A 144,179-nucleotide genomic window follows, 5' to 3' on the forward strand; every position below is an offset into this window, starting at 1 on the left:
GGTGGTCACATAGATCTACACATGACAAAATGTCACAGAACTGTACACAAACAGCACCAACGTTCAGTTTCTGCTTTTGACATTGTACTATAGTTGTGTAAGTTATAAGTAAAAGTAAAGACAGACTCTCAGTAGTCATCACTGAAAGTTATCAGGGCATCTGGTTTATTTTATTTTTTCTAAAGTAAAAACAATCCAAGCATTTATCCTGCTTTTCCTCTTACATTTCAATTACATTTCAAGGTAACCAATTGGTTGATGAGGGAAAGATTTTCTCTCTAGATAAATTCCATCTAATACATCTAGAAGGAATTAGAAAATTAAGAAAAAAATCATTTTGCAACCTCTAATGAAGCAATCAAGATAGACAACAGTAATCAATATATAAACTACTAAGTGAAATTTTGAGTGGACTCTCATAGTGGATATACCAGCCTGGTGATACGTGAGCCCCGTGATCAACCTCAAGCCTTAATTTCACCAAATGTGGGACAGAGGCCTGTCTTAGTCTGTTTGGGCTGCTGTAACAAAATACCATAGACTAAGTGGTTTAAACAACACACATTTATTTCTCACAGTTCTGGAGGCTGAGAAGGCCAAGATCAAGGTGCTGGCAGATTTGATGTCCAGTGAGGGGTATCTTCCTGGCTTATAGATGGCCACCTCACTGTGTTCTCACATGGCCTTTCTTCTTTTTCTCTTTTTATAAGGGCACTAAACCCATCACAAGTGCCCCACCCTCATGAGCATCTAATCCTAGTTTCCTCCCAAAGTCCACATCTTAAAACACTGAGGTCTAGGGCTTCAACATATGAATTTTGGAGGAACACAAACATTCAGCGCATTACAGTGGCATGGAGTATTAATAGTGTATGCACAAGTAGGAATTGCTCAGGGCTGTCTATGAAGCGTTTTAAAAATTTTTGGCCTAACCTACGAAATGGGAGAAGATATGTACAAATGACATATCTGATAAAAGGTTAGTATCTGAAATCCATAAAGAATTTACCAAATTCAACAGCCCCAAAATGAATGATCCAGTTAAGAAATGGGCAGAAGACATAAATAGACATTTTTCCAAGGAAGACGTCCAGATGGCTAACAGATACATGAAAAGATGTTCAATATCACTCATTATCAGGGAAATACAAATCAAAACTATGATGAGATACCACCTCCCACCTGTTGGAAAGCTAAAATGAACAAGTCAGGAAACAACAGATGTTGGCAAGGATGCAGAGAAAGGGGAACACTCTTGCACCAGAAAGCTGGTGCAGCCACTCTGGAGAATAGTATGGAGGCTCCTCAAAAAAGTTAAAAATAGAGTTACCTTATGACCCAGCAATTGTACTACCAGGTATTTACCCAAAGGATACAAAAATACAGATTCAAAGGGGCATATGCACCCTGATGTTTATAGTGGCATTATCAACAACAGCCAACTTATGGAAAGAACCATTGACTGATGAATGGATAAAGAAGATGTGGTATATATAAACACTGGAAGATTACTTAGCTATAAGAAGAATGAATTCTTGTCATTTGCAAAGATGGACATGGAGATAGAGCATATTATGCTACGTGAAATAAGTCAACCAGAGAAAGACAAATATCGTATGATTTCACTCATATGTAGAATTTAAGAAACAAAGCAGATGAACATAGGGGAAGGAAAAAAAAAAGAGAGGGAAGCAAACCATAAGAGAGTCTTAACTATAGAGAACAGCAGAGGTTGCTGCAGGGAAGGTGGGTGGAGGGATGGGTTAAAAGGGTGACGGGGATTAAGGAGGACACTTGGGAGGACACTGGGTGTTGTGTCAGTAATGCTGTAAGTGATGAATCACTAGATTCTATTCTTGAAACCCATATTACACTATATGATAACTAACTAGAATTTATTTTTTTGTTATTTTCCATAGAACTTTTATTTTTTATTTTTAAATTTAATTTTATTTAAATTCAATGAACATATAGTGTGTTATTAGTTTCAGAGGTAGAGGTCAGTGATTCGTCAGTTGCATATAACACCCAGTGCTCATTACATCATGTGTCCTCCTTAATGCCCGTCACCCAGTTACACCATCCCTCCACCTACCTCTCCTCTAGCAACCCTTAGGGTTTTTTTTTTTTCCTATTAACTAACTAGAATTTATTTTTATTTTATTTTTTTTAAAGATTTTATTTATTTATTTGAGAGAGATTTATTGAGAGAGATCACAAGCAGGCAGAGAGGCAGGCAGAGAGAGAGGAGGAAGCAGGCTCCCTGCTGAGCAGAGAGCCCGATGCAGGGCTCGATCCCAGGACTCCGAGTTCATGAGCTGAGTCGAAGGCAGCAGCTTAACTCGCTGCGCCACCCAGGCGCCCCAACTAACTAGAATTTAGATAAAAAGTTGAAACAAACAGAAATTTTGGCCTGAATCTGCCCAAGTTTTTATTTTAACTTCTAGATAATGGAAAAATAGAATGCAATAGAATAAGTTATATAATTCAAAATGTGGAACACCCCACGGTATGAATAACCCAGTTTCTTCAACAAATAAATGGCATGAAAAATTATGGATGTATGGTTATAGGTATGAAAAGATTTAGGAGACATAAGATGAAGTTTAATCTATTATTATATATAATAATAATATATATATTATAATCTATTACTGAGGTAAGTTGAGAAATCTGGATGTGGGCTAAGTATTAGATGATATGAAAGAATGGATTTTTTGTTAGGTAAAACATTCTGTTACAGAGATGTCCTGCAGTATTTACTGTTACAATATTTGCAAATCATGCATCTGACAAGGGACTTGTATCCAGAATATCCAAAGAACATCTACAACTGAATAACAAGAAAACAAATAAGCCTATCTATAAATATGCAAATGGGGTGCCTGGGTGGATCATTGTGTCAAGTGTTCAACTCTTGTTTTTGGCTCAGGTGATGATCTTAGGGTGAGATTGAGCCATGTATTGGGCTCCAAGCTCAGAGTCTGCTTAAGATACTCTCTCTCCCTCTGCCCCTCCTGCTGCTCAAATGCTCTCTTCTCTCAAATAAATATATACATAAAATCTTTAAAAAAATCGGTCAATACATACATACATACATACAAATGTACAAAGGGTTTGAACAGACATTTCTCCAAAGAAGTCACACAAATGGCCAATAAGTACATGAGAAAAGGCTCAACATCATTAGTCATTAGAGAAGCACACATCAAAACCACAATGAGATACCACCTCACACTCACTAAGATGCCTATATAATCAAAAAGGCAGGGGATAGATATTGGTGAAAATGTGGAACCATTACCATTTCCGATGGGAATATAAAATGGTACAGTCACTTTGGAAAAAGAGTTTGGCTGTTCTTGAAAATGTTAAACACAGAGTTAGCATATGAACAAGCAATTTCATTCCTAGGTATATATACCCAAGATAAATGAAAATGCATGTCCACACAAAAACTTGTACACCAATGTTTGTAGAGGCATTATTCAGGTGGAAATGTCATTATCTACATTTCCACTCAGGGAAAACAACCAAGACGTCCATCAAATGATGAATGGATAAATGAAATGTGATATATCCATACAATAGTATACCATTTGTCAATAAAAGGAATGGTTGCTAGGGGCTGGGGGAAAGCGAGAAGAGTGACAGTTTTGCCCCCAACCTGATCCACACAGCAACCTTCTTTGTCACCTAGTGGATGTGGAGAGGGGGTAGAGTGGAGAGGGCAGAGGCACGTTTACTTCTGATTCACCCTTCCCTGGAGCTTATAAACCTTTGGGTGCTCTGATTTGTGAGTTCTGCTCCTAGACTCCCTACCATGGGTTACTCAGTGACTCTGATTCATTGTCCCACACTTCTAGAAGATCATCACAATTTCTTTTTTCTACTTTCTTCAGATTTCTTTTCAAATTATACCTTGTAAAGGAGACCTTGTTTGAGAACCCTATAAGAAGCAACACCTGTCTCCCCATCACTATCCCCATTATTGTATGTTATTTTTAGTATTACACCTAGTAATAGCAATCACTACCTAAGACATCAGACTTCCGTTAATTAGTTCCGTGTTGGGGTCTTCTACCAGGAATATAAAGGCTGAAGGGGCAGGGATTTGCCTATTTAGTTCCATGATGATCCTTGATGCTTAAAGTATACCTGGTAAAAGAATATACATGACAAATATTTAATTTCAGAATACATCGCCATACATTGTAGATCAAATACCTGTGTTTGTAAGGTCTGTCTGCTGCCAGAGGGTGAGTGGATTCAAATTCAGCATCATCGTGGGTGCAATTTTATGTTCCAAGATCTATGGGCTATTTCATGTGCTTCTCTTTCTGCAAGCACCATACTGACACTAGTGATGGGCCCTGTGCAGGTTTCTGTTTGTACATGGTGTCATTAGTATTTCTATTTCAAATGACTATTTCAGAAAATACTATTGCTTCTGTGGCAGATGGCTGAGTGAGCCCAGTTGAAGTTCACGAGGTCCAGCCCAGAGCAGCATAGCTCTCTAAGAGACCTGAGGACCAGTGAGGAATAATACACACAGTGTGGCTGTTTTAAGCCATTAAGGATTATGCCCAGATTATGAAGTGATAGATGGTGCAAGCAGAAAACAATCTTTGCCACTAGCTCTGTGAATTATTTCTGGCTCTTGGATAAAAACCCAAGTTTGGGGAAGGGGCCAGAGGGTGCTCCTAATTTATGCTCATGTTCATGTTCACATAATAGACCACCAGTAACTTTCAATCATAAGAACTGTAGATTTCACATCTACTTCTTTATGGTTTAAGTGATGTCGTCTTGATCCAATGGTGACTTGGTTTATGTCAAAAGTATGCCCCCAAAGCTGCTGCACTGAGTGCTTATAGAGAGGAAACCCTTAATACTAAGAATTTGCAAAGACTTACCAAGAATGTTCCATCTGGGCGAGGCTACTCTTTGGTGATCTAAAGAGCTCTTTGAAGACCTTGGGACATGAGCTCCTGCTGTGGCGAGGCTACTCCTTGTTGGGAGTAGAGCAACATGCAGGGGCCCCACGATTGAGATCCTCTTCCTCGCCGACACCAGCGCCTCGGCTCTGCTAGCATTGTGTTCTAGCAACAAAATGCTTTCAGTCTGGGCTGGCCACTGGACATAGGCTCTTGGTTGGCTCAGCCGACTCTTCTGAGAACAAACTTGTGGAACTGTACACCTCAGTTAGATTTGGACTTTCTTTCATCTCCCCTTTGAGTGGAACAGTAGCGTAATTAATCTATCACTGGTTTTGAGTATGTTCTTTCTTTATTGGCTCCTGAAGAGACATTATCCTGGATGCTACTGGCTTGTGACATATTATCATTATAAATTATAATTCCCTCAGTGAATTTTTGTTAAATAAATTATTGGCAAAGACAATCTCAGTCTCTGAGTATGATTTTCCATGAATGAAACAGGAACCATCTCTGTTGAGTAATTAGAATGTCTGATCCAGAGTAATAATCCAAATGTCAAACTCTATTAAGGATAAACATTTCTTCTCTCTCCTGGCTGAGAACCGTGTTGGGTCTTGAGGCCTGAAGTGAGGCAGGAGGATGTGGTTAGATTCTTGGTCTCCTTGCTGGGTCTTCTGCCTCAGCTCATCAGGGAGGTGGATTGAGAGGGGAAAACAAAGATATACATGGTGGAGTAGTCCCATTTTCACATCGGTGCTCGCTGGCCTCAGAGGCTTTCCAGCCTGGCTCACTATCTCTTGAAATCTTTCAGGTTTCTTAGCCATTGTCCCACCAGGAACCTCTAACACAGTCCCCATTATGTGTGCAATGCCTTCTATTTTTAAAAATACATTTTCACACATAACATATATCAGAAAAGTAAATCAAATCATAATGTTCGTGACGCATTTTCACAAGGTGAACACACTTGTATGGCCACCCCCCAGCCAAGAACTGGAAACATTATGAGGGTCCCAGTAGCCCCTTTAACTCCTCTTTCTTACTATCCACCCTCATCTGTACCCTAACTTCTAACCCCAGAGAGAAGCAATTCAGATTAGTGCCTTTGATAAACCTGGTTGGCTTTTTCAAGGACGTTATGTCCTCTGCTGGCTCTCAGCTAATCAGTTTATCCCCAAATATGCAAACAAAATTCACTGTTCCCAGACGGATACATCTTGGTGCTACCTTTGTTCCTTGACTCAGTCTCCTACCCCTCCACTTACATGTGAGCAAACAAATGATACGCAGGGTCACTGAACAGTGAGCAAAGGAATATCTTTGAGTTAGTCTTTGACAAACAACTCTCAGAGAGCTTAAGTAATGAGGTAATATATTAAGTGTGGGAGTAGAGGGCCTTGAAAAATGATACTTCTTTAACCAGAAAGATGAATAATTCTTAATGAATCTAGAAACATAAAGTTCTTGTGTTTCTTTAAAATTTCCAAGCATTTAGGGAAATTTAATTCATTTCTTAAATAACATGAGCTCAATAAAATATTCTCCATTATCTCCACTTATGCCAGAAATCATGTTAAGCATGAATTGTTAAATTCCTTTTAAATATTATAATCAGTTACATAAAAATGGGTCTGGTTTTAACAAGGATCTATTCTTAGCTTCAGCATTTCTTAGGATTTTGCAACAAAGAGAGGAATAAAAAGTGATTCAAAGCAGGATATCGCCATTTACTGCAGACACAGTTGGGTTCAAAATTTGACCTCCCTTTAAGAATGTTCTCAATGGACCAATGTGTAAGCCTAACAGTCGGTATCAAATTGCATTTTGTCTGTTCCTCACTGCCTGAGGGGATCTTTCTGCAAATTCTATTTCAATCAAGGCACTACCAAGGGGAAGAAAACTGACCACTGGCCTTCTACTCCTTGTATCAGTTTGTATTCTTCAGACTTTACCTTTCTCCAGAGATCTATTTCTCTACTCCCAACAAGATTCCTCAAATGTCTCTTCTGTTAAGTTCCTGATAAACACACCTGAAAGGCCCCGAAGAAAAGCGATAGAGGCAAAAGTTTTTCTCCAAATCGGTTTATATGATTCATCAAAACGAACTTCTTGAAATACATATAAACGCACCATAGACAACGCTACCTCTATTATGTACATAAAATCTTCTTATCAATACAAAAACTTTAGCATTTAATATATTTTTAAAAGGGAAAATCTATGTTTTCTTACGTCCTATTCAAATAAATAATCTTATATGTTAGCACTGCTTTCCCAGAAAAAAAAAAATATTTTCAGAGCTTTGGGGGTACATCTGATATGTGAATTACAAATTTTTGTCCATCTTTTAGGGTTACCAGGGCTTCTTGTCCCACAGGAACGCTGAGTCGGACTGTGCTTCCTGTGGCCTTGTCCTCCAGTAATAGCTGGATGAGCTGCAAGGGGGAAATGTTTTAAAAGGCAAAGATAGAAGGAAAAGTTATTTCCTGTTGCAGGACCCACCATTTATACTCTTCTACCATGCCCTCACCCCACCATGGGATCTCAAGTGGAAGCTTCTGTCTTTATTTGTTCATATTATGGGAGATCTTAATTTCTTTAAGGAACGCTCGGGGCCTGGTGAAGACTTCAAGGAAGGAATCTCAAACCTGAGATGGTACAAGAAAGAGGGCCCATGGAGGGTGAGGCAGGCGGGCTCTCTTTAGGAAAAAGAATGGGCCTGTTGTTTGTGAGTTGCTAAGATCAATCCAGCACTCTTCCATTAAAGACACGAGAGAACGTGGATTCATTGTGAAAATCAAGAAGGAACCTGTGAAATGTCTAAGGGGCTCCATGTGGTTGCAATGCTCGTTCACTTGGGCTGTCTTCCAGATGGATACCAATCCCTGCATTCTTGGCTCAAATTCCCACATAGACTCTCCCTCTACCATTCATCAAGTATACCAATAGATAAGGGCCAGGGGGGAACCATGAAAAGAGTCATTGGTTAAATTAACAATCAGTTGGGTAGTAATAGATTTGAGAGACTCACCGATTCTAATGTTAGCTTAGGGCCTGCTCTTGGATAAGCCATCTAATTTGCCTGAGCAAGGTTTCCTATCAGAGAAACAAGGATACTATGCTTTCTTTCCCTTAGTTCTGATGGTACTGAGATTAGCATATCCTTGGACATAATTACTTTCAAATGGATAGAGACATATTTTCCTGGTCTGGTTTCATAGATAACCCCCTCGACCTTCCATAAGTGAATATATTTTACAAAGATGTACACAAGACAACTTCAAATGCAAGGTTAGTGAAAGTATTTCTCACTCTTTCTCCCTAAATTTGACAATAACCATCACCACCCAATGAGAGGATGTGTTTCTTCTCTCTCAAAAAAGTGGTCTTTACTTTTGTCCTATAGCTCAAGAGTCCCTTGTTTTTAAATATCTTTGCCATGTTTTCATTCTTGAAAAATGCATAGTATGTTTTTATTTTTTATTTCTAAATATTTTTTTAAGTGACCTCTATACCCAATGTGGGGTTCAAACTCAAAAGCCTGAGATCAAGATTTACGTGCTCTACAGACTGAGCCAGCCAGGTGACCCTCCGTGTGGTATGTTTTTAAAAGAATATTCTTTATTTAGTATCTGTGATTTTTTTTTTTTACTTTATTCTTAAACACTCCTGGGGGGAACCATGAAAAGAGTCATTGGTTAATGACTCTTCCTATGTTGAATGCTGCTGGGGTGTAGAAGAGTGACAGATGGATACGGCAGTCCAGAATGCTGACTCTGGATGTTTTCATAGGTGCAGGGCAGCACTAAATTGTTCAAAGAATGAGGAAGCCACAGATGTGCAGCTGAATGGGCTGTTAACTCGTGGCAGATGAATGCAGATGGGACACAGAGGGTGTGCTTTTTTGTTGATGAGGAGTGCAAATGCTGAATGATAAATGCAATAAAAATTAGATGAGCATAACTTTTTGGTGTTAGAGTGTTTAAGTCATTATAGCTAATTCAGCAGGCATGCACAAACAGAAGCAGGTTTAATTTATCTCTAATGCATATTACTTTGGGTTACCTGAAATTCATCTGCCTATATTGCTTTATTATGTAGTTCAATTAAGTATTTAATGTATTTCTCTACTGTTTCCACCAATTAAATATAGGTCAAACCCCACTGCAACAAACTTTGGAGATGCTAGGGGATTGGGTGGAGTGTCATGGAAAGGGACTCAGATTAAGTTTCTTTGGAGAAATAATAATGATGACTAATGATTATGGGGTCTTACTACGTTCTAAGAATTTTGCAATCATTGACTTATTTAAACTTCATAATAGTCCTATGGAATTAGATATTATTATTCCCATTTTGTAGATAAGGAAGCTGAGGAACAGATAAATTAAGCAACCTAATCAAGGTTGTCAACTAAGAAGGGAAATTAGGGCATTTGAACCCAGGAAGTTATGTACTAGAATTGCCCACTTACGTTCCCAAATCATCAGAGTCTAAGGTATTTTTAATTTATTCCCAAGTTACTGCTTTTGGAATTAGAGCACATGGTAGCATCTTCTGGGGAGAGAGAGGGTGCTAGGAAGGGACAGAGATCTATGAAGGTTTGAATCCCTACTCTGTCAATTATAGCAAGGTGACCCTGGAAATATTACTCAACCCTTCATGAGCCTCAGTTATGTTATTTGTGAAATGGGGGTAATGTTGGTACATCTCATTGGGTTGTTGAAAAGGTGCATTTAAATGTCCAGCACAAGGAGCTGACAGTGTCTGCTCTCCACCAGCTTTCAACTGTGGCCCAAGAAGTAAAAGTTTACTCCCAGTTACTCTGGTGACCAAGGGTCATGTCAAATTGTCTACAGTCTTAGCTATCTCCCCAACCAGTGAGTGTAGAGATATACACACTTGGAGCTGAGCACCCAGCACAACCGCTTGTCCTGGCAGGGTTCCATAGAATGCTCCAGAGTGTACGGGCCAGCCCTTGTGGGGCCCTGTTGCAAGAACAGGGTACATTGTCCAGAGGGTCAGAGTGCCCGGAGAGACATTCTGCTGGGCACAGCCTGGCCAGTTGGGTCTAAATGGGCCTTCTCTCTGCCATTAGCCCTGATGTACCAGCTTGTGAATAATGCCCTAACTGTCTCCAGCTGTTGCTCTCCTGAGGGGGCCCCGCTTTCCTGCCCCTGCAGCTGGGTTCCTGACTTGAGATCAGTATATCACTATATCCCTATTTTATGCCTGTCATGTCTGCTTCACATACACCTCTCAGGGGAGGTGAGTTTCTTATTTATGGACACACATCTGAATATACTCCACCAACAGCATCAATGGCCGATGGATATATGAACTGTGGGCTTCTGGGTGGTTCAGTCATTAAGTATCTGCCTTGGGCTCAGGTCATGATCCCAGGGTCCTGGGATCAAGCCCTGCATCAGGCTATCTGCTAAGAGGAAAGCCTGCTTCTGCCTCTACCACTCCCCCTGCCTGTATTCCCTCTCTCGTTGTCTTTCTCCTTCTGTCAAATAAATGAATAAAATCTTTAAAGACCACTAACTCTACAGAATGCTCAAATACACTTCCATGATCACAGAGGTTTGGGAAACACCACACACTCTATCTGATTCTCTATCACAATATATGTTAGCTGATTAAAGATTCTTATAAATCCCCAAGAAAACAAAAACCAAAGACAGAATTTGTAAACCTGAGAGGCATTTCTTTTGCTCCTGCTTACATAATTTTTGGCATTCCATCTAAGTAGTGCTCAGTAATAGATTCTCTGGGGGCGCCTGGGTGGCACAGTAGGATAAGTGTCCAACTCTTGGTTTCAGCTCAGGTCATGATCTTAGGGTCCTGGGATTGAGCCCCATATCAAGCTCCCTACTCAGTGGGGAGTCTGCTTGTAGATTCTCTCCTTCTCCCTCAGCCCCTCCCCTTGCTCACACTCTCTCTCAAAAAATAAATAAATCTTCATTAAAAAAAAAATTAACAGGGTTCTCTGCACACTGCAGTATTTGGAATGAGGGTTTGTTCAGGAAGGAAAGGTTCTTGGGAGGGTCTGGTTATTGTGAGGACTGTAGGGCATGGACAGTTTCAGGCTGTGACTCATTTCCATGAGCAAGACCACTGTTCACTCCGGTGAAGGGCGACGCCTCTGTCTGGATCTCCTGCCCAACTCAACTCCTCATCTCAAAAGAAGACCAAACTTGAGGGTGCAGAAGAAACACTATGCAAAGTGGCTAAACTTCCAAACACATCTATAGAAGTTTTAGAAATTAGTACTAAGGTCACTTTTTTTTTTTTTTTAATTCCAGGTACACCATCCCCTTTCTCCCCCCCCCCTCCCCCCCCCCCCCCCCCCGCCCCCGCCAGCTTCCTTGGTCAACAGAGGAGTTTCAGTTGCTTATTCCATCAGGTTGGCTCCTCTTTCTGGCACTCAGAGAGGACCCCCCTCTCTGACCTCTGCAATCTGAGTCCCATTCCCCTTGGGGAGTGGATCACCTCCTCTGATCTCATGTTGTGGGAGAAGAATGGACTGGAGATCAGGCAGGCCAGGTCTCTGATCTCTGTTCCACTATTTACTTGCTGTGTCTTTGTGCAAGTCACTTAGCTTCTCTGAGCCTCAGTGAACTCAGCATGGTATGAAAATGATAAGAGCAGATACTCTGCAGTATTGTAAGGCTTTGAGATAATGCATATAAAGGGTGTATAGTTTGTATTAAAATAGCAATTCTTTTTTTTCTTTTGAGATGGGGAGAGGCAGAGAGAATTTTTTTTTTTTTTTTTTTTTTTTTAGAGGAGGGTAGGGCAGAGAGAGAGAGAGAGAGAATCTTAAGCAGCCTCCATGCTTGGCATGGAACTGGACATGGGGCTTGATCTCATGACCCTGAGATCACGGCCTGAGTTGAAATCAAGAGTTGGACACTGAACAGATTCAGCCTCCTAGGCTCCCCAGCAATTCTCATTTTTATATCTTTCAGGATGTACCCCAATTCCATCTTTTCAAAATCCAAAACACCAGAGGTGTGCTCAGTGCTTCTCTCTTAGTTCAGTTAGCTCAGTTAGTCTAACCATGCCTAGTAAGCTGTGGGAAGGTGAGACCCAGGCCATTCAAATATTCCATACCCCTGAGTGTGCCGGGGACCTATCTATGCACCATGAACCTGAGCTGACCAGTGATCAACAGATAAGCTACTATAATCACCTCTGGCAAAATCTCCCAAATCAAAGACAAATCTAGAATTGTGTATTGTTGTCAGTACAAAGTGATCTTTATGGGCTTCCTAACCATGTTAGAGTTCTTATTTTGTTTACAAAGACTGCAGAAGCTGGGGGCCCTGTATCTGTACCTTATTGCCCGTGTCAGCATCCACCAGGAAGCCCAGGACCCTGAGAACCACACTGCTCACACCCATGGAACATCGGCTCTGGCCCATGTGTTTCAGGGTCACTCGGTGTGGATCTACACTTGGGCTTTCATATTCCTGAGTTGGTGAAGAATCTGGAGGGTGGAAAGGGTCCTGGTCTGGCTGGACAAGAGACTGGTCATCTGGTAGCATTTCCGTGAGATTTCCCACGTCATCGTCTTCCTCTTCCTCTTCTATGCATGACTGAAGTAGATGAGTCACAAATTCCAAAAGCAGCAAATGGAACAGATGCCAGGAGCCTACATTGAAATAACTCCAAATGAATAATTAGATAGACAGATGGGCAAATAAGCAGATTACTCTGAAACTACCAACTTTTCTGAGGCTTTTCATTCCTGTGTAGTGGGGCCTTCTCACACCTGTAGCAGATCCTGAGGGATCCTGGGCAGGCATTCCAAACCCATGAACTCTAGCAAGGTGGCTTTTGGACAGAAAGCACAGATAGCTAAATAGCCTGGCCTTGAGAGGGAACTTAGAGCCCATCTAGTGTGAGGGATCTGACAGAGAAAGAGGTATTATTCCCAGAGCTGGAGAATGTGCCCCTCAGCGCCCCGTGGTTGGCATACGGGGCAGTAAGGGATAGGCTGGGAGGAGATGGGGAGGCAGAGTACGGGAGGGAGCCAGCTGCGGAGAGGAGGCTGGAAATGTAGCGCTGCTTTCCCCATGCTGCAGCCTCCTGCTGAGGGAAGCAGGGAAGAGAGCCTGGCAGGCCTGCAAGGGCAGCTGTCAGGGAGATAGTGTAGGAGCGACAGGAGGGCACGTGACTCAGCTGACCGATCCAAATCCCAAGGGCTTTGGTCTTCCAGGAAAGAAGGATAATTAATGTTCAGCTGAGAAGTGAGGCAGGGTTGGGGGGATGGGGATCTGGCTTATGGCTATCATTAAAAGACACTTTCTTAATGAAGGTAAAACCAGGGCTCTCTACAGATATAAAATGAACATGTGTCAAAGATCTCGTGTAAGTCATTTATTAAAGAGGAAGATGATAAAATGTTGCCAACTGGTTCAAAGGAGAATTCTAAGCACTGAACATGAATAGACAGTAAAGAATGTACACAACGAAGCCCACAGATCTGTCCTCAAGGCTGCAATCCATAGACCCACCTGACACGTTAGTCTGCACTTCCCTTGGGGAGAATCATTTGCATTATTATTGATACAATACAGAGAGCTGTAAAATAACTCAAACACAATGGAAGGTTGGAGATAACTCAGAAGGGTGTGCTGAATCTTCTGCCTATTTCAAAGGCTTTTTGGTCCATTTACAACAAATTTTTGTCCGTTTCAAAACCTTATATAATGTTTGGTTTTGCCTGATGGATCTTGGGGGGGGGGTGGGATGTCCCGACCGGGTCTGGAATAATCCTGACCAATAATCCCTGGCCCACTTAACTGTGTGAAGAGGAAAACCCAGTGTAAATACTTTTTTGGACACCATAGGGAGATCCGAAGAGGGTGAGCGGTAGGGTTGGGGGCAACAGCTTCAGGGCTGGGTTTCTTATCATGAGCCCAGCACATGAGCTCTGCTCTATCACTTTGCTCTGGGAGAGCATTAGCATACAGCAGAATCATTTTGGATTCCATGAAATGGAAGAGTCTCATTACTAGTGGGTGTCCCCTACCTGGCAGCTGACAGCAGCCACCGTCGAAAGAGTTCCAGAGCATTGGCAATACTGGTCTGCCTATTTGACCAGATAGTTTGCAATGGATGCTACACTTCGCTCTTTCCGCTCTCTCCATACAATGGTGACTGTATCAATCCCTATTCATGAAATTTAAATTTGGGCCCCCCAAAGAACCCATTTCCCCCCCCATCTCAGTTGGCTCCCTGGGTGCTTTTCTAAAAACACCCAAGCACACAATTCAAAAAAAAGAGGAGGATTCTTATGCCTCCAGCCATGATGGAGCGGGAAAGGGAAGCTTGGTTAGACTGTTTGATGGACTATCATGATGCCATTAAAAAACAATTATCGTGGGGCACCTGGGTGGCTCAGTGGATTAAGCCGCTGCTTTCGGCTTGGGTCATGATCTCGGGGTCCTGGGATCAAGTCCCGCATCGGGCTCTCTGCTCAGCAGGGAGCCTGCTTCCCTCTATCTCCCTCTCTGCCTGCCTCTCCGTCTGCTTGTGATCTCTCTCTGTCAAATAAATAAAATCTTTAAAAAAAAAACAATTATCGTGGCTTTCTAGGTCTATGTTGTATTTTACAAAAAAAGGTGAAAAGAGGGGAGGCTGGGTGGCTTAGTCCGTTGAGCGCCTGCCTTCGGCTCAGGTCCTGATCCCAGGTTCCTGGGATCAAGCCCTGCTCATCAGGGAGCCTGCTTCTTCCTCTCCTATTCTTTCTCCCCCTTTGTGCTCTCTCTCTCTTCCATCTTGCAAAAATAAATAAATAAAATCTTTTTAAAAAAAGGTGAAAAGAAGATGACTGGATTCTATGTAGAACACAGATAATAGCTATCCTGTAATAACATTATTAATTTCAAAATGTCTTGTATTCTCTGACTTACCGAAACTATCTCTGTGGCACAGAGTCATGGCTTTGCTCACGGCCGTGAGAAGGAAATTCCATCTTAGCTGGAAGCCGGCGGCCAATTTGATAAACTCTTCTTTGCTTCTGCTTGGCTATTCCGTTTTTGTGAGGAAAAAAACGCTGGGGTTTATGACAAAATCAGGAAGATCATGTGCCACAGATCACAGTTGCCATGCACAGACGCTCCCACGGGGCCCAGGCGGGAAGGGAGGCAGAGGCACACTAGCCTAGTTCTGGTCTCCCCGCATCTCCTGCAGAGATGATTCCAGGGCAGAACTCTTTGAAGTTGGTAGAGAGAAGGAAAGAGGTGGGAAACTGGCCTACATTTTTTGTTTGGATCCCACACAGTTTTTCAAAAGCAGTCATTTGTGAAGGCCAGGAGAGGACTCCCACAGGCAGCCTCGCTCAGCCCACCGGGCAGTTGCCACCAAGAGAGCTGCTGGCTGCTGTGTGCTGGGCAAGTCCGAGAGGGTGCAAATGCGGCTCGGGAGCCCATAGTAAGGAAAGAAAGGGTGCTGATTTTGGAAAGCACGAAGCTGGCCACCTTGCTGTGTGCATGACCTGAGGCCCAGAAGGTTCCACCTGGGCAGCCAGCGGACAGCCTGAGTGGCACTATACTGGGGACTGTGAACTCCACAAAGACGGAGAGTCGCCTTGGGCCGCACTTGCTCTGGATTACAAACCCACAGGATCCTATGAATCTCGTGGGTATGTGTTGGAACGAATGCCCCTAAAGGCTTCCTAAGTCTCATCGTGTATGTGGACCACACATGCGGCCGACCGCAAGTCTCTGAGGAGATGTTGAGACTGGTGAGAAATGAGGGAGCACCCTTTTTCACCTCTGCTGCTCCTCCCTCTGCCCACTGTGAGTGCTCCGGGCTCTGGAAGCTGGTGGACTCCATCCAGGAGCGGCACCCTTGCCCTCTGGGCGCCCAGTCCCCCTGTTGGTGCTTCTGCCCACCTAACTCAGGGCCCCCGGGAGAAGCCCCACTCAACACACACAAGGACACTTTTGAAAAGGCTGGAGAGAAGTAGCCCTGGGTGACCAGCATGCTGCACAAGGGTTCAAACATAAACCCTGGATGCTGTAGCGCATTCCTCTGCTCGCCACCCACGTGGCACTTCAGGCTCCCCTGTTCAGAAACTGCTGCTGGGCCACAACCGCTCTGAAAACTGGGAGAGCCTACCCGTGACCCAGCGGGCCGGCTTCCTCTGCTGACACTGCCAGATGCTGGCCACTGGAGCCATTAGTCATCTCCGAGATGCCTCAGGGCTTACATTTTCACAGTCTGAGTATTTTATTGACAATAGTCTGTTTTTTGTCAGCCAAGCTGTTGTACAAAAACAAGTCCTTCAAAGGCATGATTACAAAAATACCATTTTTCTAGCATGCCTCATTTGTGAAGGCTGAAGATATGGGGGTGGAGTCTGGGGAAACACTGAGGGTTACATGGTCTAAAATAGGGCGAGCCTCTTGGGCTGCTTCGAGGTAGGATTGGCATTACTGGGCTCATCTTGGTTCAAGTCAGAGGTGGAGAGAATACCCAAAACAAGGAACAGGGGCTTGAAAGCGTCTATGGGTGAAGCTGTCAAATGAACACCTGTCTCCACAGCAACACGACCGGAGACACACTTACACTGTTACCTGTGGGTTTTGCCAAAGCCCAACGAGGAGAGATCAAAGCCATATAGCATCTGGAAGGATTATCACCCAGAAGCAAAGGATGGAAACAGACACCTGCCAAGGGCTGGCACTGACTTTCAAGCTCCCTCCTGCAAAGTTTTCTGGTTTATCTCTAAAGTGTGCAACTGTACTGTCACCTGATGTCTTTGTGGCCTTAGGTTTACCTGTGCCTTTTCTCTGATGGGGAAGACAGGCATGCAGACAGGAACAGGTAGGGCAGGAAGGAGAGAAAGAAATGTGACTGGAGGCTTAACAGAGAAAGCCCAAAGTCGTGTTTCCAGCACAGGCCCTCCAAGCCTTAGCTCTTTGCTCCAGAGACGTCTGCTTCTTCCATAAATGGTCCTCCATTTTCCCATATGTTCATTCTGCTCTTGCCAGCCTCGTGTAAACATTGTTCCCTTTCTTAGATTGTTTTAATCCTATTCACCTTCTACATCTTGTTTAAATCCCACCTCCTCCCTCATCAAGGCCTTTCCTGACTGCCTCAGCCTTTGGGGGACAATGCCTCAAGGCGGGCAGCCTTGGGCTGCCTTGTTTGGGCCTAGGTTTTAATGCACAGCCCCCAGCTCCTCACCCACCACCCCCAAGGCACCACTGAGCAAGGGTGCTGTGGCTTTCTCCGACAGTACTCTCAGCTCTCACAGTGCAGCTGCCGAGGCCAAGGATGGGGACAACCAAGCCAGAGCAACGCCCTATTCAAGTAACGCCCGAGTTTCAAGTCGACCAGAAGGACCAAGCCCGTCTGTATCTAAAACGATACATCTCTGATTTTGTGAAATCAAGCCTGCCACTTGGATGGTTCTGCAAAATACCCAGACCAACACTGTTTTCCCCAAAAGGACAAAATCCCTCTTCCTTCTAGACACTCTGGCACTCATCCACACTCATCTGCGTGCACATGCTCACCTGCCCTGACACACACTCACTGGCACCCTGATGTTCACCCCACACTCGTGCTCGCTTGCACTCACCCATGCTCATCCGCACACACATGCTCATCCACTGGCACCTGCACTCATCTGCACATACAAGCTCACTTGTACACACAGCTGAGGCCACACACGCTCACCCAAGCGCATGCGCTCACCCACAAACACACACCTGTATGTGCCAGCCTCTGATTCCTGCCTTGCTGCAGAGGGAGTGAGACACCGCTTCCCTATTGTTAACACCCGCACCAGCCTTGATACATTTCTGGCCAGAGAAAACTCTTTCACTTTTTCAGGGCATGGGCACTGGTGCTAAAACATAGCTAGAATGTTCAACAGCCCCTTCTTCCCTTTTTTTTAAAAAAAAAAAAAAAAAAAAAAAGCACCCTTTTGTACCTGGAAGACAAATGTTTGGAGATTTGATGACAGACAATTCAGGAATATGCTTAGATCTGTGGATGTCCCCAGCAAAGAAACCAAACTGCTTAAACCTGTAAACAAAAGAAACAAAAAGATTGCAAGCGAAGTAGCAGGATTTTACTGTACGTATTTGTGTACCAGGTGACCTAGGGGACAACACTGGAATGGCAGTTCAAAGGAATTCCCTGGAGCCTCACACTCCTTTTGAACGCAAAGGATGATTTCTAACGCTGGATTTGTCACCTCTGCTGTCAGCTGGTTCAGAGATACATGGTCTTGCCTCTTAGGAACCACCTCTGTCACTGATTGAAATGGAAAAAAATATTTTGAAATAATAATAACTACACCTTATAATTATACAGAACTCAGCTACAGATGAGCTCATCACACGATACAGACGTGAGCTCACCTACCCTTGCTGTTTCACAAAAGGGGTAGTTTATTAGTGTCCTTTAAACTCAAGGTGGACTTCAAAGCCAATGAGGGTTGTGCCTTGCCTGGGGCTATAAACTCAGTTAGTACAGACCTGAAGGGTGGAGCCCCAAGCAAGTGTGACGTCAGGACTTGGGTCCTTACCTGTACAGGCAGCACCGAGCAAAGAACAGCCTTGGGCTCTCCCAACTTTTGGAATGCGGCTGTGCAACAAGCAGAGTTTAGAAACCTGCGGATGTTGCCATGGCCTTGACTGAGGCTTGGCCAGGTCTCATCTGGAGGATCATCCAGGGACACCGCAAGCATTTACCTACTAGACGCCAGCAGGGGCAACCAGAACACTGTCTCCTGCTGGCTCTGTGCTCTCTTGGAAGTTCTAGTCACAAGAATGCCAGTAGGAGCACAGGAGAACTGGCCTCGTGCCCTCCTGGGGCTCCCTAGACTCTGGCTAGGGGCAAGAGCATGCTTTGGGGACCACCCAGAGCTTGGGGGAGAGCCAGTAGCCTGGGAGGAGGGCCTTTTGGGCTCCTACCAATGAGCCCGGCTTGTCCACATCGCTGAAGTTTGCTAGGTTAGGGGTTTACCTTCTCATTACTTGTTTGGGAGGGGAAGAGCTGGGATTCAGGACAGCCAGGCAATAGGGGCAGGGGTGACCTGCCAACAAGTATGGATCTATTTAAGTATTTAAATAACCGGTATAATCCTACCAAAGTCAGCCCTACTTCAAAGAAAGAGGCCAGGATAACTTGTGGTGCATTTATGCACTATTGAGTCCACGTATTCATCTAGTTATAAAGGTACGTGAGTGCTACCTTGTGCCAATGCGATGTTGGGTGGACCAAGATGAATAAGCCACAGCTGACAGCTGAGGAAGCCCACAGGTTCTGGGGAGGCAGCTGTCCGCATAGTAAGTGTATCAGGACAGGGCCAGGCTCATGGAGGGTGAGGCTGCTGGACCTTCCCAGGCCATCCTGGTGGAGAGTCTGGAAAGCATATGAATGGAGCACAGCTCTCATGGCCCCTCCTGGTGACTCTCTTACAAAGGCCTAGAGATTCACCAGTAGTCTGGGAAAGGAGGTCATACACCTTCCACAGCTCTCCCGCTGAAATAGCACCCAGGTTCAATCCCCTGAGTGAAGACAGTTCTTTCTCTCACTACTTTGGCTTCCCGGAGATGAAGCAATGCTGTCAGCCTGCTTGCTGAGCTCTTTGTGGAAGGGAGATTTTTCCCCTGAAAGATATTTACAACTATCAGATAGCAAAGGGCAGGAATATCTACATATTTAACATCACTTGTTTGGAAAATAGTGAAATATGGTAAGAGCACCATATTAGAGCTAAACTTCACCTTGTTAAAAATAATACTTGGTGATGCTAACAATAGTGACAGCAGAATCTGGCAAGGCAGGGAGCTAACTCAATCCATTTTGGACAGTTAGGAAAGATGCTGTTGAATCTGCATGTACAAGATCGATGCAGAAATGTTTTTTCCAAAGGAGGCACTCCAGGTTGGTTTTCGGGAAGAAATACTGGGAAGCAACAACCATCCTCCTCTGTTCATTCATTCAGCAAACGTGCGTTAGCACTGGTGGCCTGGCGGACCCTTCCTCACGCCTGCAGGCAGAGATGTGTGAGCAGATAAATGAGAATATCAAAGAGGAAAGTAGGTTCTACCTCTATTAAGAATTCACAAACTAGTGATGGCCGTGCCAACCCCAACTGTATCCCCAAAGTCCCAATAGTGCAGAGGGAAGATTACATTTCATCTCCGCGTGTGTCTCCAGGACGGTGCTACTTGGATTACTTGGCAGGGCTTTCTGGGACATGTCCAAAGCACCTCGACTGATGATGGCATGTAGATCTGACTTCAAAACGTTGACTCTCCTGTTATTTTTCAATACCATTCTCATAGTCTAAAAATAATGGAGAACCATAATACTTCATTAAATCTTGTCCTTTTACTTTTGCCTAACTCCCCTTTTCCAAACAACTAAGATTAAAAAAAAATTTTTTTTGAGAAGAAAGAGAAGTAGATTTGGGTATTATCCACGAAAACTGAATCCTACATGACAACCGAAATGGGCAAATTGCACACATTCTAGGATGGCCTTTCTGAAAATCACCATTTGGAGTGCTTCTGCTCAGAGGCAGATGTGGACAGGGCTCTCGGGACTCTGTGGCTCTTCCTTTCCCTGATTCTTGTTCTCTGCACCTCAGTCCATGAGCCTGAGCTACTCTAGAGAGCAGCGTGGTGGCTCTTCCTAAAACTCTGCAAGGAGAGTGAGGCTCCCTGGACGCCAGTGTTGACCAGCTCTGGAGGGGGACTGTGGGCACTCAGACACTGCCCGCTTGCAGGCTCAGGCCATGAATTCAGCCCCTGGGAGCTGACTTCCTCTGCCATCCAACAGGGACACCCAATCCCCTCCATTTCTGGGATCCATGGACAGAGCAGTCGGTCATTCTCAACCTCAGCCTCAGAAGCAGGCCCTGACGCTGCCTCCTCCATCTGATGGGGGAGGAGCCTGAGGGCACCTGGGGTGCTGAGCAAACTTTTGCAAGCCATCGTGTTCAGAAAGAAGATTCAGAGCAGCGTGGCTCTAGAGCCTGAGCTTGGTGCATGGGCTGGCCATCACCAGTGGACCCAATCAGGAATGAGAAAATGCTGGAGATTGGGATGGGCTGTGAGCACAGGCAGGACACAAGCCTGGGAAACGTGAAGTTGAGGAGAGTCTTGTGCTGGGAGGACAGAGATGGTGACGGGGAGGACCCAGCAGCGCTGCTCCCTAGCTGGGGCCGATTTGGAACAGATAGCAGTGTAAGTGCTGTCCTGATCTGGTGGCCACAGGATTTCAGAATTACAGAATCTTTCTTTCAGCCCTTCTCTGCCTTCCTCAAGCTGCATAAATAACCCAGGAGGGAAAAGGTCAGAGCTGAGAAAAGTTTTCTGGCAGGCCAGACCCACGGAGTCCATGGGGCCGCGCTCAGGGTGAAGGGCCCTGTCTGTCTCTTCTAGGCTCTGCCTCGATGTCCTTTCATCTCTGACACTGGCTGGCCCTGGTCGGCTCTTATGAGGGGTCTTCTTCTGTAACTTCTTCTGCTTCTTCCTCCTACGGGGAAAACCTTTCTGAGCAGGGGAGCACTGGGGTGGGCTTCTAGCTGAGAGTTTTGGGCACACTATGCCTTCCCAGTTAGTGGCCAACAAGGTCCTCCTGTCTGCCCTCTGCTCTGTAAAGGGATAGATATGGACTCCCCACAGAGGGAGCTACCATCGGCTCTTAGGGCACACTTGCAGCTTTAGGAAATACATACTTTGCTTTAGGAAACTGCTTTGCTCCCTCCTGTCCTTTAGGCTAAAACCTACCTTTGCCATGTTGGAAAGGTATGTCTTCCTTCTTAGTCTTTTGACAAACACAGTCACTTCTGTTAAGAACAATACACGTGGCCATTATTAATACTGTAGCTTCAAGTTTTTTAAATAAATATTTTTATTTATTTATTTGACAGAGAGAGAGCACAAGCAGGGTGAGGAGCAGAGGGAGAAGAAGCAGGCCCCCCACTGAGTAGGGATCCCAGTGTGGGGCTGGATCTTGGGACCCTGGGATCATGCATGACCTGAGCCGAAGGCAGTTGCTTAACTGACTGAGCCACCCAGGTGTCCCTGTAGCTTCAAATTCTTATGTATAGAGTGGGGGAGGGGACGCACAGCATAAGCATGACTCTTTCCCGAATGACTAGGAGATGCTGGCAAAGGCCACTTGACTAAGACCACTCCCCCCACCCCTCCATGCTGGAATGTGATGTACTCCCAGCCTCTGATGTGCCTACTTAAAGGAATTTAGGCATTTTGAGTTCCCCCAACAAGGTCATCTTTCCAGGGCTCTCCTCAGCAACTGACCCAAGGAGAGGCGCCCAGGTGGCTCAGTCAGTTGAGCGCCCAACTCTCGATTTCAGCTCAGGTCATGAGCTCAGGGTCCTGGGATCAGCCCCACATTGGACTCTTGTGCTCAACGGCGAGACTGCTTCAGGATTTCCTCTCTCCTTCTATTCCTTCCCCCATGCTTGCTTGCTCTCTCTCAAATAAATGAATAAATCTTTAAAAAAGAAAAGAGATCCAAGAAAAGGAAAGGGTGAAAAGAGGAAACATAAAGGGGGTGTGTGCATTTATTCATCTGACAAATATTTATGAGGGACACTTGTGCAGTGTTTGCTCCATAAATGTGTGCTGGGTGTTCGCCGGATTGTTGGACAAAGGAGGGCAGCTGCTACCCTCTAGGGGCTCACCCTCTGAGGAGGGGTCGCCAGAAGTGCAGACGCCTTCCCCAGAGCAGGGTAAGTGCACCTGGCAGTGAGAGCCACCTGGGGAAGAAGCAAGGAAGGGATGTGTGGGGGTGCAGAGGGGAGGGAGAGGTCTGTTTGAAAGAAGGGTTAGGTGTGGCTTCATTTAGTATGTGCAAGTTAGGAGTTAGGGAGGGGTGAGGGCTTGGTGGTGAGGGGAATGGGGGTTGGGGATGGGACTAGCAGTCTAGGCAGAGACAGGAGCAGGAATAAGGGCCTTTTTGGAGACAACCCGTCTTGTGTTGCTGAGGAGCACCAGAGCAGAGGGAGGGGGTTGGGGACAAGGATGAGGCCAGAGGCCAAGCTATAAATGATGCTGGATAGTGAGTGAAAGCCCACAGATCGACCAGGCGGCAGGGGCCATGGAAGGTTTTAATGGGTCTGATCACTGTGTAGAGCCATCGCCAGGGGTGGAGGGAAGTGTGACCCAGCGGGTGAGGCTGGAGGCAGGATGATCAACTAGAAGTTCTGAAGTAGTCTCGGGAAGGGACAGAGGGAGACCAGGCTTGAGTGGTGAGTGAAGTCCCTACAGGAAGGCTGGAGTGCGGCTTTGTCTCCTCACTTCATGGACCCTCTGCCACTGCAAGTTCCAGACCTCACGCTCCCTGCAGCACCCTCTTTCTGCTGATTCTTGGTTGGCAGTCGCATAGCCCATGGTCCCTGCCTGGCCATGGGAAGATTCCCAGTGTGAATACTGAACACAGTAAGGAGAGCAGGGCTGGTGGGTTAAAACTAGAGCTGGTCCTGATCTGTGGGCACTCTGAGAAGACAGCAAAGAGCATGCAAAGAAAGCAAGACTCAGCCCTGAGCAAGCTGGCCCAGGAGGAGGAGGGCCTGGGTGAGAAGGACATTGAAGGCAGCTACAGGCTGTGGTAGAAAACCTCACAGAAGCAGAAGGGGGGAAAGAGGTATTTCCAGGACCAAAAACCTTGTCTTCGCACATGCGGGAGAGCGCTGGCATTTAAGCTGCTGTAGGCCTTGAGGCAAAAGCAGCCTGGGGAAGTAGTCTCCAGAGGCTACCTTCGGGCAGCAGGATGAAAGGGAACATGTTCTAGAAAGTCAGTGTGGAGACTGAGACCACAGAAGTGTGAATGCCCCAGTGGCCCAAGAGGTGTGAAGAAGTTAAGGACAAGGGGGAATGTCTAAGGAGGGAGTGATGTTTTTGGAAGGCTTGCTGTGAAGCCACACAAAGCACAAAGAAGCAGAAGAATATTGGAGCCAGAGCCCTGGTCAGGCCTGCTTACAGGGCCACCGAGCCCACGGACTGTAGGTGGCCCTCAGGGGACTGGTTTGAGAAGGCGGGCTTTAGCCACTGGATGGATGCAATGCCGGCCACTCCCCTGCCTGGGCCACAGTCAGCAGCACCTTCCCTGCACCTCTAACCCTCTGGGCCTGCCAGAAGCCCATGTTAGTATTTATAAGGGACAATGGATGGATTAGCAGAAGGACCCAACACTGCACTCCAGAAAAGGCCAGCAGTTCGAACCAGTCAGACCTTGTGCACTGCAGTTTAGCACAGGAGGAAAAGAGTTAAGCCACAGCTGAGGTGTCCTGCCTCAGTATGAAAGTTAGAAACTTCATCTATACTCACAGAATTGATTTTTTTCATTGAAACCTACCTTTGAGTTTAGAGATCTGTACAAGGGCTGGAAAACCTTCCAAGGCATTAAGTAGCCACAGCTTAAATTTCTTACTGAATAACCGGACAGACTTCAGGTACTGAATAGAAACATCTTCCAAAAAGTCATGAAGGAGAACATCTTCAATTCCCTACAACAGAATTGTCAAGAGGCTGTGACTGCTGGCCACAGTAGACATCCTCTAGTTATAAGTGGTCGCTCTCAGCTGGGCCACAAACTCAGAGAGAAAGCTACCATGCAGCCCTTGCCACTGCTCAGTGTGCAGGGTGTGCAGCCAGAATGGGTATTTTTTCCCAAAGATCTTCAAATATTGATAATTGATTCCAAATTTTCAGAAACACTATTTTAGCCCATAGGAGGCAAATCAAACCCAACTACATAAGGACTGAACCCAGACTCCAGTCTTCAACCTTTGTGTTAAACACATCGAAACACTAGGTTGTTCCCTAAAAAATAATAAAGTAAGAGGTAAAGGTTCGTGACCAGATTCAGAATCACAGAAATTATATATAACTGATTTTCCAAATAACAATAATTGCTCTGGAGGTCGAGCGTTTAAAAAAAAAAAAAAAAAGCAATGAGAAAACCTGGCACTTCTGTATATTCCAAAACAATTATTCCAGTTACTCTTTTTAAAGATTTCTTTTGTTGAGGTTACCAGAGAAAGAACTTTGACTCAGTGCAAGGCTCACTAATCCCTGGAACCATAGGTCACCAGGTGTACTGGCTTTTTCTTTCCATGAGGTGACTCTTGCCAAATTCATAAAGAAAAGCTGAGTTTTAGGGAAAGATCAAAAGGATCCATCAACATCATGATTTACTCCTTAGAGGGCCTGAAGTCCCCGGAGCCTGAAGAACAGGAGGGCTGCAGTTCTAACACCAGCATTGGTAACAGTTTCTGGGAAGGACACAAACTGGCAAGGCAAGCAAAGGTTTTCCTACCTTGTATAGCTGCACATCGTAGCATTTAAAGAGCTGGCACACATCGGGCAATGTCATAAGCATGACTGTGTCTTGCTGCAGAGATTTCCAGAAGGAAGTGAGCAAGTCCTCCACCTGATGAGGGAACAGAACCTACCTTCAAGAACTCATTTTGCACCTGGTGAGACCGATCTGCAGTTATATACTTAATCAGCCCCAAATGATAATGGGATGAATGTCAGTCCAGTTAACGTATAGCTCAGCCTATCAGCTTTTCCAAGCTGAGTTTTAGAAGTGTTCTTTCCAGTAACCCAGTGAGAATTGCCGGTGGGAGGATGTGAAATGTCATTTTTGAGTTTTCTAGAATGAAGGCTGCTTCTGACCACAAGGGGGCTCCTGTTGATTTGTAATAGGATGAGGATCTGGCCACAGGGAACAGACCACAGATTAGAACAAATGTTCATTGACTGACTGATTCCCTCAATTATTTGTAAGCTCAGAAGGACATGTAACAGTATGTCATCCAAGAGGCCTCCTTGATAAGTTAGAATTCACCTAAGAACTGTGTGAGCAAAAGGGCACTGGTATCGTTCTCCGTGGAGCTTTCCGCTGACCCCTTTTGTTGTGGAACAAAATGGTGGCTTCCTTACTTTTCTTTATGTTTGCCCATATGGACTCTTCAGACTCGATTATTGAACCAGGTGGCCAGTCTGAGACCCTTGCCTTTTTAGGATTTTTGCTGGCTCAGATATTTTGTGGCTTTGAAATCCTGACACAGGACCCGCCAGTGACTCCAGGCAAGGAGCTATTCCTGTACACAGGCTGTCAAGGAAGTAACGGCCAGCTCTCAAAGGACCTGACGACTAGCCAATGATTTGAAATCCAGTTGTCGGGGCAGTAATTCTAGGGAAGACATCTCCAAAGAGGCTCACAGATATTGAACAAAAAATGCAATAGTGGTATACACAAGATTATTTAATTCTTTTAACTTTGGAGCATGGTTTTGCGGGTTGGTGGGTTTATGAATGAGGCAGCAACCACGGGCTCATCTCTGCTAACTCCCTCACCACCCTTGTCCAAAGTCATCCAGATGCACACATGCATCTGCTTCAGAAATATTTCTCCCATTTTTTCCATCTGTCTCTCTGATGTCATTGTCACTGCTCCAGATTTGACCCCTTGCCTCAGTTCTCACCTTGACTATGACAAAATCTCCTCATTGCCCTCTGCTCCGATTTGGCAGTCTTGCATCACTGCTCCCCACCACCTTCTCAGTCAATCAGAATTCTTCACAGGGCATGAAGCTCTTTCTAGTACCAGACTACTTTCTCCACATCTCCTCTGGTTCTCTCCTTAAGAGATATTTACATCTAGTCATAGTGACCCTTCTGCCATGTCACCCCTGAGAACATCTTGCTGCTTGCCTACATCATTGGTTCTACCTGGAACTCCTTTCCTACTGCGGTGTTGAGTGTCTCTGAACCTCTGCTTTTCTACTGCAATCAATAGCATCATGGCTTCCCCTTGGTAGACTCTCAAAAAAAGATACTTTTGCTATTTTTCCTCCTTGCCCCCAAAACAATCTAATCAAACTGCTGTTCTAGAACTTGCCATGTTGTATCACATTTATAATTTTTTTTGGCTTATATTGCTCCTTTTAGCACCAGATTATAACCTCTTAAGCCTTATGGAGAATACCTTCCTAGTTCCAGAAATGGTACTAGTCACAAGGTAAGAATTAAGTTAAAGTTTGATGAGCAAATGAAGAATGTGTCTGCTTCACTATAATGCTTTACACTGAACAAGTACTAAATGAACTCATGCTGAATGAATATTATCACCCAAAGTTCATGTACTTAGAACACTGAGTACATCAGAAAAGCTTTTATTTACATGTGTGCTTGTTTCCCTGGATTTTCTACAACAAAATATAAAATTCAGAATGGTTAAAAGATTTGGTTGTGTTTTCCACAGCCAATTCTAGAATAAAACCCAGTCATTACAACACAGATGACCCTGCTTCAAAGTCTTGCTTCTTTTTTTTTTTTTTTAAAGATTTTATTTATTTATTTGACAGGCAGAGATCACAAGTAGGCAGAGAGGCAGGCAGAGGGAGAGAGGAGGAAGCAGGATCCCCGCCAAGCAGAGAGCCGAAGGCAGCGGCTTTAACCCACTGACCCACCCAGGCACCCCTTGCTTCTTTTTTAGTTAACATGCATCAATAAAATGGCTCTTTAGCATTACTGAAAATTCTAAGGTAAATAATATTACTAGTATTTTACTCAAAATCAGCAGGAATTAGTTATCAAAAAACAGCTGAATTATATTTGAAGCATAAGGTTATATTAGCACCTTGGAAAATTTTCAAGTGATGAAACTGAATAAAAATATCACCCAGATGTCACCTCAGTGTCCATAAATAGGTGACTTCTAAGGACTACAGTGCAATGAATTCCCACTCGGCATCCCTTGAGGGGGTCTTTTCAAGTTAAATGCTTAATAATGAGTCATAAATACTTGTATTTTATAGATAAAACCCTACCCTCTCAAGTTCTTGGTTCCTCACGTTTTGTAAAATATCTTGGCAATAGTTGCAGTATTCATCGGCAAGAAAGGCCATCTAGGAAGATATGGAAAATGATTTCAATTTTAAGGTCACTTCAGGAATGAATTGATCCTCAATGACCTCTCTAAGCCCTTAGTGGCTGCTGCTTATGTTGTTCTGCTCTGAGAACAGCTGAGCTCTAATGGTGTTGTCTACTTAGGTGGCACAGTGCATACACATCATTGGCCTAACACAGACATAGCTTTAATTTTGATGTCAAAAGTCTAGGGTCTGTATCACCCACTAAAGAGGCCACCAATCTCTGGCATCTTTCTCCCTAAACCCCAATTTCCCCCTTCATATTCCCCAGTCCCAGTTTCTAGAAAATCTGCCTATCTGTTCTCTGCTCTGTCATAGGGAAGCCCTCATTCTAGATGACACAGTGGTCCCAGGTAGAGCCTTTCTATAGCATGTGAGAGGAAGACCTGAATTTCCTGACTGCCACCAACTCCGGGAGGGAATGTTGGCGCTCACAGTTCTGGGAGAAGGCAAATATTACTCCATCTGGTTCAAATGATCACAGCCAAAATAAGAAGACATCTTCCGGGCATCAGAGGCATGAAAAGTTAGTTTCTCCCATATGTGCAAGCCTACCATTTTGTAGGAATACTTCTTTGCCAGTTCTTGCTCCCAGAATGGACATCTCCTGAATTCAGACAAAGGGGATCCAACTGGGTCTGTCCTTATCGGAGAATGATTTTCACACTAGAAACCATTTACACATAGATTATCTCTTGAAAATAAAATGCATTTTCTTGCATATAAACCATGTAATAATCACATTACCATTACAGGTTAATGTTCTACGTAACCATCTAACCACATCTCTGGACATATTGATCCAAGCAACTTTTCCCCCTTACTTCATTCTAAAGAATATTAACTTTTCCCTATATTCTATAAACTCTGGTGATCAGGAAGTAGTTAGGACTAAGTATATTACCCAAATGTGTCACTCTTGTGTTCATGTATTATATATGCTGTATAGTAACATGTGATAAAAAATACTACCAATGAATAATTTAATACCACAAATACATTTATACAATCCTTGTCTATATAACTGTTCCTCTGAAATAAAACCATATCCTATCTAGGTCATGATGCCTGTATTATAAAAATGGTTAGTAATATCAGAAATCCCAGGGCCTGACTACCAAAGAAAATGAAGAGCACAGACTTCAGGAGGACAAATTACAGAACGGTAAAACCTTTTCATCAAGGAGGGAAAAGGTAACATGGCAGGAAGTGAATTCAGCATTCCTTCCTGCTGTCCCCTTTGAGCAAGAGAAGGCAGGATCACTCCTGGTTGATTGCAGGACCTTGATTTTATTTTAAATGACTTCTTCAAGGTTTTCCAGAATGACTTTGGAATAATTTCCATCTCATTTCTAGGAGTTGGAAATTGAGCTCATGAAGCCTGCCACGTTGGATTGCCACACGCATGAATGTTCTTCTCTTTATTCTCTCTCCAACCCAATGGTTTGCTTTGTGACAGTACAGTTCCAAGATCAGTATTTCATCCTTTGGTCTTATATCCTCAGATCTCATATACTTAGAGCCTCACTGAGCTACTCACTTATATCTTGCTTAGTAGATTGCTTATGCGGGTTTGCAGTATGTTCCTGTCTATAAGCCAGATGACGGCAGAGTGGCCTTCTGGACCTCCTGCACCCACCCTCCTGCACCCACCCTTATGGATAGGAGTGGCCCTTGGCCACCATCCCACAAGCCGCTACACACAATCGAGAACAGATACTGCCAGCTTCCTCATTCTCTCATGCTCCCTTGTTATCAACCCATATCACAATGAGGATCAGGGGAACTTAGGAGACATGGTCAACAGTCTTTTCAGTGTCCTGAAATCTGTACTACTTAACTCTTTGTGGTCCTGAACCCCTTTGAGAATCTGATGAAAGCAATTGATCCCCTCCCTAAAAAATGCACACTATGCACTTAACATTGTGAAGATACCAAGTTGAATTTCCTCTTACTGATATTTTTAGAATAAATAGAGGCGTGGGTGTCTAAATAAATAAAAGTAGTTGCAGGAAAGGTGCCATCTCAAAGGATGTCATTTCCAGTGGGTGCTGTTTGGTTCTCACTGAGTTTGCACTGGGTGCTATTCAACCCCTATTCCTCCCATTTTGGAACACTGGCTTCATTTAGAATCATGGGATGGCAACCCTTGTAGTGTGTGGATGTGGGTCATCTGGAAGGATGGGCAGTTTTGTGGAGTTCACTGGCCTGACCGTCCATCTTCTATTAGAGAAGCACTAAGGAATCATCCAGTCCAATTCTGGCTAGCTTCTCTTACCTACCACATCTTACCCTAACTACATCCCTTTTCTCAATAGCACACCCTGACCTCCTGTATTCATCAATGCTCCTGAGACTGATATTGCTATGATCAAAGCCAGTGTTTCTCAAGTGTGGTCCTGAAACCACCTACATCAGAATCCCCGGGAGCACTTGGGGTTCATATCCCTAGGGCCCTAGTAGATCACACGAGGGCAGAAATCTGTCATTTTAATCAGCCTCCCAAGTGAGCCTTATGGACGATCCAGTCAAGAGCCAGAGTTCCAGGAAGACTGTTCTTTGTCTTGCTGCAGAAATCTCTACATTTCAACGTGGCAAAAAAAAATCACAGTTCTACCTGTTCAATGTAGTTGAATGTACTATCAGTGTACTATCATAGTAATGTATACTATACATTACATACTATTGTAGTAATGTAAGAAATCATTATAAGGAAAATGTGAAAGTAATCAATTACTAAAAAAAAAATAATAATAGAAAGCAAGGTTACGTGTTCCTGGAGCTAATTCTTTCCAGGTTCTTCCTATGAAAAGATTTTTTCCTTTCAGAAAAAAATTTTTCAAAAAATTGTTTTAAAATCACAAATTGAAATCTTTCCTTTACAATATAAACTCTAAAGTGAAGTATGTTTCAGAAACACTGAAGTTGGGATTTCTGCAGAAGGCATTCAGGAAAGAATCAGAGGGATTCCCATTCTGGAAAAATAATTCAGCAAAATGACAAAGAAAAAAGTGGGAAATTCATTTAGATTTCCTAGGTATATCAAATGCAGTTTGGGATTTTCAATACTTCCAAAAAATGACATTGTAATCTTCAGTGAGAACGTACTGTGTGTCACACCCTAGAGATACAATGGGGGACACTCTTGTCAATATCTGACCCTCTAGGCATTATCTGCCTCCCCTATCAATTCTCCTGGATGCTATTGGTCCTTCCTGCATCCTTAATGACACTGGTCCCTCAGTTATCACCCCCAAAGCAAATGTATCTTGTCATTCTCCTGCTAAAGATGCCTCAATGGTGGCCTGTAGTCTCTACCAGTCTTCTGTATAGGTGAAATGTAAATTCTCAACCTGGCATAGATAGGCTCTCTACCCACCTGGAGTCTATGGCTCCCCCAAATCCTCACCTCTTCCTCCTCACTGCCTGCACACCTCCCAGCATGAATGTAAACTATGCCCTCCAGAAGAATGCTTCCTAAAAGAAGATCCAAGTGACCCCTCCAGGATCAGCTAAAGTACATTGTGACAGGCAGAATAATAACCACCAAAGATGTCTACATCCTAACCCCTGGAACCTTAGATGGTGAGAGGGACTTTGCACATGTGATTAAGGTTAAGGACCTTGAGATGGGGAGATTATCTGGATCATCCAGGTAGCCCCCATGTAATCACAAGGGTGCTTAACAGTGGGGAGCCCTTCCCAGCTGCAAAGAACCTGAGGGGTAGTAGTGTGAGAAAGACTCAGCCTGCCTTGGCTGGCTTTGAAGACTGAGGAAGGGTCCATGGGCCAAGAAACAGGGGTAGCCTCAAAAGCTATAAGATAAGAAATGGATTCTCCCCTACATCCCCCAGAAAGACTGTAGGCAGCACTTTGATCTTTGCCTGGTGAGAACCATGCTGGACTGTGACTTCCAGAACTGTAAGAAAATAAATTTGTGTTTTAAGCCACTAAATTTGTGTTAATTCTTTATAGTAGCAATAGTAAATGAACACAGGCCACCTCTTCCATGAAACCTTCCCAAATTACTCTGACCCACTACAACCTTTCTCCTCCAATCACACTTTGGACTTCACAATCTACCTACAGCCTACCCTGCCCATTCCACAGCACACTAGTTATTTCATGTTTATCTTAGTTTCTCAACCCTGAAACTGTATTCTATTCAAGTACAGAGAGTAGGCTTTTTTTGTTTTTGCTTTTCTTTCACATCTCATTCAGTCCTCAGGATTGTTGGTCACAAAAAAAGCTTTCGAAAAGTCATTCATTCAATGACACCTGTCAACAAGACAGTGTCAAAAGTACTACCATATCATGTTGGCCAACTTCAGTGAAATTCAGTGTGTGATGTCATAGATTAGCTATTGATAGTTCTGGTGTCCTAATTCAAAGAGCTATAACTGTAATATGGAGACATTTTCACACAAATCCATTGCTAACAACCTATACATCATTCTTAATTATAGCAAAATAAACACAAACAGCTGCTGTACAGTGAACAGTAAGCTCCTTGAGGACATCTGTCCCAGCATTGTGTGTGGCATACTGTGGATAATGAACAACCCTGGTCAAAAGAGTGAGTGGTTAAGGATCATATATAATAAGAACATTAAGCACAGGAAAGCAGTTGTATTTGATCAAGCAATTATTGAATATTGCAGGGTCTATTATAGTAAATCTATTTTATTCCATACTCACTGTTTCTTCTTGTTGGATAATGTTGTTATAATTGGGTTTTTCAAAACCAATGATGTCTCCACTGTGACAGAACAGATAACAGAGAAACAATTTTAGTAAACCACCTGTTTCTGAGCACAAGTATGAAGTGTTCTTCTTTTTCTTTTTTTCTTTTATTTTCTTTCTTTCTTTCTTTGCAGCAAGTTTACATACATGGTGTACAATTTTATTTCAAAACTCTCCTCCAGGTTTCTATACACAACTGGTGATTAGCACCTGTTTGGAGTTAAAAAAAAATCAATTTCTGTAACTGTAACCATATATTTCTTTTGAAGGGTTTATTTCCCTTAGAAGTAAAGTTATGATGTCACCATGGGTAGAACTTGCTCCTGAGAGAAAAGAAAAATTATCATGGAAATTAGATCTTACACTTTCTGATTTTGGGTTTTTAAAATGATCATTTCAGAAAAGATAATATCCTCTGATGTAACACAGCATCTTCACAGAACAAGGAAATGGAGAATAATGAGATGTACATCGCATTTCTCAGATTCATACCTTATAGTGAAGACAGTTGTATGTCACGGAGAACATTCAGTCCTCTCCATGCGGTGTGGGATAATTTCCCTTTAATGCTGGGTATTTGAGACTCTGGGAGCCCAGGGACAACCCTCTTTGCACAGGAAATGAGTATTTTCTGGATGTCAGAAGAGGTGGAATCTCCTTCCCAGTTCTCCCACTATCCCCAGAGCTGTAGCTGCTCTGTCCACGCTAAGTCAATACATATCTTTACACCTGATTGTTTCAACTTACATAAACATGCAAAGAGGAAGGCAGTAGACTAGTGCTCTGCTTCTGGAAGCAAGGCAATGGTCTTCAAGGTAGGAAGACCTGGGAGGAGGTCAGAGTCCAGGGGCATAGGGGAGATGGAGGTCAATGGCTTTCATCTCACACAAGCAGAGACTACAGCCCCTCCCATTTTCTCCAAATCCCCAGAAGCTCTCCTAAAGGTTTGTCTCTGTCCAGTCTCCAACCTAAGTTTTGGGAAACTGGGCAGAATACTTCACAACATTTCCACATAATATTCTATTTCAAAATAGGGCAAATAGATTTAGGGTCTGGATACAAAACTACCAGAAAACCACCCTCTTCACCTCCCATTAAGAGTTGTTATCATTATGGAAATTGCACTTTGGAGTGCTCAATAACAAGAGAGTTTCAGAACATAGGATCTGGTCAACCTCCCCTCCACATGGCATGATGGATTAATGAATGATGCAAGGAGACCCGTAGGTGAAGAATTTGAGATGTCTTGAAATTCCACTTGTCATATCTCAATGATTTCTTGGGTAGGTGTGGACAATGATGGTTTCTTCAGGTAAAATTTGTAAGGTTCCCATTGCCACACAGGTTCTGAGACATTGCCTCAAGACCAACAAACAATAAATAAAACACCGGATAAAACCTAGAGTGAAAGAAGACAGAAGAGGGGTACCTGGGTGACTCAGTCAGTTAAGCATCTGCCTTCAGCTCAGGTCGTGATCTGAGAGTCCTAGGGTTGAGTCCTGCATCAGGGTCCCTCCTCAATGGGGAGTCTGCTTCTCCCTCTGCCCCACCCCACTGCTTGTGCTGTCTCACTCTCTCTCAAACAAAAAAAATAAAATATCTTTTAAAAAAAGGAAAAAAGACAGAAGAAAATATCAGAAATGAAAGTTCACTGAGTAAAGGACTGATAGAAGAGGAATTTAAATAAAAATATATAGTCATCAGCCTTTAAGAGATGTTCTAAAAATCACTTGTGAGGCCTTTTCTCAACCAAATTGGAAGAAGAGCAATTCTATATTGTGTTAATATGCTACTCCTAATATATTTTCTTTGGGAAATGAACGCAAGACCATGGTATGAATATATTCAGCCCCATCCATCCATCCATCCATCCATCCATCTGCCATTGCCTCATCAAATATTTACTGCATGCCTACTATGTCAGGCATTGCGCTAGGCCTTGGGGGATATAACTGTGATCATGATGGACAGTCTGTTCTCACAGAGATGACAATCCATAAAAAAGATGTCACATAAATAACTGCAAAGACATTGCATGGGAGTTAAGACAGTTGAAGTACAGGGTGTTAGGGAATATATGTTGTGTGGGGGGGGGCAGGCTATCGCCTTGTTAGTTTGACAGTTTACATGCCCGTATATCAGCAGCTTGATAAACTCAGGAGGGTGTCACTTGTGATTAGCTAGCCCCTCTGTTTGGTACTTATTACAAGACTGTACTTGGATAGCACTTACTAAACTCTTTTGATGATGACAGCCATATTCATGGGATATTCCTTTAGCTACTTAGAAACAGAAGTCTGGAAGCTACGAGATTGAGTTTTTGACTTAAAAGAACAAGGGAAACCCTCTGCCTTATTGTTCAGCCCCTCTGCTCCAACCCTGATTCTGGTAGCTTTGCAAGCCAATCAGTTGAGGGCAATACTCTCAATTATTTAGGATTTGTAATTGCAACTCCCAAGTGCCTACCACGTGTTCAATGTGGTATATGAGTTTAATTCAACAGCCATCGAAAGGAGGGGTGGGTTATCCTCCTCACTGTTAAAAGGAGGCTGAAAGCGAACCCCATGCCACATAGAGGTCTTTGTGTGTCAGACTAGGGGACACAATCCCACTATTCTCACTGGGACGTTATTTTATTTTTATAGCACTTATTTATTTGACAGACAGAGATCACAAGTAGGCAGAGAGGCAAGTGGTGGAGGGAAGGGAGCAGGCTCCCCACTGAGCAGAGAGTCCAACGTGGGGCTCAATCCCAAGATCCTGAGATCATGACCTGAGCCGAAGGCAGAGGCTTAACCTACTGAGCCACCCAGGCACCCCTCTTTTTATAGCATACAAATGGGGGATTTTGTTCTTTGAAACAACAGTGACAGGAAAAATAAAATCTCCTCTTCAAAGACAGATGTTAACAAAAGTGTCTATCTCCTTCTGGTCAGAGGGTGATACCTCACTTGTTCAAAAGAATGGCAAGGCTGCCTCTTCTAACCTTTGGGATCCTTTAATTCAGGTCAATGGCTCATAACATGGGCCTGGGCTCAGTGCAATCCTATCTATTTATTTAAAAAATTACCTAGTCTCCAAGACCCCCTTCAAGCAAAGATGCATGAAAGTATGCACCAGTTAGTGAGAAAGAAAGAGGCAGTATCACAGCCAGGCTACAAAGCTGGTGAGCAGAAGATCAGTGATGGAGACCAGACTTGTGGCAAGAGAGGGATCCATGGAGGCCCAGGTAAGGGGCACTGGCACCCAGAGGATCTGGCCAAGTAGGCCAAATGGACACTGCCTTGGCCCCATGCTTTAATTTTTTTTTTTTTAAGATTTTATTTATTTATTTGACAGAGAGAGATCACAAGCAGGCAGAGACACAGGCAGAGAGAGACAGGAGGAAGCAGGCTCTCCGCGGAGCAGAGAGCCCTATGCGGAGCTCGATCCCAGGACCCTGGGATCATGACCTGAGCCGAAGGCAGAGGCTTTAACCCACTGAGCCACCCAGGCGCCCCACCCCATGCTTTAATCTTAAGACAAGGCTGGGCTGAGCTCGAAAGGGAGACTATAGTAGACATGTGGGGTCTACCACTCAAGAGGAGGGGCAACAAGGGTAGGGAGGCCAAAGCAGCATTGGAGGTGATAGTCCAGCTCTTGGGGCACCAGTCAGGATGGCCTCATGTTCTGGGGGTCACTGCCACTGCCTCACTTCCTGTGTGCGTTTCTGACTCAGTCCTTTGCGACATTTATTAGATTGTGGTCAAAAGCATAGTCATTGCTGAAATATGGTTCTAATAAAACCACACTAACATCCAGAGCCAGCCTTGCCACGAACGAAGGGCTTCCAGTCCAGGAGGCCTCCTTCCACCATTCCCTGAGGCCTCAGATGCTTCAATGGTGCCAAATCATGGGGGAAGCCCATGATTCAGAAAGGACCCCAAGTCAAGTCTGCCCAGTGAAGTCACTTGTGTTCCTGGTAAACTGTCTTCTCAGCTCCTGCTCCACAGGGTATAAGCCAGCCCAGGCCCAGGATGTCAGGATTTAACCAGTAGGAATTGGGAGGGGCCAGGAGGTACTGCAAAGAGTCCCCTGGAAATGGAGGGAGAGAGACCTGGGATGAAGGAAGGCTCAGAATTCACACAGTCCAATAGAGAATCTCGAGCAGATGCCATGCTGAGCGCAGAGCTGGACATAGGCTCCATCTCACAACCTTCAGATCATGACCTGGGCTGAAATCAAGAGCTAGGTACTTAACTGACTGAGCCACACAGGCACCCCGTTTCTTTAGATAGATTTTATGATCAATTTGGCTAAAGAAGGATCCGGTATGAACAGGGCCTGAGACGTGATTATATGGCACATAACTCACCTTTTTTTTCTTCCATAAACTCTTCCAAATGCACTGTTAGCTTAATATGCTTTTTGGCATTTGAGTTTCTTTTAGTCTAACTACAATTTGCATTCACATTCCTAGGTTTTGACATCATTTGTCATTAATCCAAGCTTTCATTTACATCATTTTAGCATCTTAATTTGTCCTCTCAAATCACCCAATAGCAGTGAAACAACTTGAAGCGATTACAAAGGTAAGAGGATAAAATGTAATAAAACCTAATTTGTGGGCCATACTTGTTTGGTGTCCAATTGCAGAGCAAAGGTGCTTTGTCTTCCAATCATTAAGGGACCTAATTTCAATTTTGACTCAAAGCACATGAATAATTATGTTTCAGTTTGATTAGGAGAAGATGAACTTAACTTGATGAATATTTTTATAACTGAAATTAAAATCGTAAATGTATGTAGTCATATAAGGACGTGTATCATTAAGATTGCAAAAGAAGCTTTCTTTGGTATAATTTTGCTCCTACTAATGATATTAATCACTACAATCCACTGAGCATTTATTTGTTGCTAACTGCTTCACTTTGTATTACCTAAATTCTTCCAACAATCCATGAGGTAGGTAGATAATAATTATTATCCCCACTTTATATATTGGAAAAGAGAAACAACTCAAAGATCTAGAGACCCAGCTCTGACTCAGAGCCTCATCTCTGTTACCCATTCTACTATTATATCTTGCGAGATGTATATGTAGGATAAAAAATAGTATACTTGAGAAGGACAAAGTAAGACATAAGGTATTGAAATTTAAAATAGAAAAGAACTACCTTATTTTTAAAACTGGTTTGCTGAGTGTTGTTTGTGGATTAGTCATATTCTGCATTGGGGGCTGCTGCTTTTTATACTGCTTAACTGTACCCTGACCCATTCGATTTTATGAACAACTTAATTGCAAAATGATGACTGCAGGGAACACCCTGGGAAATGCTGAGAGACTAACTCATTCATGTTCACCCTCTTGAAGTAAAACTCAGCAACCAGAAGTCAAGCTTCACCGGCAGACAGCAAATAGCACGTTGCCTTGTAGTGCTGGCACTAGCTGGAGCTGGGAGAGTGCAGGAGGTTTTGTGCAAATTGGATTGTCCAGTGTTCGTGAGCTTAGGAGCATTACCTGCTTTTAAATTCTTTTCCAAACAAGGGTGCAGTCTAGGGTATAATTCTCCACATGTATGTTTCTTGAGCTGCTAGACAGCAACCAGGTAATGTGTATTTTTTTAACCTTAACAAGTTCTAACCAGCCTTGAAAACTATAGGGTGGACAGGGCCAAAAAGCGGGTTGCAACTTGGACACCTTATTAGTGCCTCCAGAGTTAGGCCCTCTGGGCTCCTCAGAACCAGGAGGACTCATCCCCTGCCGGGTGCCATGGCTCCACAAACAGAAGGAGAAGACGCCCTTCCTGGGTCTGGAGAAAGACTCTGAAGGAACTGTTGGTGTTCTCTCTGACATCATTAGGTCTGTGGCGCCCACAATTGCCAGGCTGACAGCTCCCTGTGAACTCATTCTCCTTAAGGGGGGTGTGGTCTGAAAGATGAACCCTTTGCCTTTCTGCTTTGTCGGCACAACTAGCCAGCTGGGGACCCACAGCCTCAGATTCGGTAGGCTCAGGGCCCACTGAGGCAGCCCCCTGAGCTCATGAGCTGGCAGAAGAACAAAGGACTGAAGAACAAAGGCAGAGAATGTTGAAGGCACAATTTTAGAAGCTTTTTAAAGGCTTTTAATACCCTAAGTTGGAAAAGCTGGGTGGGAGAGAGAGAAAGAGGTGGAGAGAGGGAGATTGTTGTTGGGGGAGGAATGAGGGCAAGGGTTAGTTTCCATATTTCCTGAGAGAAACATGAGACTCTCAACAATTGATTTCAGAACTTACATTCGGTAGAATGGGGATTCATCAATTTGCAAAATGACAAAAAAGTTTTCCTTGGAACACAGTAACGGGGATTTTGCCTCAGAGGCAGAGCATAACAGTGAATTAGGCACAATAATACACACACTCTCCCTCCATTCCCCGCTTCTCCCCAGACAATAATAAAGCATTTTATACTCTGGCCTCAATTCTTCAGTGAGTTTCTAGGTCAGCAATTATACCCAGGTCCAAGTCTCAATCTGGTTGCCAGCTAAACAGGATTGGAATCTGAGGAGGCCTATTGCCTGTAAAATTATGTTACCCCGGAGAGGGGAGCCGAAGGGAAAACGTTCTGGATTTTGTGAAGGAGTTCTTTTCATATGGTGCACACTGCATATTTATAGTTTTTTTTTTTTTTCCAAAAAAAAAAACCTCAAATTTTTCATTTGCTTTGAAAATCAAACCTCGGTCTCTCCTTGGTTCAGGGCAGATGCTGCCTCAGCAATTTTGAGAGAAATTCAGCACCACCCCCACTCCAGCCCAGTGCAAGCAAATGCCATTAAGACGTGGGACTCCTGATTCACTCCTTGGCCACCTGTTCAGGTGGCCAGTGAAGGGGATCATCAGTGCTGCTGTCCCTGGCTCTGGATCCTGTCTTCCTGCTGCTTCTGCTTGAGTGAAGGGTAGAGTGATGTCAGAGACCTGGGCATCAGTACTTCTATACTGATGAGCTTTATTGGAGCCATATTGGAAGAGCAATATGGAGGAAAGATGGAGGAGATAGGGGCTTGTATTGAGACTAGATTTATTTTAATTAGATTATATGCTTCTTTGTAGTGCTTGGTGGTGGTGGTGAAGAGGCAGAAAAGTTCCCCAAAGCCACCCCTTTTCTACCAAACCTGGTTCCTTGCCAAATCTCTAATGCTAATGCTCTTATTGGTGTTGCCATGTCTTTCCTTAACACAAGGTCCTAGGGGAGCAGAAGACAAACAGAGTACCCTTGAACAGCAAGCACACCGCTCAATAACTCAGAGGGTTGTTGCTGGGAATGGAATATATTCCACTCTAAGACACCCCTAACAAGCCATGCTCTTGAAAAACAAAGCAACTCAATGTCAACAAAACCTAAACATTCAGAGTCCTATTCTTCTCTTAAGAAAGTTTCATAACAAAGTTTTTTAAATTAGACCACACATAGAGAAGTGCCTGCTTCACAGGGGCATTCAACTTTTGGGAACTACAAATAAACTCATCTGTGGTTTGCTGGGGTTTTCCCCTCTGTGTTTTAAACACTGGGGAGATCATGCTCTTGGAGGTGAATGTAAGAATACACTTGAGCCGACTTAACTGCCTGCTGCCCACTGGGGTTGAAGACTTCCAAGAGTGCAAGGCCTGTGGGGACCCCTCTTGCTGTGCACCTCTTGACTCTAAGGAGTCCTGCTTGGTTAGACTAATGACACCACTTAAGGTCTCCAGAAGAAAAACAATTGGGCTGCCATTGCAAATTCCACACAGCGGAACGTGCCGAAGAATGCTTTGAAATAAAGGAAAGACCTGAACTCTGTGAGAAGAGAGAATGGGTGTGAGCAGAAGGAGAAATAAGACATCTGCAGATATGGCCTTGAGAAATAGGCAGGAGAACACTGTGGGGAGACTTCATGGGAACTGTCCTCATGTAGGATTAGGCCTCATTAATTATTTGAAATTGAAATTTTTAATTGATGTAACTGTAGATTGACATATGATGATTTGGAGAGCTTCCTTTTACATTCTGCCCAATTCCCCCCAATGCTAACATTTTGCAGAACTATAATACAATATCACAACCTGGATACTGACATTGATATAATTCACTGATCTTACTCAAATTTCCCAAGTTCTACTTAAACTCATTTTTGTGTGTATTTAGTGCTCTACAATTTTATCACCTATAGAGATTTGTGTATCCATCCCACCAAAGACAACATAGAGAACTCCCGATCACAAGGATCCTTGTGTTGCCCCTTCATCACCACAGCCATCTCTTTCTTCTCCACCCCCAGGTCTCTGGCAACCACTAACTTGTCATCTACTTTATTTTATTTTATTATTTTTTATTATTTTTATTAACATATAATGTCTTATTTGCCCCAAGGGTACAAGTCTGTGAATCATCAGGCTTACACATTTCACAGCACTTACCATAGCACATACCCTCCCCAATGTTGTCCTCTATTTTAAAAACTGTCACTTCAAAATGTTTTATAAATGGAATCAAAAGATATGGAATCCTTAGAGACAGGATTTTTTCACTCAGCATTTAGAGATCTATCCAAGTTGTTATAACAATAGTTTATTTCTCTTTGTTGTTGAGTAATATTCCATGGTATGGCTATACCAGAGTTTGTTTAACCATTCACCAAGTGAAGCAAATCAGGGCTGATGCCAATTTTTGGCTGTTTTAAAGAAAGCTTTTATGAACATCTATGTATGGGTTTTAATTTTTTTGTTATTTTAGAAAAGATTTCTTATTTTAGAGAGAGAGCACAAGTAGGAGGAGCACAGAGGAGAGAGACTCTCAGCAGACGCCACACTGAGCATGGAGCCTGACAAGGGACTCCCATCTCACAACTGTGAGATCATGACCTAACCCGAAACCATGTTGCATCCCTGTACAGGTTATTATGTGGACATAATTTTTCATCTGTGTGAAACCATATGTACTCTTGGATAAATGTCCAAGAGTACAATTGATGGTTTGGATGTTAATTGTATGTTTAGTTGTATGAAAACTGCCAAACCGGGCTGCCCAGGTGGCTCAGTGGTTAAGCAGCTCCTTTGGCTTAGGGGTCCCAGGGTCCTGGGACTTAGCCCTGTATTAGGCTCCCTGTACTGCTCCCCCTGCTTGTGCTTTTTCTCTTTCTCTTAAATAAATCTTAAAAAAAGAAAAAAACCTGCCAAACTGTTTTGCATTCCTACCATCAATGTGTGTATGAGTGATGCAGCATCTCTGAATCCTCATCAGCACTTGGTGGTTGCTGCTGTTTTTTTATTTTAGTCAGTCTGACAGGTATGCAGTGATATTCCATTATGATGTTAATTTGTATTTCCATAATGATTAATGATGCTGATGATTCTTTTATGTGTTTATCTGCCACGTGTATATATCTTCTTCAGTGAGATGAATATTTGTGTCTTTTGCCCATTTTCTAAATGGGTTTTTTTTTTTTTATTGCTGAGGTCTGAGAATTCTTTATATATACTAGGTACTAGTCCTTTGACAGATATGGTAACTTCAAATACTTTCTCCCAATTTGTAAATTATCTTTCCATCCCCTTCATAGTCTTTCACAGAACAAAATTTTTAATTTTGATAAGGTCCAACTTATTAGCTTTTCCTTTTATGAACTGTTACTCTGTTGTCAAGTCTCAGAATTTTTGCCTAACTCTAGGTCCCAAGATTTTCCATTTTTTTTAAGTTTAATATTTTTATGGTTTAAAAGTAAGTCTATGATCCATTTTGAGTTGATTTTTGTGTAAGTTGTGAAGCTTAGTTGTGAGTGTTTTTTTTTCCCCCACATGTGGATATCTAGTTTTTCTAGCAGCATTTGTTGAAAATCTAGTCTCCTTCCATTGAATTACCTTTGCACCTTTGTGAAAAGCCAGTTGAGCATATTTGAGTGGATCTATTTCTGGATTTTCTACTCTGTTCCATTGATCTGTGTCTGTGTCTCCACCAAAACCACACTGCTCTCTTGATTACTGTAGCTACATTACAGTAGTGTTTCCTCCCACTTAATCTTCTTTGTCAAGGTTGTTTGAACTATTTTAGGGCCTTGCCTTTCCATAGAACTTTTAGAATAAGCTTGCCTATGCCCACAAAAAACCTTGCTGGGATTTTTTTTTTTTAAAACAACTTCACTGAGAGATAATTCACATACCATACAATTCACCCATTTAAAGAGTGCAATTCAATGTTTTCTTCGCATATTCACAGGGCCATACAATTGTGCAGAAAAGAGATAACATAGTGGTATTGAGACTGCTCTCCTTAGAAAGGCCTTCTGCTAAGATTGGCCCTTGGCTGGAGTCTGGGAACTTGGTTCCCAGCATGTTCCCAGTCAACAGTTAACTGATAAGAGTAGTTCCCTGTGCCTAGACTGTTTGTGCAAACAATAAAGTTTATGTAGAATAACATACTTTCTTTTTGGGAAACTGTCATTTTGGTGCATGCTAGGAAGAATGTCCTCATGACCAGCCCCCAATAAAAACTTTGAGCATGGAGTCTCCTAATGGGCCTACCTGAGCAGACCCATATATATGTGTTGCTGTATTTTTGTTACACAGAGAAGTGTGCTCTTTGTGGTCCTCATGAGAGAGCAAGAGCATATGGAAGCTTGCACATAGATTCCTCCAGACCTCTGCCTCTTTTCCTCTTATGCTCCAAGTGTATATCCTTACTATATCTCTGTAGTATTTTTAGCCATAAGTATGAATATATTATTTTGGTTTGCCTGATTTATCTTGTGCCACCCAACCTCCCAGATGGTGCAGCCTGAGGGAGCTAGAGGGCTCTTCCGAGACTGCCTGGGGGATCTCTCTCTGTGGGACAAGGGTTCCCTCCAATGGTGCTCCCCAGCTGCCTCTGGGTGCACTGGAGACAGAGGCTTCTGGACTAGGCCACTTGCTATATAGCTCAGTCTCCTTGACAGATTAGCTCACACTCTTTAGTGTATCTCTTGGTGAAAAAAAGGTGTCTCAGACCCAGCAAATAATGAGAAGGCTTTCTCTAGCTGTTTATTTTTGGTGGAACTCCCTGTTGCTGCTCCTTGCTTAATATTATTAGAGGAACTAGAGGAGAAATGAGTCTACCCAGATGCCTTATCTTGCTGGGGGGGGGGGGGGGTTGGGAAACAGTGGGTCTGGGTGATTGGGGGAAGATACAGAGCGCCCTATCACTGTGCTGGTTGTGCAGTCCTTGGGGTCCCCAACCAGCTCATTTTCTTCTTACCACCTTTCAGAGTTTTCCTTTGCTTCCTGCATTATTTCCAGTGTTTACAGTTGTATTTAGCAGGGAGAGGCAGAAAAAAATGTATCTATGCCATCTTTTTCCAACCAAAAGTCCCTACATCATCATATTTTAATTCATCATATTTTAATTTGTTAGGCACAATCATATCATCAAGCATTCCAACTATTGGTAACATCAATTTATAATATATATACGGTCTACTTTCAGAAGTTTTCTGAGGCAGCTAGGATGATGTACAGGGAACAAGATAGTGTAGTTTCATTTTTCCTTTCTGCCTCCCTCTAATACAAATAAATACCCTGGAACTTTTACAGTGGGTCATGATAAAAAGGCTCCAAAACCTGGAAAGAAGAAGGTGAACTGCTAGAGTCTTCTTGCCACAGTGTGGTGAGTGTCCTGGGTTTTCTTTCTATGTCCTATACATAGCTGGACTGGATATTGGAGAGAACTATAGCCCCGAACTGTCAATAGGCAAGAAAAATCTGCACTCCCTAAACAAAGGAATAGGAGAAGGAAGCTTAACAGAAACCTGGAGTGGGCTGCTAACCTTGCTTCTGGAGCATGGGTTGGCAACCCAGTCGGACCACAGTGGCAGCCTCAACATCGTGGTGAGATGATCCACCCTCCAACTCCACATCCAGGGCACTGACAGGTGGGCTAATCCACCTGCATAGACAATACTGAATCCTTTAGCCAATTCAATAGAGCACAGAAGGGTAGGCATGCTATCCAAAGGAACAATGCCAGCAGAACCTGGTATCTCCCTGCCCGACACCAACCATAAAAGAACCCAGGCTCAGACACTCTGGCTGTCTGCATTCCACACAGAAAGTGGACCAGCAAAGCAGGTTCAGCTCCTATAGGTAGCACCAGTAAGGAATTGATCATATATCCATCCAATGTCAGAAGAATGAAGCAAACCAGAACAGGGTGCAAGGGCTCTGAAAATTAAACTGTCTTTGGGACAATAGTACACAAAAATAGGCCAGAACCTACATGTTCCACCTAAACCGTGGTAAAGGAGATTTAAATAGGATAAAAAATATAATGTCATAACACAAATGCTCAGGATACAATAGAAAATCAACAGAAAATACCCAGGATACAATAGAAAAATATGTAGATCAATGGAACAAAATAGAAGGCTAGTAGAAAACCCACACATACATGGTCAATTAGCTACAACAAAGTAGCCAAGAATATACAATGTTCTTTTCAATAAATGATGTTAGGGAAACTGGACAACCATATGTAACAAAAGAGAAAACTTCCTTATGCTACAAAAATGAAATCAAAATGGTTTAAAGACTTGAGTGTAAGACCTGAAATCATAAAACTCTTAGAAGAAAACATAGGTAGTAAGCACCTTGACATCAATCTTAGCAATAATTTTTTTTTGATTTGACACCAAAAGCAAAGACAAGAAAAGCAAAAATAAATAAGTGGGACTACATGGAACTAAAAACCTTCTACACAGCAAAGAAAACCATCAACAAATTAAAAAGCAACCTACTTAATGGAAGAAAATATTTGTAGATCATATTTCTAATAAAGGGTTAATATTCAAAATATATAAACATACAACTCCATAGCAAAAAAAAAAAAATCTGTTTACCAGTGGGCAGAAGATCTGAATAGTCATTTTTCCAAAGAAGACATACAGATGGCCAACGGGTACATGAAAAGATACTCAACATCAGCAGCGATCAGGGAAATGCAATCAAACCACAATGAGATATCACTTCACACCTGTCAGAATGGCTAATACCAAAAAGACATGTTGTCAAGGATGCAGGGAAAGTAAACCCTTGTGCACTGTTGGTAGGAATGTAAATTGGTGCAGCCACTGTGGAAAACAATATGGAATTTACTCAAAAAACTAAATATAGAACCACCATATTATCCTGCAATTTCACTTCTGGGTATTTATCCAAAGAAAATGAAAACACTAACCCAAAAAGATATCTGCCCCCCTATGTTCATCACAGTGTTACTTATAATAGACAAGATACGAGACAATCTAAATGTACATTGACATTTGAATGGATAAAGAAAATGTGGTGTGTGTATTCCTCATGATGGAATACTATTCTGCCATAAAAGAGAATAACCTCTTGCCATTTGCAACAACATGAACGCACCTTGGGGATATTATGCTAAGTGAGGTAAGTCAGACAGAAAAAGACAAATATTGCATGGTCTCACTTATAGGAGGAATCTTAAAAAAAAACAAAAACACACTCAAAAAAAGCAAAATGCCAGGCTCATAGATACAGAGAACAGATTGTACCTTTTGACTTCAGTTATAAAATAAATAAGTCCTGGGGGTATAATATACAGTTTGATGACTATATTAATAACATTATAGTACATATTTAGAGGTCCCTAAGAGAGTAGATCTTAAGTCCTCATCACAAGAAAAAATTTTGTAACTACAAAGTTATTAATATTAAAATATTAACTAGATTTTACTGTGATGATCATTTTGTAACATATGAGAACATCAAATCATTATGTTGTATGCTTGAAATTAATGTGACATTGTATGTCAATTATAGAGAAAGAAGAAAGGAAGAAAGGAAAGAAGGAAGGAAGGGAGGGAGGAAAGAAGCTAAGAAGGAAAAGAAATAACAAGAATTCGGTAACAATAACAGGACCTAACCCCTAATAACAAAAATTAGGTAAGCCACAATTTGAATAAGAAAAGGTAACAAACTGACACCAATATTGAGATGATTTAGATGTTGGAATTATCTGACAAAGATTTTCAAGCGATCATTATAAAAATTCTCTAACAAGTAGTTATAAATTCTCTTAAAACAATTGAAAAAACAGAAAACCACAAAAAAGTAGAAGTTACACCAAAGAACCAAATGGGAATGATAGAACTGAAAAATACAATGACCAAAATAACAACCATATACATAATACCACGGAAAAAATGATAGATATGATAAAACGTATATATCAAGGTCAAGAGCAATATGCTTAGAGTCATATTAAGTGCTTACTGTGTGCCAGGTCCCATTTCAAACATTTTCCTTGTATTAATTCATTTAATCCTCACAACAGTCCTGTGAAGAGATATTATTTTCCTTATTTAAATTTCTTTTTTTCTTCATTCTTTTTTTAGGGAGAGCACACATAGGGGGGAGGGGCAGAGGGAGAGAGAGTGAATCAGGGCTCAAGCTCACAACTGTGAGATCATGACCTGAGCCGAAATCAAGAGTTGGACATTTAACCGACTGAGCCACCCAGGCACCCCATTATTATTATTATTATTATTATTAATAGATGAAGAAACTGAGACACAGAGAGGTTGAATGACCTGCCTAAGATCACACAGCTTACTAGTGGTAGAGCCAGGCAGGCTGTTTCAGAGTCTCTGCCCTTATCCATGTATAATACTGCAGAGTATTATGCTGCCTCTTTGAAGGCAGAGGCTTAACCCACTGAGCCACCCAGGCGCCCCCTATGCTGCATTTTTGAGAGAATTAAATTTATTTCAGTGAGAAATCTCAATGGGCCAGCTCTGCCAGGCTGCTGAACAAGTCTCCTAGCTGGTCACTCTGCCTCCTCTCCCATTTTCTTGCACAGTCCAGTCTTAGCATGGTTGCTGGGAGGATCTTCATTTAAAACACAAATCAGAAACACCATATGATCCAGTAATTCCACTGCTGGGCATTTACACAAAGAAAAGGAAAACAATAATTTGAGGAGATACATGCACTCCTATGTTTATTGCAGCATTATTTACAATAGCCAAGATATGGAAGCAAGCCAAGTATCCACTGACAGATGAATAGATAGAGAAGATGTGGTATATATACACAATGGATAATATTACTCAGCTATAAAAAAGGATGAGATCATGTCATTTGTCACAACATGGATGGACATGAAGGGTTATTATGCTAAGTGAAGTAAGTCAGATAGAGAAAGAAATACCATATGATTTCACTTGCATGTGGAATCTAAAAAACAAAACAAATGAATAAACAAACAAAAAGCAGAATCAGAGCTACAAATAGAGCACAAACTGGTGATTGTTAGAGAAAAGGAGGATGAGGGATGGGCACGATGGGTGAAGAAGAGTGGGAGGTACAGGCTTCCAGTGATGGAATGAATGAGTCACATGGATAAAAGGTTCAGCATAGGAAACATAGTTGAAGCATTGTAATAGCCCTGGATGGTGACAGATGGGAACTACACTTGTGGTGAGTGTAGCAGAATGTATAGACTTGTTGAATCACTGTGTTGTACAGTTGAAACAAATATAATAGGCATGCCTACTCAAATGTTTAAAAATTTAAAAAAATCAGATTGCTTCACTTCCCAGTTTAAGACTCTCCAGTGGGGGACGCCTGGGTGGCTCAGTTGGTTGGACGACTGCCTTCGGCTCAGGTCATGATCCCGGAGTCCCAGATCGAGTCCGGCATCGGGCTCCCAGCTCCACAGAGAGTCTGCTTCTCCCTCTGACCTTCTCCTTGCTCATGCTCTCTCTCATTGTATCTTTCTCAAATAAAATTAAAAGAAAAGAAAAGAAAAGAAAAGACTCTCCAGTGGCTCCCTATCACACTCAGAATAACATTCCAACCTCCTTGCCAATACTTAGAGGTTCTACTTGTATGTTCAGATTCCACTCCTCCCACTCTTTTGGTAATTCGCCAAACTCCACCTTCAGATTTCCTTGCTGTTTTTTTGAACTCATCCCTGCCTCCGGTCCTTTGCACTTGCTCTTTCCTCTGCCTGGAATACTTGTCCTCCCAGATCCTCACTTCGCTGGCTGTTTTTTTCACCTTTCTCTCAAAAGGCATCTTCTCAAAGAGGCCTTCCCATGACTCCATTTTATTATTTTCAGATTAATTTTGCTATTGTTCCATTTTTATTGTTTTACGTCTTCCCCACTAAAACTGATGAGAGGGGAGGCCCTGTTTTTTTGTTTACTGCTTAATCACCAGTAACTAGAACAGGGCCTGACTTATTGTAGGAACTCAAGTATTTGTTGAATGAACAAATAAATGAATGGATGAGTTATATAGATTTTATTACCTGAACACTAAAGAAATAACGTTTTTTTTTGTTTTGAGACCTAATTTAAAAACATTTTTTAAAAATATTATATTTATTTATCTGACAGACAGAGAACACACAAGCAGGGGGAGGGGCAGAGGGAGAATCAGACTCCCCACTGAGCAGGGAGCCCAATATGGGGCTCTATCCTAGGACCCTGGCATCATGACCCGAGCTTAACCAACTGAGTCACCCAGGCACCCCTGTTTTGAGACCTGATTTTTTAGAGGAATTTGTCACACAGGTTCTTGTATAAAAGATACAATAAAGCAGAAGACATTTTCATCTGCATGCTTCATAGATTATTAACAATAGTGTATCATTATATTTCTGTATTTTAAGATATATTTAGTATTTCTAAAAATGTGGAATGGAATCAATAAGGAAGTTACCTTAAATCTTAGTACTTAAAAAAACTCGCTTAACTGGCAAAGACAGTTTATCAATTTTTAAATATGTGTTGAGCATGAAAAGCTCCTGGTCCTGGGCTTATCTTATGGATAAGCCAATGTCACCCTTGTTTGTATCTGTATCTCCTGGCAGCCCTCCTCTTCCTTGCTGAAGATAAAACACAGTTCTTTTCCCCCCACAAAGACCTGTTCTAGACCCTCACTCTGTGTGTGACATGGACCCAGAGATCTCAGGACACTCCTGGCCTCTCACGGCTGCTGAGTGCTGGTCTGGTCATGCTGCGGGACACTCTCAACAGCCTGCTGGGTGATCTGGGGCAAACAAAGAGATGTCGGCTCTAGCCTTTCAGGAGTGTATGGGTCAGCAAGCCAGAGAATACATTTGCAAAGGAGAGTTCTAACCTTAACCGAAATAAGTCTCCTATTTCTTCCCTTCCTTAACTTCTCTATTTTTGTTGATGTAATTTTTCCGTCTTTGTGACTAATCGATGAATAAGACTTTGAAGCAGAAGAGCTGGTTGGAAGAAGAGCATAATGACTTTATTTGAGGTTAAGTTTGAGGTTTCAGTGGGACAGGCTGGGCTGAGTCAACCAACCGAAGACCCTGCCTTGGAGAGGTCTTTGAGATCTGCCTCTTTTTTGATTCAGGCGCTCATCAGAATGACCATGGCAGCTTTGGAGCCATCTCTGGGCTGACTCTCTCCTTCCCGATCTAGCTAGGGATGGCTGTGGGGTGACACTTTGTTTAGATTCTTCTGTTAGTAGCATATATTGAAATAAGGAAGTCAAGAGGCAGAGATGATTTGGAGGGAGATTAAAAATGTAGATTTCTGGGGCGCCTGGGTGGCTCAGTGTGTTAAGCCTCTGCCTTCAGCTCAGGTCATGATCTCAGGGTCCTGGAATCAAGCCCCGCATCAGGCTCTCTGCTCAGCGGGGAGCCTGCTTCCCCCTACCCCCTCCCTGCTTGCCTCTCTGCCTACTTATGGTCTCTGTCTGTCAAATAAATAAATAAAATCTTTTTTAAAAATGTAGGTTTCTACATACTAAATATGAAGAGCCAATGGGTCATGTAAATGAAAATATCCAGCAAACAGCCTGAGGGGAATGGCTGGGAAGTGGGAGAGAAAGGGCCATGGAAAACGACTTAGGAGGAGGAAGTCATCCGTGGGCGGGCAGTGATAGGTGAAAGTTAAAGAAGGATGAGATATCTTGGGACCAAGGGGTAGGAAGAGCACCGTTGGTTGAGTCTCAGGACGATGACTGCACTTAAGGGGAGGGGAGCAGTAAGGAGACAAGAAGGGTCACTTGGGAAGAAACTGGATAAAGCAGTCTTAAGAGCTATAGGAAGTTTTAAGAAAGAAGGGGCCAATTCTGTCATATTTTACCAAGAAGTTGGGAAGAATGAATGAAAAATGGTTTTGGAAAATGAGATGATAATTATAAGGAAAAGTATCCAAGAAAATGGACTGGAAATGCCTTTCTCTGGCCAGTGATGTTGCCAGAGTCTGATATACTGCCCACGTCAAAGCCGTGTTGAAGGATGTGTATGTTTCCATCCATAAGAAGGATTAGTAGCAGAACAGCCAAAAATACAGTTAGAGTCAACTAAAATATGAGTGCATCTCATATTCATCAGACTGTGACTTATGGCCAAAATACTTAAATGACAGATACTAACCTGTGGTACCTTTTTTCACCCAGAAGGTAACAATACTGGGCATAGAAGAAAGAGCTTTTCTTGATACAGATTCCATCATAATGATACCTGAAAAATAAAGGTTGTCTTAACGATCATGTCAAACCACTGACATGCTTTACAGAAGCCACAGAATAGACTAGCTAATAAAGATCTGAGTTTTATCTACAATGCCATTTATCAGCTCTGTTAGGTAGACCGTTTCATACTATTTCATACACATTAGCTTTAAAATGGGATCATAAATGCTCTACTCTGCTTTCCCAGCTTAGACACTCCAATCTCAGAGACATGTGACAGAGAAAGCCTCCTCTTGCCACCGCTGTGAACCTTTTTAAAGCGAAGGGCAGCGACATCCACATTCCCTCCACTGAGAACTAGACTCAGATTCTCACAAACCCAAGAAGGCAGTCAGTTCCTGCTCTGCAGCCCAGGCACTCTGCTGAGCTGGGAAAATGCAGCTGCTTGTCTAGGCTCACAGCAGCAGAGCAAAATTTTTTCAAATGAACTATTACCCAATGTTTAGTTTGGCAAACGTTTCAGCTGTCTTTATTCCCTCGTGGGTAGCAGGCCCTTTTCCTAATTTGGCTTCCATCCCTTCTCACTGATTTTCTGATCTAACTGATTTCTCCTGATTTTTCTTGATTTAAAAGAAATAACAATAGTAATTGAGTGACAATTACACCATGATGCACCTGATAACACTGGAATTTCCTTTTGTTTTAAAAATACATAGAGTCTGGGTACCTGGTCTCTGGAAAATAATTCAAATATGCTAATTAGGTGAATACTTAGAAATTTTAGTTCAAAGAATAATTAAAACAGTTCTATAACTCCATGTGTGTAATTATTTAAATATGTCAACAGACATCTACAGGTCTAAACGCTTAAAGTGTTGAAACAAGAAAACACTTTCATATTTTAACAAAATCACTAAGAAAGTAGAGACTAATATTTAGTTCTAGTATCACCCAAATTATTCCAGGCAGTAGGATTTCATGTGAATTATGGGAACTCTTTGGTAGCGTTGATATTTCTATTTTGTTTAGTTTTGCATTTTTGTGTCACCCATTTTGTGATTTTTCAAAATGTTTGTTTATTCTAACATTTCAAATAAAACAAAAACGATAAACCTACCTGGCACTTCCTCTCGTGCCTAGCCTCCGGGTGCCGAGATCAGGAAAAACCAAACGCACAAGCTAAAAGAATAAAACAGACTTAAAGCTGCAATTGGAAAACTTAGAAATAAAACTTACAGTTTCTCCTCTTATAAGGTTTCAGTTGTATTTCCCTTTTTTATTATAGAGAAAATATGTGCAAATAAAATTTGGAAAAAATCAGACATATATAGGGACAAAAATATACCATTCAGAGGAAACTACCATTTAAACCTCAGTGTGGTTTAAATGAGGTTTAGTGTGGTTCCTTCCAGTTTTTTAAGATTTATTTTAAAGAGAGAGCACATGCATGGGGGAGGGGAGAGGCTGAGGGAAAGGGAAAAGGAGAGAAGCAGACTCCCCACTATGCGTGGAGCCCATCACAGGGCTAGATCTCAGGATCCTGATAAGGGCCTGAGCTGAAACCAAAAGTCAGTCTCTCTCTTTTTTTTTTTTTTTAATTTTTTTATTTTTTATAAACATATATTTTTATCCCCAGGGGTACAGGTCTGTGAATCACCAGGTTTACACACTTCACAGCACTCACCAAAGCACACACCCTCCCCAATGTCCATAATCCCACCCCCTTCTCCCAAACCCCTTCCCCCCAGCAACCCTCAGTTTGTTTTGTGAGATTAAGAGTCACTTATGGTTTGTCTCCCTCCCAATCCCATCTTGTTTCAAAAGTCAGTCTCTTAACTGACTGGGCCACCCAGGTGCCCCTTTCCAGTTTGTTTTTTTTTTCTTTTCTTTTCTTTCCTTTTTCCCCCCCTTCTTTTTCTTTTTATTCTTTTCAAATATTTTATTTATTTATTTGAATGAGAGAGAGAGAATGAGCAGTTGGGAGCAGCAGGGGGAGAGAGGGAGGGAGAGAGACGGAGAGAGAGAGAGAGAGCAGACTTCCTGCTGAGCAGGAAGTCTGATGCAGGTAGATCCCAGGACCCTGGGATCGTGATCTGAGCCGAAGGCAGATGCTTAAAAGACTGAGCCACCCAGGCGCCCCTCTAGTTTTTTTTTTTTTTCCCCAAGCCTCCATATGTGTGTGGATTCTGTGGGTATGCACAGGAAACAACTGGTGTCATACAATTAGCATGTGTACAGTTTTGCTTTTGACTTTCTCCCCTCTACAGCGTACCATAAACATTTCCCCCTTGTCATTAAGAATTCTCTAAAAACAAGAAATAGCTGCATAAGAGTCCAGCATGTGAGCTGCCATAATTTAACTATTTTCCTCTTTTTCCAATGTGATAGTCATTTTCACTTTTTATTATTTACTTGTTTACCTTATTTTTTTGTTTTAAAGGTTTTGGTAGCAAATGCTATTAAAATATTGAATAACATAGCTACTTCTGACTCAACTTCTCATCTCCCAGATATGTTTTTGATGTGTTTTGTCAGCACTGACATTATATTTATGACACATTATATTTTTTAAAAATAGAAGCCTATTCCAGTTTCCTAATTAGAAGAGGTTCATGACATGCATGGTATCCAAGTGCATGTCTTGTTGAAAGTGGAAATCCTGGAGCATGGTGGAATTAAAAAATACAAAGCATGGATGGCATGGTGTTGGAAGCAGTCAAGTAATGATTTCCACTATTTTTCTCTAGTTCCCTCCATAATCATTCAGCTTCTGCTTCTGCTTGGTTTCTTGTTACATCCCTCTTTCTTTTTTTCTTTCTTTTTTTTTTTTTTGAAGATTTTATTTACTTATTTGAGAGAGTGTGAGAGAGAGCAGGAGTGGGGGAGGAGCAGAGAGAGAGGGAGAAGCAGATTCCCCTCTGAACAGGGAACCTGATTCGGGGTCTATCCCACTGATCCCTGAGCTGAAGGCAGACACTTAACTGACTGAGCCACCCAGGAACCCCCCTCCCTGGCTATTTCTTTTTTTCTTAACTTCTAAGCAGCAGGGTTTAACAGTGGCATATAATGTTTCTCTTGCCTGGTTCTAGGCCCTACCTCTTCCTATGGGAAGCCACCCAAGCCCGGGTATAGAGGAAGAAAAATGAAGGAACAAGAAAGGCAATTCTTGTACAATTAAACACCAAGGTTATGCGGCCAAATTGAGAGGTTCCTTTAGGGAAGAGGTCCAAAATGTGCAAATGAAGAATAAATGATAAAAGAAAAATTCAGCAAGTCTAAAAATGCAGAATTAGAAGCCAAAAATTCCTACTTTCAACCACAGATTCTAAAAATTCCATCACCTCTTAAGAAAATCACTTAACACCTTCACTCTATGTGAGCTGTAAAATAGTAGGTACCTAAAAGAATTATTATAAACTATGCAGCAGGCTCAGATTCAAGGCCCTGGGAAATAATCTGGTGTTTTAGAGGGAGAAGCAGAAAGAAATTGCCTAGTTGCCTGACAGTATAATAATCTGCACATTTTATTTTATTGAGTAATCCCATCCCCAGACTATCTTGTGATTTTATTTTATGATCAGGTTCACCATAGTTAAATTTTAAAACCCATTGAGATAATTATTTCCAAAAAATGTAATAAGTAAGAAATGTATATATTTAATAGATGGACAACTCACAGAAATTAATGGGAAAACAATAATATTGCAATGGGAAGTAGTCTAGGGATAATATGTATACACACAAGATGCGTATGACCAAAACACATGCAAAGGTGCTTACCTTCCCTAACCATCCAATAAGTGCAAGTGGAAACAGCTAAATATAGTTCTTTAAAAAAAAAAAAAAGATTTTATTTATTTACTTGAGAGAGAGAGAGAGCATGAGAAGGAAGAAGATCAGAGGGAGAAGCAGACTCCCCACTGAGTAGGAAGCCTGATGTGGGACTTGACCTCAGAACTCCAGGATCACAACCTGAGCCAGAGGCAGTGGCTTAACCCACTGAGCCACCCAGGTGCACTGTAAACAGCTAAATATAGTTCTAAACCAACAAATTTTCTAGGTTAAAAATATTAGGGATTTGGTTAAGAATATCAGGAACTGGGGTGCCTGGGTGGCTCAGTGGGTTAAAGCCTCTGCCTTCGGCTCAAGTTGTGACCCCAGGGTTCTGGGATAGAGCCCCGCATCAGGTTCTCTGCTCACTGGGGAGCCTGCTCCCCCCGCCCCCCTACTTGCACTTGCAATCTGTCTTACAAGTAAACGGATAAAATCTTAAAAAAAAAAAAAAATATAAATATATATATATATATATATATATATATATATATATATCAGGAACTATCATGAGGGCTGAGTATTGGTTACAATGGTCTAGAATCCCTCCTAAGGAAGTTACCACATACAGATGGAGACTTATGGTAGAATAGATAAAAATTATGAACAACCAAAATTTCCAATAAGGGAAATGGTTAAATGAATTCTGGAACATCCAAAAAGTGTTTGAAACTGTTTTACAACATTTATTTCAAAATATTTTAGTGTGAAAATGTTTATGATATTCTAAGTTTAGATAAATGGACATGTGATTATAAAAGTTAATTATTTCTTGAGTGTTTCCTATGTGCCAGGACCACTCAATTCTTTTTATATGCATTCTCTCATTAATTTCTTAAAAGCATCTCATAAGGCAGGTACTGTTATTAACATTATGAATAGTTTCATCCTACAGTTGATGATGTCGAGGCACAAAAAGATGAAATAACTTGCCCAGGGTTATAACCTAATTAGCTGGATTCTAGGCTTAGTGTTGTTAAAAAGTATACTACATTGCAAAATCAACAACACAAGAAACAAGTATTGGCAAGGTTGTGGAGAAAAGGAAGCCCTGGTGCACTGTGGGTAGGAATGCAAACTGGTGCAGCCATTGCAGAAAACAGTATGGAGGTTCCTCAGAAAGTTAAAAATAGAACTAGCCTATGATCCAGTAATCACACTACTAGGTATTTACCCAAAAAACAAAAACAAAAAAAGACCCCATGAATTTAAAAAGATATATGCATCCCAATGTTTACTGCAGCATTATTTATAATAGCCAAGCTATGGGAGCAGCCTAATAATGGAATATTATTCAGTGACCCCTGAAACAAATAATACATTATATTTTAATACAAAAAATGAAATCTTGCCATTTGCAATGACTTGGATGGAGCTAGAACGTATAATGCTAAGCAAAATAACTCAGTCAGAGAAAGACAAATACCATATGATTTCACTCATAGGTGAAACTTCAGAAACAAAGCAAGCACAGGAAAAAAAGAGAGAGAGACAGACAATACAAGAAACAGACTCTTAACTGTAGAGAACAAACTGATGGTTATTGACGGGAGGTGGGTAGGGGATTGGGGAAAAGGGGAATAGGAATTAAAGAGTATACTTATGATGAAAAAATGATAAAAATTACCATATTACATGTTGTCTTTCTGTCTATCCACCTGTCCATTTACCTCTGGCCCACCTATCCATACATCAATCTTTTAATCCACTCATCCACGTAGTACCTTTACAACAGGATGAGACATGAACACAACAGACATCAGATAGCAAAGTGAATTGTGAGACACGCATTGCAGGGGACTTGTACACTCAGGCATTTAGCTAAAATTGATTTTTTAAAACCCTAATAAGTCCTCAACTCAAACCACTCACGATGAAATAGAGAGAAGAAGAGATCTAAGGGGATTTCTTGTGGCAAGACAACCTTCTTACTTGTGAAGGGTGTGTGAGACAGAGCATGACTCAATCATCTCAGGTCTAGCAGAAGAAGGGGCACAGATTCACTTAAACTCTTTGTGAGGCCCCCGTTGGTAGTGACTATGGCATAGGACTCCTAATAGAGTATAGACAGGCTGGCCGGTGCACTTGGTGGACAGGCAGAGGAGAGCTGCCTCCACCCTGGTTTCAGCCGGGACAACCACAGGCTGTTTAGACCAAGAATGGCTGAGTAGTTCCTATGGCCAGAAGTGGTCTACATGTGAGAAAGAGCTGACATGTGGAAGAGCCCGGACTCTGTCCAGCAAAAGGCCCCCAGAATGGACAGTCAAGCTACAGAAAGAGTCAGTCACCAACACAAGGAATGCATACTAGAACATTCCCATGGGCTGCTCTGAAGAAACCACCAAAGGGACCAGGAAACAAGAGTCTGCCTGGCCCCCAAAGTGTGAAGTTGAGCAGTAGGAACCTTCCAGCCATTTTTATCTCCCCTGCTTCCAGAGGAGTAAAACTCCCCAACATGTTTTGGGGAGGAGGGATAGGGAGGGAAGAAGCAGCCCCAATGTCTAGTTCTTCACAGGCAAGAAACCATCCTGGAGGAGATAAGAAAAAGATTACACTTTAAACCTAATTCAGTTTTGATATTATACAGAACTGGACATTCTAAGCATCAGACTGATACTGTGTAGTAAATCAAGAGTGACAACAGGGCTTTGTATCATGCAGGGACTAGAGTGGTCACACTTTGTGCTCACCTGCTCATTCAGGAGTGAAGGAAGAACCACCCAATGAGCAGGTTCAAAGGACCATGGGAAATGAAGGCAAAATCACTGTGTGATTAGTCCCTTAGCTCCTGCTGGTCACATGTGTGTGCATGTGTGTGCAAGCGTGCAAATAAACTATATGTGTGTGGCTACAGCTCTGGAGAATGAGGCTATAGCCAGTATTTATCTTCCTCTTTTTATAGTCTTCCCTAATTTTTACACTTTCTATAAAGGGACTGTAATACGTTTATAATCAGAAAAACATCAGTAAATGTTATTTTTAAAAAGGAAGTCAGTGTTATGGAAATTCCCTAATCCATGTGAGATATCGCTTGCACCAAGAATGAACACTACCCATCATATGCCCAGGGCTGCCAAAAAGAGCAAGAAACATTCCGACATCTGCACAGGAACTTGATGTGGAATCTGGAATCAACTCCATTCCCAGGGGAAGAGAGAGGAAATGAGAATTGGGTATTTTGTTGTTTCTCTTGTAAACATGCTTTGGGATCATATCCTTTTCCCCTTCCTCTCCCTAGTCCATTAGTCACAAATTCGGCAGTAAGGGTCCCTTCCCAACAGGGGCTCCACTAAATGGCCTGTTTTTCAGGCAAACCCCAGTGAGAACTGAAAGTTAGTTGTCTTGAAGAATGGACTCTGAGGCAAGTATTAAGATGAAAAAATGCTAAATAAATGCCCCATTGCTACACACTTGAGTCTCTTTTTAAGTTTTCCTTTGGAATGCTCTGCCGTGAGACTACCCTAGAGGTAACACAACTTATAAGAAACTCTGAAAAAAGTTTTTAAAAATAGGCTTTGATTTCTTAGTAAAGGAAATGGAGATCTTAAAGACACTAAACATGTCATGCTCAAGTCACACTATTTCCATCTGATCAAGCTGCGGGGCAGGTAGATAAGGAAAGCGCTGTAGAGCCAGGCTACCCAGGACTGGGTCCCCTTGAGGAAGTGTCCCAGGCTGCCCTGTGATGAAATGACCAGGTGTGGGCTGACTGATAAGCTAACCAAGGGAATGCCTGGCTGGCTGGAAAATCTTATTCAGGGACACCTTGCAAGCACAGAGTGTACTCCATGTCTTGCATGTACTCCTATTGCTTTCATTTCTTGAATGAAGGATAACAGATATGCATTTCAAATATGGGAAAAGACTGGATGACCTACAAGATTCAAGAAGATACTGGGAAACAGAACTGCAGATTGAAACTAAGAAGCTAAAATACAGGAATAATAAAGAGTGGCCGCGCCTAGGTTCAAATAGTTACCTGCATAACAACAATAATCTGAGAATAATACTTTATATTTATGTAAATACATACAAATACTTCGTATTTAACTCATGTGAAAAATACTTAAGGGTATTTCTGTTGACCACAACCTTAAAATGAAACCAACAAAGTGTCTTGGAAGGATAAAAGCCAATAGTAGCTCTCTTCCCCCCTCCCCCATAAAAACAAGAGCCCTTGTCATTTGAGCACTCCTAAGGCACTGGGTTGTACCCTTGGGGCTACCTACATTTTAAGAAGAACATCAGTAAATTGAAGTCATAATGAAACAAGTGGTCAGGAAGGTAAAAATTTGGGAGCTGAGGAATATTCAGTGTGGAGAGGGGAGACAAGGAGATGTAAAAAATTGGTTCCAATATATTTGAGCAGCTGCTATTGTAGAAGACTCCCCTAAGTACTTTATTATTACCAAAAGTTCAGGACTTCCATCAATGACTCCATTTCAGGGATGAAGATTTTGGCTAGAGGAGTGGATCTAAAAATGTAAATGTTTTGGAAACAACAATGGAATCCATAGAATTGCTTGTGGGAGGATAATCTGGAGCAGTCACTTTGGAAAATAGTTTGGCCCCATCCCCAGACATCACAGTCGCACACCTCCTTCGCCTGCAAGGTTCATCTCAGGACATAAATGCCTAAGAGAACATCTTCATGTGCGTAGTAGGAAATACACACGTGAGCATTCACAAGAGCAAAATCTGGAAATAACCCAAATGCATATTAGTAGGACAGCAGATGAGTAAATTGGAAAATATTACACAATGGTCAAATGAATCTAAGATGAGTCTTAATACAATATTAAGTGGACAAAGTCCCAAAGATGACAAATAACATACCCCTTTTTAAAAAGTTGAACAACAAAAATTTAAAATATGCTTTTTAGAAATACATATATGAAATAAGTTAGATGAAAGTCAAATAGGATCTTACAAATGAACCTAAAAAGCAAAACAATAACAAAACAAACTCACAGATACAGAAAACAGGTTGGTGGTTGGCAGAGGCAAGGGGCATGTACTGGGAGTGGGCAAAAGGGGTAAAGGTGGTTAAAGGGTTAAAAAACACACACAAATGCACTAAAACTTCTTTTTTGATGGTTCTCACCAGTGGGGCAGGGCAGGGAGATGGGATATGGGGCAACTGGTGTGGTGCTTCATTTGGGGTGGTAGGCTCACAGATGTTTACCACATTATTGACAAGAACTAAACACCTAGATGGAATTAGGCCATGCATAAACCCATGATGACAGTGTGTCATGAACTAATGCAGTTCTGTCCACCCGAGGGCCACCAAAAAGAAGGAGAAGGCACACATAAAAAGGAAGACTGAAGGGACGGATGGAAGATACTGAATTGGCATAATTGTGGCCCAGTCAGCAAGCCCCTGGTTACCCATATCATTTCAGCCCAAGCCAGGTGGCTACCCAAACTTGTATGGCTGTGCAGATTGTGAGCTGCCCCAAGGTCCCTGAGGAGTACTAGAGCAGGTTCTCATCAGCCTGTGCTCTACTTGCCAAGCAAGATCCCGGGGCAGGACTGTGTTTGCCCAAAGGAAGAACACAGAAGTGTGCCACCCCATCACCCAGCTCTATACCCCTTGACTGTCTCTGCCCAGAGGGTGCATTTTGTTCTCATTAAAGTTCCAGCCAGAGGTACTTTCAAAGGGATCTTACACTGAGTTTGGAGGTGGACCAGGTGACTTCCAAGTTCTCTTTGAACTCAAGGATATTTTTGAGAGAATAACAAGTAGAAAGAGGTCTGATCCACAATTCAGGAGACACTGGAAGGGCGCAAAATTCGCCATCCAGAAATGAATCGCTTTGGCATGTGGATAATTTTAGGCTAATTAAAAAAAGACTTTATTTATTTATTTCAAAAAAAGAGACAGCAAGAGAGGGAACACAAGCAGGAGGAGAGAAGCAGACTTCCCAATGAGCAGGGAGCCCAATGTGGGGCTAGATCCCAGGACCATGGGATCATGGCCCGAGCCATAGGCAGCCGCTTAAACACTGAGCCATCTAGGCACCACTTGGCTGATTATTTTTAAGAAATAGAAGGCTCAGGAAGAACGTTTGACCTTTCCCCTAATTGCCTAAAAGAATTTAGAGGACCTGCTATTTTCTAAAGGAGGTATCACTGTAGATAACTATAGTATAATATGAAAGAGGTGTGGAAGATAAGAATTTAGCAAAATCTGTTTGTTAAAATTCCTCTCATTGTTTCTGTATGGCCCAGCTAACATTTGCTTACTAAACATTAAGTATTTTTCCTTTTCCTATGAATCGCATGCCTTCCCTTTTGAAGTCCCACTTTCCTACCCTCTTCTCCTTGGCTCTGGATGGTATAGAAGCTTCAACTGCCTGACTGCCAGGTAGAACATAGTGAGCCCCCATGCATACAGAATTAAATTTGATTTTCTCCTGTTAATTTGTCTCTTGTCAATTTAAATCTTAGGCCAAACAAAAGAATCTGGAAGAATATAGGAAAATTTTTTTCCCCAAAACACCACCCAAGCATTGCGACTAGTTGAGCGATCCTCAGCCTTCACTGGTGCTGGTTTGTTTTCTTGACTTCTAATGCTACCTGCTTCAGCCAATGGCTGTGACACAAGACAAAGCATTAAAGATGCCAACTGTTTCCTCCCCACCCATAGGTCTTTCCTGCAGGCCTCTCTTGCCCACAGACTGTTACAATATTTGTCACTGGGCTGGAAGGTCAGGCATAATATCATGGAAAGCACCATCCAAGCAGCCATAATGAGAAATCAGGAAGCCAGTGAAAGAATCTGGCTTCTGGGAAGGGGCATGGAGCAGGCCAGTGGAGAGAAGCAGAGACCCAGTGGTTTAAGGATATACTAGAGAGAAAGGAAGGAGATGGCCTGGTGACTTACAATCTAGCTGTGAGCTCTCTGAGATGGGAATCACCCATTCATGGTGATTTGGATTGGAATCATTCACTGGTGATTCCAATCACTGCACAATTGAAATGTGGCTGGTCCAAACTGAGATGGGCTCTACATGTAAAATACACACCCGATTTTTGAGATTTGGCATGAAGAATGAAAAAAATAACTCAATGATTTATAATATTGATTCCATGTTGAAATAGTATTTTGAATATTTTTGATTAAATTTTGATATTTTTTACTAAATTTCAAAATAATAAAAAATTAATTTCACCTTTTAAAACTCTTCAAAAATGAGGATACTGAGATATTTTAAATTATATCTGTGGCTCCCATTATATTTCTGTTAAACAGCAATGGACTAGATTCCATTGCCTAAACTTTACAATAGTATTTTACAATAATATTTCATGAGATATCCCTTTTACAATACTATTTAATGAGATATCCCTTTTCTTTTAAAAAAAAAATTTTCCTTTTAACTTATTTCCAGATGTTGTCTGCATATTTCTAAAAACTGGCTAGAAATGTGCCTTGAAAATAAATACAACTTTATAATTGGAAATTATTATTGTTACTTTAATAATGATCAAGTCCTATGATTCTATTAATTACTTCCATCAACAAATCCCACTGGCTCTGTTTCCCAAATATACCCAGAGTTTGATCTCTATTTCCCTGCCCACTCTCTGCACACCTGGCTCCTCTTGCCTCCCTGATTTGACCTCAAGGTCCTGAGGACCATCCTGGTTCTCTCCCTGTACTCCTCCCTCTAGCTGTTGCAGCTTCCTTGCTGTTTGTGCTCCTTCTTTCCTCAGGGCCTTTGTACTGGCTCTGCCTGCGTTACTCTGATCATATCCACATACTCACTACATTATCTCTTCAAAGTCTGGACTCAAATGTTACTTCTGAGGGAGACCTTCCCTGTTTGCCTTCCCTAAAATTGCAACTCTTACACACACACACATACTCCTTATCTCCTGTTCTATTAGTCCCCTCAGCATTTATACTACTCTCGTATACTATGTATTTTATCTTATGGATCTGTCTCCTCTGGCTATAATAAATTTAGCAAGGGCAAGAATTTTTCTGTCTTGTTCATTATTGTATTCCCAGCATTGGTAACAGTGCCTGGCACAGAGCAGCCGTTCAATAAATATTTGTTGTATGCGGAGGGTCTCCGTAGACTATTCTTGTGCTAATAACTGTTTGCTGTATCTTATATAATCTACACAAAACTCCTGACAAAGCTCTGAACCTCCAGAGGAGATATTTGATAGCCAGTGAATTTTCTAAGTACAACCAAATTGTAGGAGCACCAGCTCTCTGATGCTACAAGTGGCTCTTGGAGTTCATGTGGTGCGGAATGTTGGCATTTCTTTTTTTCTTTTTTATTTTTTTTAAGATTTTATTTATTTATTTGACAGAGAGAGACCACAAGTAGGCAGAGAGGCAGGCAGAGAGGGAGGGAAGCAGGCTCCCCGCTGAGCAGAGAGCCTGATGCAGGGCTTGATCCCAGGTCCCTGAGATCATGACCTGAGCCGATGGCAGAGGCTTAACATACTGAGCCACCCAGTCGTCCCTCTTTTTTTCTTTTTTAAAGACTTACTTATTTTAGAGAGAAAGTGAGCATGAGTGGGAAGGGCAGAAGGATGGGGAGAGAGAATCCAGAGCAGACTCCCTGCTGAGCATGGAGCACAACATGGGGCTCCATATCACGACCTGGGCCCAACACCAGCACCAAAATCAAGTCAGACTTAATTTACTGTACAACCCAGGCACACCAAGTGTTGGTATTTCTATGCAGGGAATAATGGCCCAGCAAACCTGACTGAATTTTGGAATATTTGGAGCTGCCACAGTTGTATTTTCTTGGGTATCACTCATTCCTTACCTTTTCTGGCCCCTCACTGTGAAGCGTGGACAAAGGACAGAATGGCTTTTCAAGGAAGATGAAGGAGTATATTAACCATCTGGTTGGCTTCCAAGAGTGAAGCCAATTATTCCAACTGAGAACCCATCAGACGCAAATCAATTTTAATATTGCCTCATCAATTCACTTGCATACTTTTTTATTTTTTAACTGAGTACTGTATTTTTATCTTCACAACCTACCTTCCCAAATGTGGCTGGATTGACTTGGTTCTGAGCATTTTGACCACAGGTTTCCACATAAATCTCATACATCAGGCAGCGAGGCACACTGTACCCTTCACAGATACAGAAATTGTCAACCAACCTGGGGGAGAGAAAGAAAAGGCAGAAGAAATTGGCAACAGTTTCTCTAGGGTGGAAAATTCTGTTAAGAATCAATAGGTATGGGGGCGCCTGGGTGGCTCAGTGGGTTGAGCCGCTGCCTTTGGCTCAGGTCATGGTCTCAGGGTCCTGGGATCGAGGCCCGCATCAGGCTCTCTGCTCAGCGGGGAGCCTGCTTCCCTCTCTCTCTCTCTCTGCCTGCCTCTCCGTCTACTTGTGATCTCTCTCTGTCAAATAAATAAATAAAATCTTTTTAAAAAAACAAAAAGAATCAATAGGTATGGAATCCAAGGAAATGAAACCTGTTTAAGTCACTGAATGCAAAGGCTCACCAACCAGCATCAACAATGTACCTTTTTGTTCTCAGCCTAGAGATAAGTATATTGACTGTGGGTCTTTTTTTAAAGTATATCTTTAATTTTAATTCCAGTATCAGTAACATATACTGTTAATAATAAGTTTCAGGTGTACCATATAGTGCTTCAACAATTCTATACATTACTCAGTATTCATCATGGTAAGTGTACTCTTCATCTCCATCACCTAATTCATCCAGCCCCTCCCCGCTTCCCTCTGAAACATCAGTTTCTTCTCTATAATTAAGAGTCTGCTTCTTGGTTTGTCTCTTTACTTTTCCCTTTGTTCATTTGTTTTGTTTCTTAAATTCCACATAGGAGAAAATCATATGGTATTTGTCCTTCTCTGACTTATTTTGCTCAACATTATACCCTCTAGTTCCATCCAGGTCATTGCAAATGGCAAGATTTCATTCTTTTTCATGGCTGGGTAATATTTCATTTGTATATATATACCACATCTTCTTTATCCATTCATCTATTGATGGTTACATGGGCCGCTTGCATAGTTTGGTTCTTGTAAATAATACTGCAATAAACAGGAGTGCATGTATCCCTTTGAATTAGGGTTTTTGTCTTTTTTTGGGTAAATACCCAGTAGTGTGCTTACTAGATCATAGGATAGTTCTATTTTTAACTTTTTGAGGAATCTCCATATTGTTTTCCAAAGTGACTGTGCCGGTTTGCATTCTGATTTTGGGCCTTTAGATAATCAACATGGTGGGCTTTTATTATTGTTTTGTTTGTTGCTTGGTTGGTCTGCTTTTGTTTTTGGCATGTAGGCATATTAAAATGAAGCCTAAATTATTGACTCAGCAGACACTGTTTTATGTCCTATTGTAAATGTTGCAGCCAAGATCTCTGTAGCTATGAAGTGATTATTTACTAGCTATACCATCCCTGTAGGCTTGCCAGTCCCTGTATGCTTGTGACCCAGGGCCCATGTGCAATGCTTTGTCTCCCTCCCCCAGTTGTTTACACAATTTTAAAATCTGAGTCATTTAGGGCAAGCCACGATATTTTGGTTCTTTAAACTGAAAGAAGATGTAAAATGCAAGACACCAAGTTATAGGCAATACACTTTCACTCTCCAGCTGAGTGGCATTTATATGTGATCCGGAGCATTCTGGGCCTCTGCTCGGGGTGGGGTCTTCAACTGATCAAGTGCTCCCACACTTGGGGGGAGGTGGCAGTCCCTTGGCAATGAGGGGTTCTTCCTGGGGCTCACAGCCCACAGCCAGCCCTGTGGAGACAGCTGTGTCCCTGTTCCTGCAACTGGTTTGCGTGTGGGGCAAAAAGTGGGCAAGACTGACATCAGAAAGTGTGGTCCTCAGTCACAGCTGATCCCAGCCCTCGCTTTACTGGTTGAGGAGAGACTCTCAGAGTTCCCCCTCATTCTTTTAGAGAAATATACAGAGCAAGCCAATATAATTTTTAAACACAGAAGAATTTTTTAGTAGGACATTTACCAATTCATCTCCTTTCTCATTGATAATAAGCAGTTAATTTTCTGGGATGAGGCACATGGAGGCACAAATTTACTTTCCCTCAGAGCTAAAGACACAATTGTTGACCCCAACGACTTCCTAGTAAAAGGAAAAACCAACTCATGGGAGGTGGGGGGAATCTTTGGCCCTGTATACTGAGGTATACCAATTACCACAGGTCAGGCACCTTAAAACAACAGAAATTGGTTTTCTCACAGTTCTCGGGGCTGAGAGTCCAAAATCAAGGTGTTGGTAGAGCTGGTTCTTCCCAGAAGCTCTGAGGGGAAAGTGCTGTATGCTCCTTTCGTGGCTTCTGGTGGTCACTGGACATCCTTGGCTTGTAGATGCGTCACACTCAGACTGCCTCCATCTCCACCTAGGCTTCTCTTCTCTGAGCATCCCCACCTCTTCTTATGAGGAGCTAAATCCAGTATAATGTCTTCTTAATTAATTATATCTGCAAAGACTCTGTTTCCAAATAAGGTCACATTCTGAGCTTCCAGAAAGATATGTATTTTGGAGAGGCACTATACAACGCAGTACCTGGCCAGGGGGTATTTTCCAAGGGCCTTCTTGACATCATTGTGAGAACATGCCATACTTTGCCATGGTTTAAATATAGCTGCTATGGCACCAATTATTTGGCTCCGACGTCTCTTGGTGGGGAGGGGAGAGGCAAATTCATACAACTAGGTGATTTTTATATTTCTTTTGTTAAGAAACCACTCGTTGATAGATGAAAAGCCTATGCTTGAAGTATTACAAAAGATAGCTACACTTGGGGAGCTGCCAGAAAATGTGATAGATGTTAAGTTCAAACTCACTGTGGTTTATTTATAGCTACTACTGATTTAGTCATGGAATGGTCTCCTTAAAAAAGAAACATGCAAAATACTCACTCCTTAAAATGAACTCTAGTTAAAATTTTTGCCAACCCTTCTTCCTTGTCACAGAAATTCATTTGTTCTAAGCCTCTATGAACTGTGTCTTTCTCTTTCAGAATGACATTACTGAGTCAGCCTGTTATCTGGGTACACAAGGCCAAGTGATACTATCAGTAAGAACGACAGTAAAGGTCCGGGATGGGAGTCTTCTCTGACACACACCTAAACACAGGACTGCCTTCTGGTCTGAAGCCTTGAACTGCCACATGGTCACTTTGCTGCTTCGATCCTGGCTGCTCATCATTTCTGGCCATGCCTTTGGTGGTTCCCCAAAGTTCCTAGCCAGATTTCAGAGATTGGCCTGTGGTGGGCATCCAGCATACATTAACTGGGAAAAATGGAAGGTTTGAAAGGTTTTAGTTTGTCTAGAGCATCTGTTCTGGGTCATGCCTTTACTTCAGCTCAAATAGTAGTTGGTTCAGCATTTAGTCTCCACATGCATGGGAAATTATGATTTTTAAAAAAGATTTATTTACTTATTTGAGAGAGAGAGAGCACGCATGAGTCGGGGGAGTGAGGGGCAGAAGAAGAGGAAGAAAATCTCAAGCAGACTCCCTCCTGAGCACTGAGCCTGACTTGGGGCAAGATTTTGTGACCCTGAGATCATGACATGAGCCAAAATCGAGTCAGATGCTTAGCCGACTGAACCACCCAGGGACCCCTATGATTTTTTTTTTAAAGTAAATGATTTTTTAAAGTAATCTCTGTTCCCCATGTGGGGCTCACAACCCCAAGATCAAGAGTCATGATGCTTTATTAATGGAGTCACCCAGGTGCCCCTCAAAATTATGATCCCAAGTATTACCCTGGACTTCGCACCACACAGATAGGCTTGTATTCTGACTCTGAGATACCTCCTAGAGCTTTTGTGACTAGGCAAAAAGCACATGATGTGCCTAGTACACTTCTTGGCACAAGGAAGCTCTTTACGGTGTCATTTTAGTGTATACTTCCAAAATATTCAGAGGAAGCAAGACGTCGCTGTTGTAGACAGGCCTCACAGAAATATCTGCAGTAAATGAGCCTCACTTTCAACTACATGTGGGTCTAAGGAGAAGCTGTTGGGGGTGGGGGATTGTGTAGGCAGTAGGCTGGGCTGAACTACTGGCAAGTGAGATTGGTTAAGCATTTTACTCTGTGTCACTAAAATGTGTTTTGGTGATCCATGATTATGAAGCTGTGGAATGAATCAGATCACTGAATTCCTTGCTTAGCTGCCTAAGAACGGTATTTACCAGGTCGCACTGTCAGATGAAGTTGATTGCTAAGATTGTAAAAACATTCATGATGTTCTCCTCGTTTTGAGTGATGGACAACTGGATAGTAGCCAACATCAGAGCGCACATACTTAGCCCTGCGATTCTCACATTTTCTGAGCGCTCCTTTCCATGGTAAAGAAAAACGAAATGCTGGGAATTACACATGCTGGAATTATAGTATCCTGATTCAGCCTGATCAAAAGCTCCTATGAATTCTGTATCTTTCAAAATAAATTTGCATTTCATTAATTTCAACAGTCTGCATAAATTTGAAAAAGCCATGTCATATGTGGGAGACAGTTATTTTAGACTATGGCCAAGCTCAGCATGCATAGGGATTAGAGGATGTGTCGTAGTTTCATCTGAGGTCTGAAGCCAGGGGTCCCACCATGTCAGACCTGTTCGGTTTGCACTCCCCAGCAGGGGATGTCAAATCTCTGCTCTTCATCCCTTTGTGCTCCCCCCGAAGTCTGATCACTTCTCTCTCCATTCCTACCGTCCTTCCTGTGTGTGAAACAGAAAATATCTGTTACTTCTGTTCTGGGAGACTGTTCTGCTCCTTGCAGGACCTTTCTCCTTGGAAAATTTATCGTGTTTAGGACAGTGGCACTAAAGTCTCCAAGGAATGCTGAGGACCTAACCAGTAACTGGAAAATGAAGCAATGAAACAATGCTAAAAGTGGAATGTTTTTTCCATGTGACAATAACCAGCCCCCTCTTTCACTCAGAAAGAGTGTCTAGACAGCTGGCCCACTCGTACCCACTGCCACTCTTCTAGGAAACTGGTCTCCTTGGACATCTTCTAACTCCCACCAGGAAGCCAAGGCTCTGGATTACAAACTCAATCCCTCTACTGTGTGTGTATTTGGCTTTTAAAATATATATTTATCTTTTAATTGTGATAAAATATACATGACAAAATTTATATTTTAAAATGTAGAGTTCAGTGACATTAAGCACCTTCTTGTTGTGCAAACATCACCACCATCCAACCATAAGAACTTTTTTCATTTTGCAAAACTGAAATCCTATACCCATTAAACACTAACTCTTCCTTCTCTTTCCCCGAGTACCTGGCACCCACCATTCTACTTTCTGCCTCTATGAATGGGAATACTTTAGATACTTCATACAAGTGGAATCACAGTATTTGTCCTTTCATGACTGGCTTATTTCATTTAGCATAATGTCTTCAAATTTCATCCATATTTAGCATGTATCAGAATTTCCTTCCTTTTTTAACCCTGAGTAATAGTCCATTGTATGTACGTATCATATTTTATACAAAAAGTTGTTTCCACCTTTTGGATACTGCAATATAATGCTGCTATACATATAGGTATGCAAAAATCTGCTTGAGTCCCTGCTTTCAATTCTTTGGGGATACATGCCCTGAAGTGGAATTGGTGATCATATGGTAGTTCTATTTCAATTTTTTGAGGTGCCGCCATATTGTTTTCCATAATGGTTGCACCATTTTACATTTCCACCAGCAGAACACAAGGGCTCCAATTTCTTCACATTTTTGACAAAACTTGTTATTTTCTATTTTTTTTTTTTTTTTTTGTCTGATAATGGCCATCCTAATGGGTGTAAAGTGGTTGGCTATATTTTTATTTTTATTTTTTAAATATTTTATTTATTTGACAGACAGAGGTCACAAGTAGGCAGAGAGGCAGGCAGAGAGAAAGGAGGAAGCAGGCTCCCTGCCGAGCAGAGAGCCTGATGCAGGGCTCGATCCCAGGACCCTGAGATCATGACCTGAGCTGAAGGCAGAGGCTTTAACCCACTGAGCCACCCACTCAGGCGCCCCTGGGCTATATTTTTAATGCCAGTGTTAAAACCACCAGTACCAATGATCTGTTAAACATTCACCTCATAGACTGAATGCCTAAAGAGCAGTCCTCTACAGGCAGCTATGCCCTCTTCACCTCCATTTCTCCACCTCCTTCCCAAACTTAAACAGCATGACCTCTGCGTTTTAGAGGCCTGCAGAGGTGGGTAGGAATTCATGGCATAGGACTTGAATTAGTTTTAGTTTGGCTCAGTGCTAAAATGGTCTGCACCATCCTAAGTGATTTAGGGCACCTGCACTGAGGGCAGCCTGCATTATGTCATTTCACAGACAACCTCAGGAGGCTGTCCAGGTATATTTGAATCTCCAATCATTCTTTCAAGTCTCTGGAATATAACACAAATCCAGAAAGTCTAATTTACTAAACAGTGACCTGGAATGGTTGACAAAGGCATCCTTATAGGTTTTTCTTCTAAGAAAGAGCCACTCTGCTGAGGGGTCTGAGTCAGTGAGTGTAAAAGAAAGAAAGCATTGCTGTAGTATTCTGAAAACTTGATGTTTGCTCTAATATGTATTCTTTTGATTTTTTTTCTCCTATGCAAGATAAAATATATCAAAAATTTTCTCTTGGAAGAAAAGAGTAAAACCTTAAGCCTTTTCATGTTATAATCACAAACACACCCTTCATTTTTCTATTTTGCTCACATGACTTTTTCAGAAAATCTTTCCTGAGAAATATTCCTTAAAACCTTTGAAAAAAAGTAATCAGATATCTGCTATTTGTACACCTTATAAAACTTAGGTTTTAGATTTTAGGACTGGTTTCAATTATTTTCCTATTTATGAAAAGCTACAAACCTATGAGTTCATCAGTCCCAGAGGCTAATGATATTTTTCTTTCCAGTTTTTCTGCCCCTATTTAAATAGCCAGAAGTGAATTTCACAAACAATGTGGAATGCATTGTTAAAGCTAAAAATTGCTTTGCTCTAAGTTAGAAAACATCCCATTCTGGATCTCATACTGAGGGGGAACATTTCCTCCCCTGGCCAGCGCCCACGTGCCTTCAGACGTATATGTAAGAGCGGGACCAACTAACAGGCCCCCCAGTGTGGGGCCAGTCTGCATTGCTTCCCTCCGTTAGCGTGACCAGCAGGGAAGCCCCCACATGAAAAACCCACACCAGGAGGCCTTGACAGTGTGTGCGTGTCTCCAGCTCCATCCGCTATCAAAATGCACTAGTGAAGGGCTGTCCTTCTAGCGCTATTTATCAGGGCCCCTGTAGCACCACGCGGTCACTCCTCGCACTGGGCACTGGCCCACCTTTTCCAATCTACCGGGTCAGACAGCCTCGCCTCCCAGCCTTGACCACGAAACCCGGCCCGGTGCAAAGGCGCCCTGGGCGGCTCACCACTGGATGATGCCGCTGTGCAGGCCCCGGGTGCCCCCGCCGCCCGATGGGGAGGCCGGCACCTCCTCAGCCATGGCTCTGACCAGCGCCCGCCGCACCGAGACCGGCAGCGGGCGGCTGCTCCGCACCCGTCGGGGCGCCGCCGCTGCTCGGTGTTTACTTTAGAGCTAGGCGCGCGGGGCACGCGGGGGGCGCGGAGGGGCTCGGGGACTGCAGCCGAGACAACCCGGCCGGAGCCCCAGGCTCGCGGCGGACGCTGCTTGCTGGGTCGCGCCCTGAGCCCTACGGTGAAGGTTGCTGGGAGCGGGACTGGGGGACACCGGGTCGCGGGGCCCCTAGATCAAAAAATCAAAAGACAGAGATGCCTGGGTAGTTAGCAGGTTAAACCCTCTGCCTTCGGTTCAGGTCATGATCCCCCGGTCCTGGAATCGAGTCCCCCATCGGGCTCCTTGCTGGGCAGGGAGACTGCTTCTCTCTCCACCTCTGCCTGCCACTCTGCCTGCTTGGGCGCTCGCGCGCTCTTTCTGACAAATGAATGAATGAATGAATGAATAAATAAATAAAATCTTAAAAAAAATAAAAAATAAAAAAAGATTGAAAGACAGAAATACAGAACGCACTCTTCCCACCTTGCTACCAAGCCATGAAACAAATGAGGAAGCAACAAACACAAACCAATGTGTAAGTTTTAAATCACGTCACAGCAGCGGTGACTAGCAGTGGTCCTCAACCCTGCTTGCACTTTGGAATTACCCGAGCGATTTTCAAAAATAGTGACGCCCAAGAGCCAACCCCAGAGGCTCCGATGTAATTTGTCTGGAGGTGGGAACAGCCCAGGCAAACAGGCTTTTACAAGCTCCCCGGCAGTGTAATGATGTTGGTGTGCACCGGGCACTGAGAACCACTGGTCCTGGGAGTTGTAAGGGAGCTGGCATCAGGATTTTTGAGGCCGACCCCAGATTACTCCAGTGGTGGCTGGGGCTGAGAACTGCTGCCCTGGAGTGATTCCCCAAACCTGTAGGTAGCTAGGACCAGGCCGTCCTTGCCCTCAGGAGCTGTATGTTCACGTCACTAATCTGTGATGTCAAACTGCTTACTGTCTCCCAAACTAATGTTGTTTACTGAGGAATTGTGTGGCTATTGTAAATATTAAGTGACCTAATAAATGCAGGGCATGTGGAATGAAGAGCTCAGTCAGGCAACAGCTACTTTGGCTGCTGACTGCTTCAAAGTCCTCTCATAAACTCTTCTTCATCTAGGTTAAAAAGACACTTAACACTTGCTGACAACTTAACAACAGCAACAACAAAGCATTCCAATTAGAAAATGGGCAAAGGACTTGAATATCTTCTCCAAAAGAAGATATACAAATGGCTAATGAGCACATGGAAAGATGCTAAACATCATTGGCCATTACTGAAATGCAAACCCAGATCACAATGAAATATCACTCTACACTCATTGGGGTTGCTCTTATTAAAAATAAGAAATAAAAACAAGAAAATAACAACTGTTGTTGAAGATGTAAAGAAACTAGAACCTTGTTCATGGCTGGTGGGAATGTAAAATGGTGCCGCTGCTATAAATCCAGGTGGGGTCTCAAAAAATTAAAAATAGAATTAACATATGATCCATCAGTTCCACTTCTTGGGTATGTACTGTTGGGGAAGAAAAATTTTCCTTTACCCTTCCAAGATTCTTATGGCTGGCCTCAGAATTAAATTTACATCAGACTATTAACAGGAAAAAAAACAGATTTGATTTTGTAAGAATGGGAACCCCACATACACGAGTGGTGTAAAGACAGAAAGGTAAAATGAGGTATATATGCCATCCTGAGCTGAGGAATGGGATAGGAGTCTGGGGCTTCAAAGGGGAATAGGGCAATTCACAGGACAATAAGAAATGGCAAATGCTTGGTAATTAGAATTTGCCCTGCCATTTGGATGGGCCACTTAGATAAAATTTATCTCTGGTAGTAATTTTATTCTGGGAAAAATCCCCAGTTTAGACTCTTCTCGGTAATTAAGGGAGGAGCAAAGTTTTCTCGTGAGCCCAGAGGGTCTCAATTGCCTGCAGCTTAAAACAGTCCACAATGCCTAAGTGGCACATTTTGGGGAGACTTGTACTGAATCCCTTCAGTACCCAAAAGAACTGAAAGCAGAGACTCAAACAGATATTTGTAATTCGTACCCCCTATTCATAGCAGCATTACTCACAATAGCCAAAAGGTAGAAGCAACCCAAAGGTCCATCAATGGATGAGTGGGGAAATAAGACATAGTATTTGTATTTACATACTTGGAATGTTATTCAGCCTTAAAAAGGAACGAAAGTTTATTACATGCTACGATATGGATGAACCTTGAAGACATTACGCTAAATGAAATAAGCCAGTCACAAAAGTATGATTCCACTTATTAGGTACCTAGTATAGTCAAACTCAGAGAGACAGAAAGAATCATAATTATCAAGGGCTGGGAGAGGAAAAATTGGGAGATGTTGTTTAATAAGTACAGTTTCAGTTTGGGATGAGGGAAAATTTCTGGAGAATAATAGTGGCAATAGTCGCACAATGTAAATATACTTAATGCCACTGAATTTTACACTTAAAACTGGTTAAAATGGTAAATTTTATGTTACGCATATTTGACCACATTTTTAAAAAAATCTGCCTCAAAAAAACAAAACAAAACAAAAAAAAACAAAGAAAAAAGATACCCGGGGGTGCCTAGATGGCTCAGTTAGTTAAGCATCTGACTCTTGATCTCAGCTTGGATCTTGATCTCAGGACTATGAGTTTGAGCCTCATGTTGGGCTCCACACTGGGCATAGAGATTACTTTAAAAGAGTTAAAAAAAAAAAAAAAAAAGCCCCATCCCTACCACTAATACCACGTGAACACATTTGGGGAACCACTTTTGGAAGCAGGGCTGAGATTCATTCAAAAAACAGCAATGGCTGCCTTCCATGTTACAGCACTAGAAAATAGCTTTTGGTGCCTGGGTGGGTTAGTTTGTTGGGTGTTTGACTCTTAGTCTCAGCTCAGGTCTTGATCTCAGGGTCATGAGTTCAAACCCCATACTGGGCTCCACGCTGGGTGTGGAGCCTCCTTAAAAAAATAAAAAAAATAATAATAATAATAAAGTAGTTGTTGGGGCACATTGGGAGGTCTCCAGGGCCAGTACTCTTCCTCCAGTGGGGACACAATCATCGGGGTATCAGGGACAAAGCTCCAAAAGCAATTCCAGAGGAGAGATCGCAGGACATTCATTAAAGCACCTGAGCCTTGAAGTTTGGCCGGGTCAATGGAGCCAACACCAGATGGCATCTGACTCCACTTTGGCGAGCTGCACCAGGAATCAGCCTTGTTCTGAAAACTTGGGGAGGGTGTTTTTTCCAGGGGAGGGGACCTCAGCTCGGTCCCTGCCAGACGCGGCAGCCACAGCGGCCACACGATGGCCTGGACAGGGAGCAGCATCGGGGTGGGCGGGGCTTGCCCCACCAAGGCCTCAGCAGCACTCAGCCTGACCGCCAGCACGCTGAGGCCGGCACCGGGAGCCGAGGTCCACCCAGGGCAGAGCAGTGAAGCCAATGCCAGGAATGCCCCATTCTCCCATCTGACCCCCGAGGAAGTGGCGGCTGCGCTCCCGCTCACACCACGCTTTGGGCCCTGCCGGGAGCTGCGCTCGCTCGCTGGAATTGCCCCTGGGACCGAACAGACAGGTTCAAGGCGGTTCTGGCTACACTCATGGGCCAGGTGCTCGGGCCCCAGGGCCCCCATGTTGTCCCAGGTCACCCAGCCCATGGAAGAGAATCTCTTCCGCGCCTTCTGAATGCATGTGGGTTCGACTGTTGAACACTATCTGCCTCTCCCTGCCTAACTCATCTTGCTTCAACCCTTCACGAAGTTGTCATAGGGTAACAGGTGTCTGAAACCCCTGCAAGCCCCATCCGGTCCGCTGGCTGCAGCAGGGGCTCGGTCACTCAGATTCTGCAGGTCAGCGAGCCAACCCAGGCTGTGATTATCAGTCCCATAAATGACACGCAGATTGGCAACAGCTTGTTTCATGTAGTGCCAGGAGACTCTGCTGAACAGGGAAAGCTGAATGGTAACTACGGTGAAGAACTAGCAGGAGGAGAGATGAAACAACGAAGGTATGGAAGGTTCTCCAAAGAAGCTTTCTTGAGTTCAGCCCTTCTTCTCTGGTTGTTTCTAGAAAGGTGGTAGGTGTCTCCCAACCTCAGCGGGAGCCCTCAGGACCTGTATGCTGCTTCAATGGGTTTGCTTTGCCTTGAGTGCTCACACCCTGGGCCTCCTGCAATGGGGGCAGGTCCTTCTCAGCAGCCTGTGGAAGCTGAGAGTCTGGCTCCTGCCATTCTTCATGCAGGTCCTGCAGCAGCTCCCTGCCACCCAAGAAACTTCCCAAGAGGCTCACTCATTTCCACAGAGACTGGAAATAACCAAGAGAAGAGCCTACTGTGATTAGGTTCAACTTGTTAGGTCTTACTATGTCATTGTGATGATTATGTAATATTTGCATATTTACTTTGCTCCAGTCAGTACCAGGCACTGGAACAGATCTTGGAAATATAATGGAACACCTTGACCCTCTGATTGACCAGTGGTCTCTGCTGTTTACTACATCAAATATTAGATGCAATGAAATGCAAACATTACTTTGCCTTGGTCCAAAGCTGTTGAGGCCAGTTGGTTAGTGGACTAAAGACATGAGGCCATGGGGTCAATTTTATACCTTCCACCCAAAGGACCAGTTAATTTCTTCTATGACAGGTGACAGCTGGTGTGCCTACTTTGACCAGCCCTCTTCTAGATGCACTCTGAGTAGCTATGTGCTAATACAATAACACTCTTAGATTTACTCACAGTATATGCCTCCCTAATGTGGTAAATGTGCAAAAGACTGCATGTGACTCTTTTACTAGTAACATAATTAAGGTTTTCATTTGCGTTGCACATATAGCCACATAGACTGTGGAGTAGAAATTAGGTCTAAAATTTATTTTATTTTCAAAGAATGTTTCATTGCAACTGACATAACAAAAAACTTGCTTTTGTTGCTTTCACTAATGAGACAGCCAGACCCATGTATATGCTCTCTTGTACCTGAAAAGTGCAGTCTCCCTCTAACTCAGGTTCAGCACCCAACCGCTAATGTCCTATATCATTACAGGGAACCAAAACCTTAAAGTTCATATCAAACAGAATTCCAATTCCTCATGTCACATTTTACACACAAAAAGCGTTTTCTCCCTCTGCCATAGAATATATCTCTTTCAGCTAAACAGTGACTTCTGCCTACTTCAGTCTAATTGGTTTCTAGATTATCCAATTAGTCTTATTTCACCTTCTAAAAGGGCACCAGCTGTGCCTTATCCTTGCACAAAACAATCTCTGATCTGGGGTGCTTAATTTCATTCAATCCTTGCAATTATTCACTTTCTGTGCATGTACCAGGTGTCTTCAGGCAATAGATGTATTTTTAAATAAAGCTAATGAGTATAATGCATTTGGTCAAGAATATACCATGTAGTTAGTATCTGCAGGGACAGAGCATTTCAGAGAACAGACAACTGCATGTTTCATTGTCAGCTGGAAGAAACTTTCGAAGATCGTTGGGCTCTAAATCATTAAGCCGTGGAGACTTTCAAACTATACTGGAGCAAAACAGTCTCATTGGAGAGATTCTAAATTGCTATCATATGTTAAAATTTTCATTGGTCTAGACTCACCTACGGAGTGTCTGGGTCCTGCTGTAGTTGACATTGATTGGGTACACCACATTCACAGGCATGAATATGCTGGGAACGAAATTCCACCCAAAGCACGTATCTGCTATTTCTTGATCTGAAACCCATGATTTGGAGCACCTTGGAGACAAAACCATTTCTGTAGAGGTTAATTGCTACCAATCCACAGTCTCTCCCCTCCCCAACTTTTGCACAGGTCACATGAAAGGCTGGCCACATGAAGGATAACAAACAATATTATCTGCAGAGGAACTCAAAGAATGTACGGAATGGAAGGGAACAGCCTTCATTCATCACAGAATGCTCATGAATAATAATTTGTAGAGGAATATGTTTGAACTCTTGCTACATTAAAAGTGGGCTTTTTCTGAAGTCCGAGAGAAAACCAAGCAAACCCAAAGCAAAAAGTGGCTTCCTTTTTTGCAAAGGAACAGTAGGAATTAAATAAGTCATCCTTTTTGAGCTGCCCCATAACCTCAAACAGCAACCGTTCAAATCATAATCATGTACAAAATTGTAAATCACATCTTAATTTGTTTAATAATTTTCTAAGAGTAAAGGCACACTAATGCAATTAATTTTTAATAAATTAATGCAATGCAATTAATAAATTAATAAATTAATTAAGTTAAACTTAAAATAAACTAAGTTTGTGTAAATACTATTTTAAAGGTTTTTATGAGCATGGAGAAATTATTTTGGGAAAAGCAGTTTTATACTGGTAACATTAGCTGACTTTCTGGTGTGACAGACCTTCATCTTTCCTCACAGTTTATATTTCTCTTTGGTAAAAGCATACTCCAATAGCTGTTTGCTGCAAGCTATTCTACATGGAATTATCTCATGATATCCCCACCATGAAATGAATTTCACTAAAGCATCAAAACACATGTTTGACTCATCTTTCTGAAAGCAGCTAAAGGACAGCAGACTGTCTTTTCAGCTGGTTGTGTGACCCCCTTCTGCTAAGTAGGAATTGAATCCCCAGCAGAGAGGCAGGGAGAGTGCTATAATTTAAAAAAGGCATCTGCCTATATACTTTGTTGCGGGATGAAAGTAGACACATCCTGATAGGCGCCTAAAGATTGTTAAAGAATGTCTTATGAATAGAAGCTTTTCTTCATCTGGGTTAAAAACCACTAATATGAAGACCCCAAAGAGCTAGGCCACAGTGCAAATAGTTGTTGAGCTCATCGTTCTCAAATACAATCTTCACATGCTGTCACTGGGCCAGGACCTCTCATCCACACCTGTCTGCAGTGAAGTGGTCCATGTCCTACCTCTCCCACTGCCTGTTTCATTTCCCAGCCAGACCACTCAGTTTGTAACACTTCATAGAAGCTTGCAGAGGAAGCAGATGAGTGAGGAGAAGCTGAGGTGAGAGGCCATGGAGCCAGGGAGACCTATAGGGAGCAGATGCCCGATCACCTTCTAGACCCCAAGTGGCTCTGCAGTACCTCCTGAAACCTGCAAGATTTCTCTGTGTTCTCCGATGGACTGCCTTTTCACATGAGTTAGTGTCAGCATATTTCCTTTTCTTATCACAAATGGATGTGTTTCTAATACTTATGCTTTGTTTTTTTTTTTTAGTGAGGATTCTGGGAAAAGCAGGGTAATCCCACACCAACCTTGAGGTGATCATTTTGAAGTATACCTGGTATATCATGGCTAAGCAGAGGGAGGGCTAGATTTGAACCTTTCACTCAATATATATTTATGAAGCACCTATGTGAACCATATGCATGCCAGGGCCTGGGGCAGGAAGGACATGTTGCAATGGTACCTGCCCTCATGGTCTCCACAGCAATCACTGATCCTGACAGAGACAAAGACATGAAAATAGAGCTAACCCCAAAAGAGTCTGCAAAATTGAACACATTAGATAGTGGTTGAAAGTCTGGCTAGGGATCCTGTTAGAATGGACATATAACTCAGGGTCATGGGGTGGGCCTCATGGCAGGGAACAGAGTGAAGATGGAGTGAGAGCTCAGGGGCCCTTAAGGCCCTCAGGAAAAAGGGTGCACAAGTCCTCCCTGGAGGAAGGGTGACTGAGGTCTAACCATGGCCAGCTATGGATGACGGCCATGCTGCCACCACAGTAGGAAGCTCTCATGAAGATAAGGGCACTGCTTTGCATGATAGGGGCCAGGGAAGAGGACAAGGCCTGAGAAGGGACCCATGTTGGGTGGGGTTTGCCTGGAACAGTGCTGGTTTATGCCTGCTGCCCTTGTGTGACTGTTTCTTGCTCTCTTCTCCATTCTAAAGACTTCCCTGCCTTACACGGTGAGTTATGTGGTTCTCCCACACAGTAAGCCACCTCTCCTCCCCCTACGGCTTGGGGCCATCTTGGGGAAAAACAGGGGAGGGAAATGAAACAGAGATAAATCATGTTTCCCTAAAGAGACTGGGCATGATCTCAGAGGACAGACTGTATCATTACAAACTGGACTCGCTGTAGCAGTTTGGACTAAAATATAGATTTCCCCCCTTGTACCTAACACGTGCAGAAGACAGCAGTCCTTCTTAGGGTCTTCTACATGATTGTATGTTTAGAGGAGCATGAGAGGAGCATAGTAGTTGCCTCACTTCACAGGGGGAAAGGCAACAAGAAGAGACGTGAAGTGACCTTGTCCCAAAGTCATCCAGTCACTAAGTAGCAGAACACCTGGGGCACAGCCTTAACCACTCCACGGGGGGAAGTCTAAGTGGCAGTTTCCTTGGTTACAAAATGGGCAGTGAAGTAGCTACCATCCAGTGTTGCTGTGAGGGAAAAAGAAAGTCAATGAAGCCTTTAGCACAGTGCCTGGTACATAGTAAGTCCTCAGTAAACTTTTTACTGTTGCCTATCTTACAACTGTCCTTGCAAAGAAATAGGTAAAATGATGTCAGTTATTTTGAAATTTTGGGCACAGGGATATTATTATGGTTATGTTTGTAAAGAGAATCCTTAACCATTTTATTTTACTTACTCATTTATTTGAGTGAGAGAGAGGATGAGAGTGGGCTGAGGAGCAGAGGGAGAAGCCGACTCCCCACTGAGCAGGGAGCCTGATGCAGGGCTTGATCCCAGGACTCTGGGATCATGACCTGGAGTGAAGGCGGATGCCCAAGGGACTGAGCCACCCAGGTGCCCCTCCTTATTCATTTTAGATATACACGTTCAAATATTTACAGATGAAATTAGAGGGTATCTGAGATTTTCTTCAAAATAACCCAGTTGTCAGGAGTGGGAGGAAGAGGGGAGAGATTGGCAGGTACTGATGACTGTGGAAGCCATGGGGTTGAGGAAATTCATTATACTCTCTTTCCACTTTCATGTGTTTGAAATTGTTCATAATAGGGGTGCCTGGGTGGCTCAGTCACTTAAATGTCTGTCTTCAGCTCGGGTCACGATCCCAGGGTCCTGGGAAGAAGTCCCGGGTTGAGATCCCTGCTCAGCCGTAGTCTGCTTATCCCTCACTCTCTGTCCCTGCCCCACCCCATCCTGTTCATGTTCTCTCCTGTGTGGTCTCTCTCCCTAATAAATAATAAATAATAAAATCTTTTAAAAATGTTCACAATAAAAAGTATATTTATGTATATACCTATATTTGAACCTATGTTCTGGGGGATGATGCACATGTAGACAAAGACACACACATACACCCACACTAGTTTCAGATCTGCCTAAAACCCCCTTCAGTATGTAGAATATGCAAACATAGTATATTATTAACAGTATAATTAACACTAGTATTTTATCAGTATGCAATTATTTAAACTCTGGTTTAGTGTTCTGTAGAACAGCCTTGCAGCTAAGTGTTCTGTACATGCATACAAAAAATTCTTCTTTGGAAACTTCCCAATACTATAGTTCTATCTTCTGTCTTAGTGAGTCACAGATTATATTAAAGGAGCTCAGCAGTCCTACAGTAGATATGCCTGTTTAACTTCATTTAATTTAGTGTTTACAAGTTTCATTGTCTACAGATTCCCACTCCCTCCCCATTTATTTGTCTGTTTTTACATAAGACTGATTACCACTGATAAATATCTTGAAGGATACTGGTTGCATGGAACTCAGTTTGGGAAACAGTGGTATGAGCTATATCACAGATTAAGTCGGATCTTATGTGGGCTGTCCAGGAAGTGTAGGCGGCTGTTAAACGAATGGTTTCTAGAGCTTTAACAAAAAAGGAAGTTTAGTGTCCTAGTCTCATGCTTCCTTTGTCCACTTCTCTTCTCCCTTCTCTCCTTCCCCTGGCCCCAGCTGCCAACGGCCACATACCCAGAGAAGAAAAAGGGATGGCCTCGTGGGCACATCGCACTCCTCTCCCAGGGGAGCAGCGTCTTTGGCTGTGGTGTGGACGGGAGGTTAGAGAGACAATTCTGGTTCCCTGGGGCTCTGGGTGGAGGCTCAGCTCCTACTCTTCCCTCCCACCATTTATGCAGCTCAGGCTTTCTGATGGCCAGCAGAATCCAAGTCAGGTCCTATCCAAGGAGAGAGAACATAGGAAATTTAAAATACACACGCAGTCATGTTTTATACACTCAGCATCTGACATGATGCAAATGAATTTTCTCTGCTCTTCCTCTTCACTAGCACCTGAACTTGTGTTTGAGCCCTGCATGGAAAAGCCCTGTGAGAACTGAACACACTGATCAGTTTGGCATTTCCTTGCTCTGGAAGGTTTATTTTAAAAAAATAGTAAAAATAAAAAGAGTGTGATCACAATTGCTCAAGAAATATGCTGAGAGTCACAGAATGTTGATTCACAGACTCACTTTTTATTTGTCCGCCCACCAGACAATTAGCCACTTCCCTTTCCTGACCCTTGTGCTGCCCAGGCAAACACCCGCACGCACCTTCCTCCTCATCCTTTACTCTGTCAGGGGCCCCCAGCGCCTCTGAGATCCTGGAGTCGGCCCCTCCCCGCCGATCCCTCCACTGTATCTTCTCTAGCCTTCCTTTCTTGGGTCTCTCATCATGTGGAGGGCCGGGAGACTAAGGAAATCTTGTGTCGACGATGAACATTACAATACTAAAAATGCTAATCCCTAACACGGTTGTTGTTACCATTTCATCACATTTGCTCGTAAAGCTCATAAAACACTGTCATGTCCATCCATTTATGGAATATTTTTTTATGTCGGTCAAAACAAAACAAAACAAAACAAAACAAAACAAAACCCATTCTCTAGAGAGAAGTTAAGCAGTTTGCTCAAGATGGTACAGTTGCAATTTGTATTGCAACTAAGTTTGTGGCCTAAGTTTTTGCTATCGTTAACATTTCTGTCATACTCTGGATCCTCAGTTTGCCAAAAATGACTGCAGTGATGTAACCACACACCTGAGGATTTCCCTTCTCTATAGGTATGAGCCTATAGTTTCAAATATTCATACAGAAATTATGTAGACTTGAATATCTTGTTCTCTAGCCTCATCTCACTCACCTCCCCAAAGCACAGAACTTGTGGTTCCTTGAGCTGCACATTTGCCTGTCCCAGTGCCTTTGCACAACCTACTCTTTCTGCCTGGAATCTCTAGGCTTCTGTTCATCTTCTCCCAGCTAACTTCTGCCCAGCCTATTTCAGCTTAATCTCTGCTTGTCCTGGCAACCTTTCCAGGCCCCTCTTCTTCAACCAATTTAAGTGAGTGGTTGCCCAGTGCTCTCCTCTACTTCCCCTGGGCTCAATTCTGTCCTAGCATTGTTTAGACTGTGGTCTAACACTGTGTGTTCAGCTGTCCTTCCTCTATATGGTGAGCTCCTTAAGGCAGGGACTGATGAGCACAGTGGTAGGTGCAGAATACATATTTGTTGAATGACTAAAGTAATGAGAAATGTCCTCTAGAAAGAGATGATAAGGAACTTGAGTTTTGTGTTTCTTAAAAAGGAACCATTTCTTGCATTGTTTGCTTCAGCATAATATTTTCTATTTCATAGGGTGGGGGTGGCCTTTCTGCTTGGACCCATCCTAGGAGCCATCACTTGAACTTCCTGACTTTGTTGCCTTTGCCACATCAGATATAGCCCACCATAAGGAGGCCTGCTGCATTGGATTTCCTCTGCAAGGAAGAAAAACAAAACAAAACAAAAGTCTCAATTTATCACAAAACCCAGCACAGGAAAGCTTAAACAATGACTCCCAAACTCAGCTCTCAGACTGCTGAAAAAACTATTTGTCTTATACAAGGAAGAGAGTTCCTCAAATCCAACAAAGGCAACTCTTCTTCCTGGATAAAGCAGCTTTGCCAGGAATGAGAGGAACATTCACAATACAGGTTGATGGTGAGGGACTTTTGTGAACCCAAAAGACTACTGGGGGGAGGAGGGACTGACAGAATCCCGCTGAGGAGTGGACCCATTCAGTTGTGAGGATGAGATGGACAACAGCTATGACTTACAGCGTCTTTGGACAATAGACAAGTTTAAAAATAGACCATGAAGTCATCAGATGTTTTGGAGGAAGCTGGGGGCCCACTGAGTCTCACATGGTTGTGCTGATGGTGCAATAGAGATTCTGCCCCCGTTTTCATCTTGTACCTTCTTCTGCTAACTGCTGACAGTGCCTGCTTTCATTTCATTTAATACTGATCGCCTACTGTGTGATGTCTGTTACTAGTTGCATTACTTGTCGAGCACCCTCTGATCCCATGACAAACTTAAAAATCCTTTTTGTCTCCTTTCTTGATTTCTTTTGGATTAACTTAGTATTTTTAGCATTCCATTTCTTAGCATCTAGTAATTTGGAGGTAATATCTTCTGTCTACTTTTTTAAAGATTACTCTAGAAATTACAACAAAAATGCTTAACTTCTCAGAGTCTACATTAGTCAAATACATTTAGCCTACTCCTCAACAATAGAAGGTTAAAAACAATTAACTTCATTTCCCTTTCTATCTCCTTCTAAGTAAATGCCGTTATTTATTTTAATTCTTTTTGCCACTCCCCCGCATTAAGATATTGTTTTACACAAGCAGGGTTTGGTTGGCTCATCTATGTACACTCCATTTTCTTTTGCTTTGTGCTTTGTTCCTTCTTTTATCATAGTATTTCCACCTGGTATCACTTTTCTTTTACTTAAAGATTATCTTTTAGAATTCTCTTTATTGAAGATCTATCTACTTTTGGAAACTTCTCTCGGGTTTTATTCTAAAAATATCCTTATTTTGCTCACTTTCTCGAAAGGTGTGTACACTGGGTTTAGAAATCTTGGCTGACATTTATTGCCATCATTGTGAAATGTGAAAATGTCTATGCTACCTAAAGCAATCTACACATTTAATGTAATCCCTATCAAAATACCATCCATTTTTTTCAAAGAAATGGAACAAATAATCCTAAAATTTATATGGAACCAGAAAAGACCTCGAATAGCCAGAGGAATATTGAAAAAGAAAGCCAAAGTTGGGGCATCACAATTCCAGACTTCAAGCTCTATTACAAAGCCGTCATCATCAAGACAGTATGGTACTGACACAAAAACAGACACATAGATCAGTAGAACAGAACTGAGAGCCCAAAAATAGACCCTCAACTTTATGGTCAACTAATCTTTGACAAAGCAGGAAAAAATATCCAATGGAAAAAAGATAGTCTCTTCAACAAATGGTGTTGGGAAAATTGTACAGCCACATGCAGAAGAATGAAACTGGACCATTTCCTTACACCACACACACAAAAATAGACTCCAATGGATGAAATACCTCAATGTGAGAAAGGAATCCATCAAAATCCTTGAGGAGAATACAGACAGCAACCTCTTTGACCTCAGCCACAGCAACTTCTTCCTAGAAACATCGCCAAAGGCAAAGGAAGCAAGGGCAAAAATGAACTATTGGGATTTCATCAAGATCAAAAGCTTTTGCACAGCAAAGGAAGCAGTCAACAAAACCAAAAGACAACTGACAGAATGGGAGAAGATATTTGCAAATGACATACAGATAAAGGGCTAGTATCCAAAACCTATAAAGAACTTAGCAAACTCAACACCCAAAGAACAAATAATCCAATCAAGAAATGGGCAGAGGACATGAACAGACATTTCTGCAAAGAAGACATCCAGATGGCCAACAGACACATGAAAAAGTGCTCCATATCACTCGACATCAGGGAAAAGAAATCAAAACCACAATGAGATACCACCTCATGCCAGTCAGAATGGCTAAAATTAACAAGTCAGGAAATGACAGATGCTCGTGAGGATGCAGAGAAAGGGGAACCGTCCTACACTGTTGGTGGAAATGCAAGCTGGTGCAGCCACTCTGGAAAATAGCATGGAGGTTCCTTGAAAAGTTGAAAATAGAGCTACCCTATGACCCAGCAATCGCACTACTGGGTATTTACCCTAAAGATACAAATGTAGTGATTTGAGGGGGCACGTGCACACGAATGTTTATAGCATCAATGTCAACAATAGCCAAACTATGGGAAGAACCTAGATGTCCATCAACGGATGAATGGATAAAGAAGATGTGGCATATATATACAATGGAATACTATTCAGCCATCGAAAGAAATGAAATCTTGCCATTTGTGACAACGTGGATGGAACTAGAGGGTATTGTGCTGAGCAAAATAAGTCAATCAGAGAAAGACAATTATCATATGAGCTCCCTGATATGAGGAAGTTGAGAGGCAAAGTGGGGGATTTAGGGGGTAGGGAAGGAAAAAATGAAAGAAGGTGGGATCGGGAGGGAGACAAACCATAAGAGACTCTTAATCTCACAAAACAAACTGAGGGCTGCCTGGGGAGAGGGGGGAAGGGAGAGGGTGTTTGGATTATGGACATTGGGGAAGGTATGTGCTATGGTGAGTGCTGTGAAGTGTGTAAACCTGGTGATTCACAGACCTGTACCCCTGGGGCTAATAATACATTATATGTTAATAAAAGATTAAAAAAATTAAAAAATAAATAAATAGTTTTTTAAAAATACACTGCATAGGGCTGCCTAACTGGCTTAGTCACTGAAGTATGCAACTCTGGATCTCAGGACTGTGAGTTCAAGCCCCATGTTGGGTGTAGAGATTACTCTAAAAATAAAAAAATCTTTTAAAAAATACACAATTTGTTTTATATTCTGTCTGAGAATTATTTGTGGTTCAAAATTTAGCTTCTCTAATCTACTATTTTACTTGTTCTTGCTCAAGATATCTAGTTACTTTTCATGCTTGTTTGCTTTGGCTATCTATTGGCCACTCTTCTTTAAAAACTATCTTTAGAGTTTTATCTGCCTGAGGCTGAAGATGCTATCCCCTAAAAGAATCTGTGCTTATTTTTGCCAATAGTCTGGGACACTAACTACTAGTCCTAGAGTTGTATTGGGCCATCAGGTGATATGGTTATGGACTGCAAACCCACACAAGGGCTAGCTTGTGGTTATGACTCTAGGGAAATTTATATTTCCCATACTCTGTTCAGTATTAACTCAATTTTCCTCAAGTCTTCTTGTGGATGTTTGCTTAAGAAATAGACTTTTTGGGTCGCAGCTTTATGGAGGGAGGATCTCTCCTAAGATCAACTCCATCCTAGGCATGCCCTGGGTGCTGACCTTTCTCCCATTGTCCCATGAGGCCAAAAAAACCCAAGCTCAATTCTGACCATTTGGCAGATGCTCCAGAAAGAACATCAGAGTTTCATTTAATTATATAGGTCTCCACTTAGATGTCTGTTTTGGTAATTCCTTATTATCTTGTTAGCTATTTGTTGATTTTAATATACAGTAAAAGTGAACTTAAAATTATCAGAAGTCTTGGGGCTGAAACAATCTGAACCTATTCTCAGACTTGAAATGGGTAAGAAGCCTGGCACACTGGCATGGAGCCAGGTGTGGCATGTGATTGCCTAGTTGGCCACTTTTGGAAAACTGTACTGGCACTGTGGGATGACTCAAACACTGGGTTAAAGTGCCCAATGTTAATGCTCATCAGACTCTAGAAAGGATCTGGGTAAAAGGAGTGGGTAAAAAAAGATGTTAAAATATTTCCAATATTAATTTTCATTAATTTTTAGCAAAAGTATTATTCTGAGTAACCTAGCCCATTGAATTTCCAGAAGTAGAAGTCTACCATTTTCATCTGACCAGCTCTTACTCATCCATTAAGACACATTCAGGCTTCAACTCCCCAAAGTATTTCCTTATCCTCCTAGCCCTTCTCATGTGACTTCAAGCCCTGCCCATATGACCTCAAAGCCTATCCACATGATGGTGCTATCAGTGTACTTATGATACTACATTCTTTTTTAATCTTGTTTTTAATTGTGAAATATAAAGCACTACATAAAACACACTGAATATAAAATGTAGCTTAACAAATTAGTATAAAATAGAGGTTGGCAAATGTTTTCCGTAAAGGGCAAGTTAGTAGATATTTTAGGCTTTGTGATAATAGAGTCTCTTTTTCAACTACTCAACTCTGTCATTGCAGTGAAAAGCAGCCACAGACAATATATAAACAAATGAGTGTGGCTGTCTTCTAATAAAGCTTTATTTATAAAAACAAGTGGTAAGCAGGATTTAGCCCACAGGTTGTAGTTCACTAACTCTTTAGTAGTTTATGCTACTAAGGAAACATTCTTGTACCCATCAACTGGGTTAAGAAATGGCATATTGCCGGGCACCTGGGTGGCTCAGTGGGTTAAGCCACTGCCTTCAGCTCAGGTCATGATGTCAGGGTCCTGGGATCGAGTCCCGAATCGGGCTCTCTGCTCAGCAGGGAGCCTGCTTCCCTCTCTCTCTCTCATTCTCTCTCTCTCTCTCTCTGCCTGCCTCTCCGTCTACTTGTGAGCTCTCTCTGTCAAATAAATAAATAAAATCTTTAAAAAAAAAAAAAGAAATGGCATATTGCCTTTCTTGGACCTTCTCAATCATAATTCCTTCTCACAAATATAATTGCTATACTGACTTTGATGCTAATTCTATCTTTGCTTTTCTTTAAAGCCTTACCGCCTAAGCAGGCATCCTTAAACAATATAGTTAGTTTTACTAGTTTTAATTATCATATGCGAAAACACTTAATTTTTTGCATCAGAACTCTTTTTACTTATGTTTTTCATATTCATGCATGTTGCTGCATGACTATAGTTAATTCATTTTCTTTCCCATATAATATTCCATAGGATTGTATTGCCATACACATTATATGACACTTTATTTATCCATTCTATTACTGATGGATATTTAGGTTCTTTCCAATAGTTTGGGACTATTTTGAATAATGCTTCTAAGAAATGTCTTTTGGTACACACACAAAAGCATCTGGTTGCCCCCAAAATACCCAGCAGTGGAACTGCTAGGTCATAAGTTATATAATTCTTCAATTTTATTCAAATGAGAAACTGTTTTCAATGGAGTTCTATAGTAATGGACAATACCATCAGCACTATGGAGAGTTCCTGCTGCTCCATGTTGTTAAAGATAAAAGAATCCTGGTTGAATGATCACTCCCCCCATCTCCCACTTGGGGCAGAAAACTCAATCCAGCAGAAATTTTAAAGGGTAAAATTCAATGGCTCGGGACGCCTGCATGGCTCAGTTGGTTGGATGACTGCCTTCGGCTCAGGTCACAATCCCCGACTGCTGGGATCGAGTCCCACATCAGGTTCCCAGCTCCATGGGGAGTCTGCTTCTCCCTCTGACCTTCTCCTCGCTCATGCTCTTTCTCACTGTCTCTCTCTTAAATAAATAAATAAAATCTTAAAAAAAAAAATTCAATGGCTCTCAGCATATTCGTGGAATTGTGCACCCATCACAACAATCAACTTTAGAACATTTTTGTTACTTCTAAAGAAAACTATGATACGATTCTCCACACTGGGCTAAGGGCTTTCTTCTTGGCTCCTAGTGCTTTGAATAAGCTAATACATGTTTCTCTAACTGAAAGTTATTTAATATTTTTCTAAATGACTATCTCCCATCTTCTTGTAAAGAGAAGGCCTAGTCTCTGTCTTTGGTAAATGGAAGCAATTTAATCCACTCCGGTGATGTGAAATAGCTGTTTCAGTAATATAAATAAGGGATGCCTTGCGGTGAATAAAGTGTCAGATTCTGACTGGTGAGATTAAAGATAAAGTCCCAGATGAATTGGGCAAGAGTTCTATTAGATTTTATGTCTGCTAACATCACTAAAAAATGTGATACAAAATATCCAAAGTTGCCCTCCCTGCAGAGCAGAGTCAGTGATGGGCCAGACTGACTTTTCCTCAACAGCTTTCTTAAGCCACAGAAAGCTTCAGTTTCCCTTGTCTGCTGCTCTTTTTAATCTACAAAGTCTTTCAGGCCATGGGCACTTCAGAGGCAATCTCTCAGCTTGCTCTGACCTAAGGTAGTACAAAGAAGGGAGTAGAATTATCTGAATGAACTAGAAGAAGCCTGGCCATAGGGCAGTTCAGCTGAAGTCCCTCCGGGACACTAGAAACAAAACAAGGACTAAAAGCTGTTGGGAATATTGATGCATACCATACCAATTGATCAATATGTTATCAGATATCAAAAGAATTAACCATAGAACATTTGGAGATGAATACTCAGATGGAATAAATGTCAAATAGGAAAATGGGGAGATAATGTTATGAGCTTCTTACAAAACTTATGTCAAAGTATAATGTTCAAAATGTTAAAAACATGACTTTCTTACAAATATAGGTTTATTTAACACATTAGTGACAGATTCAGTATGACATTAAAGCTGTTTCAAAGTGGAATTTAAGAATTCATGTAGTCAGGAATGGCGTACTGAAATGGCTTTGGGAAGTATATTTTTTTACTGAGGCTAACACTGCAAAATACCACAGACTGGGGGCTTAAATTTATTTTCTCATGATGAATTTTTTTCTCATGATGGTGGGTAACTTAAATTTATTTTCTCATGATGGTGGGGGTTGAAAGTCAAAGATCAAGGTGTTGACAAGGTTGGTTTTCCCAAGGCTTGCTGCTGGCCATCTTCTCCCTGTGTCTTCACAGGACCATCTTTCTGTGTGTCTGTGTCCTGATCTCTTATTATAACGACACCAATCAGACCAGATTATTAGGGCCCTTCCTCATAATCTCATTTTAGCTTAATTACCTCTTCAAATACCTTGTCTTCAAATACACCATAAGGTACTAGGAGTTAGGACATTAACATATGAATTTGGGGGTGGAGGGACACAATTCAGCCCATAACACTTTGTGTTAATGGACAAACTTTTAATGCTTTGTGTTAGAGACAAAACAAGTTAATGTCCTAACAGGGCAAGAAAACCATAACTTTGAGGGTAATTTTCTTTACCAGACAGGAATATTTACAAACCTAACTAGATAAAAATCTACAATTAAGAATCCAGGCCAAATCAGTAGTAATTAGTAACTCAAACAAAGCTGTATTCCCTAAATAATCCTCGAGTTGACCTCTTCAACAATGTCCCTAAATGACATTGAAAGGAAATGCAGTCACCCGTGTATTGTAATCTCAACTTTGCATAGTTTGCCTTTTTTAACATGTGTAACAAATACAACAAAACATAAAAACAGATAAGCGAAAATACAAGAGTCTAGGGAATTAAATGCTAAATCGTGTAAACCGAAGAAATTGTGTCTTAAAATACACGCAATAGAATTTCAATAGAATTTCTTCTGGATTAGATTATTTGTAAAAATCCATTTAATAACATTGAAACTATTTTATTGCCTCTTTCAATTTATGTGTAAATTTAAAAAGTCACGATAAAACTCAAATTATTAAGTATTCATTATTTTGTTCACAGATTTAAATTAAATGCTGTACTGTGGGAAAAAATGGATTTGAGCAACTAACATTACCTCTTTCCGTATCGGTTTAAATTTGTAAGAGCTATTTTCACACAAGCAATTCATGTGTCTACTTAGAAATGATTCTGGCATAAAAGACAATAATAGAGTCAACTGAACCTCAACTCCATAATACTATCTTAGCTATCAATACTATGCTTGTTTAAATGGACCCTTACGTTCCCTTAATATTTGACAGATACTCCCAGTACCCAGTTAAGTCCATGTTCCCCAACGTACATCAAATGAATGCTTCTCTTTATGGTACATAAATGCCTCTCTTTATGATATATATATACATATGTATATATATACACACACACACACATATATATATGTATATATATAAATGGTATACGGTATATAAATGAATGATAACTCTTTCTTTAAGATTATTTATTTATTTATTTATTTGAGATAGAGTATGAGTGGGGGGAGGGGCAGAGGGAGAGGGAGAAACGGGCATCCCTCTGAGTAAGGAGCCTACATGGGTCTCAGTCCCAGGCTCCTGGGATCATAATCTGAGCTGAAGGCAGATGTTTAATCAACTGAGCCACCCAGGAGAGCCTAAATGAATGATATTCTATTTATTTTTTTGAAAACTTCGCTCACATACTATTTTTCTTTTCAATAGTAATAGCTTTCTTATTGTTACAAGAAGCGATGTCTTTTATTATTATCATAAAGGCAATATATTATTATTATTTTTTAAAGATTTTATTTATTTATTTGACAGAGAGAAATCACAAGTAGACGGAGAGGCAGGCAGAGAGAGAGAGGAAGGGAAGCAGGCTCCCTGCTGAGCAGAGAGCCCGATGCGGGACTCGATCCCAGGATCCCGAGATCATGACCTGAGCCGAAGGCAGCGGCTTAACCCACTGAGCCACCCAGGCGCCCAAGGCAATATATTATTGTTATTAATATTAAGGCAATATATTTTTGTTATCTCACAGGAAATTTTTATCCAGTCCCCTCATTTTATTTTTTAATTTTTTAAAAAGATTTATCTATCTGAGAGAAAGAGCAGGAAGAGGGGCAAAGGGAGTTGGAGACAGAGAATCTCAGGCAGACTCCCTGCTGAGCGCAGACTGAGGTAAGGCTTCATCTCATGACCCATGACAACATGACCTAAGCAGAAACCAAGAGCCAGATGCTTAACTGACTGAGCCACCCAGATGCCACAAGTCCCCTCATTTTATGTATGTATGTATGTATTTATTTATTTATGTTTAAAGATTTTTATGTATTTGACAGAAAGAGACACAGTGAGAAAAGGAACACAAGCAGGTGGAGTGGGAGAGGGAGAAGCAGGCTTCCAGTTGAGCAGGGAGCCGGGTGTGGGGCTTGATCCAATGACCCTGGGATCATGACCTGACCCAAAGGCTGACACTTTAACGACTCAGCCACCCAGGTGCCCCATCTCCTCATTTTAAACAACACAGCAATGAATAAAATTCTGGAGTTCTCAATACAAGTGGATGATTCTTAGTATATTTTCCTAGATATGGAATCATTGAGGTAAGGAGCAATCATGTTTAAATTTTTAATAGATACTGTCAAGTTACTCTATAGAAAAGTTCCTCCTATTTTTCCTGCAACACATTGTGATTGAGAAAGCCTTCCCCTTTCTTTACATGCTGGTCAACATTAGATGTTTGTGGTTTGTTTTTTAAGTCAATTAAAAAAAAAATGTTGCTAATCTAATCCATTTTTTCTCATTTCTATTTAAAATTTTATTTCTTTGATTATTAGGAGAGTTGTTTTTCATGTTTCATGGCTTTTGAATTTCTCTTGTGAATTGATTAATTATATTCTTTACCTGATTTTCTATTAAGGTGCTTGGCTTTTTCTTATTGATTCATAAGAGCCCTTCCTTTGGTAAAGGTTGTAATTTGGATGTTAACCATTTCAGTTGGATATCTGGCAAATATTTCCCTCTCCTTTTCTTTGTTTATGAAGTAGCTAATTTATTTTTTATTGTTTGGTGGATTTTTTGGCATGCGCAAGTCCTGTAACTTTTGTAGTTGATCTTTTAAAATACAGTTTCTGATTCAAGTATCAAGATAAAGTAATATATGTACTTTTGCAGCTGATATTTAAAAGAATAACTTCTTAGAAGGTAGGGACTGATGTTACATATTCTGTATGTTGTGAAGGTTAAGTAATTATTAAGCAGCAACACAGGTATGTAAGGAAAAATCAATTACATAATAATAAACAAAAACATGCTGAGAAAAAAAGATCTTACCAGAAAAACAAAAGATTGAATACAATTTCTATCGATGTGTTTAAGAAGTAAAAATTCTACATGCAATGCAGTAGCTAATGGGAGCAACAGTTAGCTACATTCTGGACTTTTTTGCAAGTATAGTTGATCTTTAAAAAGTTGAAGTCCTTGGAAAAAGAAATGAAAGGCTCTGGAAAGTAGGATAATTTTGTTTAAAATGCATGAAGCTCTTTGATAATACAGCATGGTTGGGGAAACGCCAGAAATGGAGATCTAGCCACAAGAACAAAGCTAAAGTATTTTATGTCATGAAATGAAGTAAAAATTTTAAAAGGATAATTTCAGCAACTTTACGGCTATTTTCCAGGAGATCAGTTACAACCACAGATCTGCAGCTGTGACCAGAAATTATCTGGGTTCCCCCAGCATGGGATGAGAAAACAAAGGAGAGCTCTAAGTTCATACAAATCCAAGTCTATAGCCAAGAATAATCTAAGAACTCCAGTGATTAAAAAAAAAAAAAAAGAACTCCAGTGCTAAAAGATTAGCAATCAGTCTTTAAAAGAGTGTGAAATGGAGTGTTTGTAGTTTAAAAAAAGAAAGAAAGAAAGAAAGCAACAGAATTGAAAAGATAAACTATATTGTCATTGTTGTTGCCATATTCTGTAAGAGCCAAATGAAAATTCTTCAGGCATTTCCAATGTCAGGTTCAAACTCAGCTCCCGAACCTTCTAAGCCTACCCCCAAGGTCTTGGTTAGTCCACTCTCACCTGTCCCGATAGCCAAGCTAGGAAGCCTTGAGTTATCTGGGCTTTCTCCCTTCTCCTTTCCCTGCCTTGTATCCAAATGATGGACAGGTGACAGTTGTTCTGAAAAACTTTCCCAACCCCCTATGAAGATTACATTCTTCCACTGTGCTTCTAAAAGAAAGGTGTTTTTTTTTCTGAGATTGAGTTTATCACAGCTGTTTTGTATTTATGGTCTATGTACATCCCTGGCACATAATAGATGCTCACATGGTTTCCTGAGTTGAAATTAAATCCAGGAAGGCTAGTCACCTACGTGATGTATTTTCTCTGGCAGAAATCAGTCTGGCTTTTGCTGTTATAGCCCTGCTGCTCCTTAATCCTTGCAGATTTCATTGCTATAATTTTTATGGTGATTCTCCCCTGGCCTAGGAAGCCTGGGTTTTTTTTGCAGCTGTTAGTAGCTGCCCACAAAATTCTAGACTGTATCCTGAGGCTTGAATTAGCTCTGTAAATTAATAGGCCACTGTGATCACTTTTTATTACCAAATCAAAGAGCCACCTATGATGCAAGGTATTTTGTAAGCTTTGGGGAAAATGTTTCTGAAGGCCATTCTCCTGTGTCATGTGAGTGGCAATATGAGGATGTCTATTGCTTTATTAAAAAGAGAATTCTTCTTTTTAGCCAATTTATAGAAGAAGCTTTCACGTTATTTTACAAAGTGCAATATAAGCACTTCTGTGCTACATATATCGAAATAATGTTCTAGAGAGGTTTGAAAATGAGCTGTTGGAGCTGGGAGGCTAAGCTGTCTGTCACCTTTGAAGAAAACATGTCTAATTCAATTATCAGAACCAAACAGTCAAATACTGGCCAGGTGGACGGTAAACTGACTTGCTGTAAGCGGCCCTACCCTAAGCTGGAGAGGTGGGTAGTCAAGAGAGAGAAAAAGCCCAGCTCAAGTAGTTCCTGATGGCAGGGATTTGATCCCAGTCACCATTTTATTCCAGAATATAACCCATAAAAGACTCTTGAAGCAGTTTATTGTTTTTGAGATATGCACAAATTTCCCTTCAAATATAGGCTGTTCTGATGACCATGATGGGTTAGCAGGTGGTAAAGGGGTTTCCTGGCTTTGAGCACAGACAAAATTTAGAGGGAAAGTAACAAGAACAAGAATAGGTTTTCATTGCCCCCATAACTGACCTACAAAAGAAAAGATGTTCCAGATCTGAGAGGCATTAAGAGACGCAGAGCCTGGCACACAGAGGGAGAATGTAAGGGAGCACCAAAGACGTATGGAGACACTGCCAAGGCCCAGGGGTAATCAGGGAGGTCCGCTTACTCTCATCCCATCCTGCTGACGGCATGGCAGGAGTCTGTCTACTCAGTGCTCCTGAGGCTTGGCTGGCTGCAGTGCACTGTTCCCCATGTGGACAGCCGTCCTATTTCTAGCCCTTCAGATGGGCCTCCAAATACCTATCAGCCCAAGGGATGGAAGCTGGGGCTTTGCAAACAAAGGTGACCCCACTCTGCACTGTTAGCTCATTTAGAGGGGAGCCTGAAAGGAGCCAGCCCAAGCCCACCCCTGAGATTGGATGGTGGTACTTACTTTCTGCTGAGCAAATGCTGGAAGGAAGCAGAACAGCAAAGGTGTGAATGGATGGAAAAAAAGTCAGCTGGCCAGTCAGGCTACAAATATTCAAGATAGTACCCACTATCTCCTTGGTATTCTTTAAGGTACTGGGGAAAGGGCAGTGAAGTGCCTGCTCTTGAGGAAAACAAAGATAGGAAATAGGAAGGTGGGCAGGTAGGCAGTCAGGACCAAGGATGGGTTTATAAAGAGTAAGTAGTGTGGTCTCTCCTTACAATGGAATAAGATTCAGCCCTGAAGAGGAACAAAGTTCTGACATGTGCTGCAATGCCAATGTCCTCAAACACATCGTGTTAAGCTTTTAGGCCAGACCCAAAAAGCCACATATGGTATGATTCCTTTTATGTGATACCCAGACGAGATGAACTGTTAGAGAGCAGAGTGTAGATTAGTGGTTGTAGGGGCTGAGGGAGGGCAAATGGGGCGTGACTGCTAAATGTGTAAGGAGTTTTACTTTGGAGTGTTCAAAGAACTACTTTTTTGGTCACAGTTTCTGGAGTGATGCAGAATGGGAAGAAAGGCATGGATGGTAGCCTGCAGAGATGGGCGGAAAGGGAGGTAGATTCTGAGAGGTGCTCCCTGCTCCCCATGTGGGGGACAATCTGAGCGATGGCAGAGGCCCCAGAAACCCTAGACAAAAGCTAAGTACATCTAAATAGATATCATCCAGGGGCTGTGGAGGGCAGCTCATCCAGAGAGCTGGCTGTTGAGGATATGGGGTGGTCTTATGGTGAGAACCCCTGAGCAGTTTTAGCAGGTGTCATGTAGGCTGGGGTTTCTCAAATTGTGCCCTGGGGATTGCTGAGTGATCTGTAGACACTTGCAAAGCCAGTTTAAAAGTATTTTCACAAGAATATTACGCTGAAATTGGCCCTTTCACTCTCATTCCCTCACAGGTGTACAGTGAAGATTACTAGAAGATACGAGATGTATGGCATTGTGACTGGCTGAATACAAAGCAGTGAGGAGAGGGGCCCCTGGGTGGCTCAGTCAGCGAAGTGACTGACTCTTGGTTTGGGCTCAGGTCGTGACTTCAGAAGTAGCTATGAGAATCCAGTTGTTTTCTATTGAGCCAGACACTAAAGAGATTTGGGAAAATGTAAAACAATTCCACTCTTCCCGTTAAAATTTTTTCCCCATTGGAGTTTTAAAAATTACAGCCATTTTTTTTTCATAAAACTCTGTCCTTTATCTTAATGGATTTATTATTACTCTTAAAGTGAATGAGTAAATATATCTTTTTAAATTCTAAGTTTTAATTTCTAGTAGGGTAACTACTAACAGATAGAATTCACATATACAACAGCTCTTTGGGTTCCTCAATAATTTCAAAGAATGAGACCAGAAAGCTTGAGACCTGCTGGTGTAGGTTATAAGATTGATCTCTTTTTCATGATTCTGGTCAGACCCAGAAAACCTGGGCCATGTGGGCTCCTAAATCTTTGCGCGATCAATCATAGGAACTTAAAAGAAAAAAAAAAGACAATGAAGTTGCTGGTCAGCTAAACTAAAATAACACTCTACTAAAGACTTAAGTATTTTTGAATTTTGTTTTCTAAACTGAGTATAACATCATTTCCTCACCTGAACATCATCCTGTTTCCTCCTTTATATTACATACTGCTTATTCTCTGTAACCTGGGACCTTAACCCCTGTCCCAACTTTCTTCACATAGAAATATCCAAACAAGAGAAATTCCATCTGGGAACGAGGCAGGTCTAAGATCTTGTGGCTGTCTGGTCTCGAATGCAACACAGGCAGTGAAATCATTCATCCTTTTTAATGACCCAGGGTAAATGTTTGTTTCACAGGAAGAAAGTCAAATTTCATGACTATAAATACTATCAATATTAATATCCCTCTATTATCAAAAGCCCAAGAGATTTTCTACAGAGGTCTCTTGATCCAGTAAAGCAAAATTCTTTTGATCCAATGAATTTACAGATCCCTCAGAATTATTGTAACAGTCTTTAACTCATTGATCCATGATCATAATAATCTCAATAAAGACTGAAAATTAATACACTATCCCCCAAACAATTTGAAAGCTGGAAATATTAATGGATATCTTCTGGTTAATTGTACTAGTCTGGGTTCCCTAGGGAAACAGAACCAGTAAGATATATGTAGATATAGATAAATAGTATACATATAAAAGATATAGTATATAGTGTATATACTATATCTAATATAGTATACTATATATACTATATCTAATATATATATAATATACTATATACTATGCTATATATAATACACTATATACTACATACTATGTCTATATATACTATAAGCTATTATAGTCCTATAAATAGTAGGACTATATGTATATCATATAACATATATATACATGTCATTTCTATAGCTAGCACACTGGAGATTCAGGAGAGCTGATGGTATAGTTCCATTCTGAGTCTGAAGGCCTGAGAACCAGGAGAGCTGATGGTATAAAGCTCCAGCATGATTCTGAGTCCAAAGGCAGGAAAAGATGATGTCTCAGCTCAAAAGACAATTAGGCAGAGAGAGTGAATCTCTCTTACTCAGATTCTTCTGTTTTATTCAGACCTCCAATGGATTAGATGAGGCTCTCCCACATTGGGAAGGGCAACTGACTACACTTCAGTCCAGATATGCACATGTTAATCTCATCCAAAAACATCCTCACAGACACATCTGGAATAATATTTTACCAAATATCTGGGCACCCCACGGTCTAGTCAAGTTGACACAAACAATTAACCATCACAGTAATTTTCTAAATTTTCCTTTTTACAACCATGGAGGCCATATGTCATTGAGGTGGAGATATTAAATCCTCTGTCCCCATTCCCTGTAGGTATTCTGAAGATCCACAAGCCCAGTGTGAAATCCCTGTTTATGATGATCATGACAAACACCTACTTGGCATATCCAACTTGGAAACCCTAAGATATTAAAGCAGCTATCAGGAGTTCTGTTTGCACCAGGGTCCACAGCCATTATGAAAGGACAAAAAGGACGTTCAGGACTGATTCATTTCAGACTAAGACTCAAAGCAGAGAAAGTTACATGAGATTGCCTGCCTCAGTCATTTCAAGGTTTGTGAGGAGATGGGACCTGAATATGCAGGGGATTCATCCCGAATTAGATGAAAGTTGATATGCAAGAGAAGAGCCCATTATTTATTAGGGACTGTGAATTTATGTATCTTTCCTAGGGTTGTTCTTGTCACAGCCCATCTGAGGGACCCATCTGAAGGTTCCTAAAGGCCAGAGTGACTCCACCATGTGGATCAGCTATGAAAGTATCCTTCCTAGGTGTCCTCAAATACAGAGCCATTTCTCCTCCATAAATATCTGTCACTGAGTATTCACCAAAGCTGCAGAGGGAATGAAGTAATAATGCTTTTCTGCTCAAGTAGAGATACAGGCATTTCTACACATGCCCATGTCCCAGAAACAATCTTATACATGAGCACCCTGCTGGTAGAGGGCTGTTAGCTAGAGGGAGATGTGGCTTTGACAGCAGGGACAGCAGCCCAGCATCATGCCAAAAGCAGGCATGTGGAGGTGTGGGTATTGGGCAACAGAGAAGACAACCAATCAAGGTATTGACGTGCTAGCACAGGCAAGGGCTGGAGCCGAAAATTCAAGAGGAGAAGGCTGAGAAAAGAGGGATACTGAGTGGGGAAAGAGGTTAGAGTACAAATTAACCCAAGGCATCCTCACCAAGCTATTTGGAAAGTCTGGGGAAGGTACCACAGCAATGGGGATCTCAAGGGGCAGCCAGTGCAATATACAGTTGAATGTTCAGGGAGCCAGGAAAACAAAGAGATAGAGAGGCTTCAGGGAGATGACTGGGCATCCAAAGGTGCTGATATCTGACTCCCACCTGACAAGAGGCTAGGAGGGGAGACTTCCCAGGTGCAGGCTGGAACTGGACCCACTGGATCATCTCAAAATGGATCCCAAAATGGATTTTCTGGAGGATACAGGAGCCTCAGGTGTTAAGGGGGTTAGGATTGGAAGAGGGAGGTAGAAGAGAGGTTGGTGTTACACAACTTACAAGCTTCCTCTGTCCATTTAACTTATCTTGGGATCGACAGTACCCAGTAGAGCAATTCACACAGATCATCTACGTGGTGCCCCTGATTTATAGCCAAAACCCTGTTATTAGATGGTTTTCTATGGTAAGAGAGTCAAGATTGGAAAGAAAACTGGAAATCTGGAGTACTTGTGAAGTTCATTTAGCCTGATCCCCACCTGCCTAGACTGCCTGTCATACTTCCTCTGGGACATAATGTTCTTGACTTGCTCTCTCAGTCTTCAATAGTTCGGGCAGGCTCTTGGTAAACTTGTGAGGTCATTGAGGTGGAATGCTGGTATTCCTTATCTTTATTTCCCTCTTACTGTTTGATGCCTTTCTCCATTCCCCATTCCTCCTCCCACAAGTATCATCTTGGGACTCCCTGGATGATAAGTAATCCCTGCCCCACTTGAACTTGTGGACACTTGTCTCCCGTAATGAATGATGCTCTCCCCTTGTGTTCAAATTCTGACTAGCTGTATGACAGACAGCTGGTCATTTTGTGGGTTAGGTCTTTCATATGGAAAACATTAATAAAAATCTACCAAGCCAGCCAGTTGCTGTGAGGATTAAATTAGACAATCAACAACAAATAGTGAGCACACCATGAGTGTTATCTGTTATCCTTTGAACAGTGATCCAAAAAGGACTTAATATACATATTCAGGATTTTCTTGAAAACCAAGTATTATACAAAGATTTCAGTGATTATCTGTGTCTTTGTACGTTACTGGAACACACCGTGGTTACTGGAAGATATGGCACTTAATTCGTACCATAGGGTTTCTCTAATTAAGAGCCAGAGATATATCCTTAGGTGTTACCAGGTTCACAGAGTTGAGAAATGTTGCTATGTACTAAATGGGCAATATCTTCAAAGTACATACAACTGACAAACCACAAATGTCCCTTGAGTATGTATTGTAACATAAAAACCAATATGGTGGGGCGCCTGGGTGGCTCAGTGGGTTAAAGTCTCTGCCTTTGGCTCTGGTCATGATCTCAGGGTTCTGGGATTGAGCCCCACATCGGGCTCTCTGCTCAGCAGGGAGCCTGCTTCCCCCTCTCTCTCTGCCTGCCTCTCTGCCTACTTGTGATCTCTGTCTGTCAAATAAATAAACAAAATCTTAAAAAAAAAAACAAACCAATATGATATCTCTAAATTCAAATATGTTACAGCCATGTGCTGTATGAGGGATTGCTAGCCTGTCCTGGGACACCTGGCACTCTAGGGCTTCCTCTGTGTCCCCAAACTAAGTGGGATATATGACCCTTTCATGACCAGTGTGACCGATGATCTAATTAAAAGGAAACACGGTGAGGGAGAGTGGGCTCAGAACTGGAAACCTAGAGTGTAAGATCTCCAAGGTTTCCAGCTGTCCAATTCTGAAATAGCTGTCCTTTAAAATGTAAGAAATCAAATCACAGCACGGAGGCCTATGATGTTGTTATGGACTGAATGTTTGTGTTCCTTCAAAATCCGTATGTTGAAATGCTAACCCCTAATGTAATGGTATTTGGAGGTTTGGATAAGGTCATGAAGGTGAGGCCCCATGATGGGATTAGCGTCTTTATTAGAAGAGGAAGAGAGACCAGAGCTCGCTCTCTGTAGTATGAGGACAGAGACACCGATGTCTGCAAGGCAGGAAGTGAGCTCTCACCAGGAACAGATCGACTGGCACCCTGATCTTGGATTTCCCAGCCTCCAGAACTGTGGGAAATAAATGTCGGTTGTTTAAGCCACCCAGCCTGTGGCATTTTGTGATAGCAGCCTGAGCAGACTGAGACAGATGGCAACCTAAGCAGCCCAATTTGGTATAAGTAGCATTAAGTCAATTAGGTGTTCATTTAGGACAAGTGTTTGCATTCTTTAGCTAGTGATTACTGATGGATCCCAGCTGGGTACCTTACTAAGCATTCTACCCGAAAACTTACAGAAGACTTGACCCAATTCTGCCCAGAACCCCTACAGCGTTAATTTAATAAGAAGCGGGACTGGGAGTCATGGGGCCTGAGGTTGGATTTCTGTTCTAAGTTGAAGCAGCTAAGTAGCTGCTTGATTTAGAAAGTTCTCCCTCTTTTTAGGTTCCAAGTACCCAGGGGCTAACCCAGAACAGAGCAGAGGGAGCAGCTGCCTCAGCTGCAGGCAATAAGGCGAAGCACCAGCAGTAAAGAATTTTAAAATAATAAAACCCACTAAGTCAGCCAGCTTTTTATTATCACTGTGCCCTAGCAACTCTAAACAAAGTTAGTGATAAAGAAGTCCTCATTTGAGAGTCTTTTTTGGTTTAAGTTCTAAACAATTGGTGCAATTACTATAGCTTTTTAATAGTATTTATGTCAACTTTAGCATATTTGTATTACTTATTCATTATATTAGTTTTTCTATTGGGGCATAATACACTGCCACAAACTTAGTGGTTTAAACATTTCCTTCTGGTATCTATCCAAAGAAAATGAAATCAGTATGTGGAAGACATATCTGCACTCCTCTGTAACTAGTCACAATAGCCAAGATATGGGAACAACCTAAGGTTCTTTGATGGATAAATGGATAGAGAAAATGTGAGAGAGAAAGACAGACAGACACACTGGAATATTGTCCATTCATGAAAAAGAAGAAAATCCTACCATTTGTGACAACACGGATGAACCATGGGCCTTATCAACAGCATGGACATTATGCTAAGTGAAAGCAGCCAGACACAAAAAAAGACCAACACTGCATGAACTCATTTAGGCATAGAATCTAAACTAGTCAAACTCAGAAGCACAGAATAGAAAGGTTGTTGTCAGGGGCTGGGTGATGGAGGAAATGGAGAGATGGTCAAAGGGTTCAAAGTTTCAGTTTTGCAGAATGAATAAGATCTGGAGATCTAATGTCACAGCATTGTGACATTAAAAATACTGTATTGTATTTTTAGTGAAAAAATTTTAGTGAAAAATACCGTATTGTAGGGGCACCTGGGTGGCTCAGTTGGTTGGGCGGCTGCCTTTGGCTCAGGTCATGATCCCAGGGTCCTAGGATCGAGCCTCATATTGGGCTCACTGCTCGGTGGAGAGCCTGCTTCTCCCTCTCCCTCTGCCTGCCTCTCTGCCTACTTGTACTCTCTCTATCTCTTCTGTCAGATAAATAAATAAAATCTTTTAAAAAGAAAAATACCATATTGTATACTTGAAATTTGCTAAGAAGATACATCTTAAGTGTTCTCGCCACACACAAAATGTATGTGAGATGATGGATATGTTAATTAGCTTGGGATGATCATATCCCGGCATATTTGTGTATATCAAAACATCAAGCAGTCTCAATATCTTAAGTATACGCAATTTTTCTTGTTAATTATGCCTCAATAAAGCTAACAAACAAAAAACTCAGCACCCACTTACTAGCTCCCAGCTATGTAGGTCCCATACAGTGTGGTTTAGCTGATTCTCTGCTCTAAGTCCCAGGACAGGAGTCAAATTGTCAGCCAGCCTGAGTCTTTGGTTCCTAAGGCCACTCACATTCTTTGCCATGTGGCCCCCTCCATCCTCAAGCCAGGAACAAAGCATCAAAATCTTTTTCTGCTTCACATCTCGGATTTCTTATGTCTCTGACCTCCACACCAGATTTAAAGGGCTCATGTGATTAGGCCAACTGGATAATCTCCCTATAAGTTCAACTGATTTGAGAGCTTAACTGCATCCACAAAGTCCCTCATGACAGTGTCTAGGTGAGTGTCTGAATAATGGGAGAAGATGTCTGTGCACCAGGGGCTGGAACATGGGGGTCACCTTTGAGTCCCACCCACCATAGTCCTTAATAAACTTTATGTACCAAGGAATGTTAATTCAGAGAACTTCTAATTATACAGTGGGCCCTGGGTTACCCTGGACTCAGCTATACTCATTCCTTTTGAGAGCAAACCGGCCTTGTGTTCCTTTTGAGTGGGTTCACTTCAAGTTCACATCTAATTCTCTGTTGAAATACATATTCCCGCATTTAAACAGTAGATTTAATAAATCTATAATAACAATAAGAAATTAACAATGATAACAGACTGATTGCAAAGATGAAGAAACAGAATACAAGTTACTTCTATTCTTTCTATATAACCACTTGGACTTTTCACTTCTCAAATTTAAAATTGAAACCATGCCAATGGCAAGGTATGATATTATGATACGTGCAAGTTTTCCATACACAAAATGCATGATTAAATTTGAGTAATTCTTGAAAATGTGAGTATTTAAAATTCAAATATATATATATATATTAACCTTACTGTCGTTCTGTGGCTATTAAATTGCACTCTTATCCATTACTGTGATGGACCAATTTTTAAGTATACATCTTTCTCCTTGATATTAAAAAAATTATTGTAATTAAAAACACTAATCCATTGTTTCTTTCCTTCATTGTGTTGAAAATGTGCTTCCTTTTTTGTATTGGGTATTTATTTTGTTTTACTGAAAAGACTATATATAGAAAGCTCAATAAGAAAATTTTACTGCATTTTTTCTGGCTATTAACATTACTTATTCCATTTCATGATTATTGCTGAAACATAGCTTGTTACAAAAGAGGGAGAGGGATAAAAACTGATCAAATGACCTGGGTAGCTACTGAGGTGCTTAGACCAGCTTCAGATAACATTAGCAGAGGCTGACACTTCCTGGCTGTCTCCCACATTTGGGAGACTGTGGTTTAAGTGCTTTGTAGACATTATCTCATTTAAGCCGCACAAAATCTTCATTTTCCAGATAGGAAGCAGCCCAATGAGTTGGCACACTTGTGAATATAGAAGCTGAGACTCGAACCCACGCCAAGTCCACTAGCCATGTCACTAACTGGCAACGTGTAGAAAAGCCTTCATTTGTTGAAAGCAACGTGTTTGTGTGTTTGTTTGCTTTTCCTGTTAGTTCTGCCTCAGGGTGGGCAGCCCCACATTTCCAGCTTCTCTGTCGAAGCCAACAGAGCAGGCCAACCCCTTTCCACTACTGGCAGTTTTGTGCCTAAGCAAGGCTGACCTGCCTGATGCTGAATTTCCCATCAGCTCCCCTTCTTCTGGCTCCATCACTACCTCAGGGACAGTAAAGGAGGCAAAGCTTTGCTCTGACATTTTTTGATCTGCTTGCCTGCGTGTTTGTTCTGTCATAGCAGCAAGTGTGTCTGGTTGATAGGTGTAATCCCACCATCTCCCAGGGTCTTTGGCACATCATATGGGTTTAAGAAATATTTGTGGAGCTTACTTGGCTGGCTGAATGCAAGCTACTGGTTAAGAAGGTGTTTGGAAACTTTCTGGGAATTTTGTTTAATACCGCAACTCTGATGAATGATGATCAATTCCTTCCTCTGGCAGGAAGTAGTGGTCTGGTTTCCTCAGCCAGGAATCTTCCCCTGCGACTGTGGTAGATTAAAACGGAAGGAGCAAGCAAAGGTGTGGATCAGGCAGGTGGCCAAGGTCAGCATGGCTGTCAAATAGGTCCAATCCCATTGTCAATGAAAGGAGGGTCTGGTACTCACTAAAGCCAGGTACAGATATTCCAGTTCTCTTCTGCTGGTGCATGGAAGGACTGTACTTCCCGGCACCCACTGAAATGAGGCATGTGACTTGCTTTGGCCAATGAAATATGAGCAGAAGCTTTTGGGGAGCTTGTAATTGACCATGTTGCCTTCTTCCATCAGCAGTGACCATGTAATTGTGTGGGGAGCAGGAACTTCCAGCAACCTGGGTCCCAAAAAACGACTGTAGTGAGCGGAAGTCCTCCACGGACCCATAGTGGACAAGTAGCTCTTGCCATTATTAAGTCATTAAGATTTTTCAGATAGTTACTGTAAGGGCACCTCACCTCTCCTGACTAACTAGCACAGTGGACATGAGGCAGGTATGTGGAGGCCAATGAGGACATCAAGGGACTGAAGAGTTCTGGAAAAGAGAAACAGGAAATGTGGATCAAGAGGTCAAGTGGCCTCAACTCTATGGTCAACTAATATTCGACAAAGCAGGAAAAAATGTCCAATGGAAAAAAGACAGCCTCTTCAATAAATGGTGTCAGCAAAATTGGACAGCCACATGCAGAAAAATGAAATTGGACCATTTCCTTACACCACACACGAAAATAGACTCAAAATGGATGAAGGACCTCAATGTACGAAAAGAATCCATCAAAATCCTTGAGGAGAACACAGGCAGCAACCTCTTCGACCTCAGCCGCAGCAACATCTTCCTAGGAACATCGCCAAAGGCAAGGGAAGCAAGGGCAAAAATGAACTATTGGGATTTCATCAAGATCAAAAGCTTTTGCACAGCAAAGGAAACAGTTAACAAAATCAAAAGACAACTGACAGAATGGGAGAAGATATTTGCAAACGACATATCAGATAAAGGACTAGTGTCCAAAATCTATAAAGAACTTAGCAAACTCAACATCCAAAGAACAAATAATCCAATCAAGAAATGGGCAGAGGACATGAACAGACATTTCTGCAAAGAAGACATCCAGATGGCCAACAGACACATGAAAAAGTGCTCCATATCACTCGGCATCAGGGAAATACAAATCAAAACCACAATGAGATACCACCTTACGCCAATCAGAATGGCTAAAATCAACAAGTCAGGAAATGACAGATGCTGGCGAGGATGCGGAGAAAGGGGAACCCTCCTACACTGTTGGTGGGAATGCAAACTGGTGCAGCCACTCTGGAAAACAGCATGGAGGTTCCTCAAAATGTTGAAAATAGAACTGCCCTATGACCCAGCAATTGCACTACTGGGTATTTACCCTAAAGATACAAACGTAGTGATCCAAAGGGGCACGTGCACCCGAATGTTTATAGCAGCAATGTCCACAATAGCCAAACTATGGAAAGAACCTAGATGTCCATCAACAGATGAATGGATCAAGAAGATGTGGTATATATACACAATGGAATACTATGCAGCCATCAAAAGAAATGAAATCTTGCCATTTGCGACAACGTGGATGGAACTAGAGCGTATCATGCTTAGCAAAATAAGTCAAGCAGAGAAAGACAACTATCATATGATGTCCCTGATATGAGGAAGTGGTGATGCAACATGGGGGCTTAAGTGGGTAGGAGAAGAATCAATGAAACAAGATGGGACTGGGAGGGAGACAAACCATAAGTGACTCTTAATCTCACAAAACAAACTGAGGGTTGCTGGGGGGAGGGGTGTTGGGAGAAGGGGGGTGGGGTTATGGACATTGGGGAGGGTATGTGCTTTGGTGAGTGCTGTGAAGTGTGTAAACCTGGCAATTCACAGACCTGTACCCCCTGGGGATATAAATACATGTTTATAAAAAAATAAAAAATTAAAAAGAAAAAAAGAGGTCAAGTGGCAAGAGGGTCTGGGGAGACCCTTTCTGTTGTTGGACTTTACACACTCTATGGTGTAGGCTGGCTCCTTCTGAAGGTCCAGAGTGGGTAAAGCCGTGCAGTGACACCATCCAGGAGATATGCTAATGGTGATTTTGTGGTAAATGCTGACTGTCAGGCTCTGCTGATGGGGGAAGTGGTAGCAGGAAAAGGGTCCGGAAGAAAGTGTGTCATGCACTGAGCAGTTTGATCCCGGAAAGTTCTCATTCTCTTAAAAAATGAGTGAGTTGGGATATCCACAAAGGAGGCATAACTCTGACTTCCTGTGTGGGAAGCAGTGCTTAGCTGTTGGTGAGTTATCATTTTATCACACGCGTCTAGCAGCTAATGTACTTACTCTGGGGCCACGCCTAGAACAGAGAATTTCTTGTGGAACATTGGTCATTATTCATACATTCATTCTGCAAATATTTGAGATCCTAGGCACCAAGCCTACCATAGTGAGTAGACAGGTTTCATGAATATTATGGTCTGCATAGAGCTGAATAATTAATAGCAATTTACAATATGGATTGTTAAGTACTCTGACAGACCTCAGTCCAGGTTATCCAGAAGAAAGCCACATAAACTAGTCTGGAAGGTTCACAAAGAACTAGACTGCTAGTTACTGCACTGGGAGTTAAGTACCTGTTTCTGTGTAGAAAATGTCCCCCCACTCTTAGAGATCAATGCAACTTTTCCTCTCAAGGACCAGCAAGAGTGGGAAATATTAAGTTGCCTGAGGCTCTTAATGCAATATAAAAAGTTCCAAAAGTCAAAGGTCTTGGAATAGAACATTCATGAGGTGAAGGCTTATGATTCATACTCTCGGGTTCACTTCGTGGTCAAACCGAAAAAGAAAAAAAAAAATCTGGGGAGTTTGAAGGAAGCCAGGTATCTGGAATGAATTAACTAGTTCGTTTTTCCTCTCTCCAACTCTCTTTTTTTAAATTATGAGTACTACCAGAAACTCAAGAGATCTGAGACGATCAGAAAATTAAAATATCACAATGATAACAGGGCTAGGTGCTTATCTAGAGTTAACCCTTTCCATTCCAGAGAGTCCTACCCTATCATTCCTATCCCACTTCCTTCCACGGACCAGATCTTTTCATTCTTCAGCCCCGGTTAAAATCTACCTCCCAGAATTATACAAAACAAACTCTAAACAGTGATTTCCTGTCAGGAATAGAAGCACATGGGAGTGAGAAAAAAAAGTCCACTTTCCCCCTCCCCCCAATTTTTATGTTTTTTTCAATAATACAAGCATGTATTATTTTGTTTAAATGAAACCAAAAATAAACCACCCTAAATCCACCTCCTTCATGGAAGCTTCTCTGACTCTCTAGAGCAGAGTGATCTCTCATGCTCTTCAAGTCTGATTGCTTCTACCTTAACTAACCTTTCACAGCTAAGTTGTTTCCCTTTCTCTAGACTATCAGTCTCAGCTGGAGTCATCTCTAGAATGAGCAGGGCAGTGCTCATATACTGGGAACTCAACTAATGTTTGGTGGATGAACAGATACCTGTAATGTTGGCACCTTACTTTATGGGAATCGTGGTTTGCTTGTGTGTGTGTGTGTGTGTGTGTGTGTGTGTGTGTGTGCGCCCACACATACGCACTCATGCAGTAGAAATTCATTTCTTTAACTGAGTCCCCAACTCAGTTTAGTAGATGTGACAACTGTTTTTCATTCCCATCTGGTTTCCACACACCTCCATCAGGAAGAAGCTGGCCTATAATTTTCTCAAGAAATATGAAATAATAGTACATGGGAGATGATGGAAGTTGGGGAAAACTACAGCTCTTCCTTCTATGAGGAAACAGGACTCTCTGAGCCAGCATTCGTCCTGAAAGCCCCCTCCGCGCCTTGCATTTGTGTGTGCCTGGGAAGCTGGCCTGCTTTCCACACCACTGTGCATTTTTCCCTCCTGGGTCCACTAGATGGCCTCCAACGAACACAGTGACTTTGAGGAGGCCCAGACTGAAAGAGCAAACACTTCTCTGCTTATTTGTTCATTTGTTTGCTTTCTCTTCCACCATTTGTCCTCATAAATCCTTGAAGTATCACTCATATTAACAATACCTTATAGATTTGAGGATGGGGAAAGTGCCATGTCAGAGTTCAAACTGTGGGCCTTCAAGCAGAGATTTCTGGTTGTTGGCAGAATGATAACTGATTTTCTGAGTGTTAGCATTTTGTTAATCACACATACGCAACTCTCACAGAACAAAATGAACAGTAAAATAAATCTAAAGGCTCATTATCTATCTATTAAACTAGTTAAGGTAAGGAGAAATGGTAAGACCTAGTATGGGCAGGCCTGTGAGGGAGGAGGCTCTTTTGCACATTGCTGGTAGCCTACATAGAGTTGTGGCTTTTATGAAGCAATAAGGCTTTATGTAAGAGCTGTAAAATAACTCAGACACTTTAAACCAGGAAACTTTACTCTGAGGAAAAATCTAAAAGAAAAAAAGCAAGCAGTGTAAAAAATCTTTTGAGCACTGCTATTTGTAGCTGGGGAAAACTTGGAAACAACTTGAGGGCTCAACAATAGGGAATGACTCAGGGTATTAGTATAATAGATGGGCCTTACAAATGGTGGAAAGTGTGACCTCTGCTTGTATCTGTGCATGTGAAGTCACGTTAGTTACGTTTTCTCTAGTTACGGACTAATTTTCTGGTCTAGAGAGTAACACTAGGGGCAGGTTATTTCCCTCTGGGTGAGCTCTTCTACAGACGTTAGAGTGCCATCAGATAGGGATTGAACAAAGGTAAACTCAGAAGCTACCTTCTCTGGGAGGAAGTGGACAGTCACTCCATTAGGAATAATAGAGTGCAGACTTTTGGGGAGAGGTAACTGGAGGAGGTCTTAGTCCGCTTGGGTTGCTAGAACAAACTACCACAGACTGGATAGCTTACACAACAGACTTTTATTTCTCACAGTTGTGGAGACTAGGAAGTCCTCAAAAAGTGCTGACAGATTCAGTTCCTGGTCAGGTTTCTCTCCCTGGCTTACAGACAGCCATTTGCCTGCTGTATCCTCACAGGGCAGAGAGGAGGGGGCTCTGGTCTCTTCTTCTAAATCCCATCATGGTAGGGGGGAGGGGAGGCATCTTCATGACTTCAAAAACCTAATTACCTTCCAAATACCCTCACTCTAACATGATTGTGTTGGGAATTTGGCTTCGACATAGGAATTCTGAGGGGACACAGATATTTAGTCCGTGGCAGGGAAAAATTCCACCAGCAGCTGTTAAGCATTGTATAGAAACAGACCAGGCCAGGGGAAGGCTTGAGAGCTGCTTCCTTTGTGGGACTCACTGGGTGTAGTTGTGGTTCTAATGGAGACAGGCTGGGCTCTCAGGGGCTAGCCCACACATGTATAGATGAACTGCTGTCTCTTCAGACTGCATCACTAACAATCATAGACTTTTTATTCTGATCTAGCATTTGAACTTACATTCAAACTACCACACAATTACATGTTACACTATTTTGTGTATAACTTAGGGCCTACAGGCTTGAACTACTTTAAGGATAGTCTGGTGATCAAAGGGAAGAAGCCATGTGATAAGACAGCGTTTGACTGAACGCCCAAGTCCCAAAAGGGAGATTTTCCTGGCATCCTTTCCACTGCAGTAAAAACAGGCAGGATGTAAGGCAGCACTGATTACTGCAGCACAAAATGTATATTTGAGATCTGACAAGTTAAGCACTGCAAATTAAAAGGGTCATATAGAATATAAGATTTGGTTCCTTTCTCCTGTAAGATTATAGAGTGAAAAATAGAATTTTAAAAAGCTGCTCCAGATTTCCTCAAAATCAAAGATAACTTTCATGTTCACACATTGAAATTTTTGCTAAGCACCTTCTGTGTTCTAGACCCTGTGATAGATACTGACATTACATCACTGAACAACACAGACCACTGTCTCATAGCCTAGTGGAGAAGGCAACACTTTCAGAATTAATTAATGCTATAGTGACAGGTGCTACAAAGGAGAACCCAACTGCTCTAAGATTGAATGTCAAAGGTCCTATTTAAATGGGAATGTGGTGTGGGAATGGGGACTCTGATCTTTTTTTTTTTTTTTTTTTTTTTAATGTGGTTTAGACAGAGACTTGAAGGGTAGAGGCTAGTTGAGTGTGATTAGCTAGGTAGAGTTGCCATAACAAAATGCTTTTGGACTGGGCAGCTTAAACACCAGAAATCTATTTCTCACAGTTCCGGAGGCTGGGAAGTCAAGATCAAAGTCAGCTGAGTCGGTTTCTGGCTAGGATCCTTCCTGGCTTGTAGCTGACTATCTCCTTGCTATGTCACATGGTGGGGAGGGGCAAGTAGAGCTCTCTTGTGCTTGTTTTTATACAGATATGAATACTATTGGACTAGGGCTCCACTCTTGTTACTTCATTTAACCTTATTTACCTCCAAAAAGCCCTTGTCTCCAAATTTAGTCACACTGGGGGATCGGGGCTTTAACAAATGAATCCTGGGAGGATACAAACATTCAATACATAACACTGAGAAAGGGGAGAAAGAAGGAGAGTATTGTAAGTAGAGGGAGCAACAGGTGCAAAGGTCCAGGGGCAGGAAGTGAATGACCCTGGTAGAAAGGCAAAAGTGGAAGCAGGAGGAGAAGCTGGATTAGCCTGAAACTTGGAGGCCAACAGAAAGATTTTGTTCTATCCCAGAAGCAATGGAGAACCACTGTAGGGTCTGAAGCAGGGCAGTGATACTGGAGGGCAAGAATGAATGTGGGGCAAGTAGTCTAGAAGCAAGAGATGATGGAGGCCTGGTCTCTGGTAATGGTTGCAGAGATGGGAGAGAAAGAGATGGATTTGTGATATGTTTTGGAGGTAGAATGGAGAAGAGGATGTCAGTCATGATTGTTGGTGTTCAACATGAACAACTCTGCAGATGCTGGCCATTAATGGGGAGGGTTTTGAAAAAAATAAAAATAAAAATTGGGAGGGTTTTGGAGGAGGAGAAAGTTTTGGGGAGGATGGCTAGTTTAGTGTGAACAGTTAATTCAGAGATTACAAGGCTTCCAAAGATGAAATTGGATATACAGGAGAGGTCTGAGCTGGAGATACACATATGGGAACAGGTGAAGGGGATCAGTCAAGGAGAGAGTAGAGAGTGAGAAGAATAGAGAGCCTAGGACTGTACCCCAAAGAACATCATTTGTAGGTTGAGTAAGGGAGGACAGAGCAGTGATGGAGGCTGAGAAGTGGTCAGTGAAGTAGGAGAGAAAGCAGGAGAACAGGATGCCATGGAAATCTGTGGGAGAGAGTATTTTGAAAAGGTGGTGGTCAATGCTGGTGAATGCTGCTGTCAAGAAGAGGACTGAGATGGCTCTGTTGTTTGACCAACTTCTATGCCCTTCCTTGAAAAGGCAGATTTTGTGGAGTTGTGAGGCTAAGACAATCTTGAGTGGGTTGGGAAGTCAGTGGAAGGTGAGGAAGTTTGGCTATGAGGGGCAGAAGAGGTGGAGTGGGGGACTGGAGACAATCTGGGACTGAAGGAGGGGTTCTGCAAGATGGGGGAGACCAGATTGTGTTTTTTTGTTTTTATTATTTTTTATTTATTTATTTGACAGAGAGAGATCACAAGCAGGCAGAGAAGCAGGCAGAGAGAGAGAGAGAGAGAGGGAGGCAGGCTCCCTGCTGAGCAGAGAGCCCGATGCGAGACTCTATCCCAGGACACCGAGACCACGACCCGAGCCGAAGGCAGTGGCCCAACCCACTGAGCCACCCAGGCGCCCCCCAGATTGTGTTTTAATGCTGATTAGAAGGATCTATTATCTGACAGGAAGAGCTCCAATATATCCATACTGGGGAGGCCAAAGAGGATGGGTCTAGAGCCCAGGAGGTGCACCAGCCTGAGGCAGAAAGACACACAGGTCCCAGATTAATGGAAGAGGGAAGTGGGAAAGGGAGATGACTGAGTAAGGAAGTAAAAAGCTGACTGGATGTCTTGTACTGGGGTTGGGTGCTGTTGTTAACAGTTTCTCAGTGAGGTGACCAGCCTGGGCCATGAGTTGGGGAATCCCTTATGTCAGTACTTTCTTGGGCCGTCTGATGTCCCTGAGGAGAAGTTTCTAGCATCCTCTGAGAGGGTGAAGAACTGCTTGCCTGGGAGCTGTGTGAGAGAAGAAGGCTGCTCATCACAGGTTTGAGTAGGCACAACACGTCATTTTTCCCATCCTTTTAGTACAGGGTCCTGTCCTCAGCTGTGCCTGATAGTCCCAGTTCTTAGTCTCCCCATGTGCTCTCTCCATAGACCAAATCTCCAGTCTCCTGACAGAGTTGGGGAGAAGCAGTTGTGCTGTGGAGTGGAAAGGGGCACCAGCAGACCTCCTTTACTCCCAATTCCAGAAATACTTGCTGCCATCCTATAAACTGTGTAAATCTCAGCTTTCTACACTGCCAGCTTTGGCTTTCACCTGCTTTCCAGCTTCCAAAACCTCATTGCCTCCTCTCTTGCTCACTTTATCGTAGTTTAGTAGGGTTTCAGGAGAGATCAAAGTCAAAGGCAGGTGTTCAGCCCACCATCTTTATCTAGAAGTCAGAACCAGAGTGTGTGGATTGCAAAAGAATACTTTTGCTTGTGTAGGAAAGGAAGAGGCCCCAGAGCCTTTTGTCCTCTCTGCTGCTGTACAGATACCAAGACCTCAAGCCAGCCTGCTCACCTAGGCACATCAATCCAAAGCAAGCAAAATGGAGACCACACACAGATGGTAAACTACAGAGTCTGAGGCTCTGTCAGTTCAGATCTGGAATTACACAGGCCCAGGGCCTTCAGTCTCACTGGTGGTCTTTAACAGCCCAAGACACAATGAGACAAATTTAGAAATACCTCTGCATCTTCCTAATATAGTGATTCACGAAATATCCTTTAATTCCAGAGAAATGATTCTTTATTCTGAAGTCAACAAAGGACCTTTAAAACATATTGGCAGAAATCCAAAAGAAGAAGAAGAAGAAGGAGAAGGAGAGGAGGAGGAAGAGGAGGAGGAGGAGGAGGAGGAGGAGGAGGAAGAAACGGAAGAAGGAAGAGAGGAAGGAGGGAAACGATGATGATTCTATCTGCTCCCTACAACACATGATTTTGTTGTTTTGTCTTTCAGATTTTCAAATATTTCTGGTCCACAGGTATTCACAATATTACAGAAAGAATCTATTTATAGGTCACCTCTTATTGGTTTGTAAAAGTAGTCATTCCTCTAATCTTTTCAGGGCCAAAGCCAGGCCCCTTTAGGAAGGAAGAGCATTAACTGTTTCAGGTAAATAACATACAGAACAATGTCATTAATTGTCTAACAAGGATGGGGCACTGTCCCCTCCTTCTAAGAAGCCCCTTGGTCAGGTGCTTACATAAAGTAGGGAGGCAGACACTGCTCTGACAGAGATTTGCACATGATCGAGAGCTCTCAGTCCAAATCTTTCCTATTGGTGTGCCTTACTTCTTTCCTATTACAGCATCTTCTGGGGAAGTAAGACATTACCTCTCTTGTGCCTCAAGGGAGCCCTGAATTTCAGAATATATAAGCACCTGACAGGTCATTTGGTCCAGCACTCGCACAGTGCCTGAATCTCTCTTGCAGCACCTCTGACTGGTAGGTGTCTACCCTAGACCTACCCTAGGTAGGTCTAGATATTATTCATACCTGTTGATCTATCCTTATCCCCATCCCCATGTAGCCCCGAAATAAGGCCCTGACCCCTAGATCAGATCATTGTATTTAAGGGATAGTAAAGCCTTGCAACCCCCAGTGATGGACATTATGGGCTGTCCCCTCTCATCCATTGTAAGCCCCTTCCGGAGTGCCTCCTTGTTCTGTAGCCACTGGAAAGCTAACAACTACATTTCCCAGGTTTCCCTGCAACCAGGGTTTTGGTTGTGATCCAGGTTCCTCTAATGAGATACACCAAAGCACGAGACTCAGTTTGGACCTGAACCAAGGTGAAGAGGGCAGAGGGTAAGGCAGTCATTTTGCCAGCACTGGTCTGCTGCGGAGGCAATGAATTCCATGGGAAGGCTTTCTGCAGTGCGGTGCAAGTGCGCTTCTGAGCCTGGGAATTGTTCCTGGAAGCTCTCACTGAATCAGCTCCTTACAGTGATATTTTGTAAACCACATAATATTTGGTAATGACTCCCTTGAACTAACCAGAGTGGTTTCTGTTGCTTGCAGGAAAACTCTTTTTAGAGTCCCCTTAGACTCTAGATGACATAATATTTAACGTGGATATTAATATTTACTATGTACCCATATTGATGATCCATGACATTCCAGTCACATTATATATATTCACACGTGCACGCACACACACACACGATTCTCACTGAACATCAGAACAACTTAATATGCAGCATTATCCTCATTTGGGAAATGAACTGAGACTCAGGGAATTTAACAAATTTCCCAAGATTTTATAGCTAGTAAATGGCAGACCCAGGATGTGAAGATACCTGAATACAGAGATTATCTTATTCTTCTCTGCACTGCATCTGAGGCAGTCCTCTGAGACATAATGTAACTGCTATCCTAAATCCTTCCTTTCCTTCTACCTGACACTCCACTCTCCTTAGGACCTTTATGTCACACCCAGTTTTATCTTCCAAGATACTCATGGTTCTATGCTCATTTCTTTCTATTGTGGAGCAGGGTCGTTTGAGAAGGGCTGGGGTGTGAGTCAGCACTTCTCAAACTTTCTTGTGCATGGGAAGCCCAGGAGATCTTGTTAAAAGTCAAGTTATCAGATTCTGTATTTCTAACAAGTTCCCAGGTGATGTCAGATGCTGCTGGTCCATGGACCACTCTTTGAGTAGCAAGTGTAGGGCAGCATGCGATCTGTTGGGGAGGAAAAATTTTCCTCAACCCTCTACTCTCTGTCTGGGTCTGAAAATCAAACTGACAGATTAATAGGAGAAAAGCACACACTTTTATTTAATATAAATTTTATATGACATGGGAGCCTTGAGTATTTTTTATGCGAGGCGTGATGAATAGTGGGCATTCAGGTAGAAATATGGTAGGTCAGAGTATGAGGTAAGTGTTGTAAATGGGGAATTTAGCAAGGCCTGTTTGCTAGGGTTCTTCTTGGTGTCCCTTTGTCTTTGGACAAAGGCTGTTACTTTCCTCCAGATATAGAGAGAGCACCTCTCACACAAGGGTTTATGGCCTGTTACAGGGGAGAAGAACCAGGGGAAAGCGAGCATGACTTTGCATCTGCCATTTCCTCAAATTCCTTCAGCTTAGGTATCCAGGAGGCCAAGGTGCCATGTTTTGGGGTAATGTGTCCTGAACTTCATCATATCTCACACCCTTGGGTTTAAATTTCAAGTCTATCATCTGTTAACAATGTGGTCTTACTTAATGGTTTACCCTTTCTGAGGCTCAGGATCCTCATCTGTAAAATCTTCATCTGGTGAATGTAAATGAAAGGAGATGATACCATGGAATAGCTTTTCACCCATTTTGGTTAGAATTGGAAGCACAGCCTCCACTGACATAGAATGTTAAGGCTGTTATCCAGATGGAGCTATTAAAATGTGGACTTGGAGAAGGGTGGGGGGCACTGAGTGGCTTAGTTGGTTAAGCATCTGCTTTTAGCTCAGGTCATCATTCTGGAGTCCCAGAATGGAGCCTTGAAACAGGCTCCTGCTCTGTGGGGAGTCTGCTTTTCCCCCTGACCCTCCCCAGTCTCATACTCTCTCTCTCTCTCAAGTAAGTAAATAAATAAATAATCTTTAAAATGAGGACTGGGACCTAGATCACTGCCACCCAAAGAAAGCATCTTGGTGAAGTCCATTCGGTCATCCAGGCCTGTTTATTTGTCGCTCTTGTTTTGAATGTTGCACAGATATCTTTCAAATAGAGTGAGCCACTGGGAGCAGGGAATCTGCACATAGGTGCACAGAGGCCTGTACCCCAGCTCCAGGCCTGCACACTGATTGTCCTGAGTTTTAGAATCGGTCCCCCGCAAGTGCAGGGATCCAAACTGTCCCTCCAACATAACTGAAAAAGGCAAAGCTAATTCCACTTTTAAACTCAGAGAACAAAGATATAGGATCACATCTCCTCAAGCCCCCAGTAAAGAAATCAGGCTTGGTCCCTGGGCAGCCTGGAGTACCAAGGCGGCTTGGAGCTTAGAATGGGTGCTCACTGCCTCCCTGCATTGTTTCCCTTCCTGGAATAGCTGTTTGTTCTCACCAGTTAGTGTTGTCAGCATTTCCATTCAAGACCTTATTGTCAGGACTTTATTTTTAAGTCAGGCATAAAAATGGGCCTTGTGCTGAAACTTGGAAGCTGGGCAATTAGCATATTTGAGAGGAAGCCAACTGGTCTTTTGTTATTCTGTGGGGCAGAAGGGACTCTTCCCTGCTCTTCTAAACAACAAAAAGGGGTTGTGTTGGGGCATTTTAAAAATCAGTAGTAGGCATGGACTTGGGCTGTTTATGCGGACATTCCCAAGAAAACGGTCTCTGAGCTTCCCCCGGTGGTGTCTATCTAGAGGGCTTCAAGAGTCTGTCATGCTCTGTGCTGGCCAGAAGGAATCAGAGCACTTTAATATGAAAACTGAAAGCCAAGGAACTTTGTGTTTAAAGTAGGGCTGGTGGAGGCACCTAGCTGGCTCAGTTGGTCGAGCATGCGACTCTTGATCTCAAAGTTGTGAGTTCAAGCCCCATACTAGGCACAGAGTTTACTTTAAATCAATCAATCAATTAATTAATTAACTAAAAAAAATTAAGTAGGACTGGTAGAAATGGCCAAGTCCATGGCTGCCTTCCAAAAGGCCCTTAGGAAAAATGCTGACCAGTCAACTGACAAATATGTACTGTGTGCCTTCTTCCCACGAGACGATAGTTAGTCAGAGATTTGGAGCTGGGGCTGGGTAGTGATCAGCAAAGAAGTATGCAATCTAAGTAGGTGGGTGGTTTGTTTCTAGAACGATAACAAATACAAGGCTAATAAGTGCTCCTGCCAAAGGAGGAACCAGATACAAAATGATATAGAAGTCCAGGTAGGGAGAGACCATGAAGGACTGAGAAAAGATTGTTCTCTGTGTTTGTGGGTGTCCATCAGGTGGAAGGGACAATGGCTTTGGAACCACACCTTATTTCTGTGAACATGGCCAATTTCTGAGCCTTGGGGAAGTACCAGAAACTGTACAAAAACTAAGAAAAGTGGTACTAGGACTGGGTTTTTATGGAGATCAAATGAGATAATGAATGATAATACCTTAACATATAATAGGTGATAATCATGGTTTTTAAGTAAGTACATCAGTTTTTAGAGTTAAATAATCAGAGAAAAGGGTTTGAAAATACAAGCTATAGGTATTCTGTAATCTTCTCTCCTCATTTTGTGCCTACTAAATATGTGACTGCTGATTAATTTTTCATAATATACATGAAATATACATAATATACAGGACAAATGTACATTGCCTATAAGATATTTCAGAAATGGAGATTAATATAACTAACTAGGGTTGCCAGATAAAACACAGACAGTCCCTATGTGACATGTTTATATTAAAAATTATTTATACTAGGGGCGCCTGGGTGGCTCAGTGGGTTAGGCCTCTGCCTTCGGCTCGGGTTGTGATCTCAGGGTCCTCCATCTCAGGGATGGAGCCCCGCATCAGGCTCTCTGCTTCCTCCTCTCTCTCTGGCTGCCTCTCTGCCTGCTTGTGATCTCTGTCAAATAAATAAATAAAATCTTTTTAAAACTATTTATACTAAAAATTATTGTTTATTTGAAAGTCAATTTAACTGGGCATCTTTTTCCTTTGTGCTTGGTCTGGCAACCTTAAACCTAACACCTAAATACTCAACTCAGACTTAAAAATGTCTTATATCTTAGCTTCAATTATCTTTATGTTTTATTTTATTTTTTAAGATTTTATTGATTGATTGATTGATTTGAGAGAGAGAGTGAGCAAGAGAGAAAGAACGAGCAGGAGCAGGGGAGGCACAGAGGGAGAGGGAGAAGCAGACTCCCCGAGGAGCAGGGAGCCCGAGATAGGGCTCCATCCTAAGACTCTGGGATCATGACCTGAGCCAAAGGCAGACACTGAACCAACTGAGTCACACAGAGGCCCCTACTTTTATGTTTTAAATAGAAAGTTACAGATCACAGTTGAAATCTCTTTGTAACTTTCCCAAGTTCCCTCTACTCTGCCATTTTCCTCCAGTGAAACTTCCTATTTATTATTTTATGTTTGGGGGGTGTTTTTCTGCCTTTACCACATGTGTGTATCTAGAAATAAAATTATACTTACTTTGCTTTTTTGTGCTTTACAAATTTATATAAGTGGTATCTTACTGTACCAATCTTTCTGCCACATAATTTGTTCATTTTAAACTTATAAAATATGTGATATAAATATTTTATATGTTGCCCATAAGAAATACATAATAATAAAAACCAACACCTGTACAAGAGAGCTATGGCTGGTACTGCTGAAGGACCCATGTGTCCCTCCCAAATTTCCTCCTCCTCTCTCCCATGAAAGGCCACTGCTTCCTTGAGCTGAGTGCTTATCGTTTCTTTACTTTTTTTTTTTAAAGATTTCATTTATTTGTTTGAGAGAGAGAGAGATCACAAGTAGGCAGAGAGGCAGCCTGAGAGAGAGGGGGAAGCAGGCAGGCTCGCTGCTGAGCAGATCTCAGGGAGGGGCGGTGGAGGCGGGGGAGTTAATGACCAGAGCCGGAGGCAGAGGCTCAACCCACTGAGCCACTCAGGCATCCCCATTTCTTTACCTTTCTTTACAATTTGCTATAATCTTGAAAAACATATTATTTAGATTTGAATGTGTTTAAGCTTTGTACAGAATACATGTTGTATGTATTCTTCCAAAACTGTTTTCTTTCAATCTCATGTATTTGCACAGTTCATCCATGTTGATGAGTAGAGTTATGGCTCATTGATTTCTTTTCCAGTGCTGCCTAGTATTCCATTGGATAAACACACTATACCATGGATCGCCGCTGGATACTTAGGTTGATTCAAGTTTTTGCTACCACAAACATTGCTGTTACAAATAGTATTGTATTTTTTTCCTGGTACACATATGCAAGAATTTCTCTATGGAGATACCTAAAGTTGGATTTCTGGTTCCTTTTATTATTATATTTATTATTATCATTTTTCAAAATAGTTCTACGAGTTTACGCCTCCCCCTCCAAAGTTTTGACCAGTTTATTCCTTCACCAACAGTGTGTAAGTGTTCTGGATGTTTCATGGTCTTTTCAACATCTATCCATCTGCTGGGGACAAAATGATATCTTGCTAGGGTTTACATTTCCATTTTATCATCTTTTCATACAGTTATTGCTTATTTGGAGTTGTTTTCTGTGAAGTGACTGTTACATCCATTGTCCATTTTTCTATTGGGTTTGTCTTTTTTCTTATTGATTTCTAAGAACTTTTAATATACTCTGCATATTAATCTTTTATTGGTTATATATGTTGCAAATATCTACTTCTGGTTTGTGGCTTGCCTTTTCATTTTTTAAATGCTGTTTTGGGGCACCTAGGTGGCTCAGTGGGTTAAAGCCTCTGCCTTTGGCTCAGGTCATGATCTCAGGGTCCTGGGATCCAGTCCTGCATCGGAAGAGCCAGCTTCCCCGCCCCCCCTCTGCCTGCCTCTCTCCCTATTTGTGATCTTTGTCAAATAAATAAATAAAATCTTTTTAAAAAAAGATTTTAAATGCTGTTTTATGATGAAGAGGCATTCTCAACTTTAATGTAACATTGTCAAAACTATCAGTCTTTTTCTTTTATGGTTAGCACTCTGGGGTTTTATTTAAGAAAACCTCTATACTGACATCATAAAGATGTTCTCTTACATTTTCCTCTTAGGCTTTAAAGTTTTGCCTTTCATATTTAAATGTCTAATCTACCTGAAGTGGATGTTTGTACTATGGTGTAAAGTCAGGATCAAATTCCAATTTTTTCTTTATAGATAACCAGTTGTTCCAGTTTCATTTATTGGGAAGCTTATCCTTTTCCCACTGATCTGCAGTGCTATTCTTTTCCAGATGTGCATGGGTGTGTTTCTAGATTTCTTTTATTCCATTAGTTTGTCAGTCTATCCTTGCACTAATTCCATACTGTCCTAACCATCATAGATTTATTGTCAGTTTTGATGTCTGGGAATACTAGTTTCCCTAGCTTCTTCTTCACAGTTATCTTGACTATTCTCAGTTCTTAACTTGCAATATACATTTTTTAATTTTTTACTTTTTATTAACGTATCACAGCACTCACCATAGCACATACCTTCCCCAGTGTCCATAACCCAGCCACCCTCTCCCTACCCTCTGCCCCTGGCAACCCTCAGTTTGTTTTCTGAGATTAAGAGTCTCTTATGGTTTTGTCTCCCTCCCAATCCCATCTTGTTTCATTTTGCAAGATAATTATTGGTACAACAAATTTTATAGCGTCTATGTAAATAAATAAATAAATAAATATTAAAAATTCATTTAAACTGCCATTTGCTTATGTTTAAATTATATGCATTTAATATTTATGTATTCCATTTATAAATTTGCCATAATTGGTTATCCATTACCCCAATAATGCACATTAAGTGATTTCCCACCTTTTTCCTTAGCACTATTAGTGGAGATATTGCATTACAGTGTGTGCATATCTTCAAATTCACTACATAGTACAGAATTGCTCTCCAAAGAGCTTGAACTAAGTTACATTCCCACCAGAAGTAAAAGAATTTGTTTGAGCTGCACCCTTTAAAATACTTAGACTAACCATTTTTGCAGACTGAAGGGTGTGCAATATTATCTCATAATAGTATGTTTTAATTTGTATTTCCCTCTTTCCATGCAAGAGCTTGTTTTTGTATGTTTATTACCTATTCAATTTCCTGTTTATATCATTTGTTCATCTTCTTGTCGGACAACCTGTATTGTTACTGATTTGTAAACAGACCATTTTATATTTTAATGACTAATTCTTTTTTGTTTATATTGACTGAAATTGTCTTTTCCAATACTATGCCCCTTTTCCATGCCCCATTTTGTAAGCCCTTGAACTGAACAAGAATGAGGCTTGAAGAAGGAGCAAAAGCAGGAGGGGGAGGAAAAAAAGAAGGGACAAAGATTTAGGTGCCCGCAAAGTGTTTACTATCTGGCTATTTATAGAAAAAGTTTGCTGAAACATTTTTTCAATTGTTTTCTTAGCTTTTGGTATTTTATTTTATTTTTTTTTAAAGATTTTATTTATTTATTTATTTGACAGACAGAGATCACAAGTAGGCAGAGAGGCAGGCAGAGAGAGAGAGGAGGAAGCAGGCTCCCCACTAAGCAGAGAGCCCGATGTGGGGCTCGATGTGGGGCTCGATCTCAGCAACCTGGGATCATGACCTGAGCTGAAGGCAGAGGCTTTAACCCACTTAGCCACCCAGGTGCCCCAACTTTTGGTATTTTAACATTTAATGTAGTACAATGTTTTGGGTTTTCATTATATTATAGAACATTATCTGGCTCCATTTCTGGCTCTCTGGTTTCATTGATCTATTCATGTATCACAATGCTAATTCTACTAGTGTTCCAAAATAAGTCCTGATGTCTGATAGGGCAAATCTGTCCCCCTTCCCCACATGCCAACTTATATTCTTCTTTAAATATCAACCAAACCACCTTCCTGCTTGGTCATAATGATCAAAGTTGATTCAGCGTCTGACCTGATCTTTATGTTTATACGTTTCAACTGCCAATATATAAGAATTAAAGGGTTTTCTTTTTCTGGCTGATTATTTTACTGCTATTCTTGACAGGAAGTGGGTATTTTCCAATCCATAGCACATGTGTGTATTAGTGGTAATTAGGAAACTAGCTAGAAGAACCCAACTCATTTTGGGGACATCTGTTTGGCTTTTTTTTGCCCTTCTGCTTGCTTCTAGTGTAGGAGCTGAGCTCTTAATTAATTACTACTTATATTGAATAGCAATGCCCCCTGAGAAGGGCAGCAGCTTGCACTGAAGAGAGCATAACAAATAGTAGACGGCTATAAACAGATAACAAAATTTGCTGAACGTTTGTGTCTTTAAATATCATTAGGTAAATAAAATTAATCTTCTTGGAGATCTATCAATTAAATGTACACAATCATTCCAAATTCTAATTTACTTCAGCAGCAGAGATGATTCACAGCAAAAGAGTGCCAACTGGACTGTAGTTGAATTTTAGGTGTCTATATTTCATATTTTCAAGATTTTAAGCAGCTTTATTGAGGCATAATCTATATGCCTTTAAAATGCCTTTAAATTCACTTATTCTAAGGGTACATTTCAATGATTTTTAACAAATTTATGGATTTCAGTGACTATCACCACAATTCAATTTTAGAATATTTCCATTAGCCCAAAATGTTTCCTCATACCTGTTTGCAATCAATTAGGTTAATTTGGTAACCACCAATCTGCTTTTTATCTCTATAAATTTGCTTTTTCTGGACATTTAATACAAATGGAATCCTACAATAATTAGCTTTTCGTGTCTGACTTATTTCACTCTACTTTAGCCTCCTGTTTTGAGGTTCATCTATGTCACAGGATGTATCAGTAGTTTTTTTTTCCCTTTTTTGTTGAATATTCTGTTGTGTGCATATGAAACATTTTGCTTATCCATTCACCAGTTAAGATACTTGGATTATTTCTAGTTTTGGCTGTTAGGAGTGATACTGCTCTGAACATCTGCATACATGTCTTTGTGTGGACGTGTGTTTTCATTTCTCTTGGGTAGATTTTTAGGAGTGGAATTGCTGGGTCAAGTGGAAAGTTTACCTTTCTAAGAAAATGCCAGGCTATTTTCCAAAGTGGCTGCACCATACTAAATTCTCATGGGCAAATTATGAGGGCTACGTTTCTCTCTGACCATGTTATCCTTGTTATTGCCTTTTTGATTTATAGCTATTCTTATGAATATATAGTGATATTTCACTGTGGTTTTAATTTGCATTTCCCTAGTAACTAATGGTGTTGAACACCTTTCATGAGCTTATTAGCCACTTGTGTAATTTCTTTGGTGAAATACCTATTCAAATCTTTTGACCATTTTTATATTGGATTATTTGCTTTCTAATTAACATGTTTGGAAAGTTCTTTATATCAGTTGGATAGAAGTTCTTTATCAAATATATAATTGCAAATATTTTCTCCCAGTCTGAGTTGCCTTTTCATTTTCTTAATGGTATTTTCTGAAACACAAATATTTTAAATTTTGAAGTCCAATTATCAACTTCTTCTTTTATAGATCTTGCATTTGGTGTCATTTATAAAAATGTGTAGCGTAAACTAAATTTACAAAGATTTTATCCCAAACATTCAGTAATTTTAGCTTTTATATATACCTATGATCCACTGTGGGCCAATTTTTTTGTTTATGCTATGAGATGAGAGTCTAAGTTCTTCCTTTTGTTAGCATGTGGATATCTAACTGGACCAGCAACATTTGTTGAAAGTATTACCCTTTTATCATTGAACTGAATTGTCTAGAACTTTCATAGAAAATCAGTTCATGGTACATGTGAGGGCTTATTTCTGGACCCTTAATCATTGTCATTGATTTACATGTCTTTCTTTGTGCTAATTACACATTGTCTTGATTAGTGTGGTTTTAATTTTACTTTGAGAGAGAATCTTAAGCAGGCTCCATGTCCAATGTGGAGCCCAATGTGGGGGCTCTAAACCATGACCCTGAGATCATGACCTGAGTCAAAAACAAGAGTCATACGTTTAATGGACTGAGCCACCCAGGCGCTCCAAAGAAAGCTTTAAATTAAGAAATGTAAATTCTTGGGGCACCTGGGTGGCTCAGTGGGTTAAAGCCTCTGCCTTCGGCTCAGGTCATTATCTCAGGGTCATGAGATTGAGCCCTGCATCAGCTCTCTGCTCAGCTGGGAGCCTCTTTCCCTCTCACTCTCTATCTGCCTTTCTGCCTATTTGTGATCTCTCTGTCAAATAAATAAATAAAATCATTAAAAAAAAAAAAAAAGAAATGTAAATTCTTAATTTGTTTTCTTTTAAAAACATTGTTTTGGGAATGCAGATGCTTAACTAGGGGTGCAGACACTTAACTGACTAAGCCACCCAGGTGACCTGGTCCTTTGCATTTTCATGTAGATTAAAAAAAAAAAAATTCAACTTGTGAATTGTTACCAAATAAGTTACAGGGAATTTGATAGGAATTATGTTAGAATTACAGATCAGTTTAAGAAGAATTTTAATCTTGACAATATTGAGACTTGAAATCCGTGAGCATGAGATCTCTCTCCACTTGTTTAGATCTTTAATTTTTCTCAAAAATGCTTTGTAGTTTCCTTCTAATCTCTGTAGGATGAGTAATGGTGGCCTCTCTTTCATTCCTGATTTTAGAAATTTATATCTTTTCTGAACTTTTTCTTCATAGGTCTAGGTAAATACTTATCAACTTTATTGATCTTTTTTGAAGAACCAATCTGGATTTTATTGATCTTTCTTTAAAAATTTCCCATTTTCTGTTTCATTGATTTCTCTTCTAGTCTTTATAACTTTCTTTCTTTTATTTGCTTTGTATTTAGGTTGTTCTTTTTCCTCCTATTTTTTTTAATATTGAACCTTGGGTTATTGACCTGAACACTCTCTCTTCTATTACAGGCATTTAATGCTATAAATATTCATTTAAGTTTTGCTTTTTCTGTATCCCACACATTTTGATACATTGTGTTTTCATTTACACCCAGATCAACATATTTTCTAATTGTCCTTGTGATTTCTTCTTTAACCCATGGGTTATTTGGAAGTATGTTGTTTAATTTCCAAATATTATGGGATTTCCCAGATTTCTTCCTGTTTTTGATTTCTTTTTTTTTTTTTTTTCAACTTACAAATAGCATTTGCTGCCGCAGCTATGGATCAAACACACAGTTGTTGATTTTTAATTTAATTCCATTGTAGTCAGTAAACATACTTTATATAATTAAACTGTTTAAATACATTGGGACTTGTTTTATGGCCTATCATATGGTCTTTTCTAAGGCACATTCCATATGAACTTCAAAAGAATGTGTGTCTGTAGTCAGAGTATTCTGTATGTGCCAGAGTGAACTGGTTGATAATGTTGTTCAACCCATCGATATCCTTGTTGATTTTGTATCTAGTTTTTCTATCAGTATTTTAGGGAGTATTGAAATATCCAATTATTATTGTGGAATTAATTAATTCAACTTCAATTCTGTCAGTTTTTGCTTCATATATTTTCTCTGCTTTTGGTTTGTATACATTTATAATTGTTTTAATTCCTCATGTATTGCTCCTCTATGCACTATTAAATATTTCTTTATTGTATAATACTTTTTGGATTCGTTTATTTTGTTTGATACTAGTATAGCCACTTGAGCTCTCTTATAGATACTGTTTTGGATAGCTTTTTCCATTATCTTACTTTCAATCTCTTTCTATCTTGGAATCTTTGTGTAGTCCACCTCTTGTAGACAGCATATAGGTAGATCTTGTTTTTTTTGTTTTTTTTTTTAAGATTTTACTTATTTATTTGACATAGAGATAAAGAGACAGTGAGAGAGAGAATATGAGCAGGGGAAGCAGGAAAGGGAGAAGCAGGCTTCCCACCAAGCATGGAACTCAATGTGGGGCTTGATCCAAGGATGCTGGGATCATAACCTGAGCCGAAGGCAAATGCTTAATGACTGAACAACCCAGGCATCACAGATCTTGGTTTTTTAAATCCAATATGACAATCTTTGCCTTTTGTTTGGAGTATTAGGCTTGCCTGGGGTTTTGCTCAGGCCCCTGATGCCAAAAAGTTTTCTGTCCTCTGCTGATGAATTTGTGAGTAGGTAGGGGCCACTTTCAAAGTTCAGACCATTTTCCTTTCTTCCACGTGACCTTTTTGCATTCCCCCCATCTCTTCTGGGTAACCCCATAGTTGGCCAGGACTATGTGCCTAGTTTGGGGTTATCTCCAGTCTCTGGTGTGCATGCACATCAACATAGCCAGGTATATGCTTGCCCCAGTCATAACTGCAACCTTGGGTTAATAGAGCCACCTTCACCCACTGCCAAGATTGTCACTTCGGGACTATGCAGAAGGATGTAGGTGTCATCCACTGCTCTGAATCAAGCAAGGTCTTTGATTGTGGCTGCAAAGCTCCTGATCCTCATGGTCTGTCCTGCCCTGGCAAAACCTTCTCCAGTGACTTGGGGAGGGAAAAGGAAGCAGCCCTAGGCAAGAATGCCACACTCTTGCTATTCTTAGTAGTTTTATGTGCAAATGTTTCTTATATTTTTGTATGCCTTTGGTCAATTTCCAAGGCAATGAAAAGTTGTTATTGTCAAATTTGCCCAGCTTTATAGTTGCTTTTTAAGGGTGATCCGGATTTATTGACCTCCTCATTTGCCCCCAGCCAGGAATCCCACTAACAAAGCCAGGGGCACTAAAACCTATTTCCTTCAAGGCAACAGGAAGTTTCAGTATTAAACATTGCCTGTTAGATCCTGAAGCATGCTCTTACCTCACTTATTACAGAGCAGAGTTGCATAATACTGGTTTATCTGTCATCCTAATCTAAGGGAGTTTAGTTAATGAAATAGTAAAAAAAAAAAAAAAAAAAAAAAAACCATCATCAGAGGCATTTTCCCCAATACTGCAATCCTCAGCAGAGACTTGTAAATGGAATTTCAGTGTATTAATAGATAGATTTTTATGTGCTTTAACACTCATGACTTCAAGTTTTATAGCATCCCTAGGAGGAGACAGAAAGTAAGATTTTTCACAACCACTTTACAACTGGCATAACTGTGTCTTTAAAAGATGATTAATAATGACACTTATTGAATGGTTAGGTACCTGGCATTGTACTAATTGTTTCAACTACATTAACTGTAAGTTTGGTATTATTACAAGCCACATTTTATAGTTGGGAAAGTAACCTACCAGGAGTTACTAACTAATAACTAAGCTCTGAAGACAAGTGGTAGAGAACCAGAGCCTGACAAGGTTATTACCTATACTCTATGGCTTTGTGACAATTCTTGAAAGTTATAGGTATGGAGATGACCAATCAATAGAATGATGGTGAGTTGTAACCTATTTCAACACTAAAGACAGGAACAAGGAGACAGTGTTTCTGCCCAGATCAGACATGGAAAGTATGACTCTCTTGGTATGACTAATATTTACTTCCCTAGTTTCACATGATCGGAGTCTCTCATGACAAATTTTAAGCATATCCAGGCCTCTGAGTGACTCACACTGACCCAGGTAGTGACCCACCTGGAGTGGGCTAGGCCCTTCTTTCTCAATGAGTTTTTCAATGAGTTTCCTCATTTTAAGACTGAAGAAATTGGGTTTAAAGAATTAATCCACCTCTGAAGCCCCTAAAAGCCAGTTCTAGCATTAACTCTTTTCCTGAAAATTTCCTTGTGATCCTTACTGCTGTCCTGTCTCTTGAGTTCCTTCAGTGTGATCTGTATGCTTCATTCAGGGAACCCTGTTCTGGATGGCTGAGTGGTTTTATTCTTACAGGGTAGATGAGAGCCAAGGCACAGGTTGGAGCCCAAATGAGACAGTTACCTTTTCCCAAAGAATAACTGCTCTACCACCCTGTGCACTGGAGTGAAAGGCAGTGTGGCCACTTCTCCTATTTCTGGGGAAACATCTCAAACACAGGGCCTTCTAATAGTGGGCATCATTTTCCATTTATGCATATTAACTATTACTTTTCCCCCCTCTCTTTCTTTTTTTCTTTCATTTTCCATCTCTTAAAATACAGAAACCAATAGGATTATGGGATAAAATCAAAGCTTCCCCAAGCTGAGCTTCGTTTCCCTTTAGTATTGGAAGGAGAGAATTTTTCCGCTCCTGGCCCTTCTCCTCCTCACTCTCTCACCCTGTGACAATGGACAGATAAATGATATCATGGGCATCCCTAATGGAATGTCAGGGATCCTAGGAACCAGAGACCATGGGAATCTGTTAGGTAAAATTTGCTAAAGTACAGGAATTTGAAACAAGTCCTCCCGTCATTTAAGATTAGTTCCCTCTTATTTCTTTCCTTATTTATTTCTTAACCTAATGTGATGATGGATGGAGCTGGAGAAAAGCCTTTGAAAAATAAAATAAAATAACTTTGTTTTGTATGCTCTATTTCCCTTCAAGACTAGAACTAGTTCTGCAGTAGTTATGCATAATACTGTAGAATGATGAGTCTATGCATATGTATGGCTGAAAAGGGCTCATTCACAATTGGTACCATTTTTTGGAACCAAGGGGACAGCGAGGCTGATTCCATTGTTGTGGACTGTAGCTATAGTTTGCAGATGACTTTTTGCTTCATCATGCACTCTCTGACACATGGATTAAAAACAAACTCTATTTTGTATTCTTTTTTTTTAAATTTTTTATTTTTTATAAACACATTTTTATCCCCAGGGGTACAGGTCTGTGAATCGCCAGGTTTACACACTTCACAGCACTCACCAAAGCACATACCCTCCCCAATGTCCATAACCCCACCCCCCTTCTCCCAATCCCCCTTCCCCCAGCAACCCTCAGTTTGTTTTGTGAGATTAAGAGTCACTTATGGTTTGTCTCCCTCCCAATCCCATCTTGTTTCATTTATTCTTCTCCTACCCACTTAAGCCCCCATGTTGCATCACCACTTACAAACTATTTTGAAGGGCTGTTGGTGAGGACATGGAGAAAAAAGAACAATCATGCACTGTTGGTAGAAATGCAAATTTGTGCGGCCACTGGGGAAAACATTATGGAGTTTCCTAAAAAAATTAAAAATAGAATTACCCTATGATCCAGTAATTTCACCACCAGGTATTTACCCAAAGAATAGAAAAACACTAATTTGTAAGATACATGCATCCTTATGTTTATTGCAACATTATTTACAATAGTTAGATTATGGAAGCAACCCAAGTATCTATTAATAGATGAATGAATACAGATGGGGTATATATAATATATACAGTGGTATATTACTCAACCATAAACAGGAATAAAATCTTACCATCAGCAACAATACCAATGGATCTAGAGGGCATAATGCTAAGTGAAATAAATCAGAGAAAGATAAATACCATATGTTTAAAAAAATACTATATGATTTTATAATATGTGCAATTTAAGAAACAAAACAAATGAACAAAGGAAAAAAGAGAAAATAAAAAACAGACTTGGGCATGGAGCCCAACATGGGGCTTGAATTCACAACCCTGAGATCAAGACCTAAGCTGAGTTCAAGAATCTTAACCAACTAAGCCATCCGGGTGCCCCCTAAAAAACAGACTTATAAGTATAGAGAACAAATTAATGGTTACCAGAGGGGAGGTCGATGGAGGGGATGGATGAAACAGGTGAAGAGGATGAAGAGTATACTTATCATGGTGAGCACTGTGTACTGTATAAAATTGTTGAATCACTATATTGTACACCTGAAACTAATGTAACACTGTATGTTAACTATACTGGAGTTAAAATTAAAAAAAAAAAAAAAACAACTCTACTCCATCTCTCTTTAGTGCAAACCACCTTGGTTGGGCTTTAAGCCTTATAATACTCATTGGCAGAATGTGGGCAACTCTTCCGTATTATGTACCATTAGGAAGGCGTCAAGATTCATGGAGAAAACCATTGCTCATTATTTTTTGTTTGTGACCTCTCTCATTCTGTCACTGGTATGGTAACTCCAAGTCCAAAGTTTACTTTGTCATGACCAGGACTGTGTCCAGAGGCTCCAAGTGTTTCCTAATGCCCCAAATCTTCTCTTGATTTCTTGTCCTATCCTTGTTTCTACCTCTCCAACCCTAGGAATACCACCAAAAGTAAAGAATCTAGCCATAGGAGAAGTCCTAGCCCAAACACAATATTTTCTTCTAAGATTTCTAGAAGTTAACACTACTGGTTGAACTTCTAGAGTATAATCAGGCTACTACCTGGGTTCTTTTGGGACCATAAGTTCTCTGTCTTGAACAACTTAAGGATGAATGGTAATCACAGCCTGGACTGAGGCTAAAGGAAGAATGGGCATGGCCATGCCCTTTACATGTGTCTAGTAATAGCTTTAGCTTGACATTAAGGCAGATGGTTGTTTATTATTTAATGAGTTATATAAGCAGATATTAAAAAGAGCCAAATGTGACCCAGCCCTGACTATTATCTAAGAACACCTACAGGTGTTGGTATTATGGCTTCTGATGCTCTTAGGAGGAAAAATAAAACCAAAACACTGATGTGACTGTATAAAAGACAAAGTGATGGCCCTTCTGAGTTTTCTCTGAGGTAGTTATTCTCAGAAGACACAATCTGACAGTTGAAGTGCTTAGGTCACCACAGCCTAGGTACCCATCCATTTGAGGTGGTTCATTACAACAGTATGAGAAAGACTGACTGGACTTAGACCCACATGATTAAAGAGGGTTAAGTGCTGGGAAGCGGTCTAGGCAGTGGGCAGGACAGGACATTCAAGGGGTAGAGCAACAGATGACAGATGGCATAGTGGCCCAGGCAGAGGAGGTAGTGGTAGTGGGGCTGTTTTTTTATGACACAGGTTGTCTAACACAAACAAATGGATATTTGACAGCTGGGGATAGTGCTGTCATGGAGAAACCAACATGGGGAGATTCTTAAAAGTCTGGGCAGCATCAGGAAAGCCAGGAGGCGAGAGTCTGTAGTTGATCAGGGGCATCTGCTGGGACCTGGGACACAAGCTGAGGAATGCATTTCAGGAAGTTATGAGAAGTGGGGCACAAAGTCACAGAGAGGTGAGCAACAAGAGAGCCTTAAGGCTGGATAGTGGTAAACTTCCTTAGCTGTTGCTAAAACAGTATCCATCTGATGTGGCCTTGGCTCCTCCAGTAGAGGCAACTAGAGCTGAGGAAGATTGAAGGACAGACCCAAAGAAGTCTCAGTCCCACATCACAGAGCTCTGATTTCTTATATCTTGTGTCATGATTTATATGGCTGAGAGCTGGCACAGAGGAGGGTGGGCTGGTCATAGGGTCAAAGATCAATGGAAAGAAACAGGTTGAGCAAAAGCACAGTTTCTTAAAATGAAGCCTGAGTTGAGTGGGTCAGAACTGAGCAGTCACTGCAGAAGTGAAGACTTGAAGCCAAATATTGTGATGTAAAAGATTTCATGACTAGTGGCTCATTGGATAGAGAAGGAACTGTTACAGATATAATAAGCAGGGAAGGATGCACTTTTACAGGTACCATTAGGACAATGTAGGTTAAGGGATTATAGAACACCTGTCTTTTTTGGGATGCAGAATATAGTTGAGTCTTGTTTTGTTTTGTTTTGTTTTTTAAGATTTTATTTATTTATTTGACAGACAAAGATCACAAGTAGGCAGAGAGGCAGGCAGAGAGAGAGGAGGAAGCAGACTCCCAGCTGAGCAGAGAGCCGGATGCGGGGCTCAATCCCAGGACCCTGAGATCATGACCTGAGCCAAAGGCAGAGGCTTTAACCCACTGAGCCACCCAGGTGCCCCGAGTCTTGTTTTTTTAATTTAACTTCTATTTTTCTTTTTTATCCAATCAGAAAATCTCTGCCTTTAAATTAGACTATTTAGACAATGCATATGAAATATGATTATTGATATGCTTTCATTTAAATCTAGTGTCTTGGGGTGCCTGAGTGGCTCAGTGGGTTATGCATTTAAGTGTCTGCTTTCAGCACAGGTCATGATCCCAGGTTCCTGGGTTCGGACCCCAGTTACAGCTCCTTGCTCAGCAGTGAGCCTGTTTCTCACTGTCCCTCTGCCTGCTGCTCCCCTTGTTGTGCATGCCCTCTCTCTCTCTTTCAAATGAATAAATAAGAAACCTTAAAAAAAATAAATCTAGTGTCTTGTTATATATTTTATATTTATCCCATCTGTTCTTTGTTCTCTTCTCCCTCCTTTTCTGCCTTCTGTTGGATTACTGTAACATTTAGAAAAACTATTTCGTTTTAGCTCCTGTGTTGGTTTATTAGCTTTAACTCTTTATTACATTTTTATGGTGATTGATTTATGGTTTAGTCTATCTTCAGATGATATAATATCACTTCTTATATACCATAGGAAACTTACAGCAGTATACTTCTATTTTTCCCTTTACAGCCTTTGTGATATCAGTATCCTACATTTATTTATTTTTTTATTTTTTTAAAAGATTAACTTATTTATTTGAGACAGAGACAGAGTAGGGGAGGAGCTGGGGGGAGAGGGAGAAAATCCCAAGCAGACTCCCTGCTGAGTGGGAAGCCTGACGTGGGGCTCATTCGCATGGCCCTGAGATCATGCCGTGAGCTGAAATAAGTCAAGACACTCAACCAACTGACCCACCCAGGCATCCCTGTTTATACATGTTTTACATGTTTTAAAGCAATTTTATCATATGCCTTAATGTAGTTTTCTTCATGTTTCTTTTCTTGGGGTTCAGAGCATGGTTCATGTGTTTATAGTTTATATCAAATTTGGAAATTTCTTGGCCTTTCCTTTTTCAATTTTTTTTCTGTTCCTCCTCTCTTTGTGACTCTCGTTAATGTATTTTAGATTGTTTCCAGTGGTTCTGGAGTTCACTGATGTTCTGTTTGGTTTTTTTCCCAGCATTCTCTCTGGGTTTCATGTTGGATAATTTCTATATGTTCTCAAGTTCATAATCTTTTTTTCTGTCATGTCTAATCTTCTGTTAACACCATCCAGTGTATTTTTCATCTCAGACATTTATATTTTCATTTCTAGAAGTTTGATTTGGGTCTTTATTCTGTATTCCATGTCTCTACTTACCATGTTCAATCTTTCTTCTAGGCTCTCAAGCATATGGGATAGAGTTAAAATAATTTTCTTAATGTCCTTAACTATTAATTCCATCCTTTGTGTTATTTCTGGGTAAGTTTCTATTAATTGCTTTGCTCTCTCTTCATCGCGGATCATATTTTGGTGCTTCTTAATATTTTAATTATTATTTCTGGTAATTTGAATGCCAAACTGAATTTTCTGGGCTAGATATCTTCATATTCCTATAAATATATTTGAATTCTGCTTTGGGTTGCAGTTAAGTTACTTAGAGTTTGCTACTTTGAGATCTTGCTCTTAAGTTTTGTCAGATGAGACTAGTGATGTTTTAATCTAGGGATAATTTTGTCTGGCCATTGAGGCAAAACTCTTCTGAGCTCTCTAATTGATAGCCCGTGAATTGTGAGGTTTTTCATTTTGGCTGGTAGAAAGAACTTTCCTAGTCCTGTGTGAATTTAGGGGATTATTTCCTCTTATCCTTTTGTGTGACCATTTTCCTGGCTCTAGGTAATTTCCTCACATGCATGTGAAGAAAGAATTGGGGGAGACCTCCTGCAGATCTTAAAGGCTGCCACTGTGTGTAGCTCCCTGGCCTTCAGTACTCTGTCCTGGGACTCCCTCAGTCACCTTGGCTTTCCTGGACCAGCTGTCTTATCTATTCAACATTGGAAGATTGTGAGGTTCTCCATGGGCTCTCCTCCCTGTGCTACATCTTGGACATTCTCTGCAGGCACTACTGGGGCAAATTGTGTTTATTTTCCCCTCTCAGGATTATTTTCTGATGTCCATGTTTTGAAACCACATTTTATTCAGCATTTTAGTTATTTCAGCATTTTAGTTATTTCAAGTTAAATCCAGTCCTTGTTACTCATCTTGGCCAGAAGCAGAAGTTCATTTGTGTTTCCAAATGTTTTATATCCATCAGGCTTGGTATTTTAGGTAAGGAACAGAAGAGCCTTCCAAACCTCAGTGCTCACTGGCGAACAGGTTGGGGCACACATTACCTTATATTATCAGGCTTGGAAACATGTTCTCTGATCTCTAACCTCAGTAATATGCCTTGACTAATTTGCTTGGTTCTTGTTCTACATCTTGCCTTAACCACTGGTAATCAAAGTTCCTTAGCTTCTTCCTTGTCCTCCTAGAGAGCAGAAGATCTCTTGATAAACCCAGTTCCCAAAACCCTACCAAAAAACATATATTCTACCCACACCTATTAACTTGACTGACCTTTTTTCTTTTTTTCTTTCTTTCTTCCTTCCCTCCTTCCCCCCCTCTTTCTTTTCTGCCCTTCCTTCCTCTCATCAAGTATTTACACAGTGCCAACTGGCACTCTGCAAGGTATCAGAAATATAATTATAAGCAAAATTAGACACTATTCCCATTTGCATGGTTATTCCAGATATTTTCTGACCACATAATCAATAAACATTGAAATTTACACATTTGGCCTTATCTAACTCAGATTTAACCACAATGATTATGTACAGAAGCATTTCACTTCCTTTTTCAATTATGTAGTACCCTCAGTTAGAGCAAGACCATGAACATTTAGGTTAACTTTAAAGGCTGCTCAAAGCCATGTCATTTCCTGTGGTATCAATTTACCGCAAAGGCCATCACAGGGTCAGTTATCCAATTTTGCTCACAGGTCCTGAACTAGAAGTTGTTTCCTTTTTCTCATCTGGCTCCATGTTTTTAAAAAATTCCCACTTAGCTTAAATTTCACCCCTTGGGATCTGTTTAGGCATACACTCAGCAAAGTTACCATACTTAGTCATTTACTTGAACTGATCAATAACTCAGCTGATACCAGCCATTTCCTGGACTTGTCCTTTCTTAGGCCTCTGATCCCTAGGACAGGGAGTTTGACTCCTAATTTTTGTTTTTTGGTTTTTTTCATTCCTTTACCCTGAACGTTCGCTGCCACCTTCCACCTATCCCACCTCCAATACACATCCCCTTATTAGAAAGGAACACTCATACCCACTCCTCCTACTATCTATGAGGTGACATCCTCTTGAGTATCACTTCGGGCCTATTGCCCTATCCTTATTCATTCCTCTACAAGTCCCTCGATTTATGAGTGAGAGCTATTGGTCTATATTCCCCACTGAGAGGATCTAATATAGAAGTCTCTAAGCAATGAGGTACCAATATCTCTTTTCCTTCTCTGCCCAGGCCTATATGACACACAATCTTGGTTAAGAGGGTGTGCTTGCAGATGTGCTTTCCCTTACGTGGGCTTTCCATGATCAGGATGTGGGGGTAGGAGGACATGTGTGAGAGAAGGATGAGGAGTATGTTAGTAAGCCAATGTGAGTTGTTCACCTACACCACATCCTCCAGTCTGGCTTTTATTGGTAACAAAGTGATATTTTGATCACCCTCTGCCTTACTCTTGCATTTACTCTTCAACTGGGTCTACACACAAGGGAAGAAGAAAGCGTCTCATCTGGAGCATTGCCTACAGTGAACAGGTGATAAATGTCAGTAACTAACCTAGGAGCTGGAGAGAGAAAGATCATGTTTATAGGTAGACATGTCACCGAGATTCATAGTCTACAAGAATATGAATGACAGGATCCAGTTCCCCTGCCACTGGGTGGCAAAAATTCTCCCATGAAATTAGCCCTTCATTTGCTATTGGTTGCTTATCATCCCATGTGCTCTGACAGTAGGAGGGTGCAGTGGATGGTGGGGAAGCTGGAAGTGTTGACAGAACACTGATGGAGTTCTTATCCAGGAAACACCTTGACCTTGTGATCCCAGCCTCCAGTTACAGGGCTCTGTTTCCTGGATGCAGCATGAGGAATTCTATTTGAAAAGCGAAATATAAACTTGAAATTGTGTTTCTGGACAGGAAATGCAGTTTGAAAAGTGAGGAAGATGATAAACATATTGACAAAATATACACAAACATAAACATCTAGCCAAAGGAAAAAATGATACCCTTCATTCTGAAGACCTAGAAAGCCTGTTGAAGTTTCGGTATTTTCTGTTTCTGTTTTTGTTTTAGGGTAGCCTAAAGCAGGATGTGATGCAAAACTAGAACAATCCAAACTTTAGTTTTCTTTGAGAAAAAGAAATCAGAAAAAGAAATTAAAGGTGACCTTAATTTCGATAGAGAGTACAAAAACTGTATTTAAGAGTTTCTTCTAACTTTTGCTTCATATTTTTGTGGTGAGTTTTTTATTTTTAAACACCAGCACATGAAGGCTTCAAATGATAATGGAAGTCTGTCTTTGGAGATACTGGGTTTCTTCGTAACTGCCCTCTGAATAGCTCACTTTCCTTAATTTCACATGGACATAAAAACAGGTATGGTTCTTCCCTTTCAACTAGTAATCTGAGTGCTGTTCCTCTAGCTCTGTGGGTACACCCAGTTCCCCACTAGCCATTCAAATGATGGGTTAACTTCAATTCATAATCTAGACTTAACTCAATAATTTCATCATGTTGGTTTTTCAGCCTAGATTTTGGAGAATGTCAAATATATGCCAGAGCAGAAAGGTAATTCTGATTGAGAGCTTCTGATTGAATCTCCACATGTCCATCACTGGCCTCAGTAGTGATCATCCTCCAGACCCCCACTAACTGTCCACTGCCAGGTTTACCTTGAATCAAATCCCCAAAACTGTATCATTTCCTCTGTAAATATTTCCTTATGTATTTCAAAAATACAATCTCTTTAAAAATTACCCAGAATACCATTTCATCTCCCAAATCTTAACAATCCCTTTGCATTTCAAATATCTCCACTAGATTATTTTGAAGCAAATACCAGGCATCCTAATATTTCATTTATAAATAGTTTAATCTATACATTTAAACAAAACCTTCACATTTTATTTTTCCTGAGCAAAATCAAAATGCCATTATCACACTTTAAAAAACTAATCCCTTGGGGTGCCTGGGTGATTCAGTCATTTAAGAGTCTGCCTTTGGCTCAGGTCGTGATCTCAGGGTCCAGGGACTGAGCCCCTTGTGGGGCTTCTTGTTCAGCAGGGAGCCTGCTTCTCCTTCTCACTCTGCCCAGCACTTCCCCCTGCTTGTGCTCTCTCTCTATGAAATAAATAAATAAAATCTTAAAAAAAAAAAAAAAGGAAGAAAAAATTAACCCCTCAATATCATCAGCTATCCAGCATATTCTATCCAGCAAATTTCTTGATGTTCTCCTAACATCCTAAATGTTATTTTATAGTTGATTTATTTGAGTCTGGACCCAAATAAACTGACACATTATATTTGATAGATAGGTCTCCTTACACCTCTTTTCATTATGTGCCCTCCTCCCCTCCTTGATTTTCTCAATAATTCATTCATTCATTGAAGAATGTGTCTCATATTCTGGATTGTTTAAGGTTATAGTCCAGTATCGGTTCTATCCCCCCTTAAAACAATATTTTGCTTTCATTCTTCTTAATTCTTTTAATTCTTAATCTTCTTAATGTCTCTTTACTGAGACATCCTTGACATACAATAAACTGCACACAGTTAAACTGTATAATTTGATTAGTTTTGACACACGGTTGTGCATTTTGAAGCCATCACCACAATAAACACCCGGTCACCCCCAGATACATTTTGCTCTCTGAATCTGGACACACATTTAACTTCTCCTAGTCTCGGTTTCCTTTCTGTAAAATGAGGGCAAGTACAGGATACATGTACAGAATTAGATGCTCATTAAGGTCCCATACATGTCTAAATTTCTATTATTCTTTCTTGGCTCGTTGCTCTGTCAGGTTTTAGGGAAGGTATGTGTGAGCTTCATCTCTCTACATAAAATCCACAGATGGAACCTATAGGTTAAATTAGTTTTTCATAGTTCATAAGGTTTTTTTTTTCCCTCTAATTCAAATAAGAGGCCCTTTAGCTGCTTTCTCTCTTGCATACCAGAAAGATTCATAAACTGGTTGTTCAGTGCTGAAAACTGGCACATTTCTATTTAAGTTTCTGCTTCACAGATCTCCCATTTTGAACCTCAGTGAAGTACTGCCCTCCTTCAAACCAGACTGAATGTAATGTAGGTCCAGGGCCCTGCAGGCTCTAATCATTCTCTAAAACAGGAAAGCACATGGGATAAAGGATCAAACGCTTTCCAGGGAGGAGCGGGAGAGATGCTGATTCTAAAATGTCCAAGGGATGATCAAAATGAACATAGCGAGCGAGTGTTTAAAGCTGAGAAGACCACAGCAAAGGTAGTTTGAATAAAGGTGGATCTGTAGACACTTGTCTAGGCAGAAGCTGCTGGCAGGGCATGAGCAAATTTGGGGCTGTAGTATTAATAAAAATTACAGAGAATTTTTTTTGGAGACTTGGAAATTTCAAGGACTCTGAGTAACACATTGGTTAAGTGAGTAAATAAACAAACCAATATTACTCAGAGTCCTTCAAATGTTCAAATGTTCAGGAAAAAGTCACTATAACTGGTAGCTGATAGGTCTGGGAATGCTGAAATAAATAATCCGTCACTGCTTACGGAGCTTACTCACTTCTACTAGATAGAATATGTGTGCCTGAATATCTATAATACTAAGCAGGCCATTATTAAGGCCTCAGTTTCCCCTACTGAGAGGGTTAGACTTTAGGATCACAAAGACAAAATACCCAAAGACAACTCAGATGGAAACGAAAAGATTCATCTCATTGCATCCTTTAGTGTAAGTCTTTAACTCAAAGGTGTCACATAATAATTCAACATACATTCATTCAGGATGCCGCTAGCATTGTGGGTGTCAGTTTTTGCTCCCTAGAACTCTTTCCCACCTTTATCCCTAGCTAATTCCTATTTACTTCCCTGTCTCAGTTTAGGAGTCTTGGGAAGTCAGTTGAATCTCTAATTTACCTATTTTGGTTAAGACTCCACACCACCCATCACTCTACTTATCAAGTATCTGTTATTCACTGGAGCCACCCGTGCAGTAGGAAAGAGTAATTGGCTCTTTCTGTCAGCTGTTCCTGCATTAAAAAAAAAAAAAATTCTCCTGAAATGAGTGCCTTAAAATAGCAACCATCTATTTAGCTCAACATTCTGTGGGTTGATTGGCTAGTTCTGGTGTACGCTAGCCTGACTGGTCCCGCCTGGGATCACACAGGCATCTGCATTCGGTCAGCAGGAAGCTGGGCGATCTAGGCACCTCACCAGGTGGCTCTTCCCTGCTCCCTGGGAGCTTCCCTTCGGCAGTGGAGCTCACTACGTCTTCACAGTGCCACGCCACTCAGCCTATTGCTTACAAGCTACAAGGCTGGCCTAGACTCAATGGGTCAAGAAATAGACTTTGCTCTTAGATGAAGGAGCAACAAAAAATTGTAGTCATTTCTGCAATCCACTGCCCTGATTTTTAAGCTGCGACAGGGAAAGAGCTGTGCTGTGTGGACAATAAGGAAAGGAGTCCTCATGGAGTTGTCAGGATAGACTTGGAACGAGCAAAGTAAATTGCTTTTTGAATAAAAATGTCCAAAAAAATTTTTTTTTAATTTCCATGGGCACCCCAGAAATGAGAGTGCTGTGGGGACCAAGAAAGTTGCTGAGAACTACGGAAAGAAACAGTCCTCTGAAGGCTAATGCAGTGCCTTGCACACTCACACCCACATTACTCAGACTTTCACCTAAGTTCTGCATGAGCAGTCAGACCTACAGTGCTTTAGAGAGCAAGGTGTCCAGGGAGGTGACAGGGATTGGCAAGGAGGAGTTGCAGATGTCTAGAAACTTATACCCATGTCACTTCTGATTTTTACTTTAATGTGGGCAATTTTTTTAAAAAGATTTTATTTATTTATTTGACAGAGGGGATCACAAGTAAGAGAGAGGCAGGCAGAGAGAGAGGGGGAAGCAGGCTCCCTGATTGATCCCAGGACCCTGAGATCATGACCTGAGCCAAAAGCTTACCTCACTGAGCCACCCAGGTGCCCCTAACGTGGGCAATTTTAAGAATATCAGTGGAGTCTACTTTTTTGTGTGTGCTTTTTATTTTTGTACATTTTTTGTGTGCTTTTTTTTTTTTTTTACATTTTTTGGTGGAAAACTTCAAACATTGTCTAAGTATAATAGCTCAATGAATATCTAGGTACCCATACACCTACTCTCAATGTGATTAATTTGTGTCAACCTTCGTTCACCTTCTGCCTACCACATGGTTTGAAGCAAATCCAGGATTTTCCTTTGTAAATATTTCCATTGGTATTTCTAAAAAATAAGGAATTATTTTAAAAGTGTATATTTGATTTCATTGCTGGTAATTGGTCTGTTCAAATTTTCTATTTTTTTCCTGTTGCAGTTCTGGCAGGTTATATATTTCTAGAAATTTATCCATTTCTTCTAGGTTGTCCAATTTTTTGTCATATAGTTTTTCATAATATTCTCTTAAAATCGTTAATATGTCTGTAGTGTTGGTTGTTATTTCTCCTCTTTCATCTGGGATTTTGTTTGAGTTCATTCCTTCCCTCCTCCCTTTTCTTTCCTTTCCCTTCTTTTCTTTTTCTTTCTTTCTTCTTAGGAGTCTGGGTAGAGATTTGTCACTTTCATTGACTTTTTTTAAAGAACCAATTCCTGGTTTCATTGATCTATTATTTTTTCTCAAATTTATTCATTTCTGCTTTAATCTTTATTACTTCCTTCTCTGGTTTTGGGTTTGTTTTTCTTTTTTGTAGCTCCTTTAGGTATAAGGTTAGACTGTTATTTGAAATTTTTCTTGCTTCTTAAGGTAGGTCTGTAATACTATAAAACTTAGAATTGCCTTTGCTGCATGCCAAAGGTTTTTGATTGTTTTGCTTTTTCATCTGTTCCCATGTAATTTTTTATTTCCTCTTTGATTTCTTGGTTCATTGTTTGGTAGCATGTTAACTTCCATGTGTTTGTACTGATTTCCAGTTTCATAGTGTTGTGGTTAGAAAAGATGCATGGTATTACTTTGATCTTTTTGAATTTGTTGACATTTGTTTTGTGGCCTAATATGTGATCTATTCCTGAGAACGTCCTATCTGTGCTTGAAAAAAATGTGTATTCTGATGTTTTAGGATGGAACATTCTGAACATACTGTTAAATCCACCTAGTCCAGTTTGTCATTCAAAACCACTACCTCCTTGTTGATATTCTGTTTAGATGATCTGTGCATTGATGTAAGCGGGGTTTTAAAGTCCCCTACTATTATTGTGTTACTATCAATTCATTCCTTTATGTTTGTTATTAACTTTTATTATGTATTTAGGTGCTCCTATGTTAGGTGCATAAATATTTACAAATTTTATATCTTCTTGTTGGATTATTCCCTTTATGATTATGTAGGGCCCTTCTTTGTTCTTGTTGGTTTTGTTTTAAAGTTTATTTTGTCCAATATAAGTACTATTACCCCAGTTTTCTTTGGACATCCATTTGCACAATAATTGTTTCTCCATCCCCTTTCAATCTGCAGGAATCTTTAGGTCTAAATTGAGTCTCCTGTAGGCAGCGTATAGATGGGTCTTGTTTTTTATCCATACTGCCACCTTATGTCTTTTGACTGGAGCATTTAGTACATTTATATTCAAAGTAATTATTAATAAAAAAACAACAAAGTAATTATAGCACTGCTATAATACTCTATGCATTAATTTTTCTTACAGATAGAGTTTGATATATATATATATAGAGAGAGAGAGAGTTTAATATATATAGAGAGAGGGTTTGCTATACACACACACACACACACACAGTGCCATTTTGTTACTTGTTTTGTGGTTGTTTCTATAGTTTTTGTCTGATCCTTTCTTCTTTTGTGGTTTGTTGGTTTGATACACTTGGATTCCTTTCTCTCTATTCTATGCCTATCTATTATTGGTTTTTGATCTGTGGTTACCATTAGGTTTGTATACAACATCTTGTGCAAATAGCAGTTTATATTAAGTTGATGGTTGTTTTAATTTGAACCCATTCTTTATCCCTCTCCCTTTTTTTAAGTATATTCACCATCTTAAATCTTACCAGGCATCATTGGTCTGGGTGAGAAATGTTTGAGGTTTAAAACAAAAGTGAAACATCCTCCACTAACCAATCAATTCCCCACAAACCTGGAAGCCCATGCCTATATCTATCTGTGTGAACTGTGAAGTAGCCCTCTGTGAACTGAGGCATAGAGCAGAGTGAGATGGCAAGAGTAATAACAGACTCCATGTTGCAACTTTGCTTTTTCAGCCACCCTGCCCCAAGCCCAGCTGCTCAAGCACTGTTTTCTCTCTTGAGAATCTCTTTTGGAGCAAAGTAGAGAAAGTAGTCTAAGAAATACTCATTATCAAGAAAAATTTAATTTCACATGTACATATACCTACTCTTCCCACCTTTTATCTGTCTTCATCCCTAGGATGTGACATTATCTGCAAGGAAATGTGTGGTCAAATAGCCAGAGAAGTAGAGGCCAGTGCTGCTAATTATTTAAAATTAACTAAAATGTTTTCTGGGAGTACGAAGTTTTCGTGATTCATTCAAAATTCCTATGTAATTTCTTTTAAATTTGGTAAAAGCTATTTTTATTATGAAATAATAATTTAAATTACATGGATCTTCAACTTTATTTTATAAAATTATACCTTTTTAACCTAATAGCAAAAAAGAAATAACATGTTAGCTCTTGGCACTGTTTGCCTCTCATTAAATGCATAAGAAATATTTGATCATAATGGATCTGAATTAGAGATATACTTGCAATAAATTCTGTCTTTTATGTTTCATTATGTGTTGGAATTGGTAATATATTTATGTTGTTTTGATCAAACATGTTCTAAAATAATAATTCTAATGCAAACTCAATCTGTAGGAAAAATTAACGCATAGAGTATTATGATTACTTTGAAATGTAAAATTTTAGTTTCCATACATTTGTTTTGTATGGTGGGATAACCAAAAAGTTACTTCCAATCATAACAATATAGTCTGAGGGTAAAAAGCTGTGGAGAAACTGAATTGGAAATACAGGTTCAAGAAGAAAAAACTAACTTCATTCATTTTTTAATGTATGTTGGTGAGCATCAAATTGTCATAGTTTTGTAATTCCATTATATACTTTTAAAAGATGGATACATTTTATTTTTGACGTTCAATATTTGTGTCAATGCAACTATTTAAACTTATGTGAAACTTTAAAATGTTCACTAAAAATATATAATGAACAATTTTAAAATTCTTTGAGGGAGTGTGTGACAAAAATTTTTGTAAAATAACTATGCTTGAAAGGTAGTCCTGTTATCAATGCTTTACAGAAGAAGGTATTTGGATTAAATAAATTTGGAGAATATTTCAAATCCCCATTTTGAAAACTTATATCACATACTGAATATTCTGAGAAATCTTATGGCAAAAAAAGGGAAAAAAAAGCATGCAAATTTGACTTAATCCAGTGTCTCTGAAACTTATTTAATCACAGATTTCTATTTTCTCAAATAATCCTTTTATGTCTATAG

General features: G+C 41.3%; 1 protein-coding gene across 2 annotated transcripts; it reads right to left on the minus strand.

The window, feature by feature from the left end:
- Positions 1–7,012: 7,012 nt before the first annotated feature.
- On the minus strand, positions 7,013–77,252 carry RFX8 (regulatory factor X8). Of its 2 annotated transcripts, XM_059407856.1 has the most exons (12): positions 77,072–77,252; positions 63,928–64,051; positions 28,450–28,560; positions 27,817–27,870; positions 25,272–25,385; positions 24,309–24,459; positions 21,716–21,774; positions 20,114–20,267; positions 17,899–17,993; positions 14,867–14,981; positions 12,284–12,600; positions 7,013–7,375 (listed from the first exon to the last, which is right to left on the minus strand). In XM_059407856.1, the coding sequence occupies exons 1-12, from the start codon at positions 77,224–77,226 to the stop codon at positions 7,235–7,237; spliced, it is 1,590 nt and encodes a 529-aa protein (XP_059263839.1). In that variant the 5' UTR covers positions 77,227–77,252; the 3' UTR covers positions 7,013–7,234. The 2 variants fall into 2 exon arrangements, with proteins under 2 accessions (XP_059263839.1, XP_059263838.1); XM_059407855.1 differs by lacking the exons at positions 21,716–21,774; positions 25,272–25,385; positions 27,817–27,870; ... (1 more) ...; positions 63,928–64,051; positions 77,072–77,252 and having other exon boundaries at positions 24,309–24,440.
- Positions 77,253–144,179: the final 66,927 nt, after the last annotated feature.

Source organism: Mustela nigripes, chromosome 7 (genome assembly GCF_022355385.1).
Source record: "Mustela nigripes isolate SB6536 chromosome 7, MUSNIG.SB6536, whole genome shotgun sequence".
NCBI lineage: Eukaryota > Metazoa > Chordata > Mammalia > Carnivora > Mustelidae > Mustela > Mustela nigripes.

What these genes read in the sequence shown, in the direction of transcription:
- RFX8 (XM_059407856.1), bottom strand. Translation starts at nt 77,226, where the DNA reads ATGGTTTTGTCTCCAAGGTGCTCCAAATCATGGGTTTCAGATCAAGAA. An exon ending in ATCCAGCCACATTTGGGAAG is followed by an intron (nt 28,561 to 63,927) that starts GTAGGTTGTGAA and finishes AATGGTTTCTAG; the next exon opens with TGTGAAAATCATTCTCCGAT. An exon ending in TCCAAACATTTGTCTTCCAG is followed by an intron (nt 14,982 to 17,898) that starts GTACAAAAGGGT and finishes AAAACGGAATAG; the next exon opens with CCAAGCAGAAGCAAAGAAGA.